The sequence below is a fragment of the Schistocerca piceifrons genome, chromosome 8, assembly GCF_021461385.2.
Source record: "Schistocerca piceifrons isolate TAMUIC-IGC-003096 chromosome 8, iqSchPice1.1, whole genome shotgun sequence".
Taxonomy (NCBI): domain Eukaryota; kingdom Metazoa; phylum Arthropoda; class Insecta; order Orthoptera; family Acrididae; genus Schistocerca; species Schistocerca piceifrons.
The window spans coordinates 45,992,510-46,136,688 of NC_060145.1; the positions used below are offsets into that span (position 1 = coordinate 45,992,510).

The following is a 144,179-nucleotide window of genomic DNA, read 5'->3' on the forward strand; positions in this document are numbered from 1 at the left end:
TCGTTTCGTTTGCACCGTCGCTAGCACATCGCCATGTCCGGATGCGGAAAGGGAGGCAAAGTCAAGGGCAAGTCAAAGTCCCGCTCAAGCAGGACTGGGCTCCAGTTCCCGGTCGGCAGAATCCACCGCCTCCTGCGCAAGGGAAACTACGCAGAGCGCGTCGGCGCCGGGGCGCCCGTCTACCTCGCCGCTGTCATGGAGCACCTCGCGGCCGAGGTGCTCGAGCTGGCCGGAAACGCGGCCCGCGACAACAAGAAGACGCGCATCATCCCGCGCCACCTGCAGCTTGCTATCCGCAACGACGAGGAGCTCAACAAGCTCCTGTCGGGCGTCACCATCGCACAGGGTGGTGTCCTGCCCAACATCCAGGCCGTCCTGCTGCCAAAGAAGACCGAGAAGAAGGCCTAAAGAGGCCAGGCAATCGCCCCGCCCAGCAGCGCCGCGTGCTCCCCTGCACCCAACGCGCTTTGCCGGCTCGGCTCGGCTCGGCTCTCGCGCGCGCGCGGGAGAGAGAGAGAGAGAGAGAGAGAGAGAGAGAGTGTGTGTGTGTGTGTGTGTGTGTGTGTGTGTGTTTGTTAGCGCGCGCATGTAAACTGTACTTCCATAAAACATAACTGCTTTACAAGCGCAAAAATTACGCGATCAACTAATTTTTATTACTTATTCAATGCAGTCTGCAAGGATATAAAATACACATTGGACTAACAGTGATGTGCAGTTCTACTTATGTGCAAAGGAAACAACCAAAGAAACAAAAAAGCAAAGGGAAGACATCGGCCCCCAATATCTCTCGTACATATTTAACCGTGTTTCTTACCCTGTCAATGCTATCAATACTACCGATAATACTGCCATTTACTACGTCATTTATGTAGTGTATCAAAGCTACCGAATCACTGTTTTGGTAGAGCGCAGCTCTGTTAATAAGTCACAGTTTCAAAATCGTAACACGAATTGTCTGAACTATGGAACGACGTGGAGGAAAATATGTTTACTTTTCCTGAGAAACGTAGGACCGCTCGAGACAGTACTGATCTCATCACTGTTCTTGGAAGACAAATTAAAGAAAGCCACACCCAAGTATGTGGCATTTGAAGATTACGATAAAGCTTTCCGCAATGTTGAGTAGTATACCCTCTTTGGAATTTTGAAGTTCTCTGCATTTAAATACGTGGAGCGAAATGTTATCTGCGACTTGTATGTAACCCAGGCTGCAAGTCTAAAGAGTTGAAGGGTACCACAGGGAAGGCAGTAGACGAGTAGGGAGTGTTATTCAGTTTATTGGATGTGCACATAACCAAAGAGAAATACGGACAGGGAGAAGAAATTAGAACTTTAACTTTCGCCGATGACATATAATTCTCGCAGAGACTGCCAAGGACATGCAGGATTAGTTGATCGGAATGGCTATTGTCCTGAAAAGATGAACATCAATAGAATTAAACCAAAGGTAATCGAGTGTTCTCGAAGTAAATGAGGTGTTCTTGAGGAAATTAGATTAGCAAATGAGATAGTCGAAGTAGTAGGTGAATTCTGCTGTTTGGGCAGCAAAGTAGCTGACGATAGCCATAGTCGAGGGGATACAAAAGTAGACTCACAATAGCAAAGGAAATAATTTCTGAAAGAGAGAAATTTCTTAAAATCATATACAAATTTAAGTCTCTCTCTTTTTTCTTTTTTTAAAAGATGTTTGTCTGGAGTGTAACTTGGACAATCAACAATTCAGACAAAATGAGAATCTTTCGGAATGTGGTACTACAGAAAAGTGCCAAAGACTAGATGGGCAGATCGGATAACTACTACTGAAGCGGTACAGAACCGCATTCGGTAGAAAAAATATTTTATGGCACAACTCGAATAAAAGAAGGGTTCGATTGATACGATACATATTGTGCATTAAGGAGCCGTCAATTTGCTGATGGAGGGAAGTGCGTTTGGGGGTTGGGGTAAAAATTGTAGGAGGAGACCAAGGGTTGAAAATAGTGGGAAAATTCTGCTGGATGTTGTTTCTAATAGTCATGCACATAGGAACAGGCTTGGACAGAATAGACTAGGGTGGAGAACTGCATCAAACCAGGTTTCGGACCCACAAACATGTAAGGTGTCAGGCAAATCCAACACCTTCCATGAAAACCCTGACATGATAAGCAAATCCAGCACTATGTCACATAGCTCCGAATAAATCGTGACATTAAATTAACCAAAGTAATACGATTAACGAGTGAGCAAATGGAATACCACAAACTAACACAAGAATGCCTAAATGCATGTCATACCGTCCCACCGTGAAACAAACGCAGCTCCGAGGGGAGGAACGAGAACAGAAGCCGAGAGCAGAACCGTGTTAAGCTAGAAGGCCCTACGATAAGGGACGGACACCCACGTCGCCAGCCAACCGCCAGGATCACCCCCAGCCCATGTTAAAAGATAGAGCCCTCCAGAAGAACAGCATAGATCTTACGATAACACTAAAAGGGCCACACCAGCTACAAGTTTTAGCCTGAGACTTTTTCGCGTCTCTGTTACGTTGCAAACGTTAAACACATTGCCCCACCGCGAAAAGTATAAAGTTTCTCACTGGATAGACAGAATTTTTGTAGGCGGAGCTTAAGGTGGAGAGGAGACCCTGATTGGTCAGATGAAAACACAGCCAGATAATTTTTTTTAAACCAACTTCTGTAAATTGTAGTAAGGAGAAGTTAGGAGGGAGTTGCTTCCGAGACGGCGAGCTGTATGGAGCTGTGCCGCCTACCGCCCCCTGACACTGCCTAACCAACGACATGGTAATGAACGCACGCGATCCCGCATAACAGTGCATAAAGCTTTACTCAGAACTGCAGAAGTCTCATCTGTTACACCCCCTTTTTGCGTAATACTAGTGTCGATCGTCATTTAAAGCTCACGGTGTTCACATTTGCTACCTGAAGTAAAAATCTGAAACGCGATGATTTTTCTGTTATATAATTATTGAGAAGCATCAGCCATTGTAATTTACGACAAGTTAGATAAGTAATTAAAGATAATTTAGGGTCACTGTAGACCATTTTGATAGTTTTCTCTTTTATGAAACTTTTATGAAAGCTAGATTATAGATGCGATATGGCATAGGTCATCCTTCGATCCATTGTAGAACTTGGAAACCCATTCATGGAATATTCGTTCACATTATTGTTGAACGCAGTTGGTTTTTATCAACCTGTATTAAAACATTTCATTTTATCAATAGTGCAATTTATAAACAATGTTTTGTGAGTAGAATAAAATTTCCAATGGTAAACTTAACTGCTTTTTCGACGTTATTTTACCAGCTAACTAAAAATAGGAAAGCCTTGAACCCCTTCCACTAAATTTAGTTAGTATTAAGATTCTTTTACAGGGAGTACAGTGGATCTGACGCTGAAATCATTAAGTATTTGATTATATCATCGCTAGTCTCACTGAACTCTTCTGAACTCTACATGTCATGTGTGGTCTGGCGTCTCCTTACCAGCAACAGGTCCCAGGTTCAAACTAATCAATTCCCTAAAAAACACACTCAGAGCGTCGTTGCGCGAAAGTGGTAGGGAGACACGACTTAGAACAGACAGACACCACGCAGAGTGTTAGAAACAAACAAGCTTGGTTCTGTGTGTATCTAGGCCCAATGTGGTGGCGTACGTTTTACTCAGCAAGCTTGTTAACACTGCGTCCGAGGTCTCCTAAAAGAGAATGCGAAGAGCCGGTCTCGTTTCAGGCCGATCTGATTCCACTTGGACTGTTGATGTGGGGGTCATGGATTGGGTGTGCTGAGACAGGTTTCGAGACCACGTGACACTCACCTTGCTTCCCAATTCATCCGCAGTCTAGATAGCTCTATTGCGTGTTCCTCGCAGCTCAGTTTGATTTATAATCAGAGTAGTGAGGGACCTAAGAGGGAAAATGTGGGACAGAAGGATTTGTAGTCACACTTCCGTTCTTGTCGGATTTGCTGATTCCGAAAATTTCTTATAACTTTCCTGTGTTCCCATTATGCACAGAAGTAGACTTTCTCTGAACACGGTGTTTTTTGTGTCGTCCCACTGTCACCCGCAATAGAGTTACAAGTTTTATCGTATACACATTCAAACACAGTGACAGTTCACGCCTAATGAACGGTAAGAGTGATGACGGATGGCCAATCACCTTCACAGCGACGAAGGTCCGCAGCTTACTGCAGGTTCAGAGAACGGCCGCGGAGGATAGCAGACCGTCACACATGTTTTTTGTTTCCCTGTGAAGCACGGTCTCACCTGTTTACCAAGCGGCCAAGCCCCTGTAACGAGGCAATCTGAAGAGGATTTGCTGGCAGCTCGGGATTTAGCCAGAATAACGAGTTGCGGTCGAACTCGGCTGCTATTTCAACTCCCGTGGCTTATGCTTAATCTCTAACGTCATACGCAGCTGACACATATATCGTGCCGGGAGGCGGCAGTGTGAAAATGCAACCGGAAGAGAACCGTCGCTTAAACACACACACACACACACACACACACACACACACACACACACACACAGTTCGTTGTTTCATACATCCCACGATATTTCAGTTGGGCACTTGGTAGTCGCCTTCAGGTAACTGGCAAATGCCAAGTTGAAACATCGTGGGATGTATTAAATGATGACTGGGTGCATGCCCGAAATGTATTTGAACACGCACAAAATGATTTGTGGATTTTCACGCACACTCGTGAATATTTTCAATGACGTACACTGAGATGTTTTACACCTTCAAACACAATGATCATGCTAAGCTTGATAATGGTCATTGCCCGAAGCTTGTAGCGAAATCGTACAAAATAAATTACATCTGAAGGTTTCACCATGAATTTTAACAATGACCATTATTTCAAATAATTTTCGTTATCTACACTTCGCTTTACCTGGGGCTTACAATAAAGCAGCTCAGTAGTGTAGATCATTCTGTTATTTTAATACCCATCTTTCATCTGCATCCATATCATTAAAGTCGATTACAGTGGACGTCAACCCGAACGGAATGGAAGGCAACGTCATCGTTCAAAAATGGTTCAAATGGCTCTGAGCACTATGGGACTTAACATCTGAGGTCATCAGTCGCCTAGAACTTAGAACTACTTAAACCTAACTAACCTAAGGACATCACACACATCCATGTCCGAGGCAGGATTCGAACCTGCGACCGTAGCAGTCGCGTGGTTCCGGACTGTAGCGCCTAGAACCGCTCGGCCACAGCAGCTGGCAACATCATCGTCAAATGGTGGTGTTTTCACATTACACGACACGGCAACACAAAATCACTTCGCTTAACTCAACACTGAAAGATGAATGTGAAGTTGTGAAGTATCGTACGTGTTGAATAAAGTCAAAATAGACTACCAGAATTACGGAATTAGCAACGATAAATTGTGTTAATGACCGAAGCAAAATTAGTAACGCATTTTCTTTACAAAGGCTATACAGTAACAGTGAAGGAAACGTGTAACAGCGTACACTCCCATATTCTTGAAAGTGGAGCAGCCTCACAAGCTACGGGTCTATATGCCGCTGACCTGCTAGCACAATTAAGTATCAGTCGACACTTTTGTTTGTACAACTCGCACTTTAACTCGCACTTTAAGATGGGAACTCAGAAACTTCTTTCGGAACCTATCTCTGTTCAGAGTTTCATGTCCTTCAACTTTCATCTCTTTCACATCACTTCTGATTTCTTGGAACCTCTTGCAGCAAGCATATTATTTCCAGTTGGCATGTTCGTAAACGTTCTTGCAAAGCTATACTGTTATCACTCACCCGAATATGATCTCTAAACATTCTCTCGTCGTTACATTTCGTTGTTCAGTTTTCTTGTACAGCTCTGCACTATTCCTGTTCCTGTATTCACCGTTGTTTCTTAGACTAAATATATTTTTATTATGATTGTCTTGTCTTTTCCATGTTTTCTATTTCTCCTGTCTCCTGTCGAATCCAGGCATTCGTTGATTATAAACACTGCTTTTTTAAAAATTTCTTCTGTAAAACAGTTCCTGGCATTTGTTAAGAGGTAATGCATTCCTTATTGCACATTTATTTAATCAACTGAAAGGCCATTTCCATCTTTCTTGTCCTGAGTTTATTCGCCTCTCCACCAGTACCGTTCTTCTTCTTTATTATTATTAGTAATACCGCTGGTACTAACGTTGTTAGTTGTTAGTCATTAATATTATTCATGGTCATTAGATACAATGAAATCACTTGTCTGTTAGTATTGTTTTATTACTATTGACGTTTTTAACATTGTCATTTCTTAAATAACTATGCTCTAAAAGATATCGTTTGTGTCAGACTGGTAAGATGCAAGAAAAGGCCTGAAGGCCCTAATCTGGTTGGTTGATTCGCGGGGAGGTGTTCAAACAGCGAGGTCATCGGTCCCTTCGGATTATTGAAGGGTAAGGAAGGAAGTCGGCTGTGCCCTTTCACAGGAACCATCCCGGCATTTGCCTGAAGCGATTTAGGGGGATCATGGAAAACCAAAATCAGGATTGCCGGATACTGGTTTGACCCAGCGATGTATAAAAATTATCGATATTTCGGGAAAAATATCAATGTATATCGCCGATGTCCTGCCTACATTTTTATTTTATTTTATGTTTTTTCACAGTTTTCGGTAAATATTTGAAACTGTTCTTTTGAAATTGTAGCAGAACATAACTGTACTTTCACTGTGTTATGTACTTTTTGAGCTTTCATCACATCCAGTCTTTCTTTGTGAATGGATGAATGGAATAACAAGACATCCGATGCGAAGAAATAGCACACCAGTTGCGTTAAAAAAAAAACAACAACAACAAGTTTGTTATTTCTTCACATCAGAACGCTTCAAAAACAGTTGCAGAAAATGATAAACAAAAATGTAAATGACAAGATTGGTCTATATGGGAGGGGGGGGGGGGGGGGGGAGACGTGTGAGGAGAAATGAGACAGCGAAGTCGACATGAAGGATTAATTCCCATACATGACGAAATCGTACGACAAACCCATCGGACAACTTTTATTGTGCCATTTACATGCGGTTACCATTGTGAGCAAAGTAGTGATCACAAAGCGTGGAGGTGCATCGATTGCCTTTCAATCCTTGCTGTAATGGAGATAGGCAGGCTGCTGTTGTTGATGTACAGAATACCTAATACAATTCTAAAACCGGCAGTATATTTACAATCTGCAGCCGGTATTTTTATAGCCACATACGTCAATATACTTCCCGTCGGTATATCGATAATTTTTTCGACATATCGACAGCCGATAGCAGTATGTTTTTAAATATCAGTATATCGGATCACTGAATTTTTTAAAATATCAACAGTCTTTGAACCGTCGTCCTCCCGAATACGAGTCCTGTGTGCTAACCACTGCACCATCTCGCTCGGTCCCTAATCTGAGTACGTTGAATAAATGAAATAAATAAATAAACAATATCACTTGGTTGGTGGGTATCCAGCAGACTTTAGGAAGGGGAGATAGTGTGCTGAGCAGATTTGGTGTTTGAAGACAATATTAAAGATATGTCGACGTACCATCACTTATGTCACCTTTGTGGATTTCGAGAAGACGTGTGACTACAACTAGACAAACCGTTTTGGACACTTTAGAAATGTTCACGGTAGAAAAAAAGACTGGAGATCTGCCACACTGTCACACACATGTCAAGTGAAGTTTCTGGGTGAAACGTCCGAGTCTTTTGAAGTACACACAGGAGTTCGACAGGGATATAGCCTCTCCCTGCTTCTGTTCAACGTCGTGTGAGACAAAGACATCAGAGAATGGGGAAAGAAATCCAGGGTATAAAGATCGGGACAGAGACTCAAAGTGAAGACTAGTAAGAAAACAAAGTATGCCACAGACAAGTTACATGACATCAAAGACGGGCCGTCAAGTATCATTTCAGGTGACTTATTTTCTGCAAAATTTACATAGGAAATCAGAAGATCCTCACTACAAACGAAATATGGGACAATTTCACATGCATCTTTCTTTTAAAGATTTCGGAGAAATAATAACATTTTGACTAGACAGTAAAGCCATTTTAGAAAGGGCCACCAGACTCCAGAAAGCGTACAGAATAACATGGAATTACTACAATAAACGAGTAATATCCTGTAATGTGCAACTTCGCCATTACAAAACAGTTGTCTTGCCTGAATCACTGTATGGCTCAGAAACTACATCTTTAGGAGGCCATTCAAAACTTTATGAAACTACAAAGGAAGAGCGAAAAATACTAAGAAAAATTGTTGTCCGAATGATATTAATGGCATATGCATTAAAATGAGAACAACGGACCTACACACAGCACTAGACTAACGACCGATAGAATACGTAGAAGACGGTTGAAGCTCTATGGTCCCATCTACAGAATGAACTAGATTAACAAAAGACACCACTTAATACAATAAATTCAAAAAAGGTAAAAATTCCTTTGTTAGTCGAAGTTAAGCCGGACTTACCAGAAATCAGTACCATAGAAGATAACCATCAGAGGAAGCAAAGCCTTTGCAATCCTAGTTAAAAACCACACATTTGAGGACAAAGTTAAAAAAAGCATTGGAAATAGCGGAGAGAGGAACGCAACAAGCAACATATGCTAATTCATGAAGAGGTCTTGGGAAGAGAAGGAGAAAAAGAAGCTGTCAGACCAAGGTAACAAGTTCAGATGCGCTGTTTAACTGGATATAACGAAGAAAGATGAAGAAATGAACATTACATATATATCGACGAGAGTTGTGAATTTGAGAATATGATGATGGGGGCTCGGCTTTTGTGCCTAATAAAGGATTCGTTGGATGGAACGGTTACTAGGAGGACTACAGGAAGAAGACGAAGTGAGGTTGAAGAACTAACATTTTAAATGAGGACACTAAGGTAAACGCACCATACGCAATTACAAAAGGATAATGGAAAACGGGGAGGAATAGAGAATGCTGGACTTGGAATGATGGGCCCACCATCATCATCATCATCATCATCATCATCATCAATGACAAATTGACACCTTCCAAGCTCGCTGGAAACAAAACTCTATGCTGTCGTGGAGACACCACAGTGATCTGTATATTCAAACTGACTGACAGTAACACAGTCTGAACCCACCGGGGTGGCTGACAGCGATACGTCGCCAGCGTCTCGGACACAAGGTAGCAGGTCAACCCCAGATGGAATCCGTCTCGCGTGTTGTGAGGAAGAGATGGCCAGCCTGGATCTGGTTTTCAGGCGGTTTTTCATATCCGACTAGGTGAATACCGGGGTGGTAGTCACTTCCCGCCCCTCATATACACTACGCAAACACTGGAAAAACATCATCATACTTGAACATGAGATATACGTTAGCTGCAAACAGATGGGTTTCACAAATTCCTTCCTGGGGATTTGATGACGTCAGGAAGGGTATCGGCCACCGTAAGGCATCTTCAGATCTAAAAACACGTCGCAACAACTGGATGAAATAAAAATAATTAAATTGTAATATACACCTTCTTTCTCAGCCAAGTCATACGGTGTCAGTTTCAGCAGGCAGAAAAAAAAGGAAGTCAGACGAATGTGCCTATGCTCGTCACTATGTTTAGTATCACAGTACTAGTAGTATCACAGTAGGTATTAAAATCCATGGAGAAGAAATAAAAACTTTGAGGTTTGCCGATGACATTGTATTTCTGTCAGAAACAGCAAAGGACTTGGAAGAGGAGTTGAAGGAATTAGATTAGGAAATGAGACACTTAAAGTAGTAAAGGAGTTTTGCTGTTTGGGGAGCAAAATAACTGATGATGGTCGAAGTAGAGAGGATATAAAATGTAGACTGGCAATGGCAAGGAAAGCGTTTCTGAAGAAGAGAAATTTGTTAACATCGAGTGTAGATTTAAGTGTTAGGAAGTCGTTTCTGAAAGTATTTGTATGGAGTGTAGCCATGTATGGAAGTGAAACGTGGAGGATAAATAGTTTAGACAAAAAGAGAATAGAAGCTTTCGAAATTTGGTGCTACAGAAGAATGCTGAAGATTAGATGGGTAGATCACGTAACTAATGAGGAGGTACTGAATAGGATTGCGGAGAAGAGCAGTTTGTGGCACAACTTGACAAGAAGAAGGGATCGTTTGGTAGGACATGTTCTGAGGCATCAAGGGATCACAAATTTAGCATTGGAGGGCAGTGTGGAGGGTAAAAATCATAGAGGGAGACCAAGAGATGATACACTAAGCAGATTCAGAAGGATGTAGGCTGCAGTAGGTACTGGGAGATGAAGAAGCTTGTACAGGATACAGTAGCATGGAGAGCTGCATCAAACCAGTCTCAGGACTGAAGACGACAACGACGACAACAACAACAACAACAACAACAACAACATCACATTATCACGCTTTATATTTTGTGTACTACATCAACTTGTGACTGTTGTTTTACCACATATTACCTGGATTAAGTGCATGTGTGCACCATTCAATTTTCTTGCCTTATGTATACGCTATATGTCACCTATCTCTGTTTCACTATTTGACAAGGGATGTTTTCCCCCCCACACTGCTATGCCAGCGGTTATTGGTATATTTATCAACACTATATTTCAATATAACATTATGGTTACCGCAGACATTATTTCGTCCGCCCATGAGGTGACCGTCCAGACAGTGGCTTTATCTATTCTTTAGTGGCATAAATGTCCTTAATTTTACGCTCATGATAGCCATCACGTTGCATTCTATAAAGACCTACGACCGTAACGGTAACATAGCTCTTACAAGCGCATTCCACTTACCCATATCATGTACTGATCGACTTTCGTTGGTTCTCCCTGGCAACCTTAGAGCGACCAGGACGCTTTCCCCCACAGATAGCTTCTTTGGCCCTAGTCAGACGAGTAGGTAGCCATGGTTACTAGAGTGGCTACTAGAGTGGCGTCCTTGTTATCGCCTTTCCTTTGGTCGATAACAGTACGTAATAGAGGGTCGCACTATTTAGGTCGCATTAATTATCTTTTTACACTATATTTTATAAGCTATAAGATTTTAACTTGTTTTGTAAGTTCTATAGATGGAAAGAACGACTTAGTAGTAAGTACCACGTTACTTTCTTAAGCGGCAGAAATGCAACTTACGTGATTGGCTATCCACGGCGTTATACCGAAGACGGTGGGCGGGGCTTCAAGTAATTAATTAGCAGCTGGTATCCTTCACGTTGCAGGATATCAACAACCACAAACAAGAGGGTTGCCATGCGCCACCGTCTCCGGCAGACGTCTATGGTATATCAGCGTTATTTACTGTTTTATCAATGTAGAAATTCGTCTTTTATACATTTATAAGGATTCTTGTTCATTATAGGTCTGAAGATGATCTTATAATAAGATCGAAACTGGTCACCACATTAAAAAAAAATTTATGAAATCAAGACTGCTTCCCGTTTATTTATAATATTTATAGATCGCTGTTTCCTATAAAGAGAACTATGTTATTTAAAATTATTTTTTATTTACTGCCAAATTATAGACCTCTTACCAGATGTTTAAATCAGGTCGTACATCTTACAATTTTCGTTTTTCATCTTTTTACAGTTCTCTTTTGTTTTGTTTTATCTGCAACATTTACAAAGAATGATACTTTTCAAAATAACAATAATTTAAGTCTGAAATATAAATAAAATTTTCTTGTTTTTATGACGAATATAAAAAGAAGATGGGAAGATAGGATAGAGGAGAGATTTGTTAGTACCATCACCGAATGTGACTGACGGTGAATACCTCGGAATGGTTCCTTCGAGCCGTTGACCGCCAGTCTCACACACACACACACACACACACACACACACACACACACACACACAAATGGTTATTAGTAGAGAAATAACGTTGGATATCCTATTTATTACTAATCCTATGTATTAACTACTTCAGGTGTCCATCCGTGTACAGCATTTGGTGTTTTCTTGGCTAGATCGCCAGCACCTTTTGCTTATTTACTGTTACATCTCAGCTTCCTCCTCCTGTTCCTCCTCATTGTCACTATTTTCGCTGTCACTGTGGGTATCGCTGTCCATGCTCTGGAGATTGTTGTTACGCTGCACATAGGCATGTCTGTAATGTCGTGTCCGCATGTACTCTCCATGTGTTGTTTTTGAAATACTGTCTGTCAGTGCTTTTAATTGTGCCCATTTTTCTTCGTCTCTTATAGCTGTATATACAGGGTGAGTCACCTAATGTTACCGCTGGATATATTTCGTAAACCACGTCAAATACTGACGAACCGATTCCAAAGACCGAACGTGAGGAGAGGGGCTAGTGTAATTGTTTAATACAAACCATAAAAAAATGCACGGAAGTATGTTTTTTAGCACAAACCTACGTTTTTTTAAATGGAACCAGGTTAGTTTTGTTAGCACATCTGAACATATAAACAAATATGTAATCAGTGCCGTTTGTTGCATTGTAAAATGTTAATTACATCCGGAGATATTGTAACCTAAAGTTGACGCTTGAAACATTGTCCTCACTTCATTGCAGGGGCCCAAACAGCTGCAACGTACATCGCGTTTCTACAGAACGATCTGCCAACGTTGCTCGAAAATGTCCCACTGGAAACGCGTCGACGTATGTGGTATCAGCATGATGGTGCACCTGCACATTCCGCAATTAACACTAGGCTGACCCTTGGCAGGATGTTCGACGGGCGTTTCATAGGACGTGGAGGACGCATAAATTGGCCAGCCCGTTCTCCTGATCTTACACCTCTGGACTTCTTTCTGTGGGGTACGTTAAAGGAGAATGTGTACCGTGATGTGCCTACAACCCCAGAGGATATAAAACAACGTATTGTGGCAGCCTGCGGTGACATTAAACGAGATATACTGCGTCGTGTACGACATTCATTACGCTAGAGATTGCAGTTATGTGCAGCAAATGATGGCCACCACATTGAACATCTATTGGCCTGACATGTCGGGACACACTCTATTCCACTCCGTAATTGAAAACGGAAACCACGTGTGTACGTGTACCTCACCCCTCATGGTAATGTACATGTGCGTCAGTGAAAAAGACCAATAAAAAGGTGTTACCATGTGGACGTAATGTGCTGTTCCAGTCTCTTCTGTGCCTAAGGTCCATCACCCTTCCCTTTGGATCCGTACGTAATTCGGTGCTCTCCGATACACACGATCGAACAGCGGAGGAGTGGTACTCAAGCGTCAACTTTAGGTTACAATATCTCCGGATGTAATTAACATTTTACAATGCAACAAACGGCACTGATTACGTATTTGTTTATATGTTCAGATGTGCTAACAAAACTAACGGGGTTCCATTTAAAAAACATAGGTTTGTGATAAAAAACATACTTCCGTGCATTTTTTTATGGTTTGTATTAACCAATTACACTAGCCCCTCTCCTCACGTTCGGTCTGTGGAATAGATTCGTCAGTATTTGATGTGGTTTACGAAATATATCCAGCGGTAATGTTAGGTGACTCACCCTGTATACCTATGTCTGTATCTGTGTAGTCTAAGTGTAGCGTATGTCTATTAATCGCGTATTGCCCGCAGAAAAAGACAGTGTGTTCTGGGGAACCTTCTTCCCCGCATGTGCATGTAGATGTCTGCCTCAGAGTCACGCGGTTTAAGTGCATGGGATAAGGTCCGTGCCCGGTTAAGAAATGTACCATACCGCGGCTGGGATCGGTATGTCTCATTCTCAACCGCTCCCTTATGTCAGGGAGGAAGTCTTGCAGTCTACGTCCCTTGTCACTTACATCCCACTCAGCTTGCCATGTATCCAAACGCCAACTTTTAAGGTGACGTATCGTCTCTATGGGCACACCGGTTATTGTGTGTACCTTAACTAGTCTCCCCACCTTTAACCAGTACCTCGCAGCTCTGTATTTGATCGTGATATCTATGGGGCATATTCCGAGCACCACACACATTGCATCCGCTGATGTGGTACCGAAGGCTCCAGATAGCCTAAGTAGGACACTTCTCTGCCCTCATCTGACGGATGCTTTGTTGGTGACCACGTTCAGTCTGTGTGTCCACGTGCTAGCTGCGAAGCTGAGGACTGATTCGAAGAGTGCACAGTGGTATGCACGTATGACTGGTAGAGGTAGTCTGTACTGCTTTGAATTTACCCTCACCAGTTTGTGTAGTATTTTTTCTGCTTTGTCTGCTGTTAGTCTTATGTGTTCGTGGAAATTCAATTTTTCGTCTATGTGTACCCCACGATAGTTCGTAACGTGTGGTCGTTTGATGTTTGTGTCCCCAATTTTAACCGAAGGATTCCTTTGGAGTGATCCTTTTAGTAAAGTGTATGTTGTTTATTTTCGGCTCTCTCTTCTAACTGGGCTCTATTGTTTGCAGTGACTACAACTAGTAGTCATTTGCGTAGCCGACAATTCTGTCTGACCGGTCATCCCCATCCAGAAGTTGTAGGAGGGCTTCGATTGTTATGTCCCAGAAGGTGGGGCCGCACATCGAACCTTGAGGACAGCCGTTGGTAATTCTTTTAATTACTTTCCGGCTGTCCATCTGCCATTCGACTACCCGGTCTTTACAGTAGTCTAGAAAACTGTTGTACAGTGACTGCGGTACCTCCAGATGTCTTAGCCTCTGAAACAGTGCGGGCCGCCAGAGATTATCAAATGCTCCGGCAAAGTCAATCATTATTGCCATGGCGACTTCTGTTTTGTGGTGTTAAATATGTGCAGAGCCTGGTTGATGGCATCATCTATTGATCTGCCTGCTCTGAAGCCGAACTGGTGTTGGCTCATACCCCTGAGAGCTCTGCGTGTTTGCTGGCGCTTACACAGCAGCTTCTCCTGAATCTTTGCTAGGATGTTTATTAGGCATATTGGCCTGTAAGTCTTTGGATCCGAAGGATCCCTGTCCGCTGATTTCTTAATAATGACTGCTTTGGAGGTTTTCCATACTGTAGGTACCCTGCCCAGCCGTAAGGCATCGTTCAGTAACGTTGTTAGGAACGGAGTGATCTGCTGTGCTAGTTTTTTCAGTGTTTCCGAGTGGATACCATCTAGTCCGGGTGCTTTCTTGTTTTTGAGCTCTGAGACTGCTAGTGCAACCCCTTCTTGCGCAAAAGGACAGGTGACAGTTGCAGTGTCGTATGGTGCGTGTAGGTTTTCTCTTAGTGTTGCATGATACTGTGTGTCTGTATCGATAACGTCGTCAGGGAGCAGTTTATACAGCAGAAACTCCGCTGTATTCCTCCATCCCCTCGTCATCGTGCCGTCATTCTGCCTTAGCGTTCCCAGAACTAGTGGGGTTTTTATCTTCTCTGTCAGTATTTTGTATGGTTCCCCCACACATTTTGCTCTGTTTGTGTTATTCCAAATAGCTCCCATTGTTGTCTACGCGTGTTGTATAGGGTCTGTCTATATAAGTTCTGTGCATGCCTATATGTTTCAAGTCTTATTCGTCTGTCCCTATCTGCTATCGCCCTTTGATATAATTTTCAAAAATGGTTCAAATGGTTCTGAGCACTATTGGACTTAGCTTCTGAGGTCATCAGTCCCCTAGAACTTAGAACTACTTAAACCTAACTAATCTAAAACCCGCCTGTTTCTATAGATACGTTGACGATACCTTCGTTGTTTGGCCTCACGGTATGGAGAATTTGAATGTCTTTCTAGAACATCTGAACTCGATCCACCTGAACATTCGTTTTACGATGGAGGTGGAAAAGGATGGTTGCCTTCCCTTTCTCGACGTGTTGGTTAGGAGGAAGGATGATGGATCATTGGGACATGCAGTCTACAGGAAACGTACTCACACCGACTTGTACTTACAAGCTAATAGTTGTCACCATTCGGCTCAGCGTGAAGGGGTACTTCGTACCTTGGTACACAGGGCACATATCGTTTCTGACGCTGAGACTTTGCCAGCTGAGCTGTCCCATCTTGAAGTTACATTTCGTCAAAATGGTTACAGTGATAGAGAGATTGAACGTGCGTTGCGCTATCGACCAACTGTACATCAGGTGATTGATGATAATTCTGAGTCAACACCTAAGTCTACTGCCTTCTTGCCTTACGTAGGAAACACGTCCAATAAGATCGGTCGTATTTTACGGAAATACGATGTGAAATGTGTTTTCCGACCTCCATCTAAAATTAGAGCACTTTTGAGTTCCGTTAAGGATGATCTTGGACTGCGTAAGGCGGGTGTATATCGTGTCCCTTGTAGCTGCGGCATGGCATATATTGGTCAAACTATCAGGACCGTGGAGGACAGATGTACTGAGCATAAACGGCACACACGATTACAGCAGCCAAATAGATCTGCTATTGCCGAACATTGCTTGGATACTGGTCACTCCATGTTATATAAAAACACCGAGATATTGGCATGCACGTCCAGCTATTGGGACAGTGTGATTCGGGAGGCAATTGAGATTAAATTAGCGAGCGACCTTGTTAACAGGGATGGAGGTTTCTGTTTAAACTCTGTTTGGAATCCGGCTCTCTCCCTTGTCAAGAAACAGAGGGACAGACTCAATGCTACCTCACCTGCGAATTCATAGTCTCACTATCGATAGCTCTGACTTTGGCCATCTTTGGTGGCACTAGTGTTCAGTGTGTGTGTGTTATCTTTCCTGCTTGGGTCCGAGAACCGAGGTATTAAATTTGCATGTACGCCGCCTGTCCGTTGCAGTTTGCCTTGAAAATGGCGGGGTGTTCTCCCGCCGAAATATCGGCGGTCGCTGAAAGTGTTACCTGGCTGAATTCCCGGAAGTTATTTGAAAGTTGTATACGCCAGGAGAAACTCAGGTCTCATAATCTAAGGACATCACACGCATCCATGCCCGAGGCAGGATTCGAACCTGCGACCGTAGCGGTCTCGCGGTTCCAGACTGTAGCGCCTAGAACCGCTCGGCCACTTCGGCCTGCGATATAATTCTCGTTTGCGTCTAGCATCTTGTTTGAGTCTCGCGAGTTCGTTGGTCCGTGGTACTGGTGAGCATTTTGTGCTCTTTGCTGTCGGTACTGAAGTGTTTTGTGCATGTTGTATTACCTGTGTTAACTTGTGTGCTCTGTAATCGATACTTCCATTGATGTTTTCTAGATCGTGTCGTTGGATAACTTCCGTTAATTTGTTCCAGTCTGCTTTGTGCAACAACAAGTGTCTGGTGTGTGATTTGGTCATTGTGTTCTGAGTGTGAGTTAGTTTGTATGTCATGACATTATGTTCTTTAAAATGTTAAAAAAGGAAAGATCACAGGAAGCCAGGCTTGGTGGCCAAATTCGGTGAACCGGCAGAGCAAACCGGCGCGCCGGACTGCGGCCGTGCGCAAACAGCGCGGCCGTGGTCGACGCCCCCATCCTGCGACGCGTGTCTCCCGGCAATTGGGCGCTGCACGCTGGCCGGGCCCGTGTGTTTGTGGCGGTGCGTGGAACCGAACCGTGTTTGCAATCGTGTTAGCGGCGCGGGCCAGACCGGGCTGGGATGGGCGGCATGTTTGGACACCCTCACACCACACCACACTCCTCTTCTGGCCAAACAGTCGGCTGGAACGGAGCCCCAGGCGATGAGGCGTTGCATGACCACTTGCTACACAGGCCACCCGTCGAGAAATTCGGGGCTTTATGGTGATGTTGGTTAAGAGACCGTCGCAACCAAGTGTATTCCCGTTTCAAAGAAAGATCGTAACTAGAATTGTAAAACTACCACATGCTACAGTAAAATATCGTAACCAAGCGTAGAGTACACTAGTTTTACTAGTAGCCTCGGCCAGTTAAGGTCGTACCTGCGTTACCTGTAAATAAGGCGCGTTGCATACCTATTGGGCGTTGACTCCTAACCACCGCTTTCTTTTTGTATGCTTTCAGTGCCTTTGTAAGATTCCCCTAAAAACTGGAACCGGTGAATCTTATAGCAACTGAGAGATGACATATAAAAGGCCAGGTAACGTAGGAACCTTTTTTGTTCTGAATAGTTATCCTCCTATATTTGTTCGAAAAGTGTTGATTTCTAACGTGAAACAGATGAATGTTGTTGTAAAAATAATGGAAATAATATAACTTTTAAATTCTGAAGGTCGCAGGGGTAAAATACAGGGAGCGAAAGGCTATTTACAATTTGTACAGAAACCTGATGACAGTTATAACAGTCGAGGGACACGAAAGGGAAGCAGTGGTTGGGAAGGGAGTGAGACAGTGTAGGGAAGCAGCCTACTCACGCTGTAGTAAATTCACACCAGTTTCCATTGTGTGCCAGCCAGTCTGCTGTAACTAGCTCTGACGTCATAAATGTTGCGCAATACTTTAAAAAATCAAGCAAATGGCCTAAAACTTTTCTAGCAGGTCAGGAATAATACTAAATTAATGTGTGTTAAATATCAGTTCGATAACTTCAGCCATTTTCGAAATTTGGACGTTTTTCTGAAAAAATCATTGGCGCAACAGAAAAGAGCTAGAGACTTCAAAATTTATATTTAGATTCATCTTTCATAATGATTTAATAAAAACAGTACTTTGGATTTCACAAATTAAGATTTTAGTGGAAATTCATGATTTTGTGGTTTTCGTCTCAAAACTGAAGGAAGCAAGATAGATTAAGTAGGCTAATAAATAAGGCTAGGATGTTTAGATTTAAATAGGTTGGAGGTCCGCTATGACTATGAAGATGTGTAAAGTTTCTTTTTAATACCTATAAAATTATAGCGATAGCGGATCTCAAAAGGGCCAGTTCAGAGCTCATCTACTGCGTGCAGGGCAATTAAATTAATTCTCTCGCCCAAAGTATTTAACTTAGCCACGTCAAAATTTTATTATCAATACTTACCTGCTTGCTGAATGCACGTTTAAATTAAGAGCTTCTTCGGCCATCAGCAAAAGAAGCTATAAATTATTATGTAACTTGAAGTGGTGCGTTACTAGCCCAGCGGCTAGTCGAGAGAGCCGAAAAGATCAGGCGTTCCCTTCGCAGTCCTCACCGCGGCTTTATATATAAGGACGCTACGCGAGGAAGCAAGGCCCCAGTTCTCTCCAGACGCTGAATGACACGCCATCTGTGTCGGTAGTCGCGTCGCATCAGTGTATCTGCTACGAACAGCCTCGGGTGCCGTATTAAGTTACTAGAGATACGCGGAACCATGAAAACATTTCATGTGAAGTGTTAATTCTGGGATGATTTTCATTATCTAGCTTCAGTTTGCGTATTGTCGTATTTTCACGTGCCGTCGCGGGACAGACATTCTACCAAATATTTAGCGTGGCGTTTGATGAAGTATTTTCATCAAATTATGGCGAGCATTCTTTTTAACATTTAATTCGGACATTTATAGTTGCATCAGAGCATTAGACTCTGAACTGCTCTGTTAGTTAGGTTGTAGGAATACTTGTGTTTTTTTTATCAGTGAATTTCAGAATATACTCAACTATTTTGGAAAACCGTTTTTGATTAGAAAGCCCGGACAATCTCCTAATTCCTCAGAGCTATAAGCTGCAGCTATAATAGTATCTCAAATGAAGTGGGCACTAGGATATCTAATTACTGGCTCCATGTTTTATTAAATCACTTTCTGGGTGCCAAGAAGTAAATAGAGAGCCAGTGTTGAGAACGGCGAAAGACAGCATTAACAACATACTAAAAGCCAGAAACTGATTCTACATGCAAGCATTTGTTACAGCAAATTTATTTTTACAAACTCATCCGCCGCCCCACATATGGTGCATCGGCCGGGAAATCAACTAAGTGAAAGTGATTTTAACTATTCGGATTCGCGAGTGAAATGCGACACGCAACTGTGTATAGAACAGTGAATGTGTTACGTGTGAATGTGGACGACGCAATTGGATTAATAACACATCTGGATTGACGGAGCTGGCACTGAGTCTAGCGGTGCTGCCGGCATCGCGAGAAGCCAGTCTCGCCGCACCGCAGTCGTCCGCTGGAGCAGCCGACGCAGCGCCTGCAATCGCGGGCCACGCAAACACACAACAGCCGTCGGAGAGCCGTCTGCAGTTCAACGTGCCACGTCGCATCAGGAATCCTGGTACGCCGCGCCGGTAACGCCATACGTCGTGCAGAAGGAACTAAGTTAAGTGAAAAGCTGTTAAAAATTTTACTAACCTGCACTAAAAGACTGTCGGCGATGGAACCGCCAAAAGAAACTGAAGTTAAACTTATATCAGAACCTATGTCTGTTGAGGGAACTGTAAATCTAGACAACGGTTCGAGTGTAAATATGCATGAAAGTAGTAACGTTAAAGTGAAATATGAAGTATTGTCTCCTGACAGTAGTGTGCGAAGGGGCAATGATTCAATAATAGAAACCCCTGTAGTAAAGCAGAAATTAGAAATTGTAAATTTATTGGATGATAGTTTCTCTGATGAATTAAAAATGAAACAGTCATCAGAGATGGTAGAGTTTAAGAAGGAGAAGTTAGATATGACTAATCAATCAGAAGTTTCATTTAATTTTGATGATTCTGGTATTGGAGCTAGTTTTTCGTCACCTGAGTGTGATAAAAAGCCAGCTCGTGAGCAACCCAAAGATGCTGGGGCTGTTGATTTAAATGTTATATTACAAGCAATAGCTGCCAGCAATGCTGAATTAAAGTCTGAAATGGTGGCCAGTCAAACAAATTTTAATAAACGGTTTGAGGCAATGGACAATAAATTAGAATCCAGTAATGCTGAAATGTCAGCCAGTAATGCTAGAATGAGTGCTGAATTAAAATCTAATATAATTGAGGTCAAAAACAGTAATGCTGAATTAAAGTCTGAGATTTTGGCCAGCCAAACAAATTTTAATAAACGATTGGAGGTAATGGACGATACCTTCAAGGCTGGTTGCAATAAGTTGAAAGAGGATCTAGACAGTTTGAATTATAAAATTGATTACAACCATGAGGATATTAAGAAAAAGGTTGCTCAACAGTTTTCTGAAATGTATAAAACAGTTAAATCCGAAGTCGCTGAGGTTCGCAAAGACTTCCAAATGGAAGATGCGAAGCTGGAGCACAAGTTAACAGAAAAGATCGAGGCGGAATCTGAACTGTGCTCAGATAGATTTAAAGATGTTAATATAAAAGTAAACATATGTCAAGCAGAAGTAGAAGCAATCAAAACTGACACTACTCACATTGTACAAAGAGTAGATAATGTTGAAATGAAAGTAGAAAATATCAGTACTAACATTGCTAACATTGAGAGTAAAGTAGCTTCAGTAACTTCTGGTAATAGTAATGTACAACAAGTTGTAGCTGCAAACGCCGCTTTTATCGGGTGTCGGCAGTTCTTGCTGTTCGATCCAGATAAAAATATCCACCCGCTAGATTTCTGGAACGATTTTGAAGATGTGATTCCACCAACTTGGTCTGAACGAGAGAAAATCTCCTTTATTAGAAGCCATTTAGCAGGTGACGCCATGCGTTGGTCAGCTGATGTTATGTTGAAGTGTAAAACATTAGCGGAGTTTAAAACAGCTTTCATTAATGAGTATTGGTCTAGTAATAAGCAAAATGAAGTGTTGAGAGAATTTTGGAGTGGGAAACGCTTCAATGCAGGCAAGGAATCAATTAAAGAGTTTGCTAGGTCATGGATTTCACGTTTGTCACATTTGGCGGAAAAGCTAAAACCAGAAATGATTATACTAGGTCTTGAAGCCAAACTGCCATGGTACTGGCAAACTAGAATTATATCAGCCCCTAGAGACAATCTTGATCGTTTCATTGAATATTTGGAACGTGTAGAACGTGTTGCTGCCAATGAGGAGCAAGCACGTAATAACAGAAATGCCAATAACAATAATAGTAATTTTAGGAACGAGCAAAATGGCAATGTAAATATCAGAACAGTAGGTGTTCGTAATCCTAAGAGAGGTAGGAATTGGGGAAATAATTATCAGAACCAACAATGGCGTCCAAGGGATAATAATTTTGTTCCAAACAGAAATATACATGTAAACAACAGTACGGAAAGTAATGCTGTGCCAGTCAACTGTAATGAAAATAAAGGAAACAGTAGTAGGCCGAGGCAGGAAAACTAGTTCCCGTCTATGAGGACACTGGCGCTCACCAGGCGGTTACTTTTCCTATGCCAGTAGTTAAGGGAATTGGTAAGACAGATCAGAATACTCAAACTGAACATGTGGATGAAGAGTCGGTAGCACCTAAGAATACAGCAGAAATATTAGATCACTCACAGTATTTGATAGATACCGTGTTAGAGACGCTTTCTAAGTGGGAAGAGAAAGAGAAGGCGCAGCAGTGTAACGATAGGGACGAGCTACAAAATACTGAATTGACAGGTGAAGAAGCAGAAGAAATTCATGCTTATATTTACGATGAAGATGATGTGCTCTTATCTAAAGTGCCTGTGCAGGATGTTGATAATGTACTAATAGATTTAGGACAGGAGATAAGTGAGAATGTAGAGGGTAGGCTGTTGAGGGTCGATGAACCCATTAGCTGTGACCAGTTGTCACTTGAGAAGGAAACCGACGATAATGGTGAAAGTTGTTTAGCTGTAACTAATGTTATGCCCGGTCTGGAGGCGAAGAATCGCTCAGACTACAGTAATTTGGGTCATGTTCAGCAAACTAAATGTAATGAAGTCGTGCGGTGTTTCGATATAAAATTAATAGACCGACTGGAAAAGGCAGCTGAAAATGTAATTCAGGAAACCCCTACACACTGTGACCAAAATGTAATGAAGACAGATGTCGATCACTTTAGTTGGAGACAAATCCAAAAGGAACTACTAGATGAATTTGAGGAACCACCTGTACAACCTAGAATAAGCCACCCTATAATAATAGTGAATATGTTGGGTATCAATGTACGTTGTCTCTTAGACAGTGGAAGTGAGGTGAGTGCAATATCTCAGTCCTCCTTTGACGCATTACCTGGTAAGGACAAGCTTACAGTCATGAGGGTATCAGGACTAAGAATAATTGGTGCTACTGGCAAGGTGTCAAAAACGATAAAGCAAGAAGCTTTACTACCATTTAACATAAGTGGTAATTTAATTGATCATCCATGTTTAATTGTAAATAATCTCAGTATTGAGGTTTTAATTGGCATAGATTTCTTGTCAAAATATCAGAGTGTTGTTGACTTTGAAAGAAGCCAGTTAAAAATGGTCTTGCCAATAACCGGAGTAATTATAGTACCTTTTAGTGATAAACATGTAGTAACTGATCATGAAACTTGGGAGCTGCCTATACGAGTTCTGAAAAACAGGTGATATTGGGACGAAGGTGTTAATCTTAATAACAATAAGCTGAACACAGAAGAAGAAGAAGAAGCAATTATTTTGGACAAAATCGATAAGATTTCAGACAATCAAAAGGAAGAACTGAGACAGGTTCTAAAAAGGCATCATAAAGTATTTTCAGATCGACCTGGCAGATTCATAGGTAGCCAATGAATGCTGTAGGGAGGAGGTTGTTCTGTAACCTCTACACAGTGTGGCAGCTGTGCAGTCCCAGCTGTGTGAGATCTTCTTTCAAATTTCAGGTCTCACTCATTCTTCATCTTTCCTTACTACAAAAATTTCGACATCTTCTTCCAACACATAAAATTTCCCGGTATGATTATCACGTCAATATTAAACCAATGAATGCTGTAGGGAGGAGGTTGTTCTGTAACCTCTACACAGTGTGGCAGCTGTGCAGTCCCAGCTGTGTGAGATCTTCTTTCCTTTTCAGGTCTCACTCACTCTTCATCTTTTCTATCCACCTAAAATTTCTAACTCTTCTTTACAGCATTAAACCAATGAATGCTGTAGGGAGGAGGTTGTTCTGTAACCTCTACACAGTGTGGCAGCTGTGCAGTCCCAGCTGTGTGAGATCTTCTTTCCTTTTCAGGTCTCACTCACTCTTCATCTTTTCTATCCACCTAAAATTTCTAACTCTTCTTTACAGCATTAAACCAATGAATGCTGTAGGGAGGAGGTTGTACTGTAACCTCTACACAGTGTGGCAGCTGTACAGTCCCAGCTGTGTGAGATCTTCTTTCCTTTTCAGGTCTCACTCACTCTTCATCTTTCCTGTCCTCAAAAATTTCTAACTTCTTTACAGCATTAAACCAATGAATGCTGTAGGAAGGAGGTTGTTCTGTAACCTCTACACAGTGTGGCAGCTGTGCAGTCCCAGCTGTGTGAGATCTTCTTTCCCTTTCAGGTCTCACTCATTCTTCCTTTTTCCTGTCCTCAAAGATTTCGACCTCTTCTTTCCAGACATGAAAATTTTCTGTCATGGCTATCAAGCCTTGAGTTATGTAACTATTCTATACACCGATTAGTGAAGAAAAATACCTAATGTGACAAACCTAATAGTGACAAACAACAGAGAAGTATGACGTAATTAAGATACAAATGTATTTGAGTAACAATTATGTATAGTACCCTGGTAATACAGTAAGTACAAAGTGTTGTTTTATTGGAAATGGTCCACCAACAGTAATTTAAAAAGATACATGAATTCATGTACAAGCAGGATCTGAAGTGGTAGTGAAACCTAGTGTATGCATTAGAGCTAACTAAGAAATAGTAAAAGAGATTGCTTAGTGTTACGAAAAATATGCAGATAAGTTGTAAGATTAAACTCACCTGGTGTAGCAAGGAAAGGCAGTGTAATAGAATTGAGCAGTGTTTGTGGTTGAGACGTGAAGGACACGTCCCTGAAGTATTTATAAGGTTGGAGCTGGCCATTATTTTAGTGTAGTGTGTGACAGGATACACCTACACGTATTGAGGTTATGAGTTGGAGGCGTGAATGCGACCATAGGTACCCTTATGTTAGATGAGACAGAGCAGCTCATGGTGTCCTATTAGGTTTAAGGAATTTAGCATTACGCTCGTCCCTAATTACTTGATGCACTTTAGTGGTAGGTCTGAGAGAGACTACCTGAGGTTTCAGCGTCCGATCGAGTGCAAATGGATTGCCACGTGAGCAAACTAATCAGCTGCAATACACTATGAATATGAAATAAATGTGCTATCCTATGCTTTAAATATTAATAGAGTGAGTTTTAAATAAGTACATACACTAGCAAAGTAAATAAATAACATACTGACAGATGTGAAATATTATTTTAGCTCAGCATAAATACACTTCAAAGTAAGTAAGTACCTAATTGCAGATGTGGAACTGACAACAGCAGAAGACCAATAAGTGGATTTAGTAGTCAACTAAACGTAGTGTGTTTTGAACACTCACAACTGTACTATTACCAAAAGTTACTCACATGCACAAAGAAGCTGAGAAAACAACCACTAATCATACTCATACTATCTCTAAGAATAAGGTAATCAAAGATGAGTCAGTTAAGTGCTTAAAATACAAATGTATCAGGAATGTACCGAGCATTGGTTCAGTGTTCCGGACCAGAAATAATAAATTCAAATTAAATATGATTTATGATTGTATGCCTTAGGAGCATAGATTTTCTCTGGTACGTGACTAACGGCGTTTTGAGCCATTTGTTTACCGATTTTATGACAGTTAAGTAACCGTAAGAGTAAAATTGAGAAAGGTTCTGTTAACTTTGTTCCAGCAACATACTGAAGGATAAAATGTATATATCCCCATTTCATTGTGACCCACCCTTAGAGATTAAGTGAACAGAGTCTGAGGCACTCTTTTTGTTTGTTCTACAGGACAAACCAGATAATGGCAGCCTGGTAGCTGCGTGAAAGCGTGGAGTGACTTGGACACAACTCACAGTGACCCCTCCCCTTTCCCCCATGTAATTTAGAGTGATCGAGAAGGACGCACACCATAGCAACTTCCCCTCCTCTACCCTTGTGAATGGAAGTGTAGGACGCCAGCCAAAGCGGCTACAACCACGTGTGTAAAAATTATGTATGAACTTTTCTTTCAGGTTTAGAAAAGACTGCTAAGAGATAATCATCTGTTTATGTATCATGTTATTTTCTTTGAATTTGTGTATGTAAAAGTGTATTTAATGGATCTAAGATTTTCATAATTTTTCAATTTGTATGTGTTTGTTTGTCTAAGGCAATATGTATGCCAAAATATTTCATTGACTTGGCTTAAAAATTTGAGTAATGACATTGTTTAAAAAGACAGTGAACATGCCTACAATGTAAATAATTAATGTAGGTAATCAGTTTTCTTTAATGTTTCTACAGGTTTATATTTCAATTTTGATTTTTCATAGGGAGTTAAACTGTACTCTTGCTTCCCTTTTTGTAATTAAATTTTTTTTTCATTCATTAACATTCATAAACAAAAAATTTAAGTAGAGGGTGATGTAGGGAAGCAGCCTACTCACGCTGTAGTAAATTCACATCAGTTTCCATTGTGTGCCAGCCAGTCTGCTGTAACTAGCTCTGACGTCATAAATGTTGCGCAATACTTTAAAAAATCAAGCAAATGGCCTAAAACTTTTCTAGCAGGTCAGGAATAATACTAAATTAATGTGTGTTAAATATCAGTTCGATAACTTCAGCCATTTTCGAAATTTGGACGTTTTTCTGAAAAAATCATTGGCGCAACAGAAAAGAGCTAGAGACTTCAAAATTTATATTTAGATTCATCTTTCATAATGATTTAATAAAAACAGTACTTTGGATTTCACAAATTAAGATTTTAGTGGAAATTCATGATTTTGTGGTTTTCGTCTCAAAACTGAAGGAAGCAAGATAGATTAAGTAGGCTAATAAATAAGGCTAGGATGTTTAGATTTAAATAGGTTGGAGGTCCGCTATGACTATGAAGATGTGTAAAGTTTCTTTTTAATACCTATAAAATTATAGCGATAGCGGATCTCAAAAGGGCCAGTTCAGAGCTCATCTACTGCGTGCAGGGCAATTAAATTAATTCTCTCGCCCAAAGTATTTAACTTAGCCACGTCAAAATTTTATTATCAATACTTACCTGCTTGCTGAATGCACGTTTAAATTAAGAGCTTCTTCGGCCATCAGCAAAAGAAGCTATAAATTATTATGTAACTTGAAGTGGTGCGTTACTAGCCCAGCGGCTAGTCGAGAGAGCCGAAAAGATCAGGCGTTCCCTTCGCAGTCCTCACCGCGGCTTTATATATAAGGATGCTACGCGAGGAAGCAAGGCCTCAGTTCTCTCCAGACGCTGAATGACACGCCATCTGTGTCGGTAGTCGCGTCGCATCAGTGTATCTGCTACAAACAGCCTCGGGTGCCGTATTAAGTTACTAGAGATACGCGGAACCATGAAAACATTTCATGTGAAGTGTTAATTCTGGGATGATTTTCATTATCTAGCTTCAGTTTGCGTATTGTCGTATTTTCACGTGCCGTCGCGGGACAGACATTCTACCAAATATTTAGCGTGGCGTTTGATGAAGTATTTTCATCAAATTATGGCGAGCATTCTTTTTAACATTTAATTCGGACATTTATAGTTGCATCAGCGCATTAGACTCTGAACTGCTCTGTTAGGTTGTAGGGATACTTGTGTTTTTTTTTATCAGTGAATTTCAGAATATACTGAACTATTTTGGAAAACCGTTTTTGATTAGAAAGCCCGGACAATCTCCTAATTCCTCAGAGCTATAAGCTGCAGCTATAATAGTATCTCAAATGAAGTGGGCACTAGGATATCTAATTACTGGCTCCATGTTTTATTAAATCACTTTCTGGGTGCCAAGAAGTAAATAGAGAGCCAGTGTTGAGAACGGCGAAAGACAGCATTAACAACATACTAAAAGCCAGAAACTGATTCTACATGCAAGCATTTGTTACAGCAAATTTATTTTTACAAACTCATCCGCCGCCCAACAACAGGGTTGTAGCCTCTACCCGATGTTTTTCAATCTGTATACTGAGCCAGCAGTAAAGGAAACAAAAGAAAAATTTGGAGTAGGTATTAATATCCATGGAGAAGAAATAAAAACTCTGTGGCTCGCAGATGACATTGTAATTCTGCCAGAGACTGCAAAGGACCTGGAAGAGCAGTTGAACGGAATGGACAGTGTCTTGGCGGAGGATGTAAGCAAAACGAGGATAATGGAATGTAGCCGAATTAAATGAGGTGATACTGAGGGAATTAGATTAGGAAATGAGACACTTAAAGTAGTAGATGAGTTCTGCTATTTAGTGAGCAAAATAACTAGTGATGGTAGAAGTAGAGAGGATATAAAATGAAGACTGGCAACGGCAAGGAAACCGTTTCTCAAAAAGAGAAATTTGTTAACATCGAGTATAGATTTTTGTGTCAGGAAGTCTTTTCTGAAAGTATTTGTATGGAGTGTAGCGATTTATGGAAGTGAAACATGGACGATAAATAGTTTAGACAAAAAAAGAATAGAAGCTTTCGAAATGTGGTGCTACAGAAGAATGCTGAAGATTAGATGGGTAGATCACATAACTAATGAGGAGGTATTGAATAGAATTGGGGAGAAGAGCAGTTGGTGGCACAACTTTACAAGAAGAAGGGACCGGTTGGTAGGACATGTTCTGAGGCATCAAGGGATCACAAATTTAGTATTGGATGGCAGCGTGGAGGGTAAAAATCGTAGAGGGCGACCAAGGGATGAATACACTAAACAGATTCAGAAGGATGTGGGCTGCAGTACGTACTGGGAGATGAAGCAGCTTGAACAGGATAGAGTAGGACGGAGAGCTGCATCAAATCAATGTCAGGGCTGAAGACCACAACAACAACAACAATATAATTTATCATATAACACTAGAAAACGCAGTTTCCTCAACGAAAAAAAGGGCAAAACATAAATATATCAAACAAGTATCATCTGTGAACATTCCGATGCTTTCTACTAGATCAGTTATACACATTGTAGGCAGTGAGGTCGAGCCACAGTTCCTTTATACTTTTCGGTTTTTTCACTTACGAGCGACGTGTTGAGTTCTACCTCTAAGGACGTCTCGAATCCAGTCGGAAATCTACTACGATACGCGGTAAGCTCGCACTTTATTCACTAAACGGGAGTGCGGGACAATGTGAAATCCCTTCCTGAAGTCATGGGAGATGCAGTAGTAATCGAAGAGCACATTTGGGTAGACCACGTTACAACACACCATCGGCATCTCTTCATGCTTGAGGTCTTCCCCGATGATGGTTATGGTGGTGGTGACGACGAAGACGACGAAGACCGCGGCGTCGACGACGACGAAGACCGCGGCGTCGACGACGACGAAGACCGCGGCGTCGACGACGACGAAGACCGCGGCGTCGACGACGACGAAGACCGCGGCGTCGACGACGAAGACCGCGGCGTCGACGACGAAGACCGCGGCGTCGACGACGAGGACCGCGGCGTCGACGACGAAGACCGCGACGACGACGACGACGAAGACCGCGACGACGACGACGACGAAGACCACGACGACGACGACGACGAAGACCACGACGACGACGACGACGAAGACGACGACGACGACGACGACGACGAAGACCACGACGACGACGACGACGACGAAGACGACGACGACGAAGACCACGACGACGACGACGACGAAGACCACGACGACGACGACGACGAAGACCACGACGACGACGACGACGAAGACCACGACGACGACGACGACGACGAAGACCACGACGACGACGACGACGAAGACCACGACGACGACGACGACGACGAAGACCACGACGACGACGACGACGACGAAGACCACGACGACGACGACGACGACGACCACGACGACGACGACGACGAAGACCACGACGACGACGACGACGACCACGACGACGACGACGACGACGACCACGACGACGACGACGACGACGACCACGACGACGACGACGAAGACCACGACGACGACGACGAAGACCACGACGACGACGACGAAGACCACGACGACGACGACGAAGACCACGACGACGACGACGAAGACCACGACGACGACGACGAAGACCACGACGACGACGACGAAGACCACGACGACGACGACGAAGACCACGACGACGACGACGAAGACCACGACGACGACGACGAAGACCACGACGACGACGACGAAGACCACGACGACGACGACGAAGACCACGACGACGAAGACCACGACGACGAAGACCACGACGACGAAGACCACGACGACGACGACGAAGACCACGACGACGACGACGACGACGACGAAGACCACGACGACGACGACGAAGACCACGACGACGACGACGAAGACCACGACGACGACGACGAAGAACACGACGACGACGACGAAGAGCACGACGACGACGAAGAACATGACGATCACGAAGACGATATCTTCCGGCAGTGTAGCAGTCGTTGTCACAAGAATCGTGCTACAGTGGTTTAGAAGCATCACAGTGAACTCAGGTTGACTTTTTGGCCACCAAATTCGCCTGATGTGAACACGGGGGAACACTCGCAACGCTATAGCACGGTAGCTGGCGCAACAAACCACCGGCTCCTAATTTAAAGGAATGTGTCGCCTTCGCTTAATCGCCTGGTGTCAGGATTATGCGGAAAACTACCAAGGACTTACCGAATCCATGCTACGGGCAATAGGTGCTATGTTGCCCTCCGAACGTACACCAACACGCTGTTAAGCGGGAAGTCAAAATTTTTTGTCTCATCAACGTGAGTTAGTTAGGTCAGCCAATGTCCCAGCCCGGAAATTCCAGAAAAGTAAATAAATAATGAATGAAATGAAGTATTAAGTTCAAGCGAGGCTTGTCCTTATCCAGTAATATGAGTTACAGAGAAGATTACCAAAATCGTTCTGTTGCAGTACAGCAAGAAAGACGTAGAAGTAAACGGGAAAACTGCGATTGATATGTGACTAAAATGAACATCGTATTCATTGAAGACAAAACAATGCATAGAAAACAACAAAGGACTTGGACACGCAAGAACGAGATACTTTGCAAGTAAATAATATATCCGAAAACGAGTGGTTAGAGTACTTTAAATGTTTATGGACTGATAATGAAGAAGACTCACAAATAAATATCAATACCAATGACTGCATACCTCATAACATGAATAGCAATACGGTGATCCAAGTACCAAAGTACAAATAGTCGTCAAACACTAAAGTTGATTAAATATGTGTTTGATCAACTAATACATGGAGTTCTAAGTATCATAAATGTTTACTGGATGAGTGGAAATGGGCCACACGAGTAGAATGAAGCATTGATACGGCCCATTTAATACAAAGCAGGTAAATCACTATGCCCGAACTATTCTGATACATTCCTGTTACAGACTGTTTGCTAAAATTACAGGTAAGAGATTAATACCAATAGTGGAAGCACGTGTGTTAGAGGTACAACATGGTGTAAGAGATGTAGATCTTGTTCTGGGTGTCTTTTTGCTTTGGCACTAGTAAGAGAGGAAAGAAGAAAATATAAATTACCAACTTCGTATGTTTGTGTATATCGATTATGAAATGGCTACTGGGAAGGTAAAACGAAAAATTCTATTGGAGTAACACCACATCTGATTAAGGCAATTCAGTTATTGTACAACTGCCGTCAAGCAACTGAAATTTTTGTTTGAACCTCATTACCCACTGGTTTCGGTCGTTGACCATCTGCATAGGATATAAGGCAAAAACAAATGTAGTCATCTGTCTTTTTGTTTTATATTCTGCGAAGAAGGTCCACGACCGAAACCGGCTGATAATGAGGTTTAAATTTTAAAAAAATGATAGTTAAAATGCGTTTCTTGAAATAATATAAGAATCCGTAATGTGACGACTGGGACAGGATCCGCCACGTTAATCAAGGAGTTACTCACAGCTGCCCGCTATCCCCCACTCTTTTGAATATTTTCACTGAAACAGCATCATTAATTAATGGGTAATTATATCAAACGAGACCTTAAGGAGTGGTAGTCTTAAGTTCATGAATATGCTGTCAGCTGATGATCAACTTACAATACGAAAATCTGAAGGAAAAATTTGAGTCAAATTGACGCTGAATACAGAATGAATATCGACAGATAAAACAAAAGCAATGGCATTTCATTTCAAGAATTGCAACACGTGAGACCCAACATTGTTATGGAAGGTAAAGCTACTCATCAAGTCGGAGTTTAAATATCCAGCGTGCAATAATAAACTTCCCAAGCCAAATGACGTAGGGATGAAGTTGGCTAGACTGACATTTCGGTGGAACCACACATCGGACAGTAAAACTTAACGTATGAAAAAAAAAAAAAAAAAAAAAAAAACATTAATCAAACTTTACAAGGTTCCGAGGCTTTGTAGCGGGACATTCATTGTTAGGCCATAAATGAAACACCGATATCAGGCAAGAATTAAATGTAGAACTCATTACAGCTGCAACTGAGATATACAGAATGAACTGGAAAGACTATGTCCAACGTATGTCTAATAATAGTGCGATAACTAAATTCTGAAAGTGGCAGGGGTCAAATACAGGGAACGAAAGGCTATTTACAATTTGTACAGAAACCAGATGTCAGTTATAAGAGTCGAGGGGCATGAAAGGGAAGCAGTGGTTGGGAAGGGAGTGAGACAGGGTTGTAGCCTCTCCCCGATGTTATTCAATCTGTATATTGAGCAAGCAGTAAAGGAAACAAAAGAAAAATTCGGTGTAGGTATTAAAATCCATGGAGCAGAAATAAAAACTTTGAGGTTTGCCGATGACATTGTAATTCTGTCAGAGACAGCAAAGGACCTGGAGGAGCAGTTGAACGAAATGGACAGTGTCTTGAAAGGAGGATATAAGATGAACATCAACAAAAGCAAAACGAGGATAATAGAATGTTGTCGAATTAAGTCAGGTGATGCTGAGGGAATTAGATTGGGAAATGAGACACTTAAAGTAGTAAAGGAGTTTTGCTATTTGGAGAGCAAAATAACTGATGGTGGTGGAAGTAGAGAGGATGTAAAATGTAGACTGGCAATGGCAAGGAGAGCGTTTCTGAAGAAGAGAAATTTGTTAACATCGAGTATAGATTTAAGCGTCAGGAAGTCGTTTCTGAAAGTATTTGTATGGAGTGTAGCCATGTATGGAAGTGAAACATGGACGATAAATAGTTTAGACAAGAAGAGAGTAGAAGCTTTCGAAATGTGGTGCTACAGAAGAATGCTGAAGATTAGATAACTAATGAGGAGGTATTGAACAGAATTGGGGAGGAGTTTGTGGCACAACTTGACTAGAAGAAGGGATCGGTTGGTAGGACATATTCTGAGGCATCAAGGGATCACCAATTTAGTACTGGAGGGCAGCGTGGAGGGTAAATACGCTAAGCAGATTCAGAAGGATGCAGGTTGCAGTAGGTACTGGGAGATGATGAAGCTTGCACAGAATAGAGTAGCATGGAGAGCTGCATCAAACCAGTCTCTAGACTGAAGACCGCAACAACAACTAAAGCTGCAGTTCTATACTGAGTGAGTCACGAGGTACACGCATTGAGGAGTGATAGTATTGGTGATTCTGAATACAAAAACTTCAAAAGAACGTACGTCCATTTCTTAACCGCATCTGACATTCAATTGTTTGAAAATAACGGGCGTCAGTCGTAACTCCTTCACCAGCAATCATATGTGAAAACAACCGAAACGACATTAGGCTACGAACTGCTATCTTGACTGACCATCTGAATGCGCACTTAAATTGCGCATGGTATAACGACGCGTCCGTTGAGTAATTTCTTGGCCACCAAGGTCACCCGATGTTACTCCATGAGACTGCTGTCTGTGGGGTTTGGTTAGGAGCGAAGTCTACAGGCGCAGAGGAGGAACATCTCGCTCGTATTTTACATGCGTGTGACCAAGTAAAGGTGGATTCGATCTGGGACAGTTTCGTTTCAGATCGGCAAAACAGCGACTATCTAAAAGAGCTGCAAAATGGATTGGAGTTGACTGTGGAATTTTTTGAATATCTTTTGTGAAGAAATGAAGAAAACTTGTGTCAATATTTCATTTATTATCACCTGCATTTGTCCTGTTCCTCGTTTTCATCACGTTCCTCGGAAACTGTTAAGAATAAGAGATACAATGAGGCTCAAATTGGTTCAAATGGCTCTGAGCACTATGGGACTCAACATCTGAGCCCCCTAGAACTTGGAACTACTTAAACCTAACTAACCTAAGGACGTCGGCCGGCGTGGCCGAGCGTTTCGAGGCGCTATAGTCTGGAACCGCGCTACCGCTACGGTCGCAGGTTCGAATCCTGCCTCGGGCGTAGATGTGTGTGATGTCCTTAGGTTAGTTAGGTTTAAGTAGTTCTAAGTTCTAGGGGACTTATGACCTCAGATGTTAAGTCCCATAGTCCTCAGAGCCATAACCTAAGGACACCACACGCATCCATGCCCGACGCAGGATTCGAACCTGCAACCGTAGCAGTCGCGCTGTTCCGGACTGAAGAGCCTAGAACCGCTCGGCTACTGCGGCCGGCTACAATGTGAGGACAAAAGTCATGGGACAGCGGTATGCATATATGTATACAGATGGCGGGAGAATGGCGACACAAGGCATAAAAGGACTTTGCATAGGCGGAACCGTCTTTTGTACTCAGCTGATTCGTATGAAAAGGTTTCCAACGTGATTATGGGAATTAACAGAGTTTGAACGCCTAATGGTAGCTGGAGCTAGACGCATGGCACGTTCCATTTCTGAAGTCGTTAGGGAATTCAATATTCTGAGATCAACAATGTCAAGAGTGTGTCAGCAGTGCCAAATTTCTGGCATTACCTCTCACCACGGACAACCCAGCAGGCGACGGCCTTCACTTAACGACCGAGAGCAGTGGCGTTTGCATAGAGCTGTCAGTGCGAACAGGTAAGCTACGCCGCATGATATAAGTGCAGAAATCAATGCAGGATGTATGACGAAAGTACCAGCTACGATAGTGAGACGAAATCTGGCGTTAATGGGCTATAGCAGCAGACGACCGACGCGAGTGTCTTTGCTAGTAGTACGACATCGCCTGCAGCGCCTTTTCTGGGCTCTCGACCATATCGGTTGGACCCTAGGTGACTGGAAACCCATTTCAGTTGGTAAGAGCTGATGGTAGGGTTAGTTTGGTGCAGACCCCACGAAGCTATGGATCTCATCTGTCAAAAAGGCACTGTTCAAGATGGTAGTGGCTCCATAATGGTGTCAGCTTTGTTTACATGGAAAGGACTGTGACCTCTGGTCGAACTGAACCCATCACTGATTGTAAAAGGTTCTTGTTGTTGTTGTTGTTGTCTTCAGTCCAGAGACTGGCTTAATGCAGATCTCCATGCTACTCTATCCTGCGCAAGCTTATTCATCTCCCAGTACCTACTGCAACCTAAATCCTTCTGTATCTGTTTAGTGTATTCATCTCTTGGTCTCCCTCTACGATTTTTACCCTCCACGATGCCCTCCAATACTAAATTGGTGATCCCGTGATGCCTCAGAATATGCCCTACCAACCGATCCCTTCTTCTAGTCAAGTTGTGCCACAAATTTCTCTTCTCTCCAATTCTATTCAATAACTCCTCATTACTTATGTGATCTACCCATCTAATCTTCAGCATTCTTCTGTAGCACCACATTTCAAAAGCTTCTATTCTCTTCTTGTCCAAACTATTTATCGTCCATGTTTCACTTCCATACATGGCTACACTCCATACAAATACTTTCAGAAACGACTTCCTGACAAATCTATACTCGATGTTAACAAATTTCTCTTCTTCAGAAACGCTTTCCTTGCCATTGTCAGTCTACGTTTTATATCCTCTCTACTTCGACCATCATCAGTTATTTTGCTCCCCAAATAGCAAAACTCCTTTACTATTTTAATTGTCTCATTTCCTAATCTAATTCCCTCAGCATCGCCCGACTTATCTCGACTACATTCCATTATCCTCGTTTTGCTTTTGTTGATGTTCATCTTATACCCTCCTTTCAAGACACTGTCCATTCCGTTCAACTGCTCTTCCTGGTCCTTTGCTGTCTCGGACAGAATTACAATGTCATCGGCGAACCTCAAAGTTATTATTTCTTCTCCATGGATTTTAATTCCTACTCCGAATTTTTCTTTTGTTTTCTTTACTGCTTGCTCAATATACAGATTGAATAACATCGGCAATAAGCTACAACCCTGTCTCACTCCCTTCCTAACCACTGCTTCCCTTTCATGCCCCTCGACTCTTATAACTGCCATCTGGTTTCTGGAAAAATTGTTAATAGCCTTTCGCTCCCTGTGTTTTATGCCTGCCACCTTCAGAATTTGAAAGAGTATTCCAGTCAACATTGTCAAAAGCTTTTGCTAACTCTACAAATGCTAGAAACGTAGGTTTGCCTTTCCTTAATCTATCTTCTAAGATAAGGCGTAGGTTCAGTTTTGCCTTACGTGTTCCAACATTTCTACGGAATCCAAACTGATCTTCGCCGAGGTCGGCTTCTACCAGTTTTTCCATTCGTATGTAAAGAATTCGTGTTAGTATTTTGCAGCTGTGACTTATTAAACTGATACTTCGGTAATGTACACATCTGTCAAGACCTGCTTTCTTTGGGATTGGAATTATTATATTCTTCTTGAAGTCTGAGGGTATTTCGCCTGTCTCATACATCTTGCTCACTAGATCGTAGAGTATTGTCAGGGCTGGCTCTCCCAAGGCTGTTAGTAGTTCTAATGGAATGTTGTCTACTCCCGGGGCCTTGTTTCGACTTAGGTCTTTCAGTGCTCTTTCAAACTCTTCACGCGGTATCACATCTCCTATTCCATCTTCATCGACATTCTCTTCCATTTCCATAATACTGTCCTCAAGAACATTGCCCTTGTGTAGACCCTCTATATTACGGTTACGTTTACACATCAACGCAGCCTCAATTTGGACCATTCTTAACAGAAGATAAAGAATTTTTTTGACTTCCAAGGCAGCGTTCATACGGAATATGAGACGACTGTGGAAGCTTTGTCTTTGGCTGCCGTCCTGAAGAGACTGGGGTGGAAGGCGATTCCGCACAGGAGAAGCCAGGGGCGCGCGTCCGCGGCTGGCTTCATTAATGTCTGGCCGTCATACGGCTTCGTAGCCGCAGCCGCCGTAACAGGATCCCCGCACACGGCGACGGCGTCTGCGCCCGCGGCTGCGGTGGCAGGTGCAGCGCCTGTGGAGGGCGTCCGAGGCGCCTACGACGCCCACCCTAGGGAGGGGTGGCTAACCAGCGCGCCAGTGCGGAGCTGCGTAACAAGTAAGCTTACGACTCGGAGGGCGCGGAGTCGCGGAACAGCAGGGGAGAGCAAATAGCACTTCTCGCACCGAATGGGACCAGAGATATCGGGGAAAAATTACTCGACACCAAACTCGTCTACGCCTCAGCGTCCTCGGTTAATAATGTCTACAAGTTTCAGTATTGACTGTCGGCAGTTACAATGACATAGTGTAGAATGGGTCATCATCCAGCAAGAAGATATACTGGGTGGTCCATTGATAGTGACCGGGCCAAATATCTCACGAAATAAGCGTCAACTACAAACAACGAAACCAGATGGCGCTATGGTTGGCCCGCTACATGGCACTGTCATAGGTCAAACGGATATCAACAGAGTTTTTTTTTAAATAGAAACCACCATTTTTTATTACATATTCGTGTAGTACGTAAAGAAATATGAATGTTTTAGTTCGACCACTTTTTTCGCTTTGTGATAGATGGCGCTGTAATAGTCACAAACATATGGCTCACAATTTAGACGATGAGTTGGTAACAGGTAGGTTTTTTAATTAAAGTACAGAACGTAGGTACGTTTGAACATTTTATTTTGGTTGTTCCAATGTGATACATGTACCTTTGTGAACTTATTATTTCTAAGAACGCACGCTGTTACAGCGTGATTACCTGTAAATACCACATTAATGCAATAAATGCTCAAAATGATGTCCGTCAACCTCAATGCATTTGGCAACACGTGTAACGACATTCCTCTCAACAGCGAGTAGTTCGCCTTCCGTAACGTTCGTACATGCATTGACAATGCGCTGACACATGTTGTCAGGTGTTCTCGGTGGATCGCAATAGCAAATATCCTTCAAATTTCCCCACAGAAAGAAATCCGGGGACGTCAGATCTGGTGAACGTGCGGGCCATTGGTGCTTCGACGATCAATCTACCTCTCATGAAATATGCTATTCAATACCGCTTCAACCGCACGCGAGCTATGTGCCGGACATCCATCATGTTGGAAGTACATCGCCATTCTGTCATGCAGTGAAACATGTTGTAGTAACATCGGTAGAACATTACGTAGGAAATCAGCATACATTGCACCATTTAGATTGCGATCGATAAAATGGGGGCCAATTATCCTTCCTCCCATAATGCCGCCCCATACATTAACCCGCCAAGGTCGCTGATGTTACACTTGTCGCAGCCATCGTGGATTTTCTGTTGCCCAATAGTGCATATTATGCCGGTTTACGTTACCGCTGTTGGTGAATGACGCTTCGTCGCTAAATAGAACGCGTGCAAAAAATCTGTCATCGTACCGTTGTTTCTCTTGTGCACAGTGGCAGAACTGTACACGACGTTCAAAATCGTCGCCATGCAATTCCTGGTGCATAGCAATATGGTACGGGTGCAATCGATGTTGATGTAGCATTCTGAACACCGACTTCTTTGAGATTCCCGATTCTCGAGCAATTTGTCTGCTACTGAGTGCGGATTAGCCGCGACAGCAGCTAAAACACCTACTTGGGCATCATCATTTGTTGCAGGTCGTGGTTGACGTTCACATGTGGCTAAACACTTCCTGTTTCCTTAAATAACGTAACTATCCGGCGAACGGTCCGGACACGGATGATGTCGTCCAGGATACCGAACAGCATACATAGCACACGCCCGTTTGGCATTTTGATCACAATAGCCATACATCAACATGATATCTTTTCCGCAATTGGTAAACGGTCCATTTTAACACGGGTAATGTATCACGAAGCAAATACCGTCCGTACTGGCGGAATGTTACGTAATACGACGTACTTATACGTTTGTGACTATTACAGCGCCATCTATCACAAAGCGATAAAAGTGGTTCAACTAAAGCATTCATATTTCTTTACGTACTACACAAATATGTAATAAAAATGGGGGTTCCTATTTAAAAAAACGCAGTTGATGTCCGTTTGACCTATGGCAGCGCCATCTAGCGGGCCATCCATAGCGCCATCTGGTTTCCCCCTTCAAGCTAGACAACTTTTGTTCTTTGTAGTATTTTCGTTTGACGCCTTTTTCGTGAGATATTTGGCCCGGCCACGATCAATGAACCACCCTGTATAGGCATTGCCGACCCCAGCGCCTTATTCTGCCTTTTTACCCATCTCTGTATTTCAATTCGCATGCCTATACCAGTTTCTTTGGCGCTTCAGTGTATCTTCTTTAAGCCCTTATTCAATCCGTGGCGTCAATTATAACCGGCAATCAGAGGGATTATTGCTGCTTGAAAGTTTTCCCGGATCACAATATTCCAGCAATGAAGCCATTTCCGTGTACTGCGAAGTTTTGCTCCCGTATTTCTGTTTCCAAATCCCTTGTTTCCGTATTGCCTCCTCGTGCGTTGTTGATATCAATGCTAATTGCTTGTTAATAATTTACGGATCAGAGAAATATTCAGCTGCCAATTAAAGCATAAATACTGTGAACGCCGCTTCGCCCGCAGTAGTTCCACTCGGGAGCATGGGCGGTCTCTTATGACGCTGAAGATCTGTCTGGCGCTGACGTCACGGCTCGATGGCGATGCTCCGGCCTTTAATATCTTCGCCTCGCCTCTCGGTTCTCTTCCCACTACGCCAGCAGCAATCTCAGACTTGCTTAAAAGACAATGCCGGAAACTTCCTTTTACTCCGACGTTCCCCGCGCCACAGACTCACTCTGTGTTCTGCGACTGCACCCCCTGTTTCTGTGTTATTTTATCCACCCACAGCTCGTCGTAGTCTGTAGATAGCGCTGCTGCTGTCCACCCTGACAATATTTACAGCCTGTTGCTCAGCTGCTGATCGTCCATCAGCTGGATTTTGTCTGACTTGATGACACACTGAGATACAATTTCATACACTATCTGATGAAAAGTAACCAGCGGTCTCCACGTAATGCTGAATTGACCACTACATGTCATGAGAGGCGGTCCCGCCAATGTGAAAAGAGGGATGGGGCGGCACCTGTGTAACAAACTTTCAGGAAACACGTAGAGGAAGAAAACATTTTATACGGTTTTCAGTCGGGAAACACCTTACTTCCGTGATAGAGCTTAATTTCATAACAAGGGGGCCTAATAAACAGTCATCAACAATGCCGGACCAAACGCTGAAAGAATACCTTTGTTGGAGGCGTGATTGCACAGTTTCGAAAGAATTCTCGACGGCCCATACGTGCTGATTGTGAAAATTTACCGTCTGGTCACGTTGAAAAGGAGCTTCGTCCGTGAACAGCAGATTTGCACCAAAGTGACGGTTGACACAGCGTCGAATGGACCATTGGCGTAAGAGTACCTGTGCAGGAAAATCAACTGCTGATAATGCCTGCACACGCTGTACGTGGTACGATTACAACAGTTTCTCATGTAGCACTCTCCAGACACTCATTAAGTTACCATTGCTCGTTGCTGCCAATTGTCGTTCGCTGACACCAGGGTAGTCGTCAACTGTACGAGGATGTTGCTCCTACAGTTGAGGTTTCCTCGCTCAGTCGCGACGAGTAGTAGTCATCAACAGTCCAATGTCGGTGTTGACGGGCTCAGGCCAGGCGTGAAGCTCTGTGTCGTTGCATTCATCAAGGGTACACGAGTGGGCCTTCGGCTCCAAAACCCCATATCAATGAGGTTTCGTTGAATGGTTCGCACGCTGACACTTCTTGACGGCCCAGCATTGAAACCTGCAGCAATTTGCGGAAGGGTTGAATTTCTGTCACGTTGAACGATTCTCTACGGTCGTCGTTGGTCCCATTCTTGCAGGATCTTTTTCCGGCCGCAGTGATGTCGGAGATTTGATGTTTTACCGGATTCCTGACATTCACGGCACACTCGTGAAATGATCGTACGGGGAAATCCCCAATTCATCGCTACCTGGGAGACACTGTGTCCTATCGCTCGTGCGCCGACTATGACACCACGTTCAAACTCACGTAAATCTTGATAACATGTCATTACAGCTGTAGTAACCCATCTAACAACTGCATCAGATACTTCTTGTCTCATACGGCCGTTGTCGACCACACCGAGGTATTCTGCCTGTTTACATATCTCTGTATTTGAATACGCATGCCTTTATCAGTTTCCTTGGCGCTTCAATGTAAGAGAGCAGTGTGCTTGCAGGAAATATTCCGAGTATACCAGAACTACCCTCCCCTTTCCCCCTTTTTTTTAGGCCATTGTTTCATTTGTGGTTTATCTTTGGGAGTATTGGCTGTTGCTGCACTACCTTGTAAGTCCGGATTTGTGTAATTTCACTTCTATATTCACTGAATATGTATAAGAGAGAAACTGAATGGCCCATCTTGGGAATGACGACCTCGGTCAAGAATAACTTTCTACTTTCACTACAACTGCATACCCGTGGCGTTCCCTATGGCAGTTCGTCGACATGTCTCTGACGCTCTTTCCGTTGTCTACACAAACCATCGAATATCTTCCGAGGGGCTCTTTTAGATGGTTAATAACCATTCAAAAGCGAATATAGCACAAAATACAGTATTTTTATTCAAGACAACCAGTTTCAACAGTCTTAGCTGTTATCTTCAGGTCTTAAACATTTTCTGTAGTTTTACGTTATCTCAGGTGGGTAAAACATTATAAACGTTTGTCATCCCTAAAATACTTGAAAACACACAGAATCTGTCCAAAAGGCCTTGTCCATATACATATTGCTTGCAGATGTTTGTTACTTGATACAAATATGGCACACAAAAGCACTTCTGTTTGCCTGCGCCGGGCGCAAACAAAACATTTCAAATCCACTTTAAACGGGGTGCAAGGTACAACTGACAAGTATTATTGCATAGATAATGTTATCAGAGGTAAGATCTTGCCTTTTGAACGGTTTTTAACAATTAAAACAGATCGCTCTTCAGTACTCTCAAATGAGAAAATTAAACCACAGTGTGCTCTTTTAGATATCGTGGGAATCATTCGAATACATTAATCGAGACAACGGGAAAGTTAAATCAGAGTGGGTCGACACAAATATGAATATCGCTCCATGGAATACGAGCTGAGAGTCTTAGTGAACTACGAAATCCTGTCATAAGATTAGTAAAGGAGAAGGAAAACACTGATGAGCATCACATGAATACTTATGTTCGCACTCTCCGTCCCTTACCGGACAAACTAGCGTTTCCTGCCGAATGGTCGCCTAGTTGCAGGCGTTTCCTCTTGTAACTTCTAGCGCCGCTGGATGACTTCCTGTCCTCAATTTGTTTCTCAAGACACGAACTATTAGCCCTTCGTTACACCCAGTATATAAATGATCTTTGCAGACAAAGCCTGTAGAAGATGAGGGTGTTCTTCGCAGACAACGAAGTTGTGTACGTGAGGGGAGGGGGGGGATGATGGTTCTGGCGGTGGTGGGGCTGTAACAAGGGAAGGAACTTGTTTGCAAGTGCAGAAAGGTTTACATAACATCATTGCCTGGTGTAAAGGAAACCTCCCTGATAGCCATGCACGCTAAGCCCTGCTTCCGGAACGGGGAGATGCACCAGCCCAGGATAGAAACGGTCCAATGGATTAACGTTCTGGCTCAGTGTGCCGGCCAAGCCGGATGTGGTTCTTAGACGGTTTCCCATATCCCTCTAGGTGAATACGGGAGAGCTACCAAATTTCCGTCTAAGTTGCGCCATTTGCCAACATTTAAGAGGCATTCGTTTACTTTCACATGAATAACACTACACACAGTTGGGTGCGTATATTGTGTCCAAGGGGCGAAGGGGGGGGGGCAGTAATGTGGTGGCGCAAGAACAGCAAAGGAAGAAAGAAGAATTCCTGGAATAAAGACTGGCCACTGGTCTTAAACGTAAATAAAGGTAATGTGTGTAAAGGGACGGAAAGATGCGATAAAATTTGAGAAGGCCATCGGGAGTCATTTACTAAAATAGACTCAATCTTCAAGTATCTAGGAGTTCCTTTTCGTAACAATTTAAGGTAGGAACGACTACACAAATTTAGCCGTGGAGAAGACAGATGCCAGATACAGATTTACTGGAAGAATCCTAAGAAAGTGCAATTCATAGACGATAGAGATCGTATATAAAATGCTTGTTCGTTGAATTCATGAATGCTGTTCTTCAGACTGGAGCCAACGATTACCTGACGTGATTAACGGGAGTGACAGGAAGAGAGCTAAGAAAATCTGGTTTGACATGGGTCCAGTCATAGGAGGACTGTTTGAAAAGTAAGGTCCTATAGGTCGTGAAACGGAAACCACTGTGAAAATCCCATGAAGCTTTGCACAGGTGTGTCGGCCAGTGTTTCTAGTATGCCTGTCGATCGCTTCACGTCGCTCTTTTCGTAACTTTTTAACGCCAAAGGATAATTTAACATCAAGAAATTTGTGCTACAAAAGTTGTTTCTGATGTGAAAAACAAGAGAAAACCATGACAAAATGTAGCGTAGTAATGTATTGTAATTACTTCGTAATACATTTAAATATGTACAAAAAGAAACATGTATTATAGGCCACTGAAGATGCTTCATAAATAAAACAAGCGGAATCCGTATGGCCAAAAACAAACCACATTTCGATGTAACTCTTCAGGCTTTCCCGGCGATCTAATGACATCTTGGGTTGTCGGGTGTTCTGCCGGATATCAGCGTCGTACTTGCACGATATTTCGCTCACGTAGCTCGTAACCTTCATCAGGTGCGACCTGAGACTGCTCCTCGAGTGGACCTGGTCCAGTATTTATGCCTATGGCCTTCCCCCTCCACCAACGGCTGCAGCCGCTTCCTCTGTGGTCCGCGCCCATTCCCTGCGACCTGCTGGAGCGTTGCTGCTCCGTTTTCCGTCCGCGGAAAACGGAAAATCTGGCGCAATGTCCACGATGCTAAAATAAGATAAACCTGTGGTTATAGAGAGTATCAGTAGTCTTTACTCCCGATACCATTTGCGAATGTGACTGGAAAGGAGGGGAGAGGCTGACAGAAATGCAGCACACCCTCCACCACGTAACATACAGTCGCTTGTGGAGTACAGATGTTTGAAATAACTCCCTTCGGCATTTGCTACATAACAAGTAGTAGAAGAATAGGGTGTCACCAAAGCCCTCACCGAACAATGAAACAACACCGAAGCAGATAAGGGCGGTGTTATTAAACGTCCCAGTCGCATCGGCGCAACAAAATGGAAACGGACCGGCGGATGCGTTTAACGAAAAGATGAGATCGTTTCGAAAATAACCGAAAGCGCACACTCCCTCCCGGTACTCGACAAAAAATAAGATAAAAAAGAATCAGTCCCCGGGTCGGTATTATTACTAATTTGGACGCCCCCGGGCGTATCTACGCACCCCGTATGCAGCCGAGCGTGCGCGCTCGCCCTGCGCTGGTGTGTGTGTGCAGCCCCCATGCCACCCACGCCCACCACATGGAGCCCGCCCCCCGACCCCATCGCGTCATGGCGCGCTCGATAGCACGCGAGCCGTACCCAGCGGCGCGGACGCGATCCCATTATCGCGGCCGGCTGATGACAGCGGACAAAATTACCGCCGCTATATGTATTTTACAGCTCGCCAATTCGGGCTGTGATTGAAAATGTTTCGGGGGGCGCTCGACAGGGGAAAAGGGCATCGCCTGCTGGGCTAGAATTGGCGGGGAACCTAAGGGCTCGTACCCGGATTAAGTCTATCGCCTGTTCTGTCGCTTCTACCTAAATCTACACCTACATACATGAATTCAACAATTTAGAGTACTGTGCATAGTGGAGAGTACTTCGTACCAGTTATAACGCTCCCGTCTGCTACTGCTATACCATAACCTTAAACTAGGAGGCAGGTCGTGAAATATAGTTATCTAGTAAAAACAATTATGGTATAAAGCAACAGAGCAGTGTTACCCTCTGAGAGGAATTTTACTAGGTTGACCGTGCTGTACCTAACGGGACTGGCTTATCGAAAATGAAAGTCAGAATTACGTAAATATTTGAACAGTACGAACAAAATTTTGCCTATCTGTACTATTCAACTGATAAAGAAAACGGTCGGCAGCCTAACTAGGCAAGAGAATGATTAACATTCTCGTATAAGAAAATAGTTATTAGTAATTTTAACGAATAAACACAACCTATACTTTGTCACACCCGAGTGCAATGAACTCTGACACATACATATGTTTACGGTAAGATTGAAACTAACAGTTAGAACAGCAGAAACTATTTGCAAAATTATAAGAGATACCGAAACACCCTATTACTTTCAGGCTTTAAAGAAATTATGGTTTTTTATAATTAGTGGTCTTTCCGTTACTAATTACCCAGCATTAATACAGTAGACAAACTGTGGATCCTGTTATATTATTAATATGCACTTCCTATACACAAGAGAAACATACACTTAGCAAACATGAGTACATAACGTTTCACAACTGCAGTTTTCCATTTTTACTACAGTGAAACACAAAATTAACATATACGTAAGATACTGACTCACCTTCTGCGATTTACAACAGGCAGTAATGTGATCATTCACTAAGCAAAACTTTATAAGCCTCAATCTTAAGAACTTTTAATTTTGAAGTAGGCAACAACACATTAATAAGCAGTTTTACTAGGAAAATAATTTTCAGCAAGCATCATTAACTTTAACCCACTCTCTTGCCACATTAACTTTAACTTTCTTTTTACTATGTTCAAAAGGCATCAATTGGCAAAACTCTAGGTTTTAATTTCTTTCAGTAAGGACACTCGGAAATCACTTTAGTTCAAACGGAGAGGAACCTGAGAGGTGTTATGATGAGGAGAAAAATCAAGGTTGGTGTATAAATTCAGATATAAATTACCTTATATTTGAACACACTAACACATCCATTAAGCTGATCCTTCACTGTACATCATTATAGCATTCTGATGCAATGATTGCGCATTGTGGTGGCAACTGCATGTTGGTAGGTGGAATTGCAGACAGAATTGCTGGACTCTGTCATTTCTTGGTGACGAGGATGAATACCAATTCCAGAATAGTTCCAGCTATTTATCCATCCATCCGAGGCATTGGAAAGAAGCAGAAAAAGCCTCTCTCGGAACCAGCACTACGCAACTTTTGCGTGGCAGTTCACAGTTTGGTAGCTCGTCTCCGACTCGTAGCTCGTCCACGACTGGTAGCTCGTCCCCGACTGACTATCAGTTCCACCTTTTCTACATAGGCCAGCCACAATTTGCGCACGCTACACAGTTCCGTTCCCGAGGGGAACCACAACAACTTTTACATACACAATAACTAAGAACCCTAAGTGAGGATCAGCAGTTTACATAACAGCAACCAAATGCATTAAATAAAACAGAACATTTGCACATATTGACATTTCTACAGAAAATTATTCACACAAAATTACAATTATATATAGTAAGTTTTGTTCCCTCCATATGGGACAAAGCATTTAAACGCAGATATACTACATCGCATAGATTCAGACCATGACTCAAAGATTTTACAAAGAAAGGAGTATTCAGTTTTGTGTTATCTATTCAAACACATTTACAGAAGCACAGCAATGTAACATTAAATGAAACAAAAGCAAAATAAATCAGTACAGCATTAGAGCTATGGTGTTACACAGTGTTAGCGATTTTATGTCCTATACCTTCCGTGCATTTCCCGTGGGAAATAAGACCATCTGACGAGGGACGTTCAATAAGTAATGCAACACAAATTTCTTTCCTCCGCCAGTTTCGGTTGAAAAATTTCTTGTGGGACATCGTGGAATAATCCCGCTTCGGCCACTATAGGTTCGTGAAGTTCGGACTGGTGGCGGCGCTACATGTAACCTACAAAATGGCGTTTGTAACGAAGATGCGTTCCAAGCAGAGAGCTCTCACTGCGTTTCTTTTGGCGGCAAATCAGAGCATCGCCGATATTCATAGGCGCTTGCAGAATGTCTACGAAAACCTGGCAGCGAACGAAAGCACGGTGAGTCGTTGAGCGAGGCATCTGTCATCATCGCAACAATGTCGTCCAAAAATGACCGCTCTCCATCGTGCCTGCCGGCCGCACACATGTGAGACTCCTACAATGCTGGAACGTGTGGACACTCTCATTCGAGGATAACTTTGCTGCTGAACTGGACGTCTTTGCTGGTAGCGCTGAGACACTCGGCCACTAATTGCGGTACTCAAAGATGTGTGCCTGCTCGGTTTCTCGCCGCCTAAAAGAAGAGCCTCGCCGCCTAAAAGAAGAGCACAAAAAGGAAAGAATGCAAACAATCCTGTCGGAGGAACATCCGCAGCCGAGTATAATACCAGAGGCTGAAAATACCGCTACAGTTGTAAGGTTCTTTTATTTAGGACGCGACCGGCTTCGGGCTCTCATACGCCCATCTTCAGGTGTCGCAACTTGGTGCTGTGACTCCGAGCGCGGCGGTGGACGAGTACCAGACGGGAGTACAAAACAACCAGTGAGCGCAGAACATGGAGTAAAATTCGAAGCTAGTCGCCTAATATAAATACTGGACAGAACCGTCAATAAACGCTTTAAGAAATTTAATGACTCTGGTCTTCTCCTCGGTTGCAACGCACAAGTCTGTGTACCCGAAAACAGCTCAGCAAACCTCAATCGATTGTTCGTCCTCATCCACCCTACAGGCCGGATCTCTCATCTTCCGCCTTTCGTCTGTTTGGCCCAATGAAGGATACTACCCTCCGCGGGACGCAGTATGTGGATAGTGGCGAGGTTATTGAGGCAACAAGACCAGTGGAGTGGTACTATGCGAGCACACAGGCACTCCCGGTAAGGTAGGGTAAGGCCGTCGCATTGAACGGATGTTATGTTGAAAAATAATGTTGTGTAGCCAGAAGAGTGGGTAATAATATCATGTACTGGAATCTTGAATAAAACCAACCTCATCTAAGAAAAAAAGTGTTTACTTACTGCACGGCCCTCGTCGTTGTTGTGGTCTTCAGTCCTGAGACTGGTTTGATGCAGCTCTCCATGCTACTCTATCCTGTGCAAGATTCTTCATCTCCCAGTACTTACTGCAACCTACATTGTAGGGAAGCAGCCTACTCACGCCTTATAGAATTCTCATCAGTCTTTCCATTGTGTGCCAGCCTAGCTCTGACGTCATAAATGTTGCGCAATACTTTAAAAATCAAGTAAATAACCTGAAACGGTTCTAGCATGTCAGGAGTAATACTAAATTAATGTGTGTTGAATGTCAGTTCGATAACTTTAAACATTTTCGAAATTTGGACGTTTTTCTGTAAAAATCATTGGCGCAACAGAAAAGAGCTAGAGACTTAAAATTTTATATTTAGATTCCTTTTTCATAATAATTTAGTAGAAACAGTATTCTGGATCTAACAAATTAAAATTTTAGTTCAAATTCAATATTTTCTGGTTTTTGTCTTAAAAATTAAGGAAGCAAGATAGATTAAGTAGGCTAATAAATAAGGCTAGGATGTTGATATACACTCCTGGAAATGGAAAAAAGAACACATTGACACCGGTGTGTCAGACCCACCATACTTGCTCCGGACACTGCGAGAGGGCTGTACAAGCAATGATCACACGCACGGCACAGCGGACACACCAGGAACCGCGGTGTTGGCCGTCGAATGGCGCTAGCTGCGCAGCATTTGTGCACCGCCGCCGTCAGTGTCAGCCAGTTTGCCGTGGCATACGGAGCTCCATCGCAGTCTTTAACACTGGTAGCATGCCGCGACAGCGTGGACGTGAACCGTATGTGCAGTTGACGGACTTTGAGCGAGGGCGTATAGTGGGCATGCGGGAGGCCGGGTGGACGTACCGCCGAATTGCTCAACACGTGGGGCGTGAGGTCTCCACAGTACATCGATGTTGTCGCCAGTGGTCGGCGGAAGGTGCACGTGCCCGTCGACCTGGGACCGGACCGCAGCGACACAGGGATGCACGCCAAGACCGTAGGATCCTACGCAGTGCCGTAGGGGACCGCACCGCCACTTCCCAGCAAATTAGGGACACTGTTGCTCCTGGGGTATCGGCGAGGACCATTCGCAACCGTCTCCATGAAGCTGGGCTACGCTCCCGCACACCGTTAGGCCGTCTTCCGCTCACGCCCCAACATCGTGCAGCCCGCCTCCAGTGGTGTCGCGACAGGCGTGAATGGAGGGACGAATGGAGACGTGTCGTCTTCAGCGATGAGAGTCGCTTCTGCCTTGGTGCCAATGATGGTCGTATGCGTGTTTGGCGCCGTGCAGGTGAGCGCCACAATCAGGACTGCATACGACCGAGGCACACAGGGCCAACACCCGGCATCATGGTGTGGGGAGCGATCTCCTACACTGGCCGTACACCACTGGTGATCGTCGAGGGGACACTGAATAGTGCACGGTACATCCAAACCGTCATCGAACCCATCGTTCTACCATTCCTAGACCGGCAAGGGAACTTGCTGTTCCAACAGGACAATGCACGTCCGCATGTATCCCGTGCCACCCAACGTGCTCTAGAAGGTGTAAGTCAACTACCCTCGCCAGCAAGATCTCCGGATCTGTCCCCCATTGAGCATGTTTGGGACTGGATGAAGCGTCGTCTCACGCGGTCTGCACGACCAGCACGAACGCTGGTCCAACTGAGGCGCCAGGTGGAAATGGCATGGCAAGCCGTTCCACAGGACTACATCCAGTATCTCTACGATCGTCTCCATGGGAGAATAGCAGCCTGCATTGCTGCGAAAGGTGGATATACACTGTACTAGTGCCGACATTGTGCATGCTCTGTTGCCTGTGTCAATGTGCCTGTGGTTCTGTCAGTGTGATCATGTGATGTATCTGACCCCAGGAATGTGTCAATAAAGTTTCCCCTTCCCGGGACAATGAATTCACGGTGTTCTTATTTCAATTTCCAGGAGTGTATAAGTAGAATGGAGATCCGCTATAATCATAAAGATGTGAGAAGTTTCAATTGAATAACTATAAAACTATGGCGATAGCGTATCTCCAAAGGGCAAGTTCAGAGCTCGTCTACTGCGTGTAGTGTAATTAAATTAATTCTCTCGCCCAATATAATTGACTTAGCCACGTCAGACTTTTATTATGATTACTTATCCGTGTGCTGATTGCACATTTCAATTGAGATCTTCATCGACCATCAGCAAAGGATGATTTACTGAATAACTTAAAGTGGTGCATTACTAGCCCAGAGGCTAGTCGGTAGAGCCGATTTGATCAGGCGTTCCCTTAGCCGTCCGCACCGCGGCTTTATATATAAGAACGCTGCGCGAGAGAGTAAGGCCCCAGTTCTCTCCAGATGCTGAATAGCACACAACCTGTGTCGGGAGTCGCGTCGGTATCATTGCTATAAACAGCCTCGGATGGCGTATGAAGTTACTCGGGATACGCGTAACCATGAAATCGTTTTCGAGTGAAGTGTAAATTCTGGGATGACTTTAATGATATATCTTCAGTTTGCGTATGTCGTATTTTCACGTGCCTTCGCGGGACAGACATTCTACCACTATTTAGTGTGGCGTTTGATGAACATTATCATCAAATTATGGCGAGCATTCATTTAAACATTTAATTTGGGCAGTTATAGTTGCATCAGCGCATTAGACTCTGAACTGCTCTGTTAGGTTTTGTGGATTTTTTTCATCTGTGACTTTCAGAATACGGAGAACTACTTTTTACGATCGTTTTTTATTATGAATCCCAGACAATCTCCTAATTCCTCAGAGCTATAAGCTGTAGCTGTAAGTGTATTTCTCAGATGAGGTGGGCACTAGGAATTCTAATTACAGGCTTCACGTTTTGCTAATCACGTTCTGGTTGCCAAAATTGTAGTTAGAGAGCCAGTGTTGAGAACGGCAAAACAACAGCATAAATAATAGGAACATTTTAAAACAACAATTAATTCCACCAGCCGCCCCACATATGGTTAAACGGCCGGTAAATGCATCTTTTCTACATAACATTCTACATATATTAACACAATAATTCTACCCGCCGCCCCACAACATCCTTCTGAATCTGCTTAGTATATACAGGTCTTGGTCTCCCTCTACGATCTTTACCCTCCACGCTGCCCTCCAGTACTAAATTGGTGATCCCTTGATGCCTCAGAACATGTCCTACCAACCGATGCCTTCTTCTAGTAACGTTGTGCCACAAACTTCTCTTCTCCCCAATCCTATTCAATACCTCATCATTAGTTATATGATCTACCAATCTAATCTTCAGCATTCTTCTGTAGCACCACATTTCGAAAGCTTCTATTCTCTTCTTGTCCAAAATATTTATCGTCCATGTTTCACTTCCATACATCTACATCTACATCTACATCTATACTCTGCGAGCCACCTTACGGTGTGTGGCGGAGGGTACTTATTGTACCACTATCTGATCCCCCCTTCCCTACACTCCATACAAATACTTTCAGAAACGACTTCCTGACACTTAAATCTATACTCGATGTTAACAAATTTCTCTTCTTCAGAAACGCTTTCCTTGCCACTGCCAGTCTACATTTTATATCCTCTCTACTTCGACCATCATCAGTTATTTTGCTCCCCAAATTGCAAAACTCCTTTACTACTTTAAGTGTCTTATTTCCTAATCTAATTCCCTCGGCATCACGCGACTTAATTCGACTACATTCCATTATCCTAGTTTTGCTTTTGTTGATGTTCATTTTATACCCTCCTTTCAAGACACTGTCCATTCCGTTCAACTGTTCTTCCAAGTCCTTTGCTGTCTCTGTCAGAACTACAATGTCATCAGCGAACCCCAAAGTTTTTATTTCTTCTCCGTGGATTTTAATACCTACTCCGAATTTTTCTTTTGTTTCCTTTATTGCTTGCTCAATATACAGATTGAATAACATCGGGGAGAGGCTACAACCCTGTCTCACTCCCTTCCAAACCACTGCTTCCCTATCATGCCCCTCGACTCTTATAACAGCTATCTGGTTTCTGTACAACCTGTAAATAGCGTTTCTCTCCTTCTTTTTTACCCCTGCCGCCAACAGAATTTGAAAGAGAGTATTCCAATCAACATTGTCAATAGCTTTTTCTAAGACTACAAATGCTAGAAACGTAGGTTTGCCTTTTCTTAATCTTTCTTCTACGATAAGTCGTAAGGTCAGTATTGCCTCACGTGTTCCAACATTTCTACGGTATCCAAACTGATCTTTCCCGAGGTCGGCTTCTACCAGTTTTTCCATTCGTCTGTAAAGAAATCGCGTTAGTATTTTGCAGCTGTGACTTATTAAACTGATACTTCGGTAATTTTCACATCTGTCAGCACCTGCGTTATTTGGGATTGGAATTACTACATTCTTCTTGAAGTCTGAGGGTATTTCGCCTGTATCATACATCTTGCTCACCAGATTTTAGAGTTTTGTCAGGACTTGCTCTCCCAAGGCCGTCAGTAGTTCTAATGGAATGTTGTCTACTCCGGGGGCCTTGTTTCGACTCAGGTCTTTCAGTGCTCTGTCAAACCCTTCACGCAGTATCGTATCTCCCATTTCATCATTATTTATATCCTCTTCCATTTCAATAATATTGTCCTCAAGTACATGGCCCTTGTATAGACCCTCTATATACTCCTTCCACCTTTCTGTTTTCCCTTCTTTGCTTAGAACTGGGTTTCCATCTGAGCTCTTGATATTCATACAAGTGGCTCTATTTTCTCCAAAGGTCTCTTTAATTTAATAAAATCTCATAGATCTGTAATCTTCCAGCCAATAAAAGAGACGAAGAGTCGTGCTTTGTTTTAAAACATTTAGCACCTCTATAAGTTTTATCTTTGTCCTATGCTGAAGAATTGTTTAGGAGGGCTTAAAAATGGCCGCACATTGGGAGAAGGTGCAGTACGTCATCTCGTATGCAGAATTCAAAGGCGTGGCAACGTTACTGAGTAATTATCGACACCAGTATGAGACGACACCATCGGCAAGGCCAAGCATAACGAGGTGGTTCAAAAAGTTTGAAGAGACAGGCAGTAGCAAAGACCTTCCTCGAAGTGGATGTCACCGCCTGTACCTGTGGCTCGTGTTGACAGGGTGCAAGGTACATTTCAACGCAGCCGCCAGAAGTTAATTCGCCGTGCTTAGTGGAAATCTTACGAAACAAGAACAACTTTCCATTAAGTAGCGTACATAGTGCAAATGGTCCAAGAATTGCTGCGAAACGATCGTCATGTGCGGCGCGTGTGTTCCAAGCTGGTCTCTTTGCATGCTAACAATGACTACCTCAAAAAATTGCCTGTTTTTAGATGATGCAACTTTCCACATTTCTGGACATGTGGATCGCCACGACATTAGAACTTGGGCCTCGAATACCCATACAGTAATTGTGAACACATCCGTGATACCCTGTTACTTTATGCTTGGCGTGTACCAGTCCACGATAAGGTGACAGGTAAGTTTTTCTTCGTAGAGAAAACGGTAACGCGAAATGTTTAGGCACCTGTACATGGTCGAACAGTTCCTGCTACGAATGTTCGAAGCAAGAACCGTCCATCTTTCAACCTGGTGGTGCACCCCCACACTGATATCTGAACATGCGTCATATTCTGAATGACCCATTTCCTGAGTGGTGGACGGCTCGCGGTGGTGCCATTTCATAGCACACGCGGTATCCCGATGTCACTCTATTGGACTTCAATACAACCCTGTCGGTTTATAATCCGCCTTACTTCGAATATAACACTCGAGCTTTCGAAAGCTGTCTCCACCATCGTCATTAGTAGTTAAAATTAAACTCAGTTACGTGGCGTTGTGTCAAGAATAACCTATACGCAGTACCAGTCTATGACAATGCTATTATGTAAACTGAAGGTGGAGAGTGACGGGGAGAGGAAGACAGGAATGGTAAGGAATTCATGATGTCAGCTGCACTCCGACTTTATTCAGAGTGAGCTGTGACGAGTGAAAATGTGTGCCGGGCCGGGCAAACTGGGGATCTCTTGCTTCCTAGGCAGTTGCCTTAACGGGACGGCAACCGGGCCCAGTGTTTATCCCAATTGCCCCGACTATTTCGGTACCGCCCTCGGCCGATCCACATTTCCCTCTGGTATCACCTATCCGAAGTCCCCGTCCATGTTCCCCTCGGCCACTACTCTGAGACATGACTGTTCACTCAAACTGAAGGTGATGGCTTCACAGGCCACTGAAGAGAATTACATGAACGGGTGGTGTCTAAGAACACACACCACGCACTGACACACTGAAGAGCCAAAGAAATTGGTACACCTGGATAATATCGTCTAGAACACGCGCGAGCACGCAGAAGTGCCGCAACACGACGTGGCATAGACCCGACTTATGTCTGAAGTAATGCTGGAGTGAACTGACACCATGCATCCTGCAGGGCGTACGAGTACGAGGGGGTGGAGATCTCTTCTGAACGGCAGGTTGCAAGACATGCTAGATATGCTTAACAATGTTCATGTCTGGGGAGTTTGGTGACCAGCAGAAGCGTTTAAACTCAGAAGAGTGTTCCTCGAGCCACTCTGTAGCAATTTTAGACGTGTGAGGTGTCGCATTGTCCTGCCGGAATTACCCAAGCCTGTCGCAATGCACAGTGGATGCACGTGATCAGACAGGAAGCTTTCGTGCATGTCACCTGTCAGAGTCGTATCTAGACGTATCAGCGTCCATTATCACTCCAACTGCATACGCCCCACGCCATTACAGAGCCTCCACAAGCTTGAACAATCCCCTGTTCAAATGCAGGGCATGGATTCATGAGGGTGTCTCCATACACGTACACGTCCATCTGCTCGATAAAATTTGAAACGGAACTTGTCCGCCCAGACAACATGTTTCCAGTCATCAACAGTTCAATGAAACTTCCTGGCAGATTAAAACTGTGTGCCCGACCGAGACTCGAACTCGGGACCTTTGCCTTTCGCGGGCAAGTGCTCTACCAACTGAGCTACCCAAGCACGACTCACGCCCCGTCCTCACAGCTTTACTTCTGCCAGTACCTCGTCTCCTACCTTCCAAACTTTACAGAAGCTCTCCTGCGAAACTTGCAGAACTAGCACTCCTGAAAGAAAGGATATTGCGGAGACATGGCTTAGCCACAGCCTGGGCGATGTTTCTAGAATGAAATTTTCACTCTACAACGGAGTGTGCGCTGATATGAAACTTCCTGGCAGATTAAAACTGTGTGCCGGACCGAGACTCGAACTCGGGACCTTTGCCTTTTGCGCGCAAGTGCTCTACCAACAGTCCACTGTCGGTGCTGACTGGCCCAGGCGAGGCGAGGCGAGAAGCTCTGTGTCGTGCAGTCATCAAGGGTACATGAGTGGGCCTTCGGCTCCGAAACCCCATATCGATGATGTTTCGTTGAATGGTTCGCACGCTGACAGTTGTTGACGGCCCAGCACTGAAATCTGCAGCAATTTGCGGGAGAGTTGAATTTCTGTCACGTTGAACGATTCTCTATAGTCGTTGTTGGTCCTATTCTTGCAGGATCTTTTTCCGGCCGCAGTGATGTCGGAGACTTGATGTTTTACCGGATTCCTGAAATTCACGGTATACTCGTGAAATGGTCGTGCGGGGAAAATCCCCACTTCATCGCTGCCTCGGAAATGCTGTGTCCCATCGCTCGTGCGCAGATTATATAACACCTCGTTCAAACTCACTTAAACTTTTACAACCTGCCATTGTAGCAGCAGTAACAACCGATCTAACAACCGCGCCAGACACTTGTTGTATTATGTAAGCTTTGCCTACCGTAGCGCCGTATTCTGCCTGTCTACTTATCTCTGTATTTGAATGGGCATGCCTACACCAGTTTCTTTGGCTCTTCAGTGTTTAACAGACAACGCTATCCTTCTTCCGTGAATCAATGAAGAAATCAGAACTGTTTACGTTGCAACGCTGATCCGTATATATAGCCCAGACCCCAGAAAACAAAGACCAAAAGAGGTGGAATAAGGGAAAGAGGTAGTAGAGGAAAGTGTCATGAACAACGTGCTAAAAATCCTGACGTATCGTGAGACTGTCGGGGTGCCGGCCGGGGTGGCCGAGAGGTTCTAGGCGCTACAGTCTGGAACCGCGCGACCGCTACGGTCGCAGGTTCGAATCCTGCCTCGAGCGTTGATGTGTGTGATGTCCTTAGGTTAGTTAGATTTAAGTAGTTCTAAGTTCTAGGGGACTGATGACCTCAGAAGTTGAGTCCCATAGTGCTCAAGTCGGGGTGGGAGTGTTGCGTTTAAAGGTCACTTTTTTGTGTTTCTTGAATGCCTCGAAAACCGCAACTTCGAGCGAAAATGTTTCCCAGTACACAATTAAACTAAAATAAATTGATTACAAGAAACCTCTTACGGATTTTTTTTCTCTAGGACTAATAGTTTCCTTAACGCAGGGGATGGGAACATCGTAGATTATGAAAAATAGTGCTTTAACAGTATAAAATTAATATTTAATGTTAAATGAAGCAGGTTAAGAACAAGTACTGAATTTGTGTGCCATATCTAATTACAGTAAAACTGTATTAAATTGTGTTCTGGAGTTCTGACAGGGTGGAAAAGGGGAGCTACGGGGTGTGTGGGTGGTAGAAGTGCGAGGGAAGGATGGTCGCCATACTGTGGTCACGCACTTCCCTTCTTCATGGGTTTTGCAAATTGAAGAACTAGCTGGTGATTCCCCACTCTAACTACTCCATTACGTCACAAGAAGCAGCTTCAGGGTGTTTCACAAATTTATCCAGACTCTTCTGCCGCTGGCCTTACTGCACTGGCTACGTAGTGTGCAGACACGACTGGGTGTATTTACTTCCCGCAAAATACGTCAACACTACGCGGAATGCAGATGTGAGTTCCTAATATTACTAATTGGAGGCAAGGAGATGGACAGTGTTTACATAAATCTCTGGACGCTGTTCTACACGATCAGCCTAAATTGAGTTTTGGTCACAATGTAAGGGAGCTGTTTCGTTTTTCTCAGGAAAGCAGACTTCCTCCACCACAAGCGCTGCTCGCTTTTCAATTTACAGACAGGATATACCCGCCCAGGATATCTCTTATGCGACCAGATGGTAAATTGACTGGTGTGTGTGTGGGGGGGGGGGGGTGGAGGGGGGAGGGGGGGGGGGGACAACTACTCTGTGTCTGTAAACTTAAAAAGCGAGCAGCGTTCGTGTTGGAGGAAGTTCGTTTCTCAGAAGAACACTACTGCTGTCGTACATTATGAGTAAGAATAAGTTGCCTTCTAGCATTGTAGAACAATGTTACGACTTTTACGTAGATTCTGTCCACAAGCGCTTCTTACGTTAGTACTGCTATTAACTCATATCGGTAGTCCATTTAAGGTTGACTCATCTTGCGGAAAATGAACACCCATCTGGACATATCTTCGTACTGCAGAGGTTCGGTATAACTTTCTGGAACACCCTGTAGCTACTCCCTGTGAAGAAGTGCTGTGGATGGAGTGGGGAATCACATTCTCGCTCTTCAGTTTGCAGACCCATTAAGGAGGGAAGCGCATGACGGTAATCCGGCGACCTACCTTGCAGCGCAGTCCTGCGGTGCTTACTCGCTTTTACCCCCCACCCGCCACCCTCCACCCGATTGCACCCCCAGAACACAATTTATCTCTTAATTCGATTCTACTGCTCTTAGGTACGGTACCCACATTTAATATTTGTTCTTAACCCACTTCACGTAACAATGAACATAATTTTAAAACATTAAAGCACCATTTTTAAAATCTTCCACTGGAACGTGGAAACTATTAGTTCTACACAAAAAAATGACATTTTTTTGAAGGAAATTTAATGTAGTTTAATTTTGTATTGGGACAAATTTTCGCTAGAAGCTACTGTGTTCGAGACAATCAAGAAACACGAAGAAATGACCTCTAAACGCCCGCCTTTCCCCACGGTCACACCCCAGCGGTCAGCATTCCTACGAGGGCTATTGGGAAAGTAAGGGCCGCTCGGTCGCGAAATGCAACCACAGTCAATATAAGAAATGTTTCATTTACAACAGTTAGCTACACCTTCCAGCTACTTCTCTACATTGTAACCGCTCCGACTGAGACATTTGTCGTAGTATCGTACCAACTTTCCAGTACCCTCGTCATAGAAGACAGCCATCTGTGACTTCTGCAGCTTGTTATTTGTACCAAAATGTCTTCATAGCCAGCGGTTCATGTGAGGAGATATGAGCATCAGAAAGACCCAATTCCGGGCTGTATAATGGATGACGTAACATTTCCCATCGAAAACGCTGCAGGGACATCATTACTGCCCCTGAATTGTCACGAAGAAAGAAATGCATGGCAGTTACGTTGTGCAGGCTGCTTGAAATCCTTCACAAGCATTCATACTTGGCACGAGACATTACAAGGCGTATATGGAAAGTAAGGTCCAACTTGTCGCGAAATGGAAAGCACTGTTGTAAGAGGTCCGAGCAGATGTAATTTCGATGTATTGCTCACGCGCTGCCTGCGATATGTAAGGTATAAGAGAATCTCAGACCGGACAACAGTGTTGACTGCAGTAGGAACTGTGTAGCTGTAGCAGTAAGTTGTTGCTAGCGAGCAGTCTGGTCTGGTGTATCGTGTTGGCTGGGCCCGTCGTGGTGCAGCGATGCCGGAGCCTGAGCATTATTGTATAAGTAAAAAGCAGCCTCGCGCATATGTAGTATTGTTATCTCAAGTCCCATGTAAATGTTTTAAAAAATCTCCTAATAATAATCTTTCTCATAAAAAGTAACTTTTAACAACCATTCATTTCAATTTAAAGAATTTACTAATTTCTCCAATCCATGATCATCCCGATGATTGCAAAAGAAAAAATCGGTTGTTTCCTTTCATAAATGACAAATCTATCGGCCAGCTTTGCACACGGCTGTGCCAGAAAAATTTATTGTAAGAGCAGATATATATGCGTTATCCGGCGACTTCATTGGGGTAAGAATTTTTCTTTTTTTATTCAGAATGATCTTTCAGGGCCATGACGCAGCACTGCTGACGTCCAAAATTTACCAGGTTAAATTCAGTCAATTATTGAAAGGTTATAAGTGAGCGACAATTTAATTGAGAGGTTAGTTACATTGTATTATTACCAGGTTACTGAATTTATTTTTTTGTTGGGACGTTACGACGTTACACTGAATGTGAACGACATAATTATAATTTTTACTGTTGAGAAGTTTAGGAATTTTTCTGTTTTGAGGTGACACTAAATGTGAATTAATTTTGTGGGGAGGTTACACTGTGAAAATCAAAAATGTTTTATTTGCAAAAGTTAGCTGCAACTTCCAGCTACTGATCTCCATAGCCCTAGATTCGACTTAGACGTTTGTAGTAGGGTTGTACCAACTTTCCAATACCCTCGTTGTAGAGGACAGCCGCCTGTGCTTTCCGTCAATTCACTACGCTGGTCTACAGTTCGTTGTCTGAGCCAAAATACTGTCTTCATAGCCAGCGGTTCATGTGAGCAGAGACGAAACTCGGAGGGAGCCAATTACGAGCTGTATTGTGGGTAATCAAACATTTCCAATTGAAAACGATGCAGGAGCATCTTCATTGCCGCTGCAGAATGCGGCTGAGAACTGGCTTGAAGAAGAAAACGCACGACAGTTACGTAATGTGGGCTGCATACCTTCAGGCGAAATATCTCAGCAGGCCCTCGTATTTGGCGCGAGATACTATTACGTGCTCCCTGTGCGCTCAGAACAGAAAAGAGCGACGTGACAAGATCGACGGGCGTACTAGAGACACTGCCCAGCACATCTAAGCAAAGCTTCACGGATTTTCACTGTGGTTTCCATGTCGGCGTCGATCGGGCCTTACTTTCCGAACAGCCCCCGTACTATGCTGTTCATGATATTCCCTGTTATCACTGTACAAAAATTTGCGACTACGCTATTTCTCCCCTTAATTTTCCTCCGTTTATTCGACTAACGGACAGAACTCTTAACATCGCCTTGATGTTTTGCATATCGAAATTCTGCCATAACAGAAGACACAACTCATGCTGCTGTCGATCAAGGCATCCTTTCCGAATGCAATGAAAGTTTAATCAGTGATTGGACTGATGCGTACCAAGTGTACGTGCGAGTGAATCTTCACTGGTGGCAGGACACATCCCACTGCACTGAAGGATGTGCACCTGCCCAGCGCGCTGGGGCGGGAGTGAATGGGCTCACTGGAGAGCAGTGAATACTTTTAATGGAATCAGGCGCCCATTGAGCCGCCTTTGAGGACGCACCTTAATGCCAATTACAGGCGAGCCCTCGGGCCGTGGGGAAACGGACCGAACTCGCCGCTTTACGCCGAATCCCAATCCCAGGCGTTCACCGCCCCCCACTGCGCCGTGTCCCCCGGCTAGCGAATCCGTTTCAGTAAGCCCGCGCCGGGGAGGAGGAGAAGGAGGAAGAAGAAGAAAGAAGAGCCAGGGACGTAATCAAATGAGCCGGAGGCTCGGAGGAGACTGCGTGCAGTTTTCAGATGCGGGGAAACGAGGTCTTCTCCGAGAAAGGAGAACCCCCCCCAGATACACTCTGCTACTGTTTGTCGGTGCCGCTACGTCAGTAACGAAGTAAAACCATTGGCAGGGAGAAAGGTATTACGGCAGTGACAGCCACTGTCATTCTAGTAATCATCTACGCTGCAGTTATTAGCGTCTGCAATTCCTGCACACAATTAAGCACCGCGGAAAAACACTGTTTGACGAAGACTCCGTGAGACATGATTGAAGCAATCAAAAGTATCTCCGTAACTTCCTACTGTTTAGCCCTTCAGCTGTGGACAGCTGTAAGTGTTCACTCGGTACTCGTTGATTTGCGTCTGGAAATTTATACAGGGCTATTACAAATGATTGAAGCGATTTCACAGCTCTACAATAACTTTATTATTTGAGATATTTTCACAATGCTTTGCACACACGTACAAAAACTCAAAAAGTTTTTTTAGGCATTCACAAATGTTCGATATGTGTCCCTTTAGTGATTCGGCAGACATCAAGCCGATAATCAAGTTCCTTCCACACTCGGCGCAGCATGTCCCCATCAATGAGTTCGAAAGCATCGTTGATGCGAGCTCGCAGTTCTGGCACGTTTCTTGGTAGAGGAGGTTTAAACACTGAATCTTTCACATAACCCCACAGAAAGAAATCGCATGGGGTTAAGTCGGGAGAGCGTGGAGGCCATGACATGAATTGCTGATCATGATCTCCACCACGACTGATCCATCGGTTTTCCAATCTCCTGTTTAAGAAATGCCGAACATCATGATGGAAGTGCGATGGAGCACCATCCTGTTGAAAGATGAAGTCGGCGCTGTCGGTGTCCAGTTGTGGCATGAGCCAATTTCCCAGCATGTCCAGATACACGTGTCCTGTGACGTTTTTTTCGCAGAAGAAAAAGGGGCCGTAAACTTTAAACCGTGAGATTGCACAAAACACGTGAACTTTTGGTGAATTGCGAATTTGCTGCACGAATGCGTAAGGATTCTCTACCGCCCAGATTCGCACATTGTGTCTGTTCGCTTCACCATTAAGAAAAATGTTGCTTCATCACTGAAAACAAGTTTCGCACTGAACGCATCCTCTTCCATGAGCTGTTGCAACCGCGCCGCAAATTCAAAGCGTTTGCCTTTGTCATCGGGTGTCAGGCCTTATAGCAATTGTAAACGGTAAGGCTTCTGCTTTAGCCTTTTCCGTAAGATTTTCCAAACCGTCGGCTGTGGTACGTTTAGCTCCCTGCTTGGTTTATTCGTCGACTTCCGCGGGCTACGCGTGAAACTTGCCCGCACCCGTTCAACCGTTTCTTCGCTCACTGCAGGCCGACCCGTTGATTTCCCCTTACAGAGGCATCCAGAAGCTTTAAACTGCGCATACCATCGCCGAATGGAGTTAGCAGTTGGTGGATCTTTGTTGAACATCGTCCTGAAGTGTCGTTGCACTGTTATGACTGACTGATGAGAGTGCATTTCAAGCACGACATACGCTTGCTCGGCTCCTGTCGCCATTTTGTCTCACTGCGCTCTCGAGCGCTCTGGCGGCAGAAACCTGAAGAGCGGCTTCAGCCGAACAAAACTTTATGAGTTTTTCTACGTATCTGTAGTGTGTCGTGACCATATGTCAATGAATGGAGCTACAGTGAATTTATGAAATCGCTTCAATCATTTGTAATAGCCCTGTATAACTAAACAGTTTTATAGTGTGTGTGTATTTACCATATGTGTATGCGATATCCTTCAGACATACATGCGCGTAAAGGACGTGGACGAGGTGACATATGGATATTTGAAGCAGTCCACGAAGCGTGCACGGATAGCCGAAATGGTTCTACGTCTACATACTCCGCAGGCCACCGTACGGTGAATGGCGGTGAATGGTGGAGGGCATCCTGTACCACTACTAGCCATTTCCTTCCCTGACACGACTATCTATATGCCTCCGTATGAGCTCTTATTTCTTGTGGTTACTAACGCGAATTGTGTGCCAGGGGCAGCAGCATTGTTCTGCATGCGGTGGCGCGGTTCTTCCCGTCCCTTTACGACGAACCTGCACCTACCCGTGAACACTGTCTCAGCAGATCATCAGTAGGAAAGCCGAGTGAAACCTACTGTACTTCGATGCGAACCAGGCTGCAATTAAAGTCACTAATCTACGATTCGGGAGAAAGTTTTCACACAAATGAAAGATTGGAAATTTTGTCCTCAATTAATATATTCTGAAACTTAGGTGAACAAGTATCACTGCCAAGCCCGTGCTTGCCTTAACACAGTCACTCATAATCCCTTTCACTCATGTTAACATGTTTATGGTGTTGCATTTCCCGAAAACGTAATAGCTACAAAAATACTGATTGTTTTTGATTGAGAATGCTCGCCGAATATTTAGTCCGTCGGTACCAAATGCAGTCACAGATTTTAGCCACCATCCTGCTCAATACGCCACGCGGAATATATGTCTTTTGTCGTCACAAACTTCACTTAAAAATTCCGAAATTTCCACACACACATCGGATTAATTATGCCGTCACTTTACAACACTTTTGATGTATGAAACACTGCTAGATCCGGCAACTTATCATTTCCATCAGAACTACTACTACACACGTCCGAACTGTTTCATGACTAGGCTTCCATTCTTCTCTCGAATACTCTAAGTCTTCTCTACCAGCAGAGAAAGGTGCGCGAAGAATATTGCTTTACCATTGGTCAGTTTACTCAACAGCCAATAGCAAAACAACATTCTCCCGAGTCAATCCGCGCTTTTCATCAATAACCAATCACAAAATAATAAACCTAACGACTGCACTTTTTACCGACGTAATTATCTAATATGTTGATGTTTTGTTTATGTATAAAGTTATTTACCGTTGTTATTTATACCTGAATTAACTTTCCCTTTACCATAAACTTACTTTACAAATCTATTCTACAAAAATCCCCTTTGTCCATATCCATACTTCTTCGAAATATTTCCACAGTTAATACTACTACACAACTCGTTGAACAATTATCTTCATATTAACCTTAAACCACACTCACGCATCATTCATACTGCTAAAACACATTTATAACATTTTACATACACAAAAAGACATAACAACACTTTATGAAAATACTAGAACAGCTAATGAAAAACATTCTATTACTGTAGTGCACTCTAGTGGGCACAATCGAAAATAAAATCGCAGTCCTCCTACCCAATATTGTCCTCTATAAGCTGATACATAAACTACGTCCGCGTCCAGTCTCGCGTCACTATCTGTCACTATCCAGCTCTGAGACACATCTCCCACTTAACCGCCTCCAAGGCAAGGGGACTGACCACCACAGATGTTAAGTCCCATAGTGCTCAGAGCCATTTGAACCATTTGAACCATGACTAAATGGAGGCTGCAGAGGGTGGACTGGGTGAGATATGGAGGACAGAAGAGGGGAAGAAGATTAATTTTTCTTGGTTGGGGTACCTAACCTTATAAATTTTTGAAATACGTCTCCTTCGACCATTAGTTATTTTCAAGTGAAACACTACGAAACTTTTAAGCTTTGGAACATACCAAAATTGTCTAATGTCAGACTATTCCCTGGACTTCTGCAGATGTTTGAGATGAGGAAGAAGAGAGAGAGATGTTAAAGATGAGGAAGATGAGATAGATGTGTGAGATGTGGAAGAAGACACATTTGCGGAAGGGGTAATTGCATGGAGGGGGGGGGGGGGGAGGAGAGAGAGAGAGAGAGAGAGAGAGAGAGAGAGAGAGAGTGGGTAAGCAGCACATCCAACGCTTCGGGATTCGATCCTCGGTCAATCCTATGATTTCTTCATCTCAATAATTCCTTTTCTCACCTCTGGTAACGATTTCTGAGTGTGAGAAATACCACGGTTCAGAGTACACGTTAAGCTTTAGGTCTTCTTATAACTGGCTGGGACGCTTGAGAGGTCGGAGGATCATCTCCAATTGGACGACGCCTAGCAAAGAAGTGGAGTGTTCAGTGCAATCTTTCGATTGATGACAACTTTACTTCTACAGAATAAATTTTCCATTCTGCATCGTGAAGTGCAGTGTTTTCGAAGTTCCTGGCAGATTAAAACAGTGACACAGAATGGAACTCGATCCTCGAACCTTACCTTTCGCTGTCTTACTCCGTGAGCTATCCCAGCAGAACTCGTGAATACCTCTTGCACGTTCATTTCCGCCAGAGCCTCTCTCCTACTTTCCAAACTTCACAGCAGATCTCTTTTATGAAGTTAGGAATGCCTGCAGGAGGTACTGGTGGCAGTGAAACCGTGACGAAAGATAGTGAGTAGTGCCTGTATAGTTCAGTTGTTAACAGCATTGTCCACAATAGGTAAGTTGCCAGGTTCTAGTGATAATCCGACACACAGTACTAAGAAGCTTTATTGCCATTTGTTAGGCAAAGGCAGTCAGAGAATGCTGAATATAATTTGCCAGAAACGTTTATCCACTTGAGAAAAGATTGAGGAAAGTAATTGTTCCATTTGCAGCGTACCAAGCAAGCGATACACAACAAAAACCATGCACAACAAATACCACTAGAGCCCACCATCAAATAGGCACATCCACTGCCTCGCAGCTCGCAGTTCCACGCAGCAGTCCCCACGTGGCGCTCACAAACACGGATCTCTTCCTGTTTCCCTGCAACTTACTTCAGCGCATCGTATACGACAGCCGATAGACAGCCACCATAGGGAGCAGTGTCCACCGCGGACTACGTTGCTTCGCCTAGTGCCGGTGGAAAGCCAACAAAACATCATGCGCCATGGACACTCAGACAGTTTCAAACAAGCAGTTCGAAAATTCAGTGCCGATTTAGGAGCCGGCCGCTGTGGCCGAGCGGTTCTAGGCGCTTCAGTCTGGAACCGCGCTGCTGGTACGGTAGCAAGTTCGAATCCTGCCTCGTGCATGGGATTGTGATGTCCTTAGTTTAGTTAGGTTAAAGTAGTTCTAAGTTGTAGGGGACTGATGACCTCAGATGTTCATATGGTTCAAATGGCTCTGAACACTGAGGGACTTAACATCGGAGGTCATCAGTCCCCTAGAGCTTAGAACTACTTAAATCTAACTAACCGAGGACATCACACACATCCATGCCCGAGGCAGGATTCGAACCTGCGACCGTAGCAGTCGCGCGGTTCCGGACTGAAGCGCCTAGAACCGCTCGGCCACCGCGGCCGGCTACCTCAGATGTTAGTCCCACAGTGCTTAGAGCCATCTGAACCGATTTAGGAGCCGCTGTTTATGGAGCAAAGACCAATGGTAAGTACCATTTGATAACATACTGTCATTTTGCAAAAACAGACATAATGTCTTATGGGATAACAGCAATCTGTGATTTTATGTTACTTTAAATCCGTCTTGATTGCAAATTTTTTTTTTAATAAAAAAAAATTTTGCAATCAAGACGGATTTAAAGTAACACAACATACTGTCAATAACTATTATATGTTATTTCTGTGCGGCTGGTCCCGGCAGAGGTTCGAGTCCTCCCTCGGGCATGGGTGTGTGTGTTTGTCCTTAGGATACTTTAGGTTAGGTAGTGTGTAAGCTTAGGGACTGATGACCCTAGCAGTTAAGTCCCATAAGATTTCACACACATTTTTTTTGTTATTTCTTATTCTGTTGCCGCATTTGTCTTACAGTGCCGTGCTATCAATCAAGAGCTTAATTAGCAACCGTCCAATCAGCCGCCTTTAAGGAAAAATAGCAAGTAAACACTTTTTGGCACTCTGGACGTTTGGGGTTGAATTCATAGTAGCATTCACGATAGTATTGTTGATAGAAACAGTTTTCTAGGCAAAACATTCTATCCTCCGTTTCCCTTGTCATTGTTAAAGTCCCATAAAAAGAGGAACACGGCTGGTGAGCGATAAATTCGGAAAACATTGCGTACCGCCATGTCAATAAACTGTCCACGAACGGTGCCATCCCAACAGATGTCTAGCAAACGTACCCCAAATTAAAGCGACAGTTGCATTGGAACGACGCTAGTTTGCCGCCTCGTAGCTGCGGAACTGCACGGGTCGTTGTGTGGCGGGCGCCCTTTGGCATTACGGCTCCACCAGCGGCCCGTGCAGTGCGCATGTGCTCGTGATGGTTGGCGGATGTTTTCCTGCCGTGCTACGCCGCGACCCGACCGGGCAGCTGGTTCGTCGCTACGAGGTTTTCGACGCCCATGCTGGCCTGGACACGGCGAAGTGATTCCCACGCCAGACTCGACCGCAGCCCACAATCACAGTTAATGACACCGTTCGTTAATCGGATTTCGATTGACGCGCTGACCGCACTGTCCCAATAGCTGCACGTTTGAGCAATCAAAGCTGTGTCTGACGAGTTAATTTTGTGGCCACCGTCCGTGGCACGTCTGGCGAGTGCAGACTTTTCCATCGGAGGGTAATGCGCCACTCGCATCGCAATGTACAATCCCAAACAACTCCTGGAGCTGTAGTTGTATTTATTTAGCTGTAATTAGACAGACGACGGTGGCTACTTGCTTTTTTCCACGCCAATATTGTGTTTTTTTTTCATTTTTTTTCCAACCGCTAAGATACGAAATGAATGAGCGATACGAGGTCAGTGGTTTCTCTGCAGTGGTTTACTGTAATACATCGAATAAAGAAAATAGTGCCGGCCGGGTTGGCCGAGCGTCTCTAGCCGCTTCAGTCGGCAACCGCGCGACTACTACGGTCGCAGGTTCGAATCCTGCCTTGGGCATGGATGTGTGTGATGTCCTTAGGTTAGTTAGGTTTAAGTAGTTCTAAGTTCTAGGGGACTGATGACCACTGCAGTTGAGTCCCATAGTGCTCAGAGCCATTTGAACCATTTTGAAAGAAAATAGTACCTGTTCACTGGTAAACCTTTGAGAAGAACACGTGTTCTGAAATATAAAGGTACATTGCTGACCGGTTTGATGCGATCGGTTACGAATTCCGCTCCTGTGCCAAGCTTGCATCTCAGAGTTGCATTTGCAAACTACGTCCTCAACTATTCCTTTGGTATATTCCAATACCTGTCTTTCCCTATCCTCTACAGCTCCCTCCAGTACCGTGGTAATTATCCTTGATGGCTTTACACACATGCTATCAACCTATCCCTTTAGGAACTTCATGGCAGATTAAAACTGTGTGCCGGGCCGAGACTCGAACTCGGGACCTTTGCCTTTCGCGGGCAAGTGCTCTACCAACTGAGCCACCCAAGCACGACTCACGCCCCGTCCTCACAGCTTTACTTCTGCCAGTACCTCGTCTCCTACCTTCCAAACTTTACAGAAGTTCTCCTCCGAACCTTGCACAACTAGTACTCCTGAAAGAAAGTATATTACGGAGACATGGCTTAGCCACAACCTCGAGGATATTTCCACAATGTTCAGGCTGTGGCTAAGCCATGTCTCCGCAATATCCTTTCTTTCAGGAGTGCTAACTCTGCAAGGTTCGCAGGAGAGGTTCTGTTAAGTTTGGAAGGTAGGAGACGAGGTACTGGCAGAAGTAAAGCTGTCAGGACGGGGCGTGAGTCGTGCTTGGGTAGCTCAGTTGGTAGAGCACTTGCCTGCGAAAGACAAAGGTCCCAAGTTCGAGTCTCGGCCCGGCACACAGTTTTAATCTCCCAGGAAGTTTCATATCAGCGCACACTCCGCTGCAGAGTGAAAATCTCATCCTGGAATCTATCCCTTTTTCTTTACCAAAGAAAAATCACCAAACAGCCGTATGTTTCCAGAAATTGTTATTTTATTTACACTACCAGTTTCGGTATCTCATTAATGCCGTCTTCAGACCCCTTAGCACTCCATGTATAGAGAATCACATACATCGATATATACATAACCAAGATAACACAGCAGGATACCATGCATTTGGGCCTGCAAAACCATATAATGTATAATTATGGTACGAATCAAAACGAACAAAAACTTTTTTTAGGTCCGAATTTGTTAGATCAGTTACAAAAATATGTTCACTTTTTACAGTTTTCAATTCACTGATTATGGCACAGAGGTGCTGAAACATGTTTGGATAAAAAGAAAAAACAGTGTGTTTGCAAAAAGCCGGACCCATAACCTATAATAACCGAAGCCACCGGTACCTGGATTCCGCGAATTTTTTGTGGAATGTATGTTGTCAAGCTTCGAACTACACAAAAAATTCTCGGAATCCAGGTACTGATGGCTCCGTTTATGCATAGATCGATGTATGTGATTCTCTCTACGTGGTGTGGGTAGCGGCGTGAAGGCGACATTAATGAGATGCCGACACTGGTTCTGAAAATGAAATAAGTTCTGAAAACATACGGCTGTCTGGTAATTTTTCTTTGATAAATATGTAACCCGCCGCTACCCTACCCACGATGGATCAGCAGATATCCCTTCTTCTTGTCAGTGTTTTCCGAATGTTCCTTTCTTCGCCGATGCTACAGAGAGCAGCATCAAATGGTTGGTTCAAATGGCTCTGAGCACTACGGGGCTTAACATCTGACGTCATCAGACCCCTAGACCTAGAACTACTTAAACCAAACTAACCTAAGGATATCACACACATCCATGCCCGAGGCGGGATTCGAACCTGCGACCGTAGTGGTCGCGCGGTTCCAGACTGTGGCGCCTAGAACCGCTCGGCCACTCCGGCCGGCCAGAGAACATCCTCACTCCTTATCTTATCTGTTACCTAATTTTCAACATATACCACCACTTCCCTGGCAATGTTTACCATGTCCACTATTTACTTCCGTATAATGCCGAATTACAAATGTACATTTTGCCGAATGTATTCCGAAATTAATGACGATGTTCTTACTACTGGACTTCTTTTGGCCAGGAATGCTCACTTTGCCGGTTTCTAGTCTGCTTCTAATGTTCTCTTTGTTTCGTCCGTCTTTATTTTGCTTCCAAGATAGCAGAAGCAGTTGACTTCACCTACTTTGAGGCCCCCAATCCTGACTTAAGTATATCGCTAAATCCCTTTCTGCTACTCCTTATGAGCACATCTATGGACTGAGGGTAAACTGGAGAGTAATGAGTAGCAGAAACAAGATCAATGATAAACTTAACAGCAATATTCGGGACCGCGGAGGAGAGAAAATTAAGCACTTCTGCTTCCTTGAAAGCGAAATAACACGTTACAGAAAAACCAAAGAAGAGATAAAATGCACACTAGTCAACGTACAGAGGGCAGTCCGGGCCAAAACACGTCCGAATTTGAGGAAGAAGTAGTTGCTTAGAAGGTACGTCTGGAGGGCACCACTGCATGGACGTGAATCATGGACAGTGGTAAAACCGGAAGAGAAGAGAAGAGAAACGAAACGTTTGAGATGTGAAGTTATAGAAGGATGATGAATATTAGATGGGCTGATAAGAAATTAGTTTCTCCGCAGAATCGGCGAAGAGAGGAACACGTGGAAAACATTGACGATAAGGAGGACCAGGATGGAAGGACATCAAGGAGTAACTTCCATGGCACCTGAGAGAACTAAAGACGGTAATACGTGTAGGGGAAGATACTGACTGGAATAAACACAACAAATAGTAGATGATGTTGAGTGAAGAGCTATTCTGAGATGAAGAGGTTGGCAGAGGAGAGGAATACTTGGCGAGCGGCACCAAAACATTCAGAACGCTAAGGAGGAAAAAGAAGAACCGTTAAGTCTGTAGCTCCTTCTTCTCCCCCCCCCCCCCCTCCCTCCATCGCCTACAATTACCGCACCATCTAATCCGGCGTATTCCACATTTCTTGTATCATCCATCTCTCCTTCCCCGCTTCTACAATTTATTTCTCACCCAAGTGTTCCCTTGTCAGTCTCTATGCAGGTGAAATAAATGGATGACAGACACATTTCGTCCTCCAGGTTAAAACTACATAAATTTCCAGAAAAATTCATGTGAGTACTGAGTGTAGAGTAAATAACCTACAAACTCTTGTAAGAGTAGCTGTAAAGGTGGTCAGGAACAGTTTGTAAAGTTTCTAAGGGTGCAATTGGCGAATCAGGTCGTCCCGCGCGCAAATTCAAGCAGCCTGCCAGAGACGGTGTCACCAAACGCGTTCTACGTTTGGTTTCCTAAAACCAAAAACAAGAGAGCGATACGAAAATCGGACATGGGACTGTAGCAAGGACCGAACCGGAGCCAAAGGCTGAGCAATCTGGTGTGCTATCATCTCCGTTATGAGAAGAACTGCCACTAATTATATATGGCGGACCCCTTGAATTTGCCTGCACAACGGCCTGACTGACTAATTTCAATGCTAATTAACTCGGGGAAACGGCGCAACGTATCGAATTTCCTTTTCTTAACAAATATTTATGCCGCGCGGTGTAGCCGATCGGTCTAGGGCGCCATGCACGGTCCACGTGCTCCCCCCCCCCCCCCCGTCGGAGGTTCGAGTCCTCGCATGGGCATGGGTGTGTGTGTGTGTGTGTGTGTGAGTGTGTGTCGTCGTTAGTTTAAGGTAGATTAAATAGTGTGTAAGCTTAGGGACCGATGACCTGAGCAGTGTGATCCCATAAGACCTTACCACCAATTTCCAAATATTTATCAGTACAACCTACCCTGTAACACATTTACAAGATTTTCAATATGTTTCTGACCACCTTGTATAAAAAAAAGTACGGACGCAGCTTTGGAAGATTACGAAGATCACAGTGATTAATTTAATTACGCATGACATATTCTTCCACAAACAAATTCTCATTGGGCATTGCTTACGTGCAGAAATCATAGATTTTTATAACTATGGTGTAGAAGATTATGTTATGTTAACCGGGCACCTAGAAACGACGGAGAGGCGCCGTCCCCGCCGCAGCCGCAGTGGTCCACAACCCCACGACGACTACTGCAGTCCACTTCACCCCTCCGCCGCTCCACACCGAACCCAGGGTTACTGTGCGGTTCGGCCCCCGGTGGACCCCCAGGGAACGTCTCACACCAGACAAATCTAGCCCCTATGTTTGCGTGGTAGACTAATGGTGGTGTACGCGTACGTGGAGAACTTGTTTGGGCAGCAATCGCCGACATAGTGTAGCTGAGGCGGAATAAGGGGAACCAGCCCGCATTTGCCGAGGCAGATAGAAAGCCACCTAAAAACCATCCACAGACTGGCCGGCTCTCCGGACCTCGACACTAATCCCCCGGGCGGATTCGTGCCGGGGACCAGGCGCTCCGTCCCGCCCGGAAAGCCGCGCGTCAGACCGCACGGCCAACCGCGTAGGCCCTGTAGAAGATTGCTAAAACGACAATGACTCTTATCGTCAGAATATCTCCCTCTCCGCAAATGCTCGTACACACAGGATAACACATCAAATGCTGAAACATGTAAGGGTAAGAGAAAAACAAATGAATTTTGCCGTGCATAAATTGGAAACTGTGTGTAACACGACTATTTCTTGGCAAGCACGGGAGTTATTTAGTTATTTCTCTTTCTTTTATTTGGTTTCGACGAAAAACTCATATAGCAGCTATCATACATGTAAGGTTTAATACGTTCCAGAGCAGCACACACTGCAGGATTTAAAACAGAGTACAGCAACATCAACACAAAATTACAGTAGAATCACATTAAAAGCTAACCTATTCTTCTAAAGGATGATTCAAAAAGAGCGTTGGATTTGAAATGGCTGGTAAATTTTTTGTTTGTCGGTTGGCGACAATGGTTTGACCTATTCTATCTGCAGGAACATTCCGATTGTTGACTCAGTTTGAATTTCTCGCATTCGGTGTCTCACCCTGGAGCAGTGCACTTGAGCGCAACGTCTACTAATGGTGAAAACGTTTCATCTGAATGGAGTAATACAAGCTGCGACATTGTCGCGACTGGAACAGTGATCCGAAAGTGTAGAATAAATTTATTTATTTCACGTCTATGATCACAAGTATTGTAGGTCCTCAGATTATCTGTTTCGGTCAGCAATGACCACGTTCAGACCTGTTTTATAAAAAATATGTCTTAATAAGCTGGGGGCACTGTGGACATGCTTTTTATAAAACAGATCTGGAGAGTGTCATTGCTGGCGCAAACCGGCAGTCTGAGGACCTGCAGTATTTGTGATCATGGGCGTGAAATAAATAGATTTATTCTAGAATGGAGGAAGTTATGCAGCAACTGTCGGGCGACTTTGCGCGGTTCAAGTGCGTCGTGAAGCACCGAGTGAATCAACAGCTAGCTGAATTATGAAAAAGTTCTCCGAGACGGGTTCAACAGTAAACCTTAAAATTAAAAGTCAGCGCCGTCGTTCTGGCCGATGTGAGCAGAACATTGCGGTGGTTCGTGATAGTGTGGCTGTTTGAGCAATGAAATCAGTTCGTCACCGTTTCCAGCTATTGGGCTTGAGCTATTCTTCAGAACGGAGAATTCGCCGGTATGCTCTCAATTACCACCCCTATAAAATTCAGTTGACGCAGCAGCTGAAAGTGACGGATCACCAGTTTGTTGACTGGGTTCTGAAAGGATGACAGGACGACGGCAGCTTCGCAAACAAAATCATCTTCAGTGATGAAGCACACTTTCACGTAAATGGTTTTGTGAGTAAGCAGAACTGCCGTATCTGGCGATCAGAAAATCCTTGCGTTATCCAAGGAAGCGAAACGCAACCACAATGAGTGACAGTTTGGTGCGGCTACTGGAGGGGGTGGGGGGTGGGGAGGGGCATCATCGTCCCCTACTTTTGTGAAATTGAGGCAACAGTCAATGGAATGGTTCAAATGGCTCTGAGCACTATGGGACTCAACTTCTGAGGTCATCAGTCCCTAGAACTTAGAACTACTTAAACCTAACTAACCTAAGGACATCACACACATCCATGCCTGCGGCAGGATTCGAACCTGCGACCGTAGTGGTCGCGCGGTTCCAGACTGTAGCGCCTAGAACCGCTCGGCCACCACGGCCGGCAACAGTCAATGGAGGCCGATACCGTAAGATGATAAGGAAGTTTTTGTGGTCTCTTTTGGACGGAGTGCACAATGAAGTGCTGTGGTTTCATCCGGATGGTGCAACCTGTCATATTTCTCGCGAAACGATTCAGCTGCTCCATGAGCGGTTCCCGGATCGCCTCATTTCGCACAACGCTCATCAGCTATGGATACCAACGTCATGTGACTTAAATCCTTGAGACTTTTTTCTTCGGGGCCATGTTAAGTCAATGGTGTATGCCAATAAACCCCGAATCATCCATGACTTGAAGGACGAAATTCGGCTAGTTGTCAGCAAAATGGGTGCGGAAACCTATAGCGCAGTCATAGTGGATTTCAGGGACAGAGTTCTGGCATGCTTGCACAATAGAGGAAATCGTATGCCTCATATTTTTTAATACATGAAATACACTACTGGCCATCAAAATTGCTACACCACGAAGATGACGTGCTACGGACGCGAAATTTAACCGACAGCTTTTCAGAGCATTCACACACGGCTGATGCCGGTGGCGACATCTACAACGTGCTCACATGAGGAAACTTTCCAACCGATTTCTCATACACAAACAGCAGTTGACCGGTGTTGCCTGGTGAAACGTTGTTGTGATGCCTCGCGTAAGGAGGAAAAATGCGTACCAACACGTTTCCGACAAACGGTGGGTTCAGGAGGTTAATACGGAACGCCGTGCTGGATCCCAACGGCCTCGTATCACTAGCAGTCGAGATGACAGGCATCTTATCCGCATGGCTCTAACGGATCGTGCAGCCACGTCTCGATCCCTGTGTCAACAGATGGGGACGTTTGCAGGACAACAACCATCTGCACGAACAGTTCGACGACGTTTGCAGCAGCATGGACTATCAGCTCGTAGACCATGGCTGCGGTTACCCTTGACACTGCATCACAGACAGGAGCGCCTGCGACGGTATACTCAACAACGAACCTGGGTGCACGAATGGCAAAACGTCACTTTTTCGGATGAATCCAGGTGCTCTTCACAGCATCATGATGGTCGCATCCGTGTTTGGCGACATCGCGGCGAACGCACACTGGAAGCGTGTATTCGTCATCGCCATACTGGCGTATCACCCAGCGTCATGGTATTGGGTGCCATTGGTTACACGTCTCGGTCACCTCTTGTTCGCATTGAGGGCGCTTTGAACAATGGACGTTACATTTCAGATGTGTTACGACCCGTGGCTCTACCCATCATTCGATCCCTGCAAAACCCTACATTTCAACAGGATAATGCACGACCGGATGTTGCAGGTCCTGTACGGGCCTTTCTGGATACAGAAAATGTTCGACTGCTGCCCTGGTCAGCACAATCTCCTGATCTCTCATCAATTGAAAACGTCTGGTCGATGGTGGCCGAGCAACTGGCTCGTCACAATACGTCAGTCACTACTCTTGATGAACTGTGGTATCGTGTTGAAGCTGCATGGGCAGCGGTACCTGTACACGCCATCCAAGCTGTGTTTGACTCAATGCCCAGGCGTATCAAGGCCATTATTACGGCCAGCGGTGGTTGTTCTGGGTACTGATTTCTCAGGATCTATCCACCCAAATTGTGTGAAAATGTAATCACATGTCAGTTCTAGTATAATATATTTGTCCAATGAATACGCGTTTATCATCTGCATTTCTTCCTGGTGTAGCAATTTTAATGGCCAGTAGTGTACTTAGATTAGATGGACATGTTTATTTGTGTGTGTGTGTGTGTGTGTGTGTGTGTGTGTGTGTGTGTGTGTTTGTAAAAATAAACTTCTTACTTTGATAAATGAAACCCGACTCTCTTTTTGAACTACCATGTAATAAAAACGCCGATATAGTCTCAAGCATCGCAGTACGGTTATGTATTTAGCACACAGCAATCGATGGTGATTAAACGTTGCAATACGTGACTTGTAATAATGGATTTGCCTGGGCAATCAGGAAATATGTGGTAGACACCCTCTTCATTTCCGCAGCCGTACAAGGGCCTGCGACGAAACCAGTACGATGTAGATGCCTCTTGTAACGGCCGTGTGTTGGAATCTTCTGGAGACTCAATGTTCCTCGTGCCAGAAGTTAGCAAGAAGCACGGTGTTCTGCCCCGATATTCGAGGTCTCCTACCATTCTGTGTTCCACTTCTTTTAAACAGAGCTGCAATGTTGAAAATATGAAAAACTTTTTTGTTTTTCTTTGTAACGGTGAAACGCAACGAGCGGGCATCAAATGTGTGTGATGTACACGGCGTGCGCCTCCAGGCCCCGTTAATGGGCGGCAATGACGGCGCTAGTGGCGGCGTGAGTCAGTTGGCGTCAGGTGGATGACGTCACCAAGTCCTCGAGATCACAAACAGTGGGCGCCCCCGCTGCAGGGCAAGACCCCGGTGGCGGTCCTCATCGCCCGGAAAATTGCGTTCGTTAGCGAGCGTGCAGGAGGCGAAGCTGCACTCTCCTGCGTGCTCACCAGTCTCTCTCTCTCTCTCTCTCTCTCTCTCTCTCCCCCTCTCCCTCTCCCCCTCTCCCCCCCCCTCTACGTACCAGATCCCACGCGTCATCTAAACACTTGCTGCCTTCCACGCGTCGTGGCGCAAAAACAACGCTAGCACCAGGGGGGCATCGTATATATGATGGCGCGCAGTCGCTCCGGGGGCACAGAGTGTGAGCGTCACAGATCACGGAAAGGGATCTGCGCGGATAAAATAAATGATACCTTCATCCGCTACTTCCTTACCCACATCCAAAAATCTTTTATCCACATCTAGTTAGGCTATATTAAAGTTTTGTAAAGCACTTTAATCCGTTCGATACGCTGTAGCTCTGACGGGTTGCTTGCGACAGGCCTGTATTTATGTCTTCTCAAGTCAGACGTCGTAATTTACATAATTAAAAGTAACCGCTAGATCTAAATTTACACTCCTTAACCATCTCGGGGTGAGTGACAGATAGTACTTTGTGACCCACTATCACTTCTCTCCTTTCCTGGTCCATGCAGAGCGATTGCTGGTACTATTCTAGCAAACGACTGCTGTAGGGACTTTAACACCGTGGTAGAGAACGCCTCCTTTGCAGCGTCTGCTACTGCAGTTGGTTGATATTCTCCGCGACGCTTTCGGGCTTACTAAATGAACCTGGATAGAAACAGGTTCAAATGGCTCTGAGCACTATGGGACTTAACATCTGAGGTCATCAGTCCCCTAGAACTTAGAACTACTTAAACCTAACTAACCTAAGGACATCACACACATCCATGCCCGAGGCAGGATTCGAACCTGCGACCGTAGCAGCAGCGCGATTCGACACTGTAGCGTCTAGAACCGCTCGGCCACCCCGGCCGGCTGAAAGAAACAGGCCGCTTTTCTTTGGATCGTCTCTACTTCCTCTGTCAATCCTACCTGGTACAGCCTCCAGACTGACGAGAAATACTGAAGTATTGGTCAAACGAGTGTTTGTGGGGTGGACTATACATTTCCTAACCATTCTTCTAATGAAACTCAGTATGGCATTGCCTCACCTGCGATTAGTTTTATGTGGCCGTTCCACTTTAAACCATTCCGTATGTATACTCCTAGATAATTTATGCATGCGACTGCTTCCAGTAATTGTTCTGCAATCCTTTAATCAATTAGTCACGGTCATTTGGCCTATTTATGCTGAATACATTACATTTGTTTGGCTAATCCCTGCACCAAGCCACGATCCTATGCAGGTCGTCCTGCATTTCGTTACAACATTCTAGCGTAGCAATGGCATCACTCGCGAAAAGCCACACGGAACATCCGACGTTATCCACTAGGTCCTTTATATCCGTATATTTTTGACAACAATGACTCTGTAGCACTCCCTTGGGATACGCCCGAAAATACCTTTTTACTTCTGAAGATTTCCCTGCGTTGAAAATGACATACTGTGTTCTGTTTGCTACGAACTGTTCAGTTCAGTCATATAGCCGCTCTACTATTCCGTACGCTAGTGCTACGTTTATGAGGTGGTAGTGCGTAGCCGTATCGAATGCCTTCTAGAAGTCAGGGAATACTCCATCATTCTGGGGCCAGTTGAAATTAAAGCATTTCTTAACGGTGGCTGTGGTAACGCAGCGCAGAAAAAGCCTTTCAATCATCTTCGAGTCGATGAATGAATTCCGAGTGCCCAAATCTGCCTATTTATACGCTGATACGCTAGAACCGTATGACACAAACCTATACTCCGAAGGAAAATGAATTTGCTTTACAAGTACCACAGCACCAGACACACATAAAAGTTGTGTCTCACAAGCAGAAACGGTGCAAGTGTTGTGTCTAAATAAACACTGACCAGCTGAAAACACAGATATCAGAATCCCATACAGTGAAGATCCAAAACAAAAATTCCTTTAAGAGCCAAGACGTGAACTACGAGATTTCCCTGATTTATTGAAATGGAAGTCCTCGTCTCGGTTGAACAGTTCCGCCAGATGAATTCTCACGGCTCCCTTGAACACTGCTCCCCAACACGGCGACGCTGTGACCAATATCTTAAATTTTTCGGAATCTGTGTAAAGGCCAGAGGAAATAGAACGTTCAGCTGTCGTACGTTTGTTAGGCTACAGAAGGCGGAACTGTCGTCAGTGTTCGGTGCACTGTTCTTGTACAATGCGTTTCCTTTGTTCCTATTTGCAGTGTTCGGTAATTCCCGTTACAAACTTCTAGGACTTGTAGAGAGGGGTGAGTACATAACATTTTGAACAGGAACCCACGACCAGGAAACAACGGTTTCAATTCACATGTGTAATGCGACCACGTCTGTTGACAGAAAGAGAAAAGTCTTAGACTTGCTTGTCCTGGTATACAATAGGACAGACAGGGTGACGTGTAATGTGACTGCTCTTCTAAAGTTGGAAATCCGGGTTGGAGTGCAGTCCAGCACAAATTATCACTTGTCGCCATCGAATTATGAGGGGGGGGGGGGCGGTCAATAATTAATGCAACACATTTTTCCCTCGGCCAGTTTCATTAGAAAAAATTCGTAATTTTGTGTGTGTGTCGACGCGATTCCCCTTCAGCGCCTACAATTTCATGAAGTTCCGATAGATGGCGGAACTATACGTAACCTTCAAAATGGCATATGAAACGAAGCTGCGTTCCAAGCAGAGAGCTGTCTCTGAGTTTATTTCGGCGGAAAACGATATTCACATGCGCTTGCAGAAAAACTGGCAGTGAACAAAAGCACAGCGAGTCGTTGGGGTAGACGTGTCTCTCCATCGCAACACGGTTTGCGCAAACCTGTCCGATCTCCCACTTGCAGACCGGCCGCACACAGAAATCGAAGAAACGATATTTGCGCGTTCGACGTCACAAAAATGCAAACGATATTCTCCTTCTCCATGACAACGCAAGGCCTCACAAGACTGCGCACCGAGTTTATTTCGGCGGAAAACGATATTCATAGGCGCTTGCAGAAAAACTGGCAGTGAACAAAAGCACAGCGAGTCGTTGGGCAAGACGTGTCTCACCATCGCAACACGGTTTGCGCAAACCTGTTCGATCTCCCACTTGCCGACCGGTCGCACACAGAAATAGAAGAAACGATATTTGCGCGTTCGACGTCACAAAAATGCAAACGATATCCTCCTTCTCCATGACAACGCAAGGCCTCACAAGACTGCGCACCGAGTTTATTTCGGCGGAAAACGATATTCATAGGCGCTTGCAGAAAAACTGGCAGTGAACAAAAGCACAGCGAGTCGTTGGACAAGACGTGTCTCACCATCGCAACACGGTTTGCGCAAACCTGTTCGATCTCCCACTTGCCGACCGGTCGCACACAGAAATCGAAGAAACGATATTTGCGCATTTGACGTCACAAAAATGCAAACGATATTCTCCTTCTCCATGACAACGCAAGGCCTCACAAGACTGCGCACCGAGTTTATTTCGGCGGAAAACGATATTCATAGGCGCTTGCAGAAAAACTGGCAGTGAACAAAAGCACAGCGAGTCGTTGGGCAAGACGTGTCTCACCATCGCAACACGGTTTGCGCAAACCTGTTCGATCTCCCACTTGCCGACCGGTCGCACACAGAAATCGAAGAAACGATATTTGCGCGTTTGACGTCACAAAAATGCAAACGATATTCTCCTTCTCCATGACAACGCAAGGCCTCACAAGACTGCGCACCGAGTTTATTTCGGCGGAAAACGATATTCATAGGCGCTTGCAGAAAAACTGGCAGTGAACAAAAGCACAGCGAGTCGTTGGGCGAGACGTGTCTCACCATCGCAACACGGTTTGCGCAAACCTGTCAGGTCTCCCACTTGCCGACCGGCCGCACACAGAAATCGAAGAAACGATATTTGCGCATTCGACGTCACAAAAATGCAAACGATAACCTCCTTCTCCATGACAACGCAAGGCCTCATAAGACTGCGCACCGAGTTTATTTCGGCGGAAAACGATATTCATAGGCGCTTGCAGAAAAACTGGCAGTGAACAAAAGCACGGCGAGTCGTTGGGCGAGACGTGTCTCACCATCGCAACACGGTTTGCGCAAACCTGTCCGATCTCCCACTTGCCGACCGGCCGCACACAGTAATCGAAGAAACGATATTTGCGCGTTCGACGTCATAAAAATAAAAACGATATTCTCCTTCTCCATGACAACGCAAGGCCTCACAAGACTGCGCACCTGAAAGCGACTCACAAAACTTCAGTGCATCGTTCCTCCTCATTCACCTTACAGCCCAGATCTCACACCTCCCGACCTCCATCTGCTTGGTCCAAAGCTGGATGAATTCGGCGGAAAGCAGTACCTGGGTAATGAGGAGGTAACTGCGGCAGCAAGACGTCGACCAGAAGAGTGGTACCATACGAGCATACGGGTCCTCGCAATAAGGTGGCGTAAGGACGCCGCTTTGAACGGAGACTGTTTTGAAAAACAGGGTTCTGTAACCAAAAAGGTGAGGAATAATACGGTTTATTGAAATCCCGAGGAAAACCAAGCTACTTTCAGAAAAAGGGCGTGTGTCTCATTTCTTATTGAATTCCCCTTCTAGTTCAACTTCCTCATGCTGATGTCAGTACTTCTCTTTCATTATAACTATATCCACGAGTACCATTATGTTTTTTTTGTAAACAATTGCGTGCAAAAATCGTGAGAGGCACCCACATGCCTTGCTCATACTGTGGCATCAAGCACTCAGGCCTGCAAGTAGAATAGTCTGCCAAGCGAGTGGATTTATTCTTATTTCTCGAGTAACATCAGTGACTGATTATGAGCTCTAGTACCCACAATTAATCTACAAATTATTCTCCTGTTTGAATATTACGCAACGGAAACGGATAACGCATACCTGACTATTAGGAATTTACGCTACTCTAATTGTTCACAACGCTCTGGCAATACCACATTTTCTTTCTTATTCAACGGCTTTGATCAACACGTGGCCATCGCACTGAATATGAATGGCGCACACATTATACATTCTAGATATCATAACTACACACTATTCGAAGAACAAGGGCACCAATCTTTTTCTTTTCACTATCTTTTTTATTCCGATGAATTCTATTATGATTCAAAGATAACCTAAACACACCATTACATTTTATAGAACAATTACACTTGTGAAACTCCGCCCAGTGGGCATGGCTTTACATTGGTGATTCTCTATCTTATGGTCTCGTAATTATCTAACGCTACAGTGCACTTTCTGGATAGGATGGTCGATCTTTTGCTATATCTCACACTTCGACTCTCATACACATCATCACGAAAATTTACTCCAGACCGAGCGGTACAAAAAGGAACATTCATAACCCACTGCCTCTTATCCTATCTTGCTACTCTCCCATGCAAACCACACATACTTAAATTACATGAAATACATCACACTGGCAACATAGAATACATCACAAAGAATAGTCACATCGCTATAATCACTTCACTTTCAGCTTTCCCACTTCAATTAGTATTCATCCCAGTTTCACACGACACTGCCCCACTTCCTAACTTTTCTTTCCTACTACGAACTCTGGAGGATATATGCACGTCTTCCTGTGCAACGCAAGCCAAGTGGCGTTGCTGGGTAGACGGCTGACTCACCTTGCTTCTCTCTCAGAGTATTAGAGTTTGAATCTAGCGTCACACGGAAACATAACACGCAAAGTAATATTAAGATCATATTCGTCACACACGCGAGTCCTCAACTGATACCTTGGATGAGTGCTTCGCTTTATCCTTTTTCTCATACACAGATTGAGACTCACACAGTACTCACCACGTCGAAGTGCTCGTCTCTAATTTCAAGTCAAGCACACGCTATTTCTTAAATATTTCCAACTTACAGAACACCCGCCAGTAATTCAGCTTAACTTTAGCGCTCCGAAGTATTTCATCTTAGTACTAGCAATGGCAAGTATTTCAACTTATTGCTACACGGGTTTCATTGTGACCGTTGGTCACTTCCGAAGGTTAGTACGATCCCCTTAATATTACCTGCCTGTCATTTAATTCTCCCCCTAAAAGTTCCTGAAATAGAGAAATAATTATTCCAAACTACTCCTAAGTATTTCACATGGATACCATTCTCTCCACTCTTTTGTCTTTACGGAGCACACCTAAGTCTGGTCTTACCAACACAAGATCCAGCGCCATAGTGCTGAAACTCGGCCGTTCTTCAGGTCATCTCGCACCTCCGCCGAGGTGAGGGAGCTCCATGCTACCGTATTGGTCAGCCACTTTTCAGGCGCTCAAAGCTCAGGTAAATTTCATCGATTTCGTTCCAGCAAAGGTGACCAAAGGACCGTCTCAAAGATGATCATATATTGCACATTCACTATCTGTGGTTAGTAGACGACCATACATTCATTCATTTCACAGATCTCACCAAATTGGATGTAGGGATTTACTTTGTGGGAGTGCACATGTGATCAAATTGTCCTTCTTTCCTGCACTGGTATCCGGCTTAGGTGCAGGAAGTGAAATTGAGTTATTATTACAAAAAAATATGTTGTCCTTTCAATGGGAGCTTCCCAGCCTATGCGCTCACAGCTACAGCACGCTGCAAAGTGTTTGAGGGGAGCGGGCGGTGCCGTGAGGCGTCCAGTGTGTCGCCTAATAGTGTGTGGAAGGCGCGGCCAGCGGCCAGCGGCCAGCCGGTGATGAACAGCTGCCGGCTGCATCGACCCATTGACACAGCGCGCCGGGCAAAAACCTGCGGCCGTGGGCCCGCTCCTATCTGGCGGCCGGCGCGAACTGCGCCTATCGCTAGGGCGGCCGGCCGGGGTTGGGGGTGTCTCTGAAAAATGACAGCCAGCGGCGGCCTGACAAATGCCGGCTGTCGCGGCCCCGCGCCCCCGCAGCCACTGACTGCGCGTGAATCATCGCGCTGCCTCGACTATCGACGTCCACGAGGTGCGCGGACTGTCCGCCAACAGGCAGCATCGTCCACTGCCCGCTGTTACCAGGCGTCTGAAAAATGGCTCTGAGCACTATGGGACTAAACTTCTGATGTCATCAGTCCCCTATATAATGGTCGCCTAGTCGTAGATATTTCTATAATCGCACTGTTTCACTCCCATTTACGGAGCTTGTTAGCACTTGATGTTAGGTTGGCGCCATTAAAATGCATTGTGGTAATCGCTACTGCTTGCTGGATCGCTGCTGTGTCTCGATGCTAAAGCTGGCTCTAAATTTGGCTGTCTAGGGGTAAAAAGATGAGGTCCCGTGTTTTTTGTGTGTTTTTGATGATAAATAATGAGCGAAACCAACAAATATTTAAACTTCAAATATTTATTACTCTGGTGGCCATCTTAATTCCACTGTCCACCAAAGACAATGCCACAACACAAAGTAGCGCTTCTTTTACATGTTCTTTGCAATGTTTATCCACCTCGAACAATAACACACACACACTTTACCAAAGTGACATTCAGACTTCGCTCCCGACTCTTCTTGCTGCTTGTATTTATAACCTTGTCAAAGAACTACTATAAAGAGATATAGTTTATAAGTCACGTGTACATCTGTTATCGTAATTTGTGCAGAAAAGTTATTAATTTATATCGAGCGACATAATTTAACAGGTTATTAAAATGACAGACAGATTTGTTGACTTTACAGAATAATTCTTTGTTATAAAAAGGCCGTTTTTTTAGAAGTTTGTCAATTGACTTCTCTAATTTGCATAAATAAGTAAATAACATGAATTATCAAGAATTACATTGGTTTTCGTCTAAAATAGGAGTGTTTACGTGAATACTGAGTGAAAACGGTCCTAGTGAACAAATAGGTTTCACTGGGTGATTTTTATTTCAGGAGATCCAAAATACGTAAGTTGGCCACTATTTTCCGTACTTCGTATTAATTATTTAAGATGAACTCAGTGTTTTTACATGATCACATTTGCTGTATCAGTGATCAAGTGATATTAACTTTTGTGTGGGTCAGTTATTCAGTATAATTTAATGGGTTGACTGTTGATGGAGACATGTTATGCCATCATTGTTAACTTGCACAATAACTTTTCTATAACCATAAATACTCGTTAAACTGGTTGAATTTGGAGGGTATCGCATACTTCGGCAAAGTAAAGCCTTTAATAGGTTCCGTTACACCTAGAACTTAGAACTATTTAAACCTAACTAAACTAACAACATCACACACATCCGTGCCCGAGGCAGGATTCGAACCTGCGACCGTAGCGGTCGCGCGGTTCCAGACTGTAGCACCAGGCGTCTGACCGAAATCTGAGAGCTCCGTTCTAATCGCTAATCTGTACTCCTAGAGGTGACAATTACAGCGCTCGGACGAGGCTACCTATCCGTCATCAAGTCAGAAACTTGAAATAACTGTTAATGCAATTTCGATAAACGGTACTCCACTGCTATCACGTATTTTATGAGAGTAAGTGAAAATGAGACCCCTGAAGTAGAAAACATTCTCTCGGAATTACTACGATTCGTATGAGAGCCAGCCACGACGACAAAACTATTCCGCCTCGTAAGCAAGAAACATCGGACGGATTCCCGACATAGTGCCGGTTGGAACAGCGACCAAGACTAATTAGGGAAAAAAAATGTTTGTCTTACTCTATAGAGGGATTTTTTTTATTTTGCACACCGGCTACCGGTTTCGACACACAGCACCATCCTCAGGCCATCTTCTGGCACGCAGTCATTACGCTCGCTTTTTGATCTACCTTTTTGGGAAGGGAACATGACGACTGCGTTACTGGGGCTGGCCTGAGGGTAACGTGTACCGAAAGCGGTAGCCAGTAGGGAAAAAATGCGTCTATAGACTAATTTTTGATGTATCAGACAGGTGAAGTATCTTCAGCCATCGAGATGAATGTAAGAGCGACGTTCAGTGAGTAACGCAACACTTTTTTCCTGAATTCAGATTGGTTTTATTCAGGATTCCAATATACCATACCATTACCTTTTTTTGCTACAGAACGAAATTTTTCAACATAATCCCCGCTCAATGCTAAGGCCGTACGGCAACTTACTGGGAGCGCCAGTATGCCCGCCCGTACGGTACCACTTCACTGGTCGACGTCGGAACTAACTTATTGCTGAATCAATAACCTACCAATCATCAGAGCCGTTAACAAGACTACCAACCCAGAAAAAAAAACTTATGGGAAAAAGGGGCGTTACCCTCAACGTTGCTGTTGCATGGCTTCGTCCTTACCTCGCGAAAGAGAGCGTAAAACAAAAAGTCACCGCTCTGCGTCGTAGATGAAAGCAACGACTGGACGCACAGAAATTTAGAAAGATGGAACAGGAGCGAATACATAGATTTTTCTTCATTAAATGTTGGTTACACTACTGAGGATCAGCTTAGAAAGCTGGAAACCAATGCGATATTGCGAGTCATCTACACAAACGGTAAAACAGCGACCGGTTGCAACTCTCTTCAAAGGTGGCAGTGTCCACGCAGTGTGTACGGATAAACATACTGCAGTAGTTGTTCTCCGGGGATAGGTCAAGCGCCGATCCTGCAGACAGTTTCTAGCCGTGGCCGAGACTACGTCGCGGGTCCGATGCGCGCGCTACCAGATTGGTTCCGCCAGCGGTCATCGCAGTCGCAGCAGGGGGGCCAATCGCGGCCCCCTCCTGTGCTTAGCCCACAACCCTCGCCTGGGCCAGCGGCCGTTCGGGGCAGGATGACCCCCTGCTGTTCTCATGGACTTCAGGAAACGAGGTCACTCCGGAAACGCTGTTTGCAGCGTCGAGGTATTGCGTCCGGTTGCGCTCAAGCGAGGGGTGTTGACTACTGGAAGACGCACACTCTGGTTCCCTCTCGCACAGTGGAATTTAATTTAGTGATTTCCAACGTCAGCAGAAAGCAGATGGCAGTTATAAGAGTCGAGGGACATGAAAGGGAAGCAGTGGTTGGGAAGGGAGTGAGACAGGGTTGTAGCATGTCCCCGATCTTATTCAATCTGTATATTGAGCAAGCAGTAAAGGAAACAAAAGAAAATTTCGGAGTAGGTATTAAAATCAATGGAGAAGAAATAAAAACTTTGAGGTTCGCCGATGACATTGTAATTCTGTCAGAGATAGCAAAGGACTTGGAAGAGCAGTTGAACGGAATGGACAGTGTCTTGAAACGAGGGTATAAGATGAACATCAACAAAAGCAAAACGAGGATAATGGAATGTAGTCCAATTAAGTCGGGCGATGCTGAGGGAATTAGATTAGGACATGAGACACTTAAAGTAGTAAAGGAGGTTTGCTATTTGGGGAGCAAAATAACTGATGATGGTCGAAGTAGAGAGGATATAAAATGTAGACTGGCAATGGCAAGGAAAGCGTTTCTCAAGAAGAGAAATTTGTTAACATCAAGTATAGATTTAAGGGTCAGGAAGTCGTTTCTGAAAGTATTTGTATGGAGTGTAGCCATGTATGGAAGTGAAACGTGGAGGATAAATAGTTTAGACAAAAAAAGAATAGAAGCTTTCGAAATGTGGTGCTACAGAAGAATGCTGAAGATCAGATGGGTAGATCACATAACTAATGAGGAGGCATTGAATAGAATTGGGGAGAAGAGCAGTTTGTGGCACAACTTGACTAGATAAGGGATCGGTTGGTTGGACATGTTCTGAGGCATCAAGGGATCACCAATTTAGTATCGGAGGGCAGCGTGGAGGGTAAAAATCGTAGAGGGAGACCAAGAGATGAATATACTAAGCAGATTCAGAAGGATGTAGGTTGCAGTAAGTACTGGGAGATGAAGAAGCTTGCACAGGATAGAGTAGCATGGAGAGCTGCATCAAACCAGTCTCAGGACTGAAGACCACAACAACAACAACGTCAGCTATCAAGTACACGCCGAAAATAATGTCGTGCACTAGTGTACTAACAATACTTCACCTTCAAAAGAAAAATATACGACTAGTGTAAGAAATGTATGCTGCCGTGTGGAGTTGGTTTTCGGCCGTAACATAGATGTTTTTTCATCTACATCTACATATTTGTAATATTACATTTAATCTTCAAGATATTTATGCAACCCCCCAATGAATTCATGGGAAAGTATAAAGCATAAAATAATTATACACCAATGGAGAGTATGCCAACTAAGAATATCCTAGGTGTGAAATAATGTATGTCTTTAATACCGAATTGTAATTACTTGCCCACAGACTTTACGAACCGGCCAAGATTGCTGAAACGACTAAAATCTATGTAACATTTCGTAATAAAAAAGCGAAAAAGCTTCCTTAAATTATTCTCGCCATATTTAGGCGGCTTGAAATCGTCTGGCTGTTGTACCGTAAGCATCCACGTCTGTCTACCATAATCCTGACTTAAATGGGACGTATTGTGATAACTATGTTCGTGGAATTCATTTAAAATATTAGGATTGGTTATTTTCCCTGTTGATAACTATAACTTTGTACGAATTTTCTAATTTTTTCAGAAACCACACGAAAATATTGGCGAAGAACTGTTCGAAGATATAACGACCGAACACACTGCGTGTTCTTTATTTATTTATTTCAGTATCTGTCTTCTCACTCGTTTGATGCAACCCGCCACGAATTCCTCTCATGTGCCAAACTCTTCGTCTCAGAGTAGTACTTGCAACCTGTGTCCTCAATTATTTGCTGGGTGTATTACAATCTCTGTCTTCCTCTATAGTTTTTACCCTCTACAGTGCCCTCTACTACCATGGAAGTCATTCCCTCATGTCTCAACAGATATCCTATCATCCTGTTTCTTCTCCTGATCAGTGTTTTCCACATATTACTTTCTTCTCCGATTGTGTGCAGAACCTCTTTATTCCTTACCTTATCAGTCCACTTAATCTTCAAAATTCGTCTGTAGCACCACATCTCAAATGCTTCGATGCTCTTTCATTCCAGTTTTCTCACTGTCCACGTTCCACTACCACAGAATGCTGTACTCCAGACATACATTCTCAAAAATTTCTTCCTCAAATAAGGCCTATGTTTGACACTAGTATACTTCTCTTGGGCAGGAATGCCCTTTTGCCATTGCTAGTCTGCTTTTGATATCCACCTTGCTCCGTCCGTCATTGGTTATTTTACTACCTAGGTTGCAGAATCCTTACTTCATCTGCTTCGTGACCATCAATCTTGATAAATTTCTCGCTGTTCTCATTTCTGCTAGTTCTCATTACTTTCGTCTTCCTTCTATTCACGCTCAATCCATATTCTATACTCATTAGACTATCCATACCACTCAACAGACCATGTAATTCTTGTTCACTTTTATTCAGGATGTCATCAGCAATTCGTGTCACTGATATCCTTTCTCCTTGTATTTTAATCGAACTCCTGAACCTTCCTTTGATTTCCATCAATTCTTCATCGATGTACAGATTGAACAATAGTGGCAAAAGACTACATCCCTGTGTTACACCCTTTTCAATCCGAGCACTTCGTTCTTGGTCGTCTACTCTTATGATTCCCTCTTGGCTCTTGGACATATGGTACATTAACGTCTCTTAACCGTCTCTCCCTATAGCTTACCCCTATTTTTCTCAGAATTTCGAACATACTGCACCATTTTACATTGTCGAATGCTTTTTCCAGGTTGACAAATCCTACGAACAATTCGTGATTTTTATTTAGTCACAACCGCATCCCTGGTGACTTTACCTTTTCTAAAGCAAAACTGATTGTCATCTAACACATCCTGAATTCTCGTTTCCTTTATTCTGTTTATTATTCCTGTCGGCAAATTGGATGTACGAGCGGTCAGGCTGATTGTGCGATAATTTTAGCACTTTTCGGCTCTTGCAGTCTTCGGGACTGCGTGGATGATGTTTTTCCGAAAGACAGATGGAATATCGCCAGACTCATACATTCTACTCAGCAACGTGAATAGTTATTTTGTTGCCACTTCCTTCAATGATTTTAGCAATTCTGGTGGAATGTTATCTATCCCTTCTGTCTTATTTGATTTTAACTCTTCCAGAGCTCTTTTAAATTCCAATAGTAATACTGGATTCCCTATCTCTTCTATATCGAATCCTGTTTCTTCTTCTACCATGTCATCGGACAACTCCTCCACCTAATACAGGCTTTCAATGTGTTCTTTCCACGAATCCGCTCCCTCCTCTGCGTTTAACAGTGATATTCCCATTGACCTCTTAATGTTACCGCCCTTGCTTTTAGTTTCAGCAAAGGTTGTTTTGACTTTCCTAAGTGCCGAGTCAGTCCTTCCGACAATCATTTCGTTTCCCGTTTATTTATATCTTTCATACGGCCATTTCGTCTTAGCTTCCCTGCAGTTCCTATTTATTTCATTCCTAAGTGACTTGCATTTCTGTATTTTTGAATTTCACTGAACATTTTTGTACTTCCTTGTTTCATCGACCAACTGAAGTATTTCTTCTGTTACCCATGGTTTCTTCACCTTCGCTTGTAAATTCTCCTAGAGACTTAGCGTGATCTGAACCAGAGTCATCGGTGTAACAATTCTGACCACTCGGCTCAACAGATTGGATATATAACAGGAGGAAGGGAGATCCCTGGAACGTGAACGACGGACGAACATACGGCAGTCGTGCCTCTCCTCCCCCCCTCCCCCCCAAAGCGAGGCGCTCTCCTGAAAGGACAAGCGGCGCGGGGGCGCCTGTGGTTGGGAGGAGAGCAGCGCCGTCGCCATGGCAACGTCACGGCCGCGGCCATGTAATGCGGCGCAGATTGCGACGTGATTGCCGCTCCACCGTACGAGTAGATGCCCCAGCCACATCCACCCGCACCCACTACTAACCCTCGTACACGCTTTTCTGCGAACCCCTCGCTTCGCCACTCGCGTGAAAGGCCGCGAGCAAACGCTTTCTGGTGCGGGAGGTCTCCGAAAAATGCTCAGCCCTCGGCCGGGGAGGGCATTCAGCTCGCCGCCAGGACGTCCGTGGCTCCGTTCCCCCTACACCCCTCCCCCTTCCCCCACCCTAAGAACGGCAAATGGTGAGTACATTTGCGGTCGAGGGTGCGCTTTAGCCCCGGGACCCCGCTCCCGACATTTTATTTGTTTTTTGCTTCCCACCGACTCCCTGTCGATTAGTGAGGAAATGAGGTCTGTAATGAGGCGATGACTGGACGGTCGCAGACACGGAAACGGGAGTATTACCACTCCGTGGCGAGTAATAGGTCGAGTGTCGTTCTGAGCCATGCCTGGAAATGGCTCGTCAATTTGCCATTAATGAAAGGTGTAACTGCGAAGTGTCTTCCAGACCCAGTTTGCTCAAAAGGTGTAGAAATAATGAACATAGTTAAGCTTTTGTCCATTATGGATGTGACTGAATACAGATTACTTACTACAGTCAGTGCTTCATGGATCATCAAATGATTCAGAATAGATACCGACAAGAGCTGGCATATATGGGAATGGGATGTATATCCTAGGCCGGCCGCGGTGGCCGAGCGGTACTAGCCGCTCAGTCCGGAACCGCGCGACTGCTACGGTCGCCGGTTCGAATCCCGCCTCGGGCATGGATGTGTGTGATGTCCTTAGGTTAGTTAGGTTTACGTAGTTCTAAGTTCTAGGGGACTGATGACCTCAGATGTTAAGTCCCATAGTGCTCAGAGCCATTGGAATCATTTTTGTTTATCCTAGTCTCATTCTCTCCCCCCCCCCCCCTCTCCTCTCTCTCCTCCCCTTCCCTTCGTCTCCTCATCCTTCCTCCTCTCTTTGTCCAACACCTGCATCCCTTCTCCGTCCACATCCTCTTTCTCCCTCGCTCTCCATCTTCTCCTGCTCCTCTCTCTCTCTCTCTCTCTCTCTCTCTCTCTCTCTCTCTCTCTCTGTCCATCTTCTCCTTCCCCTCTCTCTTGTCCATTTCCATTCTCCTATCTACATTCATTTGTCCTCCTTCCTACCTCTGTCCATATACTCCTCGCAGTCTCTCAGATCTGGCGCCTCGTACATTGCTTTGGAAATTCGGGTTCCATAGTAGTAGTCTAATGATAAGTTGATAAGCCATTAATACCACTTTTCTGTTTTCTGTGAAAATCGACAGTGAGGAAGATAATAAAACAGCACATATAATAAAAAAGCATTTTATATCTTCCAATCTCTTTTAACAGAAAACCCACATCGTTGTTTTAAAAAAATATACATAGCCTGTGTCAATACGAATGTTCCAGGGTCTTGCAAAATCCTGATGTAAACTGACCAAGTACTTTACCAGATTTTTAATAACAACGTCTCCCGTTTCTATATTAAATATATAAATATATGTTATAATAATTATGGCACCCCAGGAGTTACATAAAAGCTATGCGACGTTCGACGTTGTGTCAAAATTTGAAAGTAATCGGAGAACACTTTCGAACATTTAAGATTTTGAACATTATATATATAAACGGACATATATATGAGTTACATATATATAAGTTTCATTAGCTTCAGAGACATGGAGGTGCACCACATAGACCCAGATTGAACCCATACTGCGGATTAACGACAGCGGGCTGGTGTACCGACCAGCCTGAATGTGGTGTTTAGGCGTTTTTCCAGGCTCATTTAGGCAAATGCTGGGCTGGTCCCCAAATTACGCTCAGAGAATGCGATACACAAACAGTTCAAGTACGGTGACACAGAGCACAAAGTTTACACGATTCGTAGACATTTGAATACGACATTTACCTCCCTTAGGTTACCTTAATGTCTATGGCCTCAGGACGGGCATACGACCAAAAGGTAAATAATGAAGTAAACCAAAGGAAATAATGTAATAAAATATGCCATATCTTGAGAAAGTGAAGCTCATGCTAGACGGGATAAACGCTAGGGAAAAGAAAGAAAGATTACTTTCGACTACTTCTGATCTTATATCAATAATAGGTCGACAGACACAGTCAGCATGGCTTGGGGATTTCGTTCGTTGGCCTCAAAGCTACACGTATAATCGAAAGTCCACTGTATCCAACATAATGGTTTTACCACATAGTTCTGTCAACCGATATGTGCATATGTTGTCACATTAGTGAGCTACATTGAACGAATCATACTCTGCTGTGGAGGGTGCACTGGTTTGTAACTTCGTGGAAGATTAAAACAGTGTGCCGGGCAGAGATTGCATTTCGAGTACAAGTGCTCTGCCGGCTGACCTACACGCGACCTGCCTTCACAACTTTATTTCTGCCCGAGAGGTATTGGCGACAGTAAAGCTGCGAGGGCGGGTCGCGTGTCGCGCATCGACAGCTCAGTCAGCAGAGCACATGCACTTCATACAACAGTCTTCGTTATGGCTCTACAAATGATGCGAACCAACCGTCTCCCATGGTATCTTCACAATGCCGACCTCTTGATTTAAGCCCGAAACTAGTGTAAAGGAATCAAAATTATTAATGATACAGCTTCTCATTGTTTTAAGACGGTTTTTACGAATCTTTGAAAACTGTGGACCTATCTTCACTTACACACACACACACACACACACACACACACACACACACACACACACACAAGACTTTTCTCTGCAGCTTCACCTTCATACGCGTTCAACACACACACTGAAGAGCCAAAGAAACTGGTACATCTGCCTAATATAGTGTAGTGCCCCCACGAGCACGCAGAAGTGCCGCAACACGACGTGGCATGGACTCGATTAATGTCTGAAGTAGTGCTGGAGAGATATGACACCATGAAACCTCCAGGGCTGTCCATAAATCCGTAACATTGTAAGGGGGTGGAGATCTCTTCTGACCAGCATGTTGCAAGGCATCCCAGATATGCTCAACAATGATCATTTCTGGAGAGTTTTGTGGCCAGCGGAAGTGTCTAAACTGAGAAGAGTCTTCTGGAGTCACTCTGTACCAATTCTGGACGTGTGGGGTTGTCGCATTTCCTGCTGGATTTTCCGAAGTCCGTCGGGATTCACAATGGACAAGAATCGATACACATGATCAGACTGGAAAAATGGTTCAAATGGCTCTGAGCACTATGCGACTCAACTGCTGAGGTCATCAGTCGCCTAGAACTTAGAACTAATTAAACCTAACTAACCTAAGGACATCACACACATCCATGCCCGAGGCAGGATTCGAACCTGCGACCGTAGCGGTCGCTCGGCTCCAGACTGTAGCGCCCAGAACCGCACGGCCACTCCGGCCGGCCAATCAGACTGGATGCTTACGTACATGCCACCCGGCGGAGTCATATCTAGACGTGTCAGGGGTCTCATATGACTCCATTACAGAGCCTCCACCAGCTTGAACAGTTCCCTGCTGACGTGCAGGATCGATGGGTTCAAGAGGTTGTCTCCACACCCGTGCATTTCCATCCACTCGATACAGTTTCAAACGAGACTCGTCCAACCAGGAAATGTGTTTCCAGTCATCAACAGTCCAAGGTCGATGCTAATGGGCCCAGCCGAGGCATAAAGCTTTGTGTCGTGCAGTCATCAAGGGTAGACGATTGGGCCTTCGGCACCAGAAGCCCATATCGATGATGTTTCGTTGAATGGTTCGCACGCTGACACATGTTGATGAGCCAGCATTGAAGTCTGCAGCAATTTGCGGATGGGTAGAATGTGTGTCACGTTGAACGATTCTCTTTAAACGTCGGTGGTCCCGACCTACATATGAGAAACTGGGGTGACATTTAAACGTAACACTGGTAAATGAATAGTCTGGCAAAGCCTGTTTATCAGTTATGTTAAATGAGTTACTGCTGCAAATATTTCCAACCACTCTCGTGACGAAATATTTGTTTGCTTTTGTAACAGAGTATAATTCAATCAGAAGAGCATCGTGAAATGAGGCGTAGACAGGAGAAGCTTAACAGTTTTTGATATCATCGCAGTAACTTCATCACAATACGAGTAACAAATTATATATTTTTTTCTTTCGTCACATTACTTATCTTCCTTGTGTTATCTTTGGGCTTTCCTTCCACTCATTCATTCCACCTGTCTGTTTTCCGTCCCCCCTCTTTTAGAGAGCGACATTCTCCTTTCTCCGCTCTTTCTTCTGACCTCTCCGTAAACGCTATTATTGTTACACCTGAAACCTAATTAAACTTCTTATTGTTTTAGTTTTGAATATCCGCACTCCTATTTCAAATATCAGACAAAAATTCGAGTAAACTGACAAGTGAACATAGTACAGTTGGCACTATTATTGTTCTAACATTAATAGTATTGTAACTGTGTTTCATCAAAATCCAACATATTTAATGTCAGAAGGCTTGCTGAGCGATACTGGCTTCGGTAGCCAGGAAAAACAAATAAATAAACCACGTCATCAATTTTTTTTTTTAAAAAAAAAAAGATGTTATACATTGTACAAAAGTAGGGCAATATTTTTCAAATGTTACATGAAACCGAACCGCGACCAGCAGTATTACGTCATATCGGTGGCTCCTATTAAAATTCTGTCACATATAAACCACTGACAGAAATAAATAAACGTAAATCGAGCAGAAATAATGACGGGGGACGAGGGCTACAGATAGCGTGGATTACTAGCGGACTGCCGTACTTAGCGATATGGTATCTGCATATCGGACTGCAGTTAAAACGAAAAATATATTCCCGTGTACACTGGCATCGACTGTGAAATATATACTGTGTGACAACACTTTTAATCCTGTGCTCTCATTTTCATTGTAAATTCGAGGACTGCCACGAAATGAAACACGATCTCGTATAAATTAGTTGCGAACGCGATTCCACAGAAAAATATAGGCCGCAGTGCATTTCGCGTTTGTTTGTGCGCCCGCCCGTGATGCGCGTCATTCTGTTATTCGCTTCCAGACATGGTGAGTTTGATAAATGCTGGTGCCGTCGTGATAAATATTTTCCCGGCAAGCTCCGAGGTGACTGTTTGCTTGGCAAGGCCGGATGTTTTTGACAAAGAAAAACAAAAAAATTAAAACTTTCTCATTTAGCGTAATGGAGAAGCGATTTCAGTCCTAATATAGATAGCATATCGGTTATACCAAGGGTACGAACTGTAAGTAGGCTGTTTAGGTTTTTATATTGGTAACGCCACGTAGCGCTCTGTACGAGAATCACTGGCTGTGCTGTGTGCAGTCTGTGGCTGGTTAGCATTGTTGTAATATTCGCTATTGTAGTGTTGGGCAGTTGGCTGTTAACAGCGCGTAGCGTTGCGCAGTTGGAGGTGAGCCGCCAGCAGTGGTGGATGTGGGGAGAGAGATGGCGGAATTTTTTGAGAGCGGATGATCTGGGCGTGTGTCCATGAGAAACAGTAAATTTGGAAGAATGGATGACGTGAACTGCTATATATATTATGACTTTTGAACACTATTAAGGTAAATACATTGTTTGTTCTCCATCAAAATCTTTCATTTGCTAACTATGACTATGAGTAGTTAGTGCCTTCAGTAGTCTGAATCTTTTATTTAGCTGGCAGTAGTGGCGCTCGCTGTATTGCAGTAGTTCGAGTAACGAAGCTTTTTGTGAGGTAAGTGATTTGTGAAAGGTATAGGTTAATGTTAGTTAGGGCCAGTCTTTTTTAGGGATTATTGGAAGTCAGATTGCGTTGCGCTAAAAATATTGGCTGTCAGTTTAGTGTTGATCAGAATAGGTAAAGAGCGAAATGTCTAAGTACGTTCAGTTGTGCTCAGCTGTTTGGAAATCAAATAATGTAAGATGTTTATCAGCACAGTAATTCATAAACTTTTCTAAGGGGACATTAAAGAACATGTGAGTGAAAGAAAGAATACCAAAAGAAATTTCACAGCAAAAGTTCTTTCATAAGCTCAAGAAACACAAAAACGTTGAGTAGACTAAGGAAGTGAAAGTTGCAAACGACACTCAGCCAGCTTTGAGATGATTGTTGCTATTGTCTGGGTTTGGAGTACCCGACAAAAAATGATTCAAATGGCTCTGAGCACTATGGAACTTAACTTCTGAGGTCATGAGTCCCCTACTTAAACCTAACTAACCTAAGGACATCACACACATCCATGCCCGAGGCAGGATTCGAACCTGCGACCGAAGCGGTCACGCGGTTCCAGAATGTAGCGCCTAGAACCGCTCGGCCACACAGGCCGGCGGAGTACTCAACAACTAGGTTACTAGCAACCGTTAGTATTTTGCGTGAAGGTGTGAGCTCAAAAACTAATAACCTTCCTAATGATTTCATCAAACTAAAATAATTCTCAGTATAAAGTTAAAGATAAAAACCCTTAAAATTGCGACTGGTTAATAAGCAAAAATAGGAAAGCACCAAACCTCTGAAGACAGATGGAACAATGGACCTATCGTAGCGTATGTGCTTGATCTCTCTCTCTCTCTCTCTCTCTCTCTCTCTCTCTCTCTCTCACACACACACACACACACACACACACACACACACACACACACACACACCTCATCAGGATAAACACTAGTTAAGGTGTGTTTACAAATTTTGTGTCTCGCTGGTCAATGACATAAAAATATAGAGCCGTTCTACTGCCACTTTAAATCTACGGATAATAATTTAAAGAAAAGTACTGTTACGTCACTATAATTTGGCAATCGTGTCACACTCGTCCAACGTTAGCGGGCTTGTCCACAAAATAATTGTAGCAAATAAAATGGAGTGACGTAAAATGAGGCGGACTATCAGTGGTGCGTCGCAAGGCCTCTCGCGGAGGAGATACCCACGCGTCAGGGGAACGTGACCAATACGGACGCGTGTTAACAAGATTCATTCCACCTCTGAGATTCAAAGGAATCTCCCCACTGTTTGACTTGCCGCAACTTGCTGTCCATAACTTTCAAACACTCTTAATCATAATAACAAGTGGATTTATGCCTATTTGGTTGGATCACAGGATGTGGACGGCCTATACACTGAGCCAATGAAGGTACAGTGGAGGCTTCGTTGGATACTGTGCATTCGAATAGTCGAAGCAGATGGGGAATTTACTCTGATAAGAGATCTGTATCTGGAAGCCATCTGTAACTGATAACAGAAGAATGCTTGACACAGAGTAGGTGTGGAAGACGTACCGTTGGTCTTCAATCACATGAATGTCACTAAAATTCAATATTGCAGTCATATGTGGACATTTTTAACCTTTCGGTGTTGGTGCATTTGTATTGGCAGTAACTGTGCTATTTGTCCGAGACTCTGAGGGCCATAAGCAGGGGTTCCAAGGTAGATGCCGTGTTTCTTGACTTCCGCAAGGCGTTTGATACAGTTCCCTACAGTCGTGTAATGAACAGAGTAGGAGCATATGGACTCAAAGACCAATTGTGTTATTGGATTGAAGAGTTCCTAGATAACAGAACGCAGTATGTCATTCTCAGTGGAGAGAAGTGTGGTGTCACCGCCAGACACCACACTTGCTAGGTGGTTGTTTTAAATCGGCCGCGGTCCATTAGTACATGTCGGACCCGCGTGTCGCCACTGTGTGATCGCAGACCGAGCGCCACCACAAGGCAGGTCTCGAGATACGGACTAGCACTCGCCCCAGTTGTACGGACGACTTTGCTAGCGACTACATGGACGAAGCATTGCTCATTAGCCGAGCCGATAGTTAGAATAGCCTTCAGCTAAGTCAATGGCTACGACCTAGCAAGGCGCCATTAGTAACTTTGCATGTATCTCTAGAGTCTCACTTGTATCGCCACAATCTCCAGATGTACCAAAAGGATGGATTAAAGTTAAGTATTACAGAAGCTACGTACTTTTCTTTATAGCATTCATTACGTATCCTGTTACAGACCTATCTCTTGCCTGCTAAACGCGTGCCTTTCGGCTACTTCCGTGGCGTGGCTGTCTTGCTACGCCACAACAAGCAGTCTTCCGAAGTGAGAGTCATTTCAGGTGTGCCACAGGGGAGTGTCGTAGGACTGTTGCTATTCACAATATATATAAACGACCTTGTGGATAACATCGGAAGTTCACTGAGGCTTTTTGCTGATGATGCTGTAGTATACCGAGAGGTTGTAACAATGGAAAAATGTACTGAAATACAGGAGGATCTGCAACGAATTGACGCATGGTGCAGGGAATGGCAATTGAATCTCTACGTAGACAAGTGTAATGTGCTGCGAATACACAGAAAGAAAGATCCTTTATCATTTAGCTACAATATAGCAGGTCAGCAACTGGAAGCAGTTAATTCCATAAATTATCTGGGAGTAAGCATTAGGAGTGATTTAAAATGGAATGACCATATAAAATTAATCGTCGGTGAATCAGAAGCCAGACTGAGATTCATTGGAAGAATCCTAAGGAAATGCAGTCCGAAAACAAAGGAAGTATGTTACAGTACACTTGTTCGCCCGCTGCTTGAATACTGCTCACCGGTGTGGGATCCGTACCAGATAGGGTTGATAGAAGAAATAGAGAAGATGCAACGGAGAGCAACGCGCTTCGTTACATGATCATTTAGTAATCGCAAAAGCATTATGGAGATGGTAGATAAACTCCAGTGGAAGACTCTGCAAGAGAGAGGCTCAGTAGCTCGGTACGGGCTTTTGTTGAAGTTTCGAGAACATACCTTCGCCGAGGAGTCAAGCAGTATATTGCTGCCTCCTACGTATATCTCGCGAAGAGACCATGAGGATAAAATCAGAGAGATTAGAGCCCACACAGAGGCATACCGACAATCTTTCTTTCCACGAACAATACGAGACTGGAATAGAAGGGAGAACCGATGGAGGTACTCAAGATACCCTCCGGAGTGTGGATGTAAATGTAGATGTAGAACTGCTCTTCTATATACTAGCTAAGGGAAATTAGCGGTCCCCGAAAAAGCACTGCACCACGGTGACTCTGTGGGGACTAAACTGTGGCGGGACAAGATAGAAATGTGTGACACACAAGGCGCAACAGTAAGAGAGCGCTTAGTGTCCCCGCTGAAGTCTATGTGAGCTGAAGCCTTTCGGTTTCGAGAGGTGGTTTTATATGCCTTGCCAACCAGCCCTCACCTCACGTAAACGCAACAAATGTCTCAGCGAATACGACGTCCTGTCCACAATGAGTGGTCTCAGCTTTTCTTAGCTTGAAGAGATACTTGTATCATCTGTCCGTCTGGAGTCTCCGCAGTCATGTTAGAGCACTGCTACCATGTGTAATACGACACCCTCAGTATTGAAGTTTAAACTGAAATCATATAAAGAAGACATAGGACCCTGGATTTGTTTTCCAGGTTTACTTTGTCGGCTATCGTCTGTAGACATATATTTTTAGTGGTGGATGGAAATATGAGGTCAACCTGATGGATGATTATATCTGATCACACAATGCTAGCTCAACAGCGACAACAGCCACGGCTGGTTTGGGACGAGTATCTGCAACATAATGGCACACGCATTACTGAATCTGAATCCACTGAACCTGCATGGGACGCTCTAGGCCGACATATTGTACTGTAGTTCTGCGACATCAGTACAGACCATTTCTAATAGCTAGAAGGGGCTTGGTGAGGTAGAGCGAACTGGATGGGCTATTCCTCAATACGGAGAGCCATTACGAATCATGTATTAGCGTGCGATAGCATCACATTCCGTATTGATGCTTCCTGACCACTGCATTACATGTCACAATATTCCTCTAACACTTCCTAGTGCACGTATTACAGCCCTGTTTCAAGGATTTAGAAAGTCTTTAATTCTATGGCCACTAGTCTGTTTGTATAGCTCGACAGACAGCATCAGCTGGACTCGGATTTAATCAGTGGGTCGTATTAGCAAGAGGAATCTTCTTCGAGAGACCTGTCTTATTTTTTGAACAGTTTTATAGAGCTGTGTGGGTACAGGCTAGTTCTCCATTTGAATCGGACAAATGCAACGTGCAAGCTAATAAAACACAAAAACACGTAGAACTGCTACCTTCGCAAATTCCAGCCCAATGTATTGACGCTCTGAAAGAGTACTTATTTTTGGTTCATATGTCTTCTGAATGATCTGATGTGATCCATCACGACTTCCTCCCCTGTGCGAACCTCTTCACCTCAGTGTCCTCCATTTTTGTAGTGCATAAGCTAATCTTTGTCTTCTCCTACCATTCTTGTCCTCTACAGTCCTCCCAGTACCATGGAAGTTATCCCCTGATGTCTTTACTCATGTCCCGCGATCCTGTCCCTCCTTCTAGTTAGAATTTTCTACACATCGCGATGCTCATTTCTCAATAGTCTACTTTAAATACCGTTCCATAAAACCGCATTCCAAACTCTTTGATTTTCCCGTACAATATACGTACAGGGTATTTTCTGTTACAAGTAATAACGAAAGGAGGCGAGCAGAGGACAACAAAACACAGAAATAATCCTAATAAACGTGGGTCTGGAAACCAGCTGATTTCGCAGTGTAAATTATTACGGCTGAGTGTGTGAACACCTTATAAAAGAGTACCCGAGGATTCAAATTGCAGATACGCACTTGAGGACAAACAAGAATAGACAAGTGCTCCGCATGGCCACTGTTCATTTGAAAGCAGGCTTCGGCGTCTCTCCTCAATCATACCCGTTCAAAGATCCCTTGCGTATTGCGAACGCATTGACAACCATCCACAATACGTAGCCAGAGTTCAACGACACTATCAACAGGGCTGGAATAGCACACATAAAAACCCAACGGGAAGGTCATGGTACTGACGAGCTACAGTCGACACGCTTATCGAAGATTCCTGCTACCTACTACTGAAAAGCCACAATAAAGTCTGCCGGCGCACCGCCACACGTACACTACTCACACATTCTTGTAGCAAATATCATCCAGAAGACACTGCCGCGACTGCACTTGTGCATACGTCGTATTGGGAAAGCCATTGGCTAGCGGACTTCTCGTTTGCTCAGAATATTTGCTAGTTTCTTTGTCTTCTATTCGCCCCTTTCCTTTGTATCTAATCAGACACGCTGTGGATATGTAGACAGCTAAGCGAAGCTACTGTAAATACATTCAGAACGAAAAAATATACTGACATAATTCATAGGATACTTAATAATGTCGTGTAGTACGCTTTGTGCAACAATTTGACGCGGTATGGTGTCAACAAGTCATTGGGAGTCCCCTGCAGAAATGCTCACCCTTGCTCCCACCATAGCCGTCCATAATTGCGAAACTGTAGCCGGTGCAAAATTTTGTGCACGAACTGACCTCTCGATTCTGTTCCATAAATGTTCGATGGTATTCATGTCGGACTTTCTGAGATTTTCCAGAATCTTTTTCAAACCGATCGCGAACAATTGTAGCCCAGTGACTTGGGGCATTGTAATCCATAAAAAAATCCACTGTTGTTTGGGAACATGAAGTTGATGAATGGCTACAAATGGTCTCCAAGAAGAACGTTTCCTGTCAATGATCGGTTCAGTCGGACCAGGGGAGCCAGTCCAACCCATGTAAACACAGTCCACATCATTGCACAGTGCCTCGTTGACTGCCTAAGTCCATGCCTTCTGGGATCCGCGCCACACTCAGACCCCACCATCAGCTCTTGGGAACAGAAATCTGGACTCATCTGAGAAGACCACCATTTTTCCATTCCTCTAGGGTCCGACCGATATGGTCGTGAGCCCAAGAGAGGGGCAGGTGCTATGTCGCGCTGTTCACCCGCGTCGGTCGTCTGCTGCCACAGACCTCTGACTCCTAATTTCGCTACTCCGTCCCAACGGATACGTTCGTCGTACGTCCTCCGTAGATTGTAGATTGTAGATTTTTGCAGCACTGATAACTCTACGCAAACGCTGCTCCTGTCGCTCGTTAAGTGAAGGCCATCGGTCAAAATGGCTCTGAGCACTATGGGACTTAACAGCTGTGGTCATCAGTCCCCTAGAACTTAGAACTACTTAAACCTAACTAACCGAAGGACATCACACACATCCATGCCCGAGGCAGGATTCGAACCTGCGACCGTAGCAGTCGCGCGGTGCCTGAAATTTGGTACTCTCGGCACTATCTTGACACCGTGGATCTCGGAATATTGCCAAGGATTTCCAAAATTAAATGTCCCACACGTTTAGCTCGAACTACCATTCCGCGTTCAGAATCTCTTAATTCCCTTTTCACACGAATCACCTAAGTGCAAATAGTGCACCTGCTCTTTTACACCCTGTGTACTCAATACTACCGCCATCTGTATGTGTACACATCGCTATCCCATGATTATTGTTACTTCGGTGTGAAGAGTCTTCTAAGAGGACTGGAAGGAGATAACAATTGTGGTACACGAAGCGGTAACAAGAAAACAGGACCGCAAACCCTTGTGTGCCGTCAGGATTAGAAGTCCCGTAGACGTATGCCCCACTGTACCAGATCATTTTCTCCTATTCGAGAGTTCTTCCTTATTAGCTAACGCATTTTAAGAAATTCTTAACGGTTGATTTACAATCTACACTACAAGGTCATATACCTTAGTAGAAAGAAATATCTGTCTGCGTCCTTTCTTTTGCCTTTCGTGGACACTGCAGTCCACAGCTTCTGGTCTAGCGGTTCTCGTTGCTGTCTCTATATCACGAGGTCCCGGGTTCGAGTCCCGACCGGGTCACAAATTTTCATCGCTCGGGGACCGGCGGTTTGTGACCACCTACTCCTCGTTATCGTCGTCGTCTTCATCACCATCACCGACACGCAAGTCACCGAACTGGGGCGAACAGCAAGATTTACAGATGAAGTCTCCCGGCCAAAATGGCATACGATCATTTCATTTTTCATTTTGGTATCCAGTAAACAGCAACGGTCACAGTATTCTCCCTTGAGGAATACTCTGTGATGAGAACTTTGAATATGGTGAGCGTTTCTCAATAAATTTCGCTGCACGATGTACACTGAAGAGCCAGAGAAACTGATAAACTTGCCTCATATCGTGTAGGGCCCCCGTGAGCACGAAGAAGTGCCGCAACACGGTGTGGCATGGACTGCATTGATGTCTGAAGTAGTGCTGGAGAGAACTGACACCACGAATCCTGCAGAGATTTCCAAAAATCCGTAAGAGTACCAGTGGGTGGACATCTCTTCTGAAAGCACTTTGCAAGGCATCCCATATATACTCAATAATGATCATGTCTGGGTAGGTTGGTAGCCTGCAGAAATTTTTAAACTCAGAAGAGTGTTCCTGGAGCCACTCTGTACCAATTCTGGACGTGAGGGGGGTCGCAAGGTCCTGCTCGAATTGCCCATTCCGTCGGAATGCACGATGGACGTAAATGCATCAGGTGATCAGACAGGGTGCTTACGTACGTGTCACCTGTCAGAGTCGTATTTACACGTATCAGGGGTCCATAATCACTCCACCTGGGCATGCCCAACACCATTAAAGAGCCTCCACGAGTTCGAACAGTACCCACCTTATCGCTACCTCGGAGATGCTGTGTCCCATAGCTCGTGCGGCGACTGTAATACCACGTTCACATTCATTTAAATCTTGATGATCTGCCATTGTAGCAGCTGTAACCGATCTAACAACTGCGCCAGACACTTGTTATCTTACATAGGCGTTGCCGACCGCAGCGCCATATTCTACCTGATTACGTATCTCTGTATTTGAATATGCATGCCTAAACAAGTTTCTTTGGCGTTTCAGTGTAATTATGAGATTCTCAAAAACGGAACGCTTGACATTTGAAACAAAGTACAGTTTTGCGTTCGCGCTCTTTATGTCATCGGCACGTAGCAGAAGCATTTCCTCGCCCGCTGTAATCGGCGCGGCAGCAGAAAGCGATAGATGTGGTAAATCTTGTATAGGAACCGCAGTACACCCCAGAGACCAGCGGTATTTCCACGTATCGCGGACATTTTCCGGACATCCCGCGGAGAGCGACCACAGTGGGCTGGGATAAAGTCCGGAGCTCCTGCGGGAACGCCTGGCGGTTACGGGCTCGCAGACCGGCGCGGGCATCCATATTTCAGGAGATACGGCTGTGCGGCGTCTCGAGCCGGAAATGGCGGCGCTCACCAGCGTCGCCGTGTCGTATCGCTTCACTGCTACAACGGCTCACCAGCGCCACTCCCTTGTAGCTCTCTTCGCCTAAGCTCCTGGTGGAGCAGCAGGCGACAGAAAACAGTTTCTGCAGTGCTAAGGCAATACCCAGGCAGCAGATAGCAGTGAATGTCCACTCTTGACTCAGTGGGAAGCTGTATTTGATTTGGTTCTTCAATCCAGTTGAATCTTTGTATAGTACCACGTTCGCCGTGCTATCTAAACAAATAAAAATCAGTTGCCGCATGTATACTACTAGCCATTAAAATTGCTGCACCAAGAAGAAATGCAGATAATAAACGGGTATTCATTGAACAAATATGTTATACTAGAACTGTCATGTGATTATATTTTCACGCAGTTTGGGTGAATAGATCCTGAGAAATCAGTCCCCAGAACAACCACCTCTGGCCGTAATAACGGCCTTGATCCGCCTGGGCATTGAGTAAAACAGAGCCTGGATGGTGTTTACAGTTCTGTTGGAACTTTGGTTGATCCACATAACCCATCGTATTTTTAACACTGAACGACTGGGTACAGCTACCGCTACCCATGCAGCTTCAACACGATACCACAGTTCATCAAGCGTAGTGACTGGCGTATTGTAACGAGCCAGTTGCTCGGCCACCATTGACCAGACGTTTCCAGTTGGTGAAAGATCTGGAGAATGTGCTGACCAGGGCAGCAGTCGAACATTTTCTGTATCCAGAAAGGCCCGTACAGGACCTGCAACATGCGGTCGTGCATTATCCTGTTGAAATGTGAGGTTTTGTAGGGATCGAATGAAGGGTAGAGCCACGGCTCGTAACATATCTGAAATGTAACGGCCAGTCTTCAAAGTGCCGTCAATGCAACCAAGAGGTGACCGAGACGAGTAACCAATGGCACCCCTAACCATCACGCCGAGTGATACGCCAGTATGGCGATGACGAATACAGTCTTCCAATGTGCGTTCACCGCGATGTCGCCAAACACGGACGCGACCATCGTGAAACTGTAAACAGAACCTCCACTCTCCGAAAACATGACGTTTTGCCATTCGTGCACGCAGGTTCGTCGTTGAGTACACCATCGCAGGCGCTCCTGTCCGTGATGCAGCGTCAAGGGTAACCGCAGCCGTGGTCTCCGAGCTGATAGTCCATGCTGTTGCAAACGTCGTCGAACTGTTCGTGCAGATCGTTGTTGCCTTGCAAACGTCTCCATCTCTTGACTCGGGGATCGAGTCGTGGCTGCACGATCCGTTACAGCCATGCGGATAAGACGCCTGTTATCTCGACTGCTAGTGATGCGAGGCCGTTGGTATCCAGCACGGCGTTCCGTATTACCCTCCTGAACCCACCGATTCCATATTCTGCTAACAGTCATTGGATCTCGACGGGAGCAGCAATGTCGCGATACGATAAACCGCGGTCGCGATAGGCTACAATCCGACCTTTATCAAAGTCGGAAACGTCATGGTACGCATTTCTCCTCCTTACACGAGGCATCACAACAACGTTTCACCAGGCAACGCTGGTCAACTGCTGTTTGTGTATGAGAAATCGGTTGGAAACTTTCCTCACGTCAGCACGTTGTAGGTGTCGCCACCGGCGCCAACCTTGTGTGAATGCTCTGAAAAGTTAATCATTTGCATATAACAGCATCTTCTTCCTGTCGGTTAAATTTCTCGTGTGTACCACGTCAACTTCGTGGTGCAGCAATTTTAATGGCCAGTAGTGTAGTAATAATCCGCCCCTTGTCGGAGTCGCTTATGTCCATGATTTTCGCCGTTTGCAGCCGTATCTTCGCTAGCGTGATTCCCCGTTCGTCTCTGATTCGCTTAAGTACTTTTGATATAACGTCACGTGCCCGCAAGGCTACCAGGCGGCATCGAACTTCGCGGTCAGCAGCGGTCACAGTGTTTTGGCTGTTCGATGTGTGTGTGTGCGCGCGCGCGCGCGCGCGCGCAGGAAGCTGCAGAATCTGAGGCTTTTACATTCCCGTGGCCTTGAATACTTGCCAGTGAACATTAGGTGGATCGTCATCTGCGAGTACGCGGCAGCGGTACAGTAAGAGCTGGGGCAGCCATCCGGAATGCGGCCATCGAGGCAGAAGGCCTCCAGCGGGGTCGCGACCCGCAGTGGGGCGGTCTGCAGAGGCGCTGCGAGAGCGGCAGAGGCAGAAGAAGCGGCAGATGGTGCGGCGCTGATTAGCCGGGCTCGTTTTTAATTGGCCGCTAACAAGCTGCGGGCTCTCTGCCGCGGCGCCGCCGCCCACGCGCCTTCTGCAAGGCGCCCACTGCCGCGACGTCGCCGTCGGCACCGGCCAGGCGGGGCGGCCGAACCCGCAGTCCGCCAGCCTCTTAGCAACGACCGCTTACGCCAGAGAAGGAACACTATTCGACAACCGAAGAGTGAGTCCCGGGACGACGATCGCGTGAAACTCGATTCTAGCTCCCCTTAAAGGTCTCTCTCCTCTCCCCTACATACACACAACGAGCAACAAGTCGCAGCGACCCGCAACATGGGCGATCAATTGCTTCGTAGGTCGCACGTAAGTGGGCAAATCGCAGCGATCGGTCGTTGATTGCGTGGCATTCCAGGCAATCTGATAGATTGCATGTGTTCGTGCTTGCAGTATGGCTGTCTGGCTGCCTAACAGCCATATGTGCCAATATGGCTGTGACTCGAAACTTAATGGCAGATTAAAACTGTGTGCCGGACCGAGACTCGAACTCGGGACCTTTGCCTTTCGCGGGCAAGTGCTTTACCAACGGAGCTACCTAAGCACGACTCACGACCCGTCCTCACAGCTCTAATTCCGCCAGTACCTCGCCTCCTACCTTCCAGACTTCACAGAAGCTCTCCTGCGAACCCTGCAGAACTAACACTCCTGGAAGAGAGGATATTGCGGAGACATGACTTAGCCACAGCCTGGGGGGTGTTTCCAGAATGAGATCTTTGCACTTGCTGTAGAGTGAAAATTTCATTCTAAGAACTGCGTAGAACTTTACGATGGTGGTTTGTCAACCCAACGAGCAGAGATGTGGAGACGGCGAGAAATACTTTCTGAACATAGTGTTCCCTTTGTTAGTAAAGTTATATGAAATCATATTCCAGAGCCCAACCGCATCCGAGCTGGAATTTCTGTAGTAACGGGAATTGTTACTCTGTAACAAAATGTGGGCGGTTTGCAATGAGCGATAGAATGGCGACTGGGAATAAAGATCTTCCCAGAGCCTGGACATGTCTATTAATTGTACAAAAATATGGCTGCGATGATATTCGCGTGCGGTTGAGGCGCCATGTCACGGACTGCGCGGCCCCTCCCGCCGGAGGTTAGAGTCCTCCCTCGGGCATGGGTGTGTGGTTCTTAGCATAAGTTAGTTTAAGTAGTGTGTAAAAGTCTAGGGACCGATGACCTCAGCAATTTGGTCCCTTAGGAATAAACACACACACACACACACACACACACACACACACACACACACTTAATGCCGTGATTAATACATAAGGCTGCCAAATTCACAGTGTTTCCAGCTTGGTAATTACTGTGAGGGCGGAATCACATGGAGCAAGTGACAGTGTTCTTCATAAAGAAAAATGGTTCAAATGGCACTGAGCACTATGGGACTTAACATCTATGGTCATCAGTCCCCTAGAACTTGGAACTACTTAAACCTAACTAACCTACGAACAGCACACAACACCCACTCATCACGAGGCAGAGAAAATCCCCGACCCCGCCGGGAATCGAACCCGGGAACCCGGGCGTGGGAAGCGAGAACGCTACCGCACGACCACGAGCTGCGGATGATCTTCATAAAGAGCGTTCCCCACAGGTCAAAGCTCTTTCCGCAGAAATACGAAAACTTAGGATTTGTGACGAAGTTGAAACTGTATTCCATGTTGGGAAAATGTACTTCACAACGGTACTTTTCCACATATTTTTAAATACGTTGGTTTTAAGAAAAGCATATTTGACCAGACAGAATCTTGTGACGAAGTGATACAAACAGGGCACTTTTCGGACTTCAGAAAAAAGTAAGAAAAACAATATATTTCATAACAGCAAATTGTATAAAGATAAGCGAAGAATGAAGTGAGAAAATTAATCTGGCAACATCACAATAAAAGACGTAAATTATTATGTGGTTAAGCTTGCCGTTAGTACATGCTCATACCCGCACAATATCCCCGGAGGAACTAGAAATTCCACCAGCACATAGGCATGCTGCAAATGCGTTAGGTGAAGTAAGTGAAAACGAATGGTTGAGAGTTGTTCGCACGTTTAACTTTATTTCATTACCGTATTTGGAGAGGAATGCATATTACTGTGTAAACAATTTTACTAAATCGTACTGTATCACGAAATGCTCGCTGAGTAACTTTAATGAGACGAATAGGTAATCACTACTAGAGTCTACGATGGGAACTAACATGGAGACTCTGTCGAAGCTAATGGTGAAGTACTTCTAATATTGCCAGTGCTGAATTAATTACGTTGTTGCACTTGAAGATAGCTGTTAATATAGAACAGGAACGTTATTCCGTGGACGAGATTAAACTGTAGCGTAAAGAGAATAGCAAATGCTACGTATTACATTCGCGGATGATTAGCAATGCAGAGCGGTAGCGGAATTAACAGGCAGCTGAAATTATACTGCGCCGCGTAGGAAACCCTGAATTGAGTCACCAAGCAATTCTAGAACGGTCGCAGGTACATACAGTTATCCCGCGGGATGTTGAAACAGTATGTTCCGCTAGATACGCGTACTGACTGCCAATAATTTATACAAATCAAATCACTGAAGAGTGTCCACAAGTTAAATTACTAGAAGTGACATGCAACGATAGACCCGCGGGAATAATCGCTCCAGCAACCGACTATCGTGTGTGTTGTTTCTGGTATAAGGGATTTCTTTGACGTACGGTCTGTGTTTAGTTATCTGTGTTCGTTTATGGACGAATATTTGTTTTGCTAGAAATAAAAAGTAATTGTGTACTCATTTCGGAGTACGTGATTTTATGTGGTCTGTAAGCCTTGCCAACAAACCGAATAATTTAATGCTGTAGTACGTGTAGAAATTGGTATATCGATATCAAACTATCGCTCCAATATCTTGTACAATGACAACGTGAATACAGACTGCTGGAAAATGGTGATTTTAACAAACATAATTGGTCCATTGTTTATACACTGTCGGTTTTACTAATGTCCACAAACTGCAGGGACAGATTAACGACTGGAAATAGAGGAAAAAAAGGTCCTATGAACATGTTTCCGGAAATACATCGTTGCCACGACAGATGGCGCTGACGACTGAAAGTTCCTCTGAGCACTTGCCTTGTGTTGCGTGTGTGTTGCATTCTGTGTGACTGATGCAGCGTACTGCAAGGAGCACATTGCCCCGGTATTCACGTCGAGAACAAGCCGTGATGGTGTTTGTGTGCGGCCAAGCAGATAGAGACGGTCGAGCGGCAGAACCCGGTCCTCCAAATCTGATGTGCAAAATGTGTGTCGCCTCCCTGTACGTTAGTCTGTCTGAGAGGATCCACGATCACACGAACGCCCAAAATGGACTTAAAATTTTAAGTGGTGGGTTTGGTGCCTGTGAGGGTACTTATTTTGGTTTAGCCGTGGTGCCTCTCTACCATTTCCATCTGCTATACCTGTATAAAAATCGATTACGTCAGCTGTTGTCATACAGACGTAAGTAACAATGATCTTAAACAATGGAGCTTTCTAAGTCAGACAGAATACTTGCGCAATGAGAGTAAGAACCATGTTAAGATGAAATCTTAAAGACTAATCTGGAATCAGATGTTAAAGCTTTACATGCTTCAATCAAGATTTTTCGGCATGATCTGTTGAAGCTGGGAAATTATTTTATAGTTTAAATGTTAAATATGCGAGTATCCTGTTTGAAAACAAACTACAGTGTTGTAAAATACCTGACTTTTGAAAAAAATGTGCTTCACACGATAAATTTTTTCTATGCTGTTGAAACTTCGCATCAGTTTCTTTACAAAAACATTTACTTAAAACATTTCTGTACTAGACATTTATTAATTACGATGAAGAAACAAAATTCCTGTCAAGAAATTCTTAATTTTCTTACAACTACGAGTAATGATATATGGCTTATCATAATCGTCTTGAGGTTGAAGCTGTTCTCTTTGTGTTTGCCTACAAGTAAATTTGTTGTTGGAAGGGGTACGCCTTGAGCAAAATACAATTTTTCTTTTCTTCTATTACCCAGACAGGTTTCGCCAAAGTTTCAGCATCATCAGTGGGAATATATTTTCTTTGTGTTGACCTACAGAAAAAATGCTCTTTACTGCGTGTACACATACAAATTCGAGGTTTTCAGAAATAATTTTCAAACCGGAAAAACAGACAAAGTTTTGTACATATACCTTGTTACCATACATTGAAGTTTTCTGCTTTTTTGTTTTGCATTACAGCTGTTTTTTACCCCGAAATTTTACGATAGGAATGTTGTAGTTAGGCCAACCATTAATTCTGTGTGTGTGTGTGTGTGTGTGTGTGTGTGTGTGTGTGTGTGTGTGTGTGTGTGTGTATGTGTGTGTGAAAGTAGGTCAAGTCCAACAGACATCAATAACGAATACATAGCTCTCTGCAACCCCCCCCTCCCCCCCATGAACCATGGACCTTGCCGTTGGTGGGGAGACTTGCGTGCCTCAGCGATACAGATAGCCGTACCGTAGGTGCAACCACAACGGAGGGGTATCTGTTGAGAGGCCAGACAAACGTGTGGTTCCTGAAGAGGGGCAGCAGCCTTTTCAGTTGTTGCAAGGGCAACAGTCTGGATGATTGACTGATCTGGCCTTGTAACAATAACCAAAACGGCCTTGCTGTGCTGGTACTGCGAACGGCTGAAAGCAAGTGGAAACTACAGCCGTAATTTTTCCCGAGGGCATGCAGCTTTACTGTATGATTAAATGATGATGGCGTCCTCTTGGGTAAAATATTCCGGAGCTAAAATAGTCCCCCATTCGGATCTCCGGGCGGGGACTACTCAAGAGGATGTCGTTATCAGGAGAAAGAAAACGCGTTCTACGGATCGGAGCGTGGAATGTCAGATCCCTTAATCGGGCAGGTAGGTTAGAAAATTTAAAAAGGGAAATGGATAGGTTGAAGTTAGATATAGTGGGAATTAGTGAAGTTCGGTGGCAGGAGGAACAAGACTTCTGGTCAGGTGACTACAGGGTTATAAACACAAAATCAAATAGGGGTAATGCAGGAGTAGGTTTAATAATGAATAGGAAAATAGGAATGCGGTTAAGCTACTACAAACAGCATAGTGAACGCATCATTGTGGCCAAGATAGATACGAAGCCCACACCTACTACAGTAGTACAAGTTCATATGCCAACTAGCTCTGCAGATGACGAAGAAATTGAAGAAATGTATGATGAAATAAAAGAAATTATTCACATAGTGAGGGGAGACGAAAATTTAATAGTCATGGGTGACTAGAATTCGAGTCTAGGAAAAGGGAGAGAAGGAAACATAGTCGGTGAATATGGATTGGGGCTAAGAAATGAAAGAGGAAGCCGCCTGGTAGAATTTTGCACAGAGCACAACATAATCATAGCTAACACTTTGTTTAAGAATCATGAAAGAAGGTTGTATACATGGAAGAACCCTGGAGATACTAAAAGGTATCAGATAGATTATATAGTAGTAAGACAGAGATTTAGGAACCAGGTTTTAAATTGTAAATATTTCCAGGGGCAGATGTGGATTCTGACCACAATCTATTGGTTATGACCTGTAGATTAAAACTGAAGAAACTGCAAAAAGGTGGGGATTTAAGGAGATGGGACCTGAATAAACTGAAAGAACGAGAGGTTGTACAGAGTTTCAGGGAGAGCATAAGGGAACAATTGACAGGAATGGGGGAAAGAAATACAGTAGAAGAAGAATGGGTAGCTTTGAGGAATGGAATAGTGAAGGCAGCAGAGGATCAAGTAGGTAAAAAGTCGAGGGCTAGTAGAAATCCTTGGGTAACAGCAGAGATATTGAATTTAATTGATGAAAGGAGAAAATACTGCATTTTTGTAAGTGAAGCAGGCAAAAGGGAATACAAACATCTGAAAAATGAGATCGACAGGAAGTGCAAAATGGCTAAGCAGGGATGGCTAGAGGACAAATGTAAGGATCTAGAGGCTTATCTCACTAGGGGTAAGATAGATACTGCCTACAGGAAAATTAAAGAGACCATTGGAGAAAAGAGAACCACTTGTATGAACATCAAGAGCTCAGATGGAAATCCAGTTCTAAGCAAAGAAGTGCAAGCAGAAAGGTGGAAGGAGTATATAGAGGGTCTACACAAGGGCGATGTGCTTGAGGACAATATTATGGAAATGGAAGAAGGATGTAGATGAAGATGAAATGGGAGATACGATACTGCGTGTAGAGTTTGATAGAGCACTGAAAGACCTGAGTCGAAACAAGGCCCCCGGAGTAGACAACATTCCATTGGAACTACTGACGGCCTTGGGAGAGCCAGTCCTGACAAAACTCTACCATCAGGTGAGCAAGATGTATGAAACAGGCGAAATACCCTCAGACTTCAAGAAGAATATAATAATTCCAATCCCAAAGAAAGCAGGTGTTGACAGATGTGAAAATTACCGAACTATCAGTTTAATAAGTCACAGTTGCAAAATACAAACACGAATTCTTTACAGACGAATGGAAAAATTAGTAGAAGCCAACCTCGGGGAAGATCAGTTTGGATTCCGTAGAAACACTGGAACACGTGAGGCAATACTGACCTTACGACTTATCTTAGAAGAAAGTTTAAGGAAAGGCAAACCCACGTTTCTAGCATTTGTAGACTTAGAGAAAACTTTTGACAATGTTGACTGGAATACCCTTTTTCAAATTCTAAAGGTGGCAGGGGTAAAATACAGGGAGCGAAAGGCTATTTACAATTTGTACAGAAACCAGATGGCAGTTATAAGAGTCGAGGGACATGAAAGGGAAGCAGTGGTTGGGAAGGGAGTGAGACAGGGTTGTAGCCAATCCCCGATGTTATTCAAACTGTATATTGAGCAAGCAGTAAGGGAAACAAAACAAAAATTTGGAGTAGGTATTAAAATCCATGGAGAAGAAATAAAAACGTTGAGGTTCGCCGATGACACTGTAATTCTGTCAGAGACAGCAAAGGAGTTGGAAGAGCAGTTGAATGGAGGATATAAGATAAACATCAACAAAAGCAAAACGAGGATAATGGAATGTAGTCGAATTAAGTCGGGTGATGCTGAGGGAATTAGATTAGGAAATGAGACGCTTAAAGTAGTAAAGGAGTTTTGCTGTTTGGGGAGCAAAATAACTGATGATGGTCGAAGTAGAGAGGATATAAAATGTAGACTGGCAATGGCAAGGAAAGCGTTTCTGAAGAAGAGAAAGTTGTTAACATCGAGTATAGATTTAAGTATCAGGAAGTCTTTTCTGAAAGTATTTTTATGGAGTGTAGCTGTGTATGGAAGTGAAACATGGACGATAATTAGTTTGGACAAGAGTAGAATAGAAGCTTTCGAAATGTGGTGCTACAGAAGAATGCTGAAGATTAGATGGGTAGATCACATAACTAATGAGGAAGTATTGAATAGGATTGGGGAGAAGAGAAGTTTGTGGCACAACTTGACCAGAAGACGGGATCGGTTGGTAGAACATGTTCTGAGGCATCAAGGGATCACCAATTTAGTATTGGAGGGCAGCGTGGAGGGTAAAAATCGTAGAGGGAGACAAAGAGATGAATACACTAAGCAGATTCAGAAGGATGTAGATTGCAGTAGGTACTGGGAGATGATGAAGCTTGCACGGGATAGAGTAGCATGGAGAGCTGCATCAAACCAGTCTCAGGACTGAAGACCACAACAACAACAACAGCCCTCTGCAACGGAACTGTTCTCTGCCATATCAACGAACTATCAAACAAAACACACACACACACACACACACACACACACACACACACACACACACATATATATATATATATATATAATGTTCCACATATAATTAATGTTGGGCCAAACCAGTCGAAAAATTTGGAGGTAAATAACTTTTCTACGTTACGCTCTAAATGGCTGCAAATGACAAACTCTGAATGAAAAACAACTGTAATGCAAAACATTGAAAAACCAGGAAAATCAGAGCATGTTTGTTTCTAAAATTTGAATATACTTTCTTGAAAACTCAAATTTATATGTCCACTAGTAGTAAAAAGCGTTTCCGCTTGTTATTAATTGAAAGCAATTAAAAGCCCACTGATAATGCTGAAACTTCAGCGAACATGTCTGGATGGAAAAATTTTTTTTCCTTTCCACGAGGTCGACCCCTTTCAAAAACATATATCATAAGGAAATGGAGTAAAGAGGGTTCCATGGTGAATGTTTTACAAAAATATGGTAAGCTAATTTTGAAAACAACCAAAGAAGATAAAACAATAAAAAAATAGCCTACACTGGCAGGAGACCTTTGTTCCAAAGTTTCTTTGAATTATTAATAACTTCAGTGTAGTCACTCTCTATCCTTTCATTAAGAATGTGGTATGGTTGCGTAAATTTTTTCAATAGGTGCCCATTTGTTTGAAACTGTACACTCCGTTGACGATACTGAAAACGACTTACAAATTCTACATGTACAAAACAAAAGCTGCAAACCCAGCATTCTATATTATCTAAAAATTTTCAGGCTTAAAATAACACAACCAGTGTTGGATTCGGATGTTAACAGTTTCGTTTTACAGGACACGTGAGTCGTCGCTGAGCAACTGAGATCTTCTCTGATACACTGCTTCCAACGTCGTGGAATGGTCACATTTGTTGTAAGGAACATTCTCGCGACGCCTGAGACTAACTAGATGCTTATACATCCTTACACACACATACATAAATAAATATATTACTTTTTGTTCCATAGATCATGAATACGACATTTCGTAATGATGTGGGACGCGTCACTTTAAGTTTTCTTTAGACAAATTAATTAATTAATTAATTTTATTCAGTTACTACTTCATATCTAAGAATTCATCTATTGAGTAGAAGGAGTTGTCATTCAGAAATTCTTTTAATTTGCTTTTAAATGTTGGTTGGCTATCTGTGAGACTTTTAATACTATTTGGCAAATGACCAAAGAGTTTTGTGGCAGCATAATTCACCCCTTTCTGTGCCAAAATCAGAATAGTGAATACCCCATTTCCTCCCACCATTGATCTCAGTCTCATACCACGGACATAATCTGCCACGGCAAATTCATGTTTGACAGTTGCGTATAAGAGATGCGCTCGACGTATGCTGCTGCTGCAAACTGTAAATTTTTTATAATAATGGTAAACGTATTTTTTGAAGGGATTTTAAAAAGAGTCTAATAGGTTTAGTTTTTGTTTGTATTTCCAGACCAAACAACGTTTAAATTCCTTGTAAAATACATTTGAACCATGTTTAAAACTACTGACAACTGTACAAGATCACTGCCAGTTTCTTTATACACAGGGAAAAGGGAGTGCAGCGATAACCAGCTTTATATGCGAATTTTACTGTTGTGAACCTTCGATAATGTAAATTAAACTCTGAGATCCTACTGTCTCTCGCAGGAATATCTTCGGCCATGAAGTGTCTTACATACCGTGTCAGCATCAGAACAGGACTTGGAGCCTTGAACCTCACCTGAAAAGAAAAATTATCACCATCAGTGACAAAGAATTCCGAAATGACAATGGCAGTTCAAGGAACTTGCTACGTTCTATCTAAGAAAGTTATGAATACAGTAAAGCTGTTGGACAGTTATATCAGGTGCAAAGAGAAAAGTTGCGTCTTCACGCCCAACAGTTAAAATTGCTTTCACTCGCAGACAAAAAGAAACTCGGTTGAGTGGGGAGAAATAATTGGAAAGTTCTGCAGCCTTCTTTCCCCTTTCCGTCACGGTAGTGAACACCGTGGTGTTCGAGTCAACCAGAGACCGCAGTTTAATCACTTTCTGGACTTACCTTTTAATCACCTGCGAGACGTATAATCTGAATTTCCCGTAGAAGGACGAAAGAAAGAAAATTCAGATGTATAATGGCTTAGAACCTCCGATAGATATATTATGCCTTTCTAATTCTTATTACGTTACTGTCGTAGGAGTTACTATAGTTTGCACTCTCGTGCAGCAGGTTAGCTACATATTCATGCTTCACGATACACCGTCTACAGTAGAGAGGACTAGCTTGATGCAAGGGAGTAAAGAAAAACCAAGATTACGAATTCTCATTTTCGTTTGCTAGATTTAAGAAAAATCTTTTGTCAATACTAACTGGAACGTGCTTATTGTAACCATTGAAGTTATCAAATAAAGGGACAGAAAGGTCACCTACAACTTGGACAGAGACCAGAATACGGTTCTAAGAGTTGAAGGACATGGAAGAGAAGCAGTGGTTGAGAAGGAAATGAGATAGCGATGTATCCTATCCCCGATGTTATTCAATTGTGCATAAACAATAATGCAAACCAAGAAGAAATTTGGAAAAGAAACTGAAGTTCTCGAAGAAGAAATAAAATTTTTAATGTGTCCTGTGATTATTTTATTCTGCCACATGGGACAAAAGACTATGACTATTGTTTGCAGAGACTCGGCAAGATTCTTCGAAATTCGGTTTTTTGATTAACATCAATGAAAGTCAAACAAGGTTAATAGAACGCAGTCCAATTAAGCTAAGTCATGACGAAGATATAAGCGTAGAAAAGGAGACAATGAACTTAGTAAACGAGTTTTGCTATTTGGACAACAAACTAACTACCGACCGCCGAGCTAAGGAGGATGCAACATGCAGATTAGCAACAGTGGGGAAAAAGAACTATAGATGCACTCTAAGAAGAGAAAAGAAAGAACAACGACGCACTACGAAGGAATTATCCGACTGGAACGGAAATTGGTAGATGTGATGTAAAGGTACAGGCAAACAAATGATTATAATCTCATAAAAATTGCGTGGTTTATTCAGGAGAGAGAGACTGACTGCCGGCCGGTGTGGCAGAGCGGTTCTAGGCGCTTCAGTCTGGAACCACGCGACCGCTACGAACGCAGGTTCGAGTCCTGCCTCGGGCATGGATGTGTGTGATGACCTTAGGTTAGTTAGGTTTAAGTAGTTCTAAGTCTAGGGGAATGATGACCTCAGATGTTAAGTCCCATAGTGCTCAGAGCCATTTGAATGACTTGAAGAAATTGACCAATTGAGCAAGTCAACAACGCGTTGCTCCGCCTCTGGCTCTTATGCAAGCAGTTATTCGGCTTGACATTGGTTGATGCAGTTGTTCGATGTTCTGCGGAAGGATATCCTGTCCAATTGTCAAAATCCTGAGCTGGATGGAGGGCCCTGCCCATAATGCTCCAAACCTCATTTGGGGAGAGATCTGGCGACTTCCTGGCTAGACAGGGTTTGGAAAGCATAAAGACAAGCTGTAGAAACTCTGGCCGTGTGGCGACGAACATTACCTTGCTGAAATATCCAAGACGGCTTACCATGAAGGACAACAAAATGGGGCGTTGAATATCGGCGACGTACCGCTTACTGTAAGGGCGCCACGCATGACAACCAAAGGAGTCCGGCTATAAAATGACAAGGCAATCCAGATCATCACTCCTGCTTGTCGGACCGTATGGTGGATGACATTCTAGTTGGTATCCATTCATCGTCTGGGTCGTCTGTAGACATATCTTCGCTGGTCATCGCAGCTCTCTTCGAAGGAGGACTCGTCACTGAAGGCAGTTCTCCTGCAGTCAATGAGAATCCAAGACGGAGATGTGTCTGGAGACATCCAGACAGGATACTAACGTGACTGTCCCACGCTATACGGCCCGACAACCAGAAGTGATGAGTGATGCTCTGAGGAGCCATTGCATTTCGTAGCAGGACCCCTATGATTATCATTGGAGGAATCCTTGTAGCACGGCGGTACGTCCTCGATATTCTGCGCCCCGATTTATTGTCCTTCATGGCAAATCATCCTACGCTTACATTTAAGCAATATGATGCCCGCCTGCATTCAGCGAGAGTTTCTACTGTTACTTCGCGTTTGCCAAACTATACCTTAGGCAGACTTGAGAATGTCTCCCCAATTGAGGGCGCTAAAAATATGCATGGTGCACTATGTACCGTCCACTAGACATCACATACTACACTACTGGCCATTAAAATTGCTACACCACGAAGATGACGTGCTACAGACGCGAAATTTAACCGACAGGAAGAAGATGCTGTGATATGAAAACGATTAGCTTTTCTGAGCATTCACACAAGGCTGGCGCCCGTGGCGAGACCTACAAAGTGCTGGCATGAGGAAAGTTTCCAACAGATATCTCATACACAAAGAGCAATTGACCGGCGTTGCCTGGTGAAACGTTGTTGTGAAGCCTCGTGTAAGGAGGAGAAATGCGTACCATCACGTTTCCGACTTTGATAAAGGTCGGACTGTAGCCTATCGCGATTGCGGTTTATCGTATCGCGACATTGCTGCTCGCGTTGGTCGAGATCCAATGACTGTTAGCAGAATATGGAATCGGTGGGTTCAGGAGGGTAATACGGAACGCCGTGCTGGATCCCAACGGCCTCGTATCACTAGCAGTCGAGATGACAGGCATCTTATCCGCATAGCTGTAACGGATCGTGCAGCCACGTCTCGATCCCTGAGTCAACAGATGGGGACGTTTGCAAGACAACAACCATCTGCACGAACAGTTCGACGATGTTTTCAGCAGCATGGACAATCAGCTCGGAGACCGTGGCTGCGGTTACCCTTGACGCTGCATCACGGACAGGAGCGCCTGCGATGGTGTACTCAACGACGAACCTGGGTGCACGAATGGCAAGACGTCATTTTTTCGGGTGAATCCAGGTTCTGTTTACAGCATCATGATGGTCGCATCCGTGATTGGCGACAACACGGTGAACGCACACGGAAGCGTGTATACGTCATCGCCATACTGGCGTATCACCCAGCGTGATGTTATGGGGTGCCATTGGTTACACGTCTCGGTCACCTCTTGTTCGCACTGACGGCTCTCTGAACAGTGGACGTTACATTTCAGATGTGTTACAACCCGTAGCTCTACGCTTCATTCGATTCCTGCGAAACCCTACACTTCATCAGGATAATGCACGATCGCATGTTGCAGATCCTGTACGGGCCTTTCTGGATGCAGAAAATGTTCGACTTCTGCCCTGCCCAGCACATTCTCCAGATCTCTCACCAATTGAAAACATCTGGTCAATGGTGGTCGAGCAACAGGCTCGTCACAATACACCAGTCACTAATCTTGATGAACTGTGCTATCGTGTTGAAGCTACATGGGCAGCTGTACCTGTACACCCCATCCAAGCTCTGTTTGACTCAATGCCCAGGCGTATCAAGGCCGTTATTACGGCCAGCGGTGGTTGTTCTGCGTACTGATTTCTCAGGATCTATGCACCCAAATTGCGTGAAAATGTAATCATAAGTCAGTTCTGGTATAATATATTTGTCCAGTGAATACCCGTTTATCATCTGCATTTCTTCTTGGTGTAACAATTTTAATGGCCAGTAGTGTAGCTTAAAAAGTGTGTCGTGCTTTCGGAAACTCTCTATGCACTGCACCACGGATGTAGATTAAGTCGGAACGTCGAAACAAAATTGGCAGAACTGTTTTTTCATGGACACGTGAGTGTTTCTTAACTCCAGCCACCGTTCAGTAGCATTTAACTATTTGGTCCACTTGATGAACGCTGTTAATTCCCTGTGCAGAGCGTAGATTACAATTTGTATATAAGTTTTGGTACTTGCAAATGCGGATCTTATTTTTGTTGTCGCGCATGCGTTTCGACAAGGCGTTAATATGTAATTTAGTGCAGAAGGCATTTGCTAAAAAAATTGCCGCAAACAGCTGTTCCTCATCGTAATGCGATTCGTCGACTTAGCAGTTAGGGAAACCCAGAAATTGGCCCGACAAACTGATAGCAGCGCATGGAATGAAAGATATGGATCATGAAAACGAATCATTTACTGCAAATATTTTACATCCTTCTACCGCAGTGTAGAGACTACTGCAAAGTAACTCGGAACATCGGATATTTAGTTGCTTCAGTGTTTTTTTTATTCTCATGCACTCTAAACCCAAAATTATTTTATTCACCGTGAACATTATTTTTTAATGATGTACGATTTCATTTGCCAGCAGAAGTAAGACGATATCAGCTATTGTAGTTTCAACATGATGGAGCTACTGCGCACACAGCTATAGACACTACTTGTCTCCTGGAGAGCTTTTTGGGAAGATTTCTCAAAATTCGCATGGCCCCGTCGCATTAGTCCGATAGACAGTTTTCTTTGGTGAGCAGCATAATCTATAGTGGATTTCAATCCCCCACACACCCTTTGTGACTTAAAAACAAGTGCCAACGTGCGAAGCACATCACAGACAGATCTGATGATCGCCCTTTATATACACAAAGAGAGAAAAGACCTGACAATACCATCAAAGTAGGGTACGGAACAGAATCCAAAGGACCATGCCAGAGGAACAGCGCTGTCGAGCTACAACCATAAAATGGTAGCCAATATGCAAAGATGGCGCCAGAATGTGTGCATCTGAACTCACTGGCTCCAGTTGACATTTGTTATTGTAAACAGCACGGTTACTAATTAAATTAGTTGAAAATAATGTTTTAACAGAATGGTCAAAGCAACCTTGAAGTCATACCTACGATTGGTTAAGCGTGAATTTCCCTTGATGTTTCCTGCGTAGAGTTGGGTTTCCACACGAGTGAATTTCTTATGTATGCATTTTTCCACCACTATCCTTACATGCTACTTACCGTTTCCAAACATCGATCTTGGAAACGCTACTTATGCTACTTGGATGTTACAATGTAAAATAACGTACAATAAGCTGTAACCAATCAGATGGATGGCTTCAGGAAAGGGAACTGCCCTAGTCAGTTGAGCGAGGATATTCGGCACGTGGGAAATGCGGCCTGGGATGGGCAGAGGGACAGTGCTGGTGCAGACACGACAACGGACAGTTCGTCTGGAGACACCAAAGGATATAGTTTGGATTCAGATGCGAAAACACACAGACGGTCTTTACGCAGCTAGGAAATGAAACGACTTAGAAAATTTCGCGTTGTGGGATAGCAGGACTTAGTCTCTGAGCGGTGAGCAGCTGCGCGCCTCGTGTGAAGTCTAACTTTTCACATAGATAACTAGTATTTTACTATGAGACTGTGAATGATCGAATTGTGTCAAACGGATATGCGCTAGAATGTAACAGTAACTCTAAATACGACTACTTTCGCCATTAGTTTGCTTTCTGAATGAACATTATTCTAACCAAATTGCAACTGTGTGGCCTACATCATATATGGGTCGTTAATTTAGTTCCCGATAGTATTATCACTAATTATATGTTATGTTAACTTTGTATTTCGCAAACTTACATCAGCGAGACAATTTAACCAAAGGGTCACAAGTGTCTAATTTAGGGCGCGTAATGCAACATGTGCGGTAACCCCTAGACAAGTTTGAGCCAAGGCATTTCGATGAAGAGGAACCACATGTGAACCCAAACATCTTTGGGTTGTTAGCTCACAAGCGCTAAAATTACAAGAGACACAGAAAATATGAGTTGAGAGTTCATCTCTCACAGTTCGTATCTCGTATTACAGGTTGTAAGGTGGCAGATTGATTATGTAAGGTGGCAGATTGAATGAATGTCAATCCGCACCTTACACGAGAGAATTTATATGTCTTAACAAGTAAACGAATATGTCACGTGACATACTTTGGCGATAATTAGCAGATTTTCCTATCAAAATGTATAGTATGTAATGCAAAGGGATGACACTCAATTAGGCAGTATTAACAAAAAAAAAAATGGTTCAAATGGCTCTGAGCACTATGGGACTTAAAACATCTGAGATCACCAGTGCCCTAGAACTGAGAACTACTTAAACCTAACTAACCTAAGGACATCACACACACACCCATGCCCAAGGCAGGATTCGAAACTGCGACCGTAGCGGTCGCGCGGTTCCAGACTGTAGCGCCACAGTACTAACACATCAAACCCAAATCCTGCATGTCAATGAGCAAAAGGTGAAAAATTCTAGTGGAGGAAAAATGTTTTAGTTTGGGGTCAGATGCGAGTTGCGCTGTCACAGCCCGAGTACAACATCTACATCTACATCTACATCTACATCCATACTCCGCAAGCCACCTGACGGTGTGTGGCGGAGGGTACCCTGAGTACCTCTATCGGTTCTCCCTTCTATTCCAGTCTCCTATTGTTCGTGGAAAGAAGGATTGTCGGTATGCTTCTGTGTGGGCCCTAATCTCTCTGATTTTATCCTCATGGTCTCTTCGCGAGATATACGTAGGATGGAGCAATATACTGCTTGACTCTTCGGTGAAGGTATGTTCTCGAAACTTTAACAAAAGCCCGTACCGAGCTACTGAGCGTCTCTCCTGCAGAGCCTTCCACTGGAGTTTATCTATCATCTCTGTAACGCTTTCGCGATTAGTAAATGATCCTGTAACGAAGCGCGCTGCTCTCCGTTGGATCTTCTCTATCTCTTCTATCAACCCTATCTGGTACGGATCCCACACTGTTGAGCAGTATTCAAGCAGTGGGCGAACAAGCGTACTGTAACCTACTTCCTTTGTTTTCGGATTGCGTTTCCTTAGGATTCTTCCAATGAATCTCAGTCTGGGATCTGCTTTACCGACGATCAACTTTATATGATCATTCCATTTTAAATCACTCCTAATGCCTACTCCCAGATAATTTATGGAATTAACTGCTTCCAGTTGCTGACCTGCTATTTTGAAGTTAAATGATAAGGGATCTATCTTTCTATGTATTCGCAGCACATTACATTTGTCTACATTGAGATTCAATTGCCATTACCTGCACCATGCGTCTATTCGCTGCAGATCCTCCTGCATTTCAGTACAATTTTCCATTGTTACAACCTCTCGATACACCACAACATCATCTGCAAAAAGCCTCAGTGAACTTCCGATGTCATCCACCAGGTCATTTATGTATATTGTGAATAGCAACGGTCCTATGACACTCCCCTGCGGCACACCTGAAATCACTCTTACTTCGGATGACTTCTCTCCATTGAGAATGACATGCTGCGTTCTGTTATCTAGGAACTCTTCAATACAATCACACAATTGGTCTGATAGTCCATATGCTCTTACTTTGTTCATTAAACGACTGTGGGGAACTGTATCGAACGCCTTGCGGAAGTCAAGAAACACGGCATCTACATGTGAACCCGTGTCTATGGCCCTCTGAGTCTCGTGGACGAATAGCTGGGTTTCACACGACCGTCTTTTTCGAAACCCATGCTGATTCCTACAGAGTAGATTTCTAGTCTCCAAGAAAGTCATTATACTCGAACGAAACGGTTCTGAAACGGGGTTGATGACCCGCGACGAGAGGGACAAGGAACATACTGGGCGATACATCAAGGAGGGCAGGTAGAGGGCCAGCGCTGCTTGCGATGGAGAAATTCTTTAGAAAACTGTGTTGGGGAATTTCCAGATGGATACAAGCACAGTTGATCATGTGAAATGCCCGTGGTACACTCGTGATGTACATTTGTAACTTTTAAGCATGAGCAGTGAGCATAAAATGTCCGACTGGCTGAAATAAATTAGGAAGGAGTAGAAAGGGGTGATATTTTGACACAGTTTAAAGGTAGGCCCTTTGCGATTTGGCAGAGGGAGTTTCCACAAGATGAAAGGAACACTCCCATTGGTCTGAAAAATCCGTGATGTGAAGCACGATAGGACACAGGTGGGGGGACAGTTTGCTACGAAAGACACAAGACCGAAAACTTCGAGGACTCTGCTTTGAACCAGAGTCAAATGTAGAGCAGGCCACGTCACGCTTTATAAGACGCCGAAAGAGGAATTTTGTGCGAACACTGCGTTGACTTTGGCTGACATTGAAGTATACATGCTGCACCATCTATGCACGTGTATATCGCCATATTTTCCAGACTAGGGATGAGTGCATGTTTTCTCACCTAACGAGAAACATAGGACACTTCCTGCTGATAAAATCAATAAAGATTTTGATTGGCGTTTTGTAGGATTTTCAGAGGGCGAGAGCAGCCATGCAGCTGACAGCTCATCGCAGCTAAGGTAAATGCCGCTAGCAGAGGCGTAAACTTGTTGGTTCACCAGCTTGCATGCACTGTGAACTCGAGCAACCTTGAGTAATTTTTTTTTGCTCATCTTGTTACAAAAAAATTAACCATCCTCTATAGACTTGATATTCATCCTAAATAGTACTGAACTTAGAATCAGAATCGGATGATTTGTCGTAATATTGGCCGTCTTCAACTTATTGAGGACATTCTATTAAAATTTGATATTGTTGTGTTCAGTATTACTTCGTCTAAACAGGACGTAATGCGTTATTTTGACTATTGTCCTGACATTGTCATGTCACAATCAATGTAAATTCGTGTACTTCTTTGACAATAATTCTGAAATCAAACAAATTGTGTACAGCTAAACGCCAGTGTGCTCTGTCCTAAAATAGGGGTCCACACCTAACCTGTCACTGATTCTAGAGACGCTAACGCACTCTCACGGTGTTTTTGCTGGTGTCTGACAAACGTGAAAAGGAGTGGAGTGTCAGAAGGTGTCTAATAAAGAGCGCCGTTTGTGATGCAGCAAACTTCAACATGCGCATGGAGTTCATTAAAGCCACTGACGCTAATTGCCTGGGAAGTTTCGACAGTAACCAGCTTTGGAAATCTGATCACTGGGCTGCCTATCCGCAGACGCGAACTAATTTGAATACTGATAAATTTTCGTTTATGATGACCAAGATTTGAGTACAACCAATTTTACAGTCGCAAGGAGCCAACATGTTTCAAAGAGTGTGCTCGGAATGTTTAAAGGATACGGAAGGAAATCGACAATGCCCTTTCAGGGTAACCATCCCGGAGTTTTCCAGAAGCGATTTAGGGAAATCAGGAAGACCTAAGTCTGTCTGGATGGCCGGGCATGGGTTTGAACAGTCGTCCTTCAAAATACGAGTCGAGGGTGCTGATCACTGTGCAAACTTGCTAGGTAGCCAGCACGATGCGGCAATGTGGAGCAGATGATTTGTTTACATGTTTTGACACGCCTGTTCTCTGGTACAACTAAGCCGTGCAGCGTATTACGAATCCGAACTTCGACAGATGCTCTGTCCATTGACCTGTGTCACTTTTTGGCACGTCTTGTAGTTTTCGTGCAGTCATCGCCTGTAATCACGGAGGAAATTAGCAATAACGCCGTATGTTCCCATTGTGGCTTACGAAAATACACAATATGCGCTTGCACTTTGCCGAAGAAGAATTGAATTTCGTTTCTACCCTACATAACAAACTCAGTTAAAGCCACTTATGAACAAACGTACACGACTGTTCTCAGCAAACGTGAAGTTATCCTGAAAATAGCGGAAAAACGTGTGAGTCACTGTGCGAAGAACGCATATTTCATTCAGCTCTCCCTTCTCGTAAAACAGAAGGTTGGACGAACATTCTTCTAGTCGTAAAGTTAAGTTAAAATGCAGTAGCCGCAAGACAGGGAAACAAATGAAGCCCGGTCGCAGTGGCAGTTCGGTTTAACGTGTAGTTTATGGCTCAGCTGACGAATGAGTACATAGCTACTCGCAGCAAGCAGGAACTTGTCTCTCTCTACAGTTTTTTTTACGGAAATGTTTCCTTTTAAACATAATTTTTTAACGAGTCCTCATATTCCTTTCTTCTAGAGAACTCCTGTTCTGTGATGTAATTATCATCACGAAACCATTTAGTGCAAAAGAACTACATGCCTATTTATCTTGTTAAAGGAGTTTAATTATTACAAAAACTATTAGTGAATCTTCAGCACGCAACCATATTTTGATACTAATTACATGTAACTGCTCGTAAAACAATTCTACAAAATTTCCTTTTACCATAAAAAACATTCATCAAACATGTAATTGAACCAGTGACAGTACCATGAATACGAGAAAACGAATGAAAGTGTAAAAAGAGATGGAGGGCGTGTCCCCCTAAATCTTCTGGTTTTACTCTGTTACTGACAGAGAAGGACGAGTAAAACATTAATACTTTTCTTTAAAAAAAGCCGCGTAACTGTGCATTACTTGTTTAACCTGAGTCTACATATACAATTACAACTACAACGCGGAAGCCAGTTTACGATGTGTGTTGGAGAGTATCTTTGTAACCACAGTAATTGTTCTTGATATCTAATCATTCGCGAATAGTGTTCGGAAAGGGCGATTCCCTATAAACCCCAAATGAGCTCGAATTGCTCAAATTTTGCTGTCGTGGTCATTAGCCGAGACTTGCGTGGGAGAAAGTAACATGTTTCCCGACTCGAACGTATGCTCTCTGTGTTTCTCCCCCGCCATCGTACATAACGCCTCACTTGCGGCTAGTTAGCGGAGTTTTCGTTTTCGGTAGCGTCGTCTTCATCATATGCTTTTGCATACTGCGAAAGAAGCAAACTGAATTTAATAAAAAAGTCGCCACCAATCGCTCATTTTTTACCATTTATTTACGCAGATCCATTATCGTTAAATGCGTCTGTCACCAATGAGGATGAGCCAAGAAGCCTAGAAACTGCTATCGTGTTACTGACCAAATGACAAACCGTAAAATGGTAACTGGGTGCTGTTTATTTGGTTTAATTTAATTCTACAGTCACGTCATTTGTTATAGGACAAAATATTCCTACACCACGCCATCAGAACGGCAATGATGCATTTTGTTGTAGGCTCACAAAGAGTGCACAAAAGTCACAGAGAGGCGTTGCGTAACAACATGGTAGCCACAATACTCTTCTAGGGACGGGACTGTGGTTGGCGAACTCATATCAATATGAAGCCACTGTTTAATCTGCATAGCAGTCAGATGTGTTCGTTGAATTCGAGGTTTTTTCAGCGAGCACGGTTAGTGGCCAGATTTACAAAAAATTCTGGAAAACAGCGACATGGAAAATCAGCCTGCTCCAAACAGGGTAGGACTGATACAGAAAATGAGCTTGTAGTTAACAGGTAGAAATAATATAATGAAGAGCAGTATTACGAACCATAAAAACTAACTGAAATAGAAAAAGAAAAAAAGGTAGATGAAATTGAAATGTGGCCTTAAACTGCAGAGGAAGAATTTGAAAAGCATTAAATGATCCGATGGAAAAAAGGCTAGTGATATCGATAACATCACAGCTGAAATGCTTAAAGTATTAGACTCAAACAAAAAGTACGATGTATTATTAGTCTTTGATCTGCATAAAAAAGAATACTTTAAGAAAAGAATACGACAATGATTCGAAACAACCATCTACACCTAAAGAGCAGAAGTCCTTACCCTTCCAGCTCGCAATTCGAAAGTACAAGGTGACAGTTATCGAATTAGATGAAATCAAATCGTCAGAACTTCTGAACGGTGTTTTGTTTTTCGTTAGGACGTTCAAACTGCACGGTTGGCCGCGAGGCATGATGGGAATTAGAATGCGCATGCACGGTTTGGTTTAGCGGCGAAGCCAACTTTCATTTGGATGGGTTCGTCAGTTAGCAAATTGGCGCATTTGGGAGACTGAGAATACGCATTTCGCGATCGAGAAGTCTCTTCACCCTCAACGGATGTCTGTGTGGGGTGCAATGTCCAGTCACGGAATAATCGGTGCGATATTCCTTGATGCCACAGTGACTAACAAACGGTAGGTGAAGGTTCTGTAAGAAGATTTCATCTCCATGATCCAAAGTGACCCAGATTTCGACAATATGGGGCTTCATGCAAGACGGAGTTCGACCACATCCCAGCAGGAAAGTGTTTGACATCCTGGAGGACCACTTTGGGTGCCACATTCTGGCTCTGTGGTACCCATAGGCCACTGACATGGGCCGCGATTGGCCGCCATATTCTCCAGATCTGAACACATGCGATTTCTTTTTGTGGGGATATATTAAAGATAAGCAATACCACCAAAACAACTGCTGGGCTGAAAACAGCCATTCAGGAGGTCATCGACAGCATCAACGTTCCGACACTTCAGCGGGTCATGCAGAATTTCTCTATTCGTTTGCGCCACATCGTTGTCAATGATGACAGGCATATCGAACATGTCACAACCTAAATCAGAATATCTGTAGCAACGTTTACATGCTGAATAAAGTGTGTGCACGCCGTAGTTTGTAACTAATTTACTTTTTTTCAATGTAGTACAATAATTGTCACCCTGTAAGAACAGGAATAATAAACAGACACATTAAGAACAAAATCGAAGCCAACTGAGCTGAAGACCAATTTGGCTTCCAGAAGGCAAAAGGAACAAGAAAAGCTATCCGATGCCTTGTAGTATAAGTGAAGAAAGTTGAAGAACTTTCTTAGCTCTCAGGCAAACGTTAGACACTGACAACTGGAACAAACTGATGGAAATTCTAAAAATGATTAAACTAATGAGACATAAGAAAATTTAAAAGCTATACTAAGCACAAAACAGCGATAGTAAATAGAAGAGAGACACAAAAAGAAGCGATAATACTTGAAGGTTTAGACAAGGATCCAACCTGTCCCCTTCACTATTCAGCACTTACATAAAACATTAAATGAACAATTGCAAAGAATCCTGTACAATATTGTAATGAATAATGCTCCGTTTTGCCGATGATATAATTGTGACAGCTCCAAATGAAAGAAATTTCCAAAGAATCTTACAGGTCATTATTGCACTACTAAGGGATGAGTTGAAAGTGGAATTTAACTCAAAAATACAGAAATACTCGTGTGATTCAAGGTACCAGAAGAAATAAACATTAAAATTAGAAGAAATAACAAAATAAACAAGATCATATAAATTCTTAGGAAGCTAATAACTGAAAATGGAATAAGCAAGTATTCTTGGACTTCAGAAAGATTTCTGACACCGTCACGCACTACCGTTTGGTGTAGAAAAAAAGGTTTATCGAATCTCGAACCAGATTTGCGACTGAATTCAAGACTTTCTTGCATGCAGAACTGAACATGTTGCTCTTAACGGAACAATATCAACAGACGTAAACGCAGTTTCCGGAAGACCACAAGGAAGTGTGATAGAACCGCTATTGTTTACAATGTATATAAACTATCAAGTAGAAAGCTTAGGATGCTCTTCAACACTGTTCGCAGACGACGCGGTTCTGCATAACAAAGTAGCAACGCCAGAGGACAGTAAAGATTTCCAGAATGACCTGGAGAGGACTGATGAATGGTGTACTCTCCGACAGTTGTAACATATTGGGCACACACAGGAAAAGAAAGCCCACTACTGTACAATTATAATATTGATAACAAACCGAGGGGAACAGTATCTATCGTAAAATATCTAGGAGTAACTGCACACAGTGACCTTAAATGGAACGACAACATAAAACAAACATTAGGAAAAGCAGATGCCCGACAGATTCACAGGAAGAATCTTGTAATTCATTCACTAAACAAGTGGCTTACAAGGCGCTTGTTCGACCGATTCTTCAGCACTGGTCACCAATGTGGGACCCTTACCACGTGGGGCTGATAGAAGGGATGGCGAAGACCCAACGAAGAGCTGCCGTCTTGTCACTGGGTCGTTTTGTTAGCGCGACAGCGTTACCAAGATGCTAAACAAGCTACATTGGCAGTCGTAAAAAGAGGCGTTGAACATCACTGAGAGGTTTACTACTGAAATTTCCAGAGAGCGCTTTCCTGGAAGAGTCTGACAACGTATTACTTCCTACCACATACATCTCGCGTAATGTTCACGACGAGAAAATTCCAGAAATTAGAGCCAATGCAGAAGCTTAGCTACCATCACTCTTCCCACGCACATTCGCGAATGGAACAGGGACAGTTAACGGTACCTGAAGTAAGATCCGTCACACACCATTAGGTGGCTTGCGGAGTATGCTGTAGATTTAGAAGGAAAACATAGAAAAATAGAGAAGCAAATGCAATGTTGATGAAAAAAAAGAGAAATGCTTTGTTCAAACAAAATAAATACTGAAATAAGCAAAGAAGAGGTAAAGAGCTGTATTTGCGTAGTAGCACTGCATGGCTGTCAACCGTGGACAACAGATAAAAATGAAATTTCTTGACGCATTTAAGGGATGGTGCTTCTTTAAGTGGAGAGACAAGCCATCAACCAGGAAGTCCTGGAAAGAATTGTCGAAGAAAGGTCTTTTGGGAGAGCTGGAGTGAAAAGACGACACGAGTAAATTGGTCACATAATACGACACAACCAGTCAGTTACTTGTGAATCTTGAAGGAACCTTACAAGGGAAGATAGCCCGACGAAGACCGCGATTGGCGTTTTCGAAACAAGCTATCCATAACGCAGGGATGAATAAAGTAACTTTTAACAGTTATATCACAGTCTAATATATACAGTCACGACACCCTGGTGCGAAAGCTGTTATCGTTTGACAGATGGAGCGATTCCAGCGCTTCAAGCCCTGAGAAAGCAGTCAGTCACATGTGCTGTAAGGATAATGTGTGTTTCTAATTATTTTACAATTAATTAACGGAATAGTAGTTGTGTTTTTTCGTTTCATGAGTTACTAAATTGCCAAGAGACATTAATTATCCTGAAATACATTTTAAAAACGGCCGACTTATAATGATTCTATCAGTAGCTACAATTTGTTCATAAGCAAACACTTTAGAATATGTGTAGATTTACAACTTTCTCCGTTGAAATCAAGAGAATATAAACACGCATTTTCTGCATGAGAAGTATGTATTTCTGTTGTTCTCTGTTATCATCATAGGCACTTTCCTTGAGACTTAAAATTTTTTATGAAGTCTAATGATTCGCCCATTCTTACACTTCACTCGAAGCAAAATCAATTAAATTTACAAATTTGTTTGTAAATGTAATTGATTTTGCTTCAAAAGCAAATTTTTTGATGAGTCTTGCCGTTTGTGGCTCAAATTTAGCAACAATAATTGGAAACAGTTTTACTGCTTTTGATCATTTATTGTTACGCCTGTCTGGTTTTTCCTTAGGCTACAGTTGTGCTGGCTTATCTGGTACGTTAAATAATGTAGGTATTACATTTCATAAAGCTTTCCTATATTCCACATCCATTGATTTGGCTGATAATGTAGTGCACACAACTCTGCTTTGATGAGTAAATATACGTCGTCTTTCCGCAAAAGCTCAGGTATTTCGGTGTTCACTAGCAATTTTTTGTTATTACACGAAAAGACTATTCAGTAAATATCGGTACTTAAAAGAGAATCCTAAATAAACTGACCGGTAATGCAATGCTTCGCGCTTCCTAGGGTCGTTGGGTAACTAATTAATGACAAATATGGTCTCGTTTTTAATTACTGTCGATTTTTATTGCACAACGTACACTCCCTATAGTAGAAACTATGTCACAAATCAATATAAACGTTATTAAGTATTTGTACTAATCCGATATCGTACTCAGAAGTGTCCATTGCTGGCCGCTTGGGGCGCTACTATAGCTGTGGTAACAAAAACGAGACACAATTTCGCGACTGACTGTAGTTGTATGGGGAGAACTCCCAACATCCAAAGACTGTTACAGTGGCGAACACTGGTTTTCTCCCCGCTTACGACCCCATTATTGGCGAACGTCGAGTCTCTGTATTCCAATAACATTTCAAAACAGGCTTTCATTGTTCGACTACTAACCGCAGCTTCGTTGTGTATACTGCCAGATTCACAAGGTATTAATCTCTCGTACTGTCACGTGTTAATATCGAACTAGGAAAACTGAGGCTAAATTCTTTTACAATGTTCACAGATACTGAACTACGATTCCTCCTTATTTATTTATTTATTAATTTATTGTGCTTTCAACAGATGAACTGCATCTGCACCGACCCTGTCCTTGCTTGCCGTTATTCAGCTGTTTCCATAGCAACTTCGAGCTTCGCCACAAAATTCGGTATCCGCGTAGCAAAAGCAGTCCACAATGTAGCAACTGCAAGTCAATAGGGCTGTGAAAAATAAATATCTATTAAAAGCGCCAGGCAATAAATTTTGTTGTCATAAGGCGGTTCCCATAACTAAAACAGGCGCCGAAATCTCCCGCCGTCTAAACAAATCTAATTTTTCGGTACAATTTTATAACGCATCAAAACTGACGGCATAATCTGGTAACCCAATCATACGTACATTTCAGTGGTTAAAAGATTAATGAGTGCGTAAAACGTACGCACGAATTTTGACAGGGCTTAAAAGCTTCTATAATTAAAGTTCATCCGGTTTTATCATCGTAATTTATTCCAGTTTGCGAGACCGTGGCCCCGCTATTAACAGTCAGAATCATAAAACAAAAATAGCTTCTCGTGCAGGAGTTGGGTCAATTTAATTAGTATGTGTCGCGCTGACATCAGTTTAAAAAATTCCCTGTATGTATAGAATACATTGCTCCATAAAGTATCTCTGAGAGAAAGAGAATGATTATGAAAATTACAGGCAGACGCGAAATGTGTGTTAGGGGCATACCTTTGGATAAGTAAAAGCATTTGTTGCATACAAATATTGTTTCTTCCATTACCATTTCCCTCTAATTTCCTTTCAGTATGAGAACACAATGTGCAGTTGTTCGTTTGCTTGTGTACAAGTTTCAACTTCCCAGTTCTGCTGTTCACGGCTCAGTAATCAAAAACTGAACAGTATTCACGAGTGTAAAGTGTATGTAACACGTTTATAAAGGAAATTATCTACGCAAATAGGAAAAACAACAGAAAAATTGCTTATCTCTGTGTAAGTTCAATTATAATTCGCTCTTACATACTTGATACATACTTTTAAGAGCCGTAGGTCACTGTTATATAAAAAAGAGCTAAACATAAGTTTTAGTCGGTACGGAAGGAAAGTTCACAACGGTAAACAAGGAATGTGCGTGTCCTTCCGATTATCTACAAACTAGTTTCGAAACGCCGACAGCGAGTCACAGATTGCTACCGGTGCAGCGCCTCTTGCGGTAAATATATGAACTAAATGCGATCTACTGAAATATTGTTTTCTAAACAAGTTCAATACCTTTGATTTGCAGTGAGACGTTGATACGTGGTGTGTGACCGGTTCGTTTTCGGAATTACCAAGTGGTGACTAGTCTGGGACCTAAAAACACAGCATAAATTGCTCTGAGTGAACAGAGCGCCTCAGGTATGACACTGTTCCGAAATAAGTCAAGATTTCGGAGTTGGTGGTAAAGCTAGGATCTAAAAGCATAGTTTAAATATATTTGCACATTCCCCCTCTGCATCATGTCGTACTTATTTGTACTTCATTGAACCGCTATTTGCCTTCCTGCAAGTAACGTCGCGAAGACGTTTACCGAAACCAGCTCTGTCACTGGTTTCATAATATAATGTAATCAACTAACATCTTTCGTTGCACATTTATCTTGAAATGTCTTTTTCAGTGTACGTTACGATAACTTACATGATTTGCTGTAGCAGATATACTACTGCTCTACATTTGAGTATCACAGGTATGTATACAATATACCTCCATGTCTTTTAATCGGTACTGGACGTCTGCTGAGTTTTTAACAAGAAAAAAAAACGAATTTCTTCAAACGCTTTTTTCGTGAGTAACTCCTTTTCACTTATGAAAATTAAATATCTCGAGATTACATCTGCTCTCCACGAGTTATATCCAACACATTGTGAAATTCGGATTAACAACTGTAAGAACTTCAGTTACATATCTTTCATTACAAAAGGAACTGCTTCATTTTATTTATGAATTCTTTAATAAAGTAAACATAAAATCTGAATGAAATATGCATTATTACAAAATTGGCTTTAACTGACAGATCCATATTCATACATGAAATATGCGAACTCCAACTCTCTGACTAACCGATATCCTAAGCCTCGAAAATAATGAATGAACAGACCATTTCCAGTACACAAAACAATATACTAAACATACTGATGACACTGAACGTACGAGTAGTCTGAACAGTTCGGTTTGATTTTTCGTTAATGCTTTACGATAGAATTTTAGGTTGAGGGCATTGTATCTTAAGTCTAGTTTTGAGTCATATGATACTAAAACTGTTTTAAAATGTGTGAAAAGACTCCCCAAGGTCCCAAGCATTTGTTGCCTGTTGATATTCGATGAAGGCAAACGTTAGTCAAAAGGGAAGCATTTCGTAAATAGCAGCTCAGCTGGTGGTTCACATGTACTATAATGTTTTCATAGTGCTCTTCTTCTTGTTTCTCTGCATGCTACACAATAATCGTAGATTTATCTTGAGTGTCACCTAGTTATTTTTGCGCTTTGGAACACTGAGAAGATGGGAGATCGGCGTAGATAGTACAAAGCTTAGAGTTTTTGTTTTGCATGTTGCTATTCCGATTGCTATGGGTTTATTTATCGATTGTCATCTTTCATTTGTGTTTCACACTCTATTTGAGCTTACGTATTGTCATTTTGTGACTTGGAGATAGTGAGTGGACCTTTGGACGCTAGAAAATGGAGTTCCGAGGGGAGAAATCGGAACATTTCTGACATATTATTCTGTTTGAGTTCAATAGACGGCTAACAGCAGCAGAGGCAGCCAGAAACATTTGCGCCGTATGTTTAATGCCATCGCACAGAGCACGGGAAGAAAGTGGTTTTCTCGTTTGAAGATGGATCGTTTTGACATTATTCGCTCTCCACGTTTAAGAAATCTTTCGTGGTTTGATAAAGATCTTTTACAGGCGTTAATCCACAATAATCTACGTCAGTGTACTCGAGAATCGGCATATGTGACGATTCCTGATCATTCCAGCATTGTGCGACATTTACAAGCGATGGGAAAGGTTCAAATTTCAGGTGTATGGGTACTGCATGCTCTAAGCGACCATCAGAATAATCAGCGGGCGTGCATCTCCGTTTGCTCGTCATCAATTGGCTCGTGAACAACATCGACCATTCCTATTCTTTGTCCTTACTGGTGACAAGAAATGATATCTTAATGCTAACATACGGAAAACAAAAGACTGATAGAGCCTAAACAAAGCAGCAGCTCCCTGCACACAAAGACCTGCACGCATCCACAAAAGATAATGTTATGCATCTGGTGGACCAGCGACAGTATAACCCACGAGATGTATCCGTCACTACTGACATCTGATGTCAACAACTGAGACGTCTTTCAGACACAATCTAAGAACTACGACCAGGAAGACAGCGTGATGTTATGGTACTCCACGATAACGCCCGTAATTCTGCTGGACTGGCCGGTCTCGCGCCCTCACATTTTCACTTTTTCAGCTCTCTGTCGAACAACCTTTAACAAACTTCCCTTCAGGATGAAAATGCTCTCCGGACATGGGCCGAAGAGTTCTTCGCACTAAAACGACGTGATTTCTACAGTCGTGAAATCGAAAAGTTTCTTCAGTGTTGGCGGACTGTTGTAAATAATGAAGGAGAATAAATTATTGATGACTAAAATCTCTATTATGTGTATCCGGTGTATTTATTAAACTTATGGAAAAATGCTACGAACATACTCACCAATCGAATTAAAAGATTTGCTTCGGGACCCTACCGTTCTCAAAACCCATCACAAGCAATATCAGCATAATATGCAGAAAAATTAAGAAACATATCTTAAGACAATGGAACACTTCGGTTCTGGTTTACTGCAGCATGCGTTTAATTGTATAGCTATCTGTCAGAAACAAGTATCTCTGCCGTTTTTCACGATTTAAGGAGCGTTTACTACGCACGACTTGGCAGCTTTACATTCTTTTATTTGAATCAGAAGTGTCAATACAAATAAACACAGAAATACATTACAGATTAAATAAATGTAAGACATGAAAGTTATACCATGGATGGTAAAAGGGGGCGAAACCTCAAGAACATTTGCAGTAGATCATGTAGTCCATAGTTTGCGCTTCTCTGCTCCCGCAATTGGTGGTGACGATTGGAAATCGCTATTTCTGGAGATTATATTTGGAACTTAATCGAGAGGCTGGTTAATTGGTTGGTTGATTTGTGGTAAGGGACCAAACAGCGAGGTCATCGGTCCCATCGGAATAGGGAAGGATGGGGAAGGAAGTCGGTCGTCCCCTTTCAAAGAAACCATCCCAGCATTTTCCTGAAGCGATTCAGGGAAATCATGGAAAACCTAAATGAGGATGGCCGGACACGGCGTTGAACCGTCGTCCTCCCTAATGCGAGTCCTGTGTGCGCCACCTCGCTCGGTAATCGAGAGAGTAGGCGACCGAGAACGAACCACTTCCCTGGGTCCTCAGGAAGAAGGTTTTTATATTGTCGATGACAATTATGATTGTTTGCAACTTGTTTTGGATGAAGGCTTTGAATATCATTGAGCTGTTCCTCTATCTCAGTTGCTGGACAGTCGGTACACGGCGGTGTTCGGTTAACTAGGCTTATTAGCCCAGTTCTTTGCACAGTGACAGAAACATCGCAACGTATGTCTGCGGGAGCAATACCTAGACGATAAACTTTGGCAAGTGGTGTAGCCGCAGACGTACAGTACGAGGCCTTCACGTCTCATTTGGTCGCTTGTTCGCATCTTAGCCGCGGATGTACCTATACCAGACGGGGTACAGATTTTCCGCTACGAAACAGCAAATTGATAATGCTGCTATCCTTTAAGTTCGTGACTGATAGCCCCATGTACTACTTTACTGTTTTACTGAAAATATGGGAAAATTGTGCAAGCATGGGTTTGCGGCCACTCGTACGACGAGAGCTCCCAGGAATTCCTTGCTCTGCTCCAGTGAAATAGGGCCAAAAAAAATTCTGAAAGGGGATCACGGAACACATTAATTCGCACAGCCTCCCTCTCCACGCCCGCGTTGGTCCTGATTTCGGCGTAACGCAATGCAAATATCATGCAAATTTCAGCGCGTAATCTTCTCCCCGGTATCAAAGCTCACCCACGCTCAGACATATTCAAATTCTTCCGCCCACCGTGCGACGGAACAAATACGACCAGAAATGCCACCGGTCTTATTATTCTAATCGGAACCATCAACGTCGGCGCCAAACGACAAAGGGAGGATTGCAGTGTCCTGCCCAGCACCTTCCCGACGGCGGAAAGGAGGAATCATACATTAAAAAGATGAAACGCAAGGAACACGTGAGATATTCGCCTCTAGTTGTCGTGTATGCTGAAACAAATGAAGCTACACGACGCACCGAAAAAAGTAATACTTGGCGATGAATATGGATCAGCCAGCGGGCGTCCGTCTTCCTTGAATTTGAAATTCGGATTTTCTCCTGCTCGCTAATGACAGTGACGTCATCCCCAGGGAGAATGTCCTTCTCGCGTCCCCTCTGTCTCTCATTCTACGACGGCAGAGCGGTGTGTTGCCTCCATTACATTAGCATTTCACGACTACTGTGAACTCTTATTTACAGTGGTGGGGAAAAAAAGCAGTTTGAACACCCACCTAATACTAGAGAAAGCTTTAGTGTCCAAAATAGTATTAAACCTCCTAGAAATCTATATACGTACAGCATGCCTGACACGTTTTACCATCACATGTAAATTAGTTGAGTAATTGTGGAAGACATTGTCATGATCAAGTAGCACGCTTTTTTTTTTTTTACTAGTATTTCTCCAACCCCTGAAGTATTAACAGCCTCAAAGCTCAAGAGAATCTGACGACATATGGTAACGAGTGCTGGGAGAAGAGACGACAAGTGGGAAAAGATACTTTTGTTAAATGGTTCAAATAGTTGTAAGCACTGTGGGACTTAACATCTGAGGTCATAAATCCCCTAGACTTAGAACTTCTTAAACCTAACTAACCTAAGTACATCACACACATCCATGCTCGAGGCAGGATTCGAACCTGCGACCGTAGCAGCCGTGTGGTTCCGGACTGAAGTGCCTAGAACCGCTCGGTCACAACGGCCGGCCTCCTTTTGTTAATAGTTTTGAAAAAAAAATCTGTTGCATGTCTACTGCAAAGAACGTCCGAGCGCAACGCATCACGTAGTTCCAGGAAATAAGAGTACCCGAGAAGGCGACATGGATGGAGGCGCTACACACCTCACAAGGGGATGTTTTGTTTTTGCGAAGAAACCGTCAAGTTGTGTACTTCCATTCCTGCGCTAGGATAAAGGAACAACTGCATTTTATCATTTATTTAGTTTACTGTCGCAGTCACAAACATATTTCTTAATGGTGACTAGTGTCGAACGAGTCCGTTGACTTTTGAACCATCGACTACATCTTTACCGTGTGATTGTAAAACAATTCCAGGGTAATATACAAAAGTAGTGTTCTGTTCCTGCAGTATACATTCTAACTATCCATCCTTGGCGCAGCGCTCTGTTGAAGCACGACTCCAACGTCTCGAGCGGTTTACCTCACAGCTCGAGAAATTTCTGGTTCTCCTCGATCTTTCGATCTCCCTGCAACTCAGCAACCTTCGGTTCGTACTATCTACACGACGTGTCATAACGTTCTATAGGCCTTCGACAGTTTATAAATGAAATCACAATCACGATCCTGTCCAATTCTTGAGCTTTCACTCGTCCCGCAATCTTACGATATGTGTTGGCATTATTTAAAATACACGTCTTGCTGCTACAATTTATCCTCGCGATCACGGCTACAGTTCGCTTATTAGCCATTTAATCCGACTGATTTTCTTTCTTCTTTCATCTGAAGATCATCATCTTTCCCACACGATTAAAAACTGTTAACTTTTTTACTGGTTACTCGAATTTATGAACAGGGATCAAACAGTTCATATGCTACCCACTTCGTAAACCATTAAAAGCTGTAATAACAAAATAAAATATTGTACTTGGTTCATAGTCACGTAACGTTTTTGAAGTAAAACTTTCTTGTCTTTCATTGTTTGCATACAGATAAATGTTGCGTATCCATACATACTGTAGGAATAGAATAAAACTTTTATATATTACACTGGAATAATTTTAGAATCACATGATAAAGACGCAAACGATGGTTCGGGAACTAACGGACTTGTTCGAAACTGGTCACCAATATGGAATATGTACGCAACTGTGACAGGAAGCTAAATACATAATTAAAATTTGATGGTAATGCTGTAAGTCCTTGTTTTGTGTTCATCTGAGACTGACGTGTTAGAGACTTGAGTCAGGCTAGGGCTATCGCAGTTTTCGTGCTTCTTCGAGATGTTAAAAAACATTAGCGTAGAACTAGGCGCAGGGCATGTAATATTTTTTGGAAGATGAGACGGTACATGCCGAAACTGCATATGAAGTACTTTAATAACAGATACGGCCGAGTGCGCGCGTACTGTCAACAATAACAGCCGACTCCGCATGAGTTGTGATGACGAGGAGAGCTTGGTTTTTAAGAGTTGTGGACCATGCTGGGTCTGATGAAGTTCACGGCGTGGGCAATAGGTGGCGGCACCTTTGAGGCGCGATGACTGCTGGGCCATACAATATGAGAACCCACGAGTGCTGGTCAGCTAAGATGACGCTCACAAGGGAACCTCCCCATCGCACCCCCCTCAGATTTAGTTATAAGTTGGCACAGTGGATAGGCCTTGAAAAACTGAATACAGATCAATCGAGAAAACAGGAAGAAGTTGTGTGGAACTATGAAAAAAATAAGCAAAATATACAAACTGAGTAGTCCATGTGCAAGATAGGCAACATCAAGGATAATGTGAGCTCAGGAGCGCCGTGGTCCCGTGGTTAGCGTGAGCAGCTGCGGATTTTTTTTTTTTTTTTTGTGGTTTTAGTGCGCACAAATTCAATGGTCATTAGCGCCCTGACTACTCTAAGAATGCACCGCGAGGCACAAGTTGACCACAACATCTAAAAGGGAAAACACGATAAAAGACAGACTGACAGGCATAAGATTAAAAAACAGCATCATCAAATGTCCTTAGCGAGGCTTGTCAAATTGATAAAACGAAGAACACGAGCAGCTGCTCGTGGGTCATCCGCTAAAATGGCATCGAAAGTATTTGGCAGGTTAAAATCGAGGCGCAGTGTGTTAAGATCTGGACAGGACATTAAAATGTGTCTAACCGTCAGCAAGTGCCCACATGGGCAGAACGGCGCCGGCGCAGCCGTCAGCAGATGGCGATGGCTGAATCGGCAGTGTCCAATTCTTAACCGGGCTAAAACGACCTCCTCCCGCCGAGAAGGGCGTGAGGAGGACGTCCAAGCCACGGGAAGAGGTTTTAAGGCCCGAAGCTTGTTGTCGGTAAGTGCAGCCCAATCGGCATGCCACAGAGATAAGATGCGCCGACAAATCACCCTGCTAAAATCGGACGAAGGGACGCAACAAGAAGCTGTCCGAGGCTGGAGGACCGCAGCCTTGGCCGCGGCATCTGCAGCTTCGTTCCCAGGGATACCGACATGGCCAGGAACCCACATAAAGCTAACTGGAGAACCGACGTCCACCAGCTGCTGAAGAGAGCGTTGGATCCGGTGTACGAAAGGGTGAACCGGGTACGGATCACTGAGGCTCTGGATGGCGCTCAGGGAATCTGAGCAGATGACATAAGCAGAATGTCGGTGGCGGCAGATGTAAAGAACAGCCTGGTAGAGGGCAAAGAACTCAGCTGTGAAGACCGAACAATGGCCATGGAGCCGGTATTTGAAACTTTGTGCCTCAACAATAAAGGAACGCCCGACCCCGTCATTGGTCTTAGAGCCATCTGTATAAATGAAAGTCATGTCGATGAACTTCGAACGAAGTTCCAAAAAACGGGAGTGGTAGACCGAACCGGGGGTGACCTCTTTTGGGAGCGAGCGGAGGTCAAGGTGAACGCGGACCTGAGCCTGGAGCCAAGGTGGCGTGCGGCTCTCGCCCACTCGAAAGGTTGCAGGGAGTGAAAAATGAAGGTGTTGAAGGAGGCGACGAAAGCGAACTCCAGGGGGTAGCAGGGCAGAGACATACAACCCGTATTGACGGTCAAGAGAGTCGTCAAAAAAGGAACGATAAGACGGATGGTCGGGCATTGACAGTAGCCGACAGGCATACCGACAAAGCAGTATATCGCGCCGGTAGGTGAGTGGCAATTCGCCAGCGTCAGCATGAAGACTCTCTATGGGACTGGTATAAAATGCTCCGATCGCAAGTCGTAAACCCCGATGTTGTATGGAGTTGAGGCGGCGTAAGAAGGATGGCCGTGCAGAGGAGTATACGAAGCTCCCATAATCCAGCTTGGAGCGGACGATCGACCGATATAGACGAAGTAGGACGGTTCGATCCGCTCCCCACGACAGACCACTGAGAACACGGAGGACATTTAAAGAACAGGTACAACGGGCGGCCAAATATGACACATGTGGAGACCAGCTAAGTTTCCTGTCAAATGTAAGGCCTAAAAATTTGGTTGTCTCCACGATTGGGAGAGCAACGGGACCGAGTCGTAAGGACGGTGGGAGAAACTCTTTGTAGCGCCAGAAGTTAATACAGACCGTCTTCTCGGCAGAAAAACGGAAGCCATTGGCGACACTCCAGGAGTAAAGACGGTCAAGAGAACGCTGAAGACAGCGCTCCAGGACACGTGTACACTGCGCGCTGCAATAGATGGTAAAATCGTCCACGAAAAGGGAGCCTGATACATCATCTGGGAGGCAATCCATTATTGGATTGATCGCGATGGCGAAGAGAGCGACGCTCAAAACTGAGCCCTGTGACACCCCATTCTCCTGGCGAAAGGTGTCGGACAGGACAGAACCCACACGTACCCTGAACTGTCGATCCATTAAAAAGGAACGAATAAAAAGAGGGAGGCGACCGCGAAGGCCCCATGTATGCATGGTGCGGAGAATGCCCGCCTTCCAACAGGTGTCGTAAGCCTTCTCCAAATCAAAGAACACAGCCGCGGTCGGGCGCTTCCGCAAGAAGTTATTCATAATGAAGGTCGACAAGGTAGCCAGATGGTCAACAGCAGAGCGGCGCCTACGAAATCCACATTGTACATTGGTAAGTAGGCGTCGAGACTCGAGCAGCCAAACCAATCGAGAGTTAACCATTCGCTCCATCACTTTACAGACACAGCTGGTAAGCGAGATAGGTCGATAACTGGAAGGCAAGTGCTTGTCCTTCCCCGGCTTAGGAATCGGGACAACAATAGACTCGCGCCAGCATGCGGGAACATGTCCCTCAATCCAGATGCGATTGTATGTACGAAGAAGAAAACCTTTACCCGCAGGAGAAAGGTTCTTCAGCATCTGAATATGAATAGAATCTGGCCCTGGAGCAGAGGACCGTGATCGGCCAAGTGCGTTTTCGAGTTCCCGCATGGTGAATGGGGCATTATAACTTTCACAATTCGAGGAGCGGAAGTTAGGTGGCCTAGCCTCCTCTGCCTGTTTGCGGGGGAGGAAGGCAGGGTGGTAATGAGCGGAGCTCGAAACCTCTGCGAAAAAGCGGCCGAAGGCATTGGAGACAGCCTCAGGGGCCACAAGGACGTCATTCGCGACCTTCAAGCCAGAAACTGGTGAGTGGACCTTAGTGCCAGATAGCCGGCGCAGGCTACCCCAGACAACAGAAGAAGGAGTAAAACTGTTGAAGGTGCTTGTGAAAGCAGCCCAGCTGGCTTTCTTGCTTTCTTTGATAATACGACGACACTGAGCACGTAATCGTTTATAATTGATACAATTCGCCACTGTAGGGTGGCGTTTAAATGTGCGTAAAGCACGTCGACGAGCACGTAAAGCGTCTCTACATGCTGCGGTCCACCAGGGGACCGGTACGCGACGTGGAGAAGAAGGAGGGTGAGGGATGGAATATTCAGCAGCAGCGAGAATGACTTCCGTGAGGTGTGCGACCTGACGATCGCAGCTTGTAAAGGTTTGATCCTGAAAGGTCGCCCTGGAAGAGAAGAGCCCCCCGTCTGCCTTGGAGATGGTCCAATTAGAGAAGCACGGAGAGGGGGTATGCTGCAGGAGATGGATAATACACGGGAAGTGGTCGCTCGAATATGTATCAGAAAGTGCATACCACTCAAACCGGCGTGCAAGTTGGGGAGTACAGATAGAGAGGTCTAAATGGGAATAGGTGTGAGATGTGTCCGAAAGAAAAGTAGGGGCGCCAGTATTGAGGCAGACAAGATCGAGCTGGTTGAAAAGGTCTGCTAACAAGGAGCCCCTCGGGCAGGATGCTGGAGAGCCCCAAAGGGGATGGTGGGCATTGAAGTCTCCAGTTAACAAAAATGGTGCAGGTAGCTGAGCAATAAGTTGCATCACGTCTGCCCTGGTAACGGCAGATGACGATGGAGTGTAAACGGTACAAAAGGAAAACGTAAAAGTGGGGAGAGTAATGCGGATGGCAACTGCCTGCAGGCCGGTGTGCAACGTGATGGGATCGTAGTAAATATCATCCCGGACCAGCAACATAACCCCTCCATGAGCTGGGATACCTACCACAGGGGGTAGGTCAAAACGCACAGAGGTGTAGTGTGCCAAGGCAATTTGATCGCATGGGCGTAGCTTCGTTTCCTGGAGGGCTACGACGAGCGGACGGTGCAAGCGGAGCAGCAACTTCAAGTCCTCTCGGTTGGAGCGAATGCTGCGAATATTCCAGTGAATAAGTGCCATCGTAAGAAAAGGAAGATGAGAGAAGTGGTCACCTCGAAGGCCGCTTAGGGCCTGGCTTCGAGCGAGCACTGCCGCCGCTATCAGTAGGCGGACAGTCATCGTCCATTGGGTCTATAGGGTCATCGGCCATCTCGGGAGGATGGCCGGGAGGGGGAGCTTCCTCCGCCAGTGAACGGCCAGATGTACGGCTACCAGCGGTGCGGCCAGGCGAAACGGATGACGGCCTGGGGCGGCAACCGCTGGGTGGCGCAGGAGAAGAAATGCGCCGTGGCGGAGAAGGAGAACTGTGCTTCCTATGCGCCTTTTTGGAAGGACGTGTAGTGGAAGTACCGGTCGAAGGCTGGGAGGTCGAGGTACGGAGGAAGTCTGCACGGGATGGTTCCTTCTTGAAGGCCCGTGCATCTGACTTCTGGGTCTTCGTCTTAGCAGAAGCTGAGGAAGGTGCTCGTGTCTGTGGGGTGATGGGAGGAAGAGGAGACGTCGACCGCGCGATCTTAGCACTGGCCGAACGGACGACCGTGGTGCTGAAGGTCAGATCGCATGTCTGGGTTGCTACCTCCCGGGTAGTCCGAGGAGAGGCGAGGACAGTACTGTATTTCCCCGCTGGGAGCAGCGTGGGCTTCCTACTAGCCAATAGCTTACGAGCAGCCGAGGTGGACACTTTCTCGTTGACCCGAATTTCTTGGATACAGCGTTCTTCCTTATAGACAGGACAGTCGCGGAAGGATGCGGCATGGTCACCCTGACAGTTCACACAACGAGGAGACGGAGGTGGACAGTCACCCTCATGGGCATCCCTGCCACAAGTGACACATTTAGCCGCATTGGAACAAGACTGTCGAGTGT

At 44.0% G+C, this 144,179-nt stretch overlaps 1 protein-coding gene and 1 non-coding gene across 2 annotated transcripts; one reads left to right on the plus strand and one right to left on the minus strand.

Moving 5' to 3' along the window:
* Positions 1-29,022: 29,022 nt before the first annotated feature.
* On the plus strand, positions 29,023-106,144 carry LOC124712069 (protein PFC0760c-like). Its single transcript, XM_047242363.1, has 2 exons — positions 29,023-30,203; positions 105,949-106,144. Exons 1-2 carry the CDS (start codon positions 29,023-29,025, stop codon positions 106,142-106,144), a joined length of 1,377 nt encoding a protein of 458 aa, XP_047098319.1.
* Trnas-cga lies at positions 67,625-67,699 on the minus strand. Its single transcript has one exon. It is a non-coding gene; the product is annotated as a tRNA-Ser (tRNA).
* Positions 106,145-144,179: the final 38,035 nt, after the last annotated feature.

What these genes read in the sequence shown, in the direction of transcription:
- LOC124712069 (XM_047242363.1), top strand. Translation starts at nt 29,023, where the DNA reads ATGCTTGAGGTCTTCCCCGATGATGGTTATGGTGGTGGTGACGACGAA. An exon ending in GAAGACGATATCTTCCGGCA is followed by an intron (nt 30,204 to 105,948) that starts GTGTAGCAGTCG and finishes GCCGCTAACAAG; the next exon opens with CTGCGGGCTCTCTGCCGCGG.